At 47.6% G+C, this 142,602-nt stretch overlaps 4 protein-coding genes across 8 annotated transcripts in view; 2 read left to right on the top strand and 2 right to left on the bottom strand.

Moving 5' to 3' along the window:
* Positions 1-18,048, top strand: part of ZNF423 (zinc finger protein 423) — a 244,856-nt gene extending 226,808 nt beyond the window's left edge. For all 4 annotated transcript variants that reach the window (XM_077310961.1, XM_077310962.1, XM_077310963.1 and 1 more), the window contains one exon: positions 17,295-18,048. In XM_077310961.1, the coding sequence (XP_077167076.1) occupies positions 17,295-17,324 (30 nt within the window). In that variant the 3' untranslated portion in view covers positions 17,325-18,048. The remainder of the gene's footprint in view (positions 1-17,294) is intronic.
* Positions 18,049-58,401: 40,353 nt separating this feature from the next.
* Positions 58,402-66,927, bottom strand: C14H16orf78 (chromosome 14 C16orf78 homolog). 2 transcript variants are annotated; one of them, XM_077310560.1, is made up of 5 exons: positions 66,681-66,927; positions 65,499-65,603; positions 61,749-61,893; positions 60,544-60,937; positions 58,402-58,755 (listed from the first exon to the last, which is right to left on the bottom strand). In XM_077310560.1, exons 1-5 carry the CDS (start codon positions 66,744-66,746, stop codon positions 58,608-58,610), a joined length of 858 nt encoding a protein of 285 aa, XP_077166675.1. In that variant the 5' UTR covers positions 66,747-66,927; the 3' UTR covers positions 58,402-58,607. The 2 variants fall into 2 exon arrangements, with proteins under 2 accessions (XP_077166675.1, XP_077166676.1); XM_077310561.1 differs by lacking the exons at positions 65,499-65,603; positions 66,681-66,927 and adding an exon at positions 64,336-64,568.
* Positions 66,928-83,548: 16,621 nt separating this feature from the next.
* Positions 83,549-125,231, bottom strand: LOC143823488 (uncharacterized). Its single transcript, XM_077309861.1, has 5 exons — positions 125,032-125,231; positions 124,576-124,942; positions 99,724-99,812; positions 98,611-99,047; positions 83,549-83,723 (listed from the first exon to the last, which is right to left on the bottom strand). Exons 1-4 carry the CDS (start codon positions 125,229-125,231, stop codon positions 98,948-98,950), a joined length of 756 nt encoding a protein of 251 aa, XP_077165976.1. The 3' UTR covers positions 83,549-83,723; positions 98,611-98,947.
* Positions 125,115-130,686, top strand: CBLN1 (cerebellin 1 precursor). Its single transcript, XM_077310137.1, is given in 4 exon segments — positions 125,115-125,306; positions 125,309-125,523; positions 126,187-126,306; positions 130,001-130,686. Coding segments are annotated over 4 exon segments (579 nt in total). The 5' UTR covers positions 125,115-125,260; the 3' UTR covers positions 130,199-130,686.
* The last annotated feature ends 11,916 nt before the right edge of the window (positions 130,687-142,602 follow it).

Below are 142,602 nucleotides of genomic sequence, written 5' to 3'. Positions count from 1 at the left end.
AGGATCTTGGGCAAGGTCAGGAGGTCTGATTTGAAAGGGGAAAGGGAGGCTGGTGTGACACAGTGTTTATCTCATCAGACAAGATGCCGGGAGGTCCATAATGGGGACGCTCCAGTGCTCTGTAAATTGCAATCGCTGTAGCATGGGGCCCTGACTTGTCCCATGGAAAGATAAAATATAGACACCACCCAGCTTTTATCAGTCTTTTTCCCTTCCGAGACTAATAACAGCATGGATGAAAAAGTGTCACTTTCAGCTGATGGAACAGATCCGTGGTGGAAATCTTAAAATCTGCTCTTTCTTTCCCATGCACCTGCGGTCTGTATTGGGGAGCAGGGAGTACACAGCTGTTAGGACCATTTTAAAAGCTCAAGAAAGATCTCGAGATAGCTTTCCCGCCATCTTGTCTGGTTTAGTTCTAAGAGTATGGCCTGTGAGATGTGGTAAAGTCCCCTGTTGGTACTTCCTGTCAGTCACAAAGTTATGGGCTTTGGCAAACCCATGTAGTCTTGGCAGATTCCCCTCCTTTTATACTCTGATGCTGATCCCGCCCTACATAGCTGTTCTGGAGATGTCTGAGAGAAAGTGCTTGAGGCTCTTTGAAGACTTGATAGTAAGGGACGTGCCTTTGGAATATCTGTTCTGAATAAATGTATGTATCTTCTCTTTTCAAACTCTAGCTGGGGTGGCTCAGATGGGCTGACAAGACAGGGAGTCAAGCAGAAGAACGAGGAGTTTCTTCAACCACTTTGGATTCTAAGCCCCGGTTTTGAGCCACTGTGTTGAACTAGATAGACTATTGACCTGATCCAACATGGCTTCTCTTATGGTTCTGGCTGTCTTTTGAAATCGGTTTCGCTGGCCTACAGTATTGAGTTCTTTGCTCATGTTGGTTTGTATTGGGTTTGGGGTGGATTCTCAGGTTTGATATGGCCTTGTGACAAGGATTGGGGTCAAGGTTTCCTCCTGATGTTGCTTCCTAGAACTGGATTTCAGAGGTTTGGTTTTTTGAGTATGGAAGCTCCCTTTAAATGGTGTGATTACAACCCATTGATGGGCCTCTGTTTAACGAATTTCCCGTCTTGTACCTATTGCCCATCAACTTCTTGGGTGCCCTAATTTTATGGGTGATTGAGATAAAAACCTTTCTCACTACTTTCACCACCCCGTGCATAATTTTATGAACCTTTCTCATGTTCCCACTTAGCCTTCTGTTCCGTCCCAGTCTCTCCCACCTGTTCTCCTAGGGAACATGCTAAAAAATCGGGGTCATGGTTTATACCAATGGTAGCCGTATCCACCTGGAAAAGTCACAAATTACCCTATTCACACGATATGTCACAAATTACCAGAGAGCCTAGCTGGTAGGCTTCTATGCCCCATGAATGGAATACCAACATCATAACTCCAGAGGACTGTCGGACCACAAACCCAATCATGTAGGTGTTACCCAAAGCACCAGCAATTCAGCCATGTCATACCGTTATGGCCGAAACGTCTTGTAAAAGTTGATGAGGGAGGCGGTTTTCCGAGTGCCCCCTCTTTGTTAGCTGTCGCCAGCAAACTAGGTTACTTGTCCAGACATAACAATAGATGCCTGCATTCTTTTTTCTTTTACGGGAACCGTCTAGATCATTAAGCATAATCGGCCTCAGCTGCAGTTTTGATCACTGAAGCGTGCCCACAATTCATCACAGCAAATTAGCTACGTCTTCGGAACTTCAGTTCCCCGGCATTTTTGGAGAGCTGAAACTTAGTTTGTAGGTGTTGCGGAAAGCCCTTTCGGGGGTTCTTTTGCTTTGTTTTTTTGGTATTGAGGATCCGTTAATAACAGAATTCTGGAGCGTCCTGTGTTCCTTTTCCCGGCGTCTAGCAGAACAAGCCGTTGTGGCAGCAGAGATCCCTGGCCACATTCATTATTTATCTATTTTAGTGAATTTCTTGTCTGCAGTAAGAGAGAGGGGGGGAGAGAGAGAGAGAGAGAGATAAGCTGCAACATCTCATTCTGTATGTGCCAGCAGCCATACCAACGAAAACACGAAGCAACCTTCCTTCCTTCCTTCCATCCTTCGCAATCGTTACACGGAGCATTTATCTGATTGGCGCTTCGGTTCGGCCGAAGTGTCGAAATGCCGTTTGATCCTTTAAAAGAGCTCAAATTGACCTTTGGAAGAAACGGCCTTTTCTGCTTTTCAGTAGTGTGGAGCAGTCCGTCTTCGCCTTCCCTTTCCTGTCTATGCAAGAAGGGAGGTTGGCGTTGGGAAAAACAGGGCTATTAATTTGGGGACGGTATAAACCAGGGGTAGTCAAACTGTGGCCCTCCAGATGTCCATGGGCTACAATTCCCATGAGCCTTCAATTAAAGGGGAATTTGGGAATTGTAGTCCATGGACATCTGGAGGGCCGCAGTTTGACTACCCCTGGTATAAACAGCAGGGATGCGAAGTAAGGGCAGCTTTGTGGAGTGGCAGCTGCAACATGGTGAATAATTGGCAGGGGGCAGTCAAGCAGGGAGATTGAGAAGTTTTGGCTTTTCTTTTGGGGGACTGGTAGTGATGGTTTATATCAGCCTTCCTCAACTCTTTTACCATTGAGAAACCCCTGAAACGTTCTTCAGGCTTCAAGAAAACCCAGGAGACACGGAAGGTCCCCTAGTTCAAACATCTCTTTTCGTCAATTATGCGAGCCAGCTTGGCGTGGTGGTTAAGAGTGACGGCTTCTAATCCAACGAGCCAAGTTTGATTCCCTTCTCCTCCACGTGCAGCCAGCTGGGTGACCTTGGGCTCATCACAGCCCCGATAGTGCTGTTCTCACAGAGCAGTCCCGTCAGAGGACTCTCAGCCCCACCTCTCTCACCGAGTGTCTGTTGTGGGGATTGGAGATTGTGAGGTGCTTCGAGTAGGGAAAAGTGGGGTATAAAAACTGGACAAATGCTAATCCAGAACTGGACAAATGCTAGCTCTTGTCTCATGATTATTCAAGGTGAGCACACACTGTAATGGTAGGATAGAGTGGCTTTGTTGTCGCCAGTTTTAGGCTTCTTGCGTTCTTGGGTAACCATGAGATGACCATCTCCAGTTTCTCTTTGAGGAGAATGGAACTGATTTGAATCAGGCTTCAAATTCCTTTAAAAAGAGCTAAAGAAATAAATTTATTGCATTTCAGGGAGAAATTGGTTAAAGCAGAATTAAGAGAATTTCTCTTAGCACAGCCCTTCTCCCACCATTCAACAATAAGAACCCATCAATACAAATTATTATGTACAAAGAGCAGTGAAAAGGGGGGAGGGGGGGAGAAACCATTTCACGAACACATTGCAGAAAGACAGTTCAACAAAGATTTAAAAACTAATCAATGGCATAACAGTTATCAATTAAAAAACCACCCCGACCAATGAAAACATTGACTGTCTCTAAAGGGCACATTATTTAAAATCCATCTTTTTGTTTGCGTAACGCATGGGTCCAAAGCTTGCTGAGCTTGCTTCTTGCATGCTAGACAGCCAGAATTTTCATCCCAGACTCTTGTTTTCTCGTCTGTCGAGACAAACCTAAACAAGATGGCACCTGCATCTCCCGCAATGTTAAAGTCTGTTATTTTGCTGAAAAGCAGATGTAATTACAGGGAATCTACACCGGCCTCTGTGAAGGTCCTTTCTTGCCCTTGTTTGGATAGATTGCAGTGTCGGGCAAAGACCTCTGGGGTGCAGAGGAGAATGTGAATAGGGTCAGATAGCGCAAAAGAACAATGTGCAATTTAAAAAATTTAAAACAGGAAAGGTTTGGGTGGCTTGTTTTGTTTTGTTTTTTTTTAAGAAAATTGTTTTAGATCTCTCTACTCTAAAAAGTACAACCCATATGCTGCAGGGACCAGAAAAACGTACTCTGCAACGTAATCTTATCCTATCCTACCCTACTGCCAAGTTGCAAATAGACATGGCGACCCCATCAAGGGGCTGGCCCCGTTTAGTTTGACTTCACACAAGCAGCTTCTGCAGCCTTTGTTCTTGCAGTTGTCATTGCACAACAGCTCTAGCGCAAGCAGAAGATTTTGCGTTGGATCCAACGTATTGGCTTTATTTCTTCTTGGGCCAAGGTGGAGTAAAAGTATCATGGCTCACCATTTGCAAGACCGTGCCCAGTCTGCTGCTAGAGAAAGGGAGAGACGTGTAGCTACCTGTTTTGCTGTACTTGCTGCAAGGTATACCATGTGTGGCCTCGCCAACAGACTCCAGTTAGCTTTAAGACACCCTCTGCAATCGGGCATTGAGGTACCCTGTCATGCATCATGGCCATAAGAACCTACAAAGCACCTTCTTTGATCAGGCTGATGCTCCATGTAGACTGGCTCCCTGTCTCACACACTGTCTCACACACTGGCCAACCAGTTCCTGCCTTGCACAGTGGCCTTCCCCTGATGTTGCCTTCCGGCTCTGGGATTCTAAGGTCTACTGCCTCTGCATGTGGAAACTCCCTCAGTCACCATGGCTAGTAGCTGCTGATAGACCTACCCTCCATTAATCTCGTTTTAAAGCCCTCTCTGCCTATGGCCCTCACTACATCCTCTGGCAGCAAATTCCACACTTTAATCCAGCCTTTCTCAGGATTTTTATTGCTGAGAAACCCCCAAAAATGTCCCTAGGCTTGGAGAAACCTCAGAAGTGGCACGATCGTGTAGAGCATGGTTGAGAAGCACAGCTGTGGCCACACCCACCTGGGTCCCCTCCCTTTCCCACACCCTCCAGGCCCCTCATTGGCCATTTCGGGAGGAGAGGAGGGTCAACATGACCATACACGGTCATATCACCCGATTAGTGTTTAACAAACGTTAAACATATATCGATGAATTAACACCCACCCGTTTGGGAAACCTCTCCAGGGCCATCAGGGTTCCACAAACTCCAGGTTGAGAAAGCCTACATGAATAACTCATTGAGTATTTCCATTGCTGAGTGTCCAAACCTTCCAAGAACGACCATGTGTCTGCAGCAACGGCGTCCCACCGATACATAGCAAGCTTTAAGAAACAGTTGTGTGAACGGCCCGTTTACTGAAGATGCGTTTGCTGGGGAAGCAGGGTGTAGTAACAGCTGTGTCAGCGCAATACGGCAAAGAGTGATGCGCAGCTGCTGTTGTAACGAAAGTTACTGTGGCCTTGCAGGCGGAAAACGCTGGCCCACGTTCAAGGGACAGATGGAACGGGAAGCTGCAGAATTCAAATTAATTAACCAACGTGACACCGTATCTTATGGCTTAAATAAAGATTAGGGGTGCTTCACTGCAAAAAGTCATTGTCCTCCATTTGGTGCGCGCGTCGTTGTTTAGTATTCATGCTTCGATGTGCCAGGAAAGGCAGATTATGCCCAGATTATGTCTTCTATTAATGGTTCACATCCCAGCCTATGCAGGGGTTTTCTTTGCGTCCATATGTCTGTTATTTTCCCGCTAACTTGGTTTATACTTTGCCAAACCTCAGTCTCTCTTTATACATCTGTGTCCAATGCTTTCTGAAGTCCAGTTCACTCATTGTCCAAACTTGCATCATTTATGCAGACATGCCACCGGTTTGGGGGGTATTGTTTGGGGGCAGGTTATCGTAAACCAATGTAGCCAATCAGATGTGATATATTTTCTTCGGTGATGAACTTTCGTTGCACAGACAATTGGTACTGGAAGTACAGTATTCGGGACCTGCAAATTTACCGTAGCGTGGCAGGCAGTGTGCACTTGGAATTCCACTTGGCGCTTACTTTCTAGCCCTGTTGTAATTTCATGCCTAAGGACTGAGTTTTGCCCTAGGTGCATGACTTCATTGAGTTCTGCAGTGATCACAGCTGCTGCCTTTGAAGGGCAGATGTGGTCCAAGGTGTCTGGTCCTCTCATTCTTAAAAACATTGATTTTGGAATGAATGACGGTATGGCCCAAAGGTTGTCTCAAGAAGTCGTGGCTTTGGTTATGGACCGGTAATTAAAACAGCCTCAGTGGGTGAATATTATCTGTTCCACTATATATGTTTCCGGTAAGGCCTTGGAGGAGGGCTTAAATGCCACTCAGCACTTAACACCCACTCAGGGCGGCTGTCCCGCCCCTGAGTGCCTCCACTTCCAACCGGCTTGCCTGTCTATCCAACAGCCAGCCAATCGTCTTCTGTCCCCCATCCCTGACCACCCCCTCCTCCTTCCACTTCCCTCCGAGGCTCGGAGGCTGCAGATCCCTGCTGCATGAGAACTGTCCCTGCCGGTGAGTTCCCTGCAGCTTGCAGCCTTTCCAGGTCCTGGGAGGGGGAGACCATCCGCAGAGTTCTTCGACTCCACCCACCCACAATCTAGAGCCTGTTGTATTCCTGAATGCAATGAGCTTGGCCCCTAGTAAATATATAAATCACACAAATTACATACCAAATGTCAATACGGAAAGAAGAAGGAGTCTCAAAGCGGCTTACATTCGCCTTCCCTTTCCTCTCCCCACAACAGACACCCTGTGAGGTGGGTGAGGCTGAGAAGCCCTGATATTCCTGTTTAGTCAGAACAGCTTTCTCAGTGCGGTGACTAGCCCAAGGTCACTCAGCTGGCTGCATGTGGGGGAGCGCAGAATCAAACCCAGCTCGCCAGATCAGAAGTCTGCACTCCTGACCAAGGACGAGGCTGCAGCAAGTACCCAAGAAGATTGCAAAAAGTTAAAAGGCCAACCATTTTCAACAGAAACCGCTTTCATGCTGGGATTCTCCATCCTCTGTTCCTTTCTATTCTTCACATAAAAACTCTGTGACGCAGTCAGATGGAAATGATGTTTGTGTGTGTGTGTGGAGGGGGGGCGGGCTACGTGTCAACAATTTCTAAAAATATCCCCTTGTTGCACACTTAAGAAAATGGTAATTAAAAATTTGCTCATTTCCTACACTTGCCTGGTGGCGGGGAGAAGGAAGAAGGAAGGATGGGTGGATTTATTGTGATCCTCAGCACAGTGTAACGAGAACCACCAAGTACACTGAAGGTTGATGAATCTGCTTTTTGTTAGTAAAATTCTCAGGAGCCCACCCTCTCTGGAGACGAGGTATTATTAACTGCCTTGTTTCAGTGGGTGCCTGAGTGAATCACGGCGTGTTTACTGATATTCTCCTGCTCTTTTTCTAACAGAGAACTTCTGGTTATCTCTTAATAATGTATTCTCTAGTGCTGTTTTTTTTTTATTATTATTATTATTTTTTTCCAAAGTGCTGTGCTAAGGAAATTTCCCCTAGGGCTTTGCATTACTTTTCTTCGTAACAGCATTCTATCCAAGGGGCTTTTTTGAAATCAGGCAACCCTTCCAATGTTTTAATGGGGTTGCTGAGCTAACGCCAAGTTGGAGGAGATTCTCTTTCCTGGCAACTCATCGTTGAGATTCAAACTGGGAGGAAAGAGCTATGGGCAACAGGGCAAGGGAAGAGGTGGGACTTTAAAGTCAGCCCCCTTCCCAAACAAGCTCAGGGGGTGGTATTGATGTCTACCAAAGTTCTTGGTTTCCTGTCCCCCAGTGGTCCTTTTTGACCCTGGGAACAGGGGCAGGTTGGCCATGAAAGTCACTGGGGAAAGTCCCAGTATGCCAAAGGCAGAGGGGGCAGCCCCATCTCTAAGTGTGAGTGGGGGCAACGTGAAGGAGGCCCCTGAGCCAACCTTCTTTTGTGTAGTATGGAGCTATCTGGGCTGACTCTTTCTCCCTCCCTCTCCTGGGAAGGGCCATGCAGGGCCTTTCCCAAAGCTCTTCCAGTTCTGCCCATCCTCCCAGGATCACTGGAGTAACAGTCATGCACTTTGGAAGGCTACGGTGAAGAAGGGGGAAGAAGGCAAGATGGCTTCCCCCTCGCTATTGGATGAGCAGAGGTCTGCTCGATGGAAACAAATTCCTGGGAAGGAAACTATGAGGTTCTGTACAACCAACCGAGGTGAGAATGAAGGCTTCCTAAACCTGAGAGCCAGCTTGGTATAGTGGTTAAGAGGGCCGGCCTTTAATCTGGAGAACCAGTTTTGATTCCCCACTCCGCCCAGTGCAGCCAGCTGGGTGATCTTGGGCCAATCACAGTTCTGAGAGCTAGCGTGATGTAGTGGTTAAGAGTGGCAGCTTCTAATCTGGCAAGCCGGGTTTGATTTCCCGCTCACCCACATGCAGCCAGCTGGGTGACCATAGGCCACTCACAGTCCTAATAGTGCTGTTCTGACCAAGCAAAGCTCTCTCAGCCTCACCCACCTCGCAGGGTGTCTGTTTTGGGGGAAGGAAGTGAAAGCAATTGCAAGCCACTTTGAGACTCTTCCGTGCAGTGAAAAGTGGGGTATAAAAATCAACTCTTCTTTTTTTCTTCTCTCAGCCTCACCTACCTCCCAGGGTGCCCGTTGTGGGGAGAGTAAGGGAAGGTGATTAGAACCTGCTTTGAGATTCCTTCGGGTAGTAAAAAGTGGGGTACAAAAAAAACAGTTCTTCTTCCAAATCAGGAAAAGGGGGAAGAAGAAAGAGAATAAAGCTGTCTTGTTCTTGTCACTAGCAAACCTGTTCATGACGGGTGAATGCAGCCAAAGCAGTTATACCAGGTTTGGCCAGTGCATAAACTTCACTCTTTCTGCCATTCACAAGATTCCACGTTTGAGGTTATGGAGTATCCGCTGAGGGTGACTAAGGTTCTGAGCTGTGAAGTTCACAGTTCAAGCTCCGGGCACTGCTGACCAACGTCAGATCCAAGGTTCCTAAAAATACGGAGTGTCACTCCGCTGAAAAGCATCCGATGTGGATCTTCTCTTCCTTTTGTGCTCCCTCTGCACCTTCTCCCGCAAACGCTGTTTTCTCTGTCTCTTTCCGTGCGGCCGCTTCTCCCCGTGGCCTCCTCGAAGCGGGCGCTGTGTGATGACATCATCACCCGAGCACCTGCTTTCTTGTTCCCCCACCCCCGAACAGCTGTTCTGCTGGAAGCAGGTGACACCGCCGCTTCACCTGTCCCCCTCCTTCCGTTTTGCACATTCCACTGGCGCAAACGAACGTCAGGCTAATTAGCCATAAGCAGCCTAAACTCAGCCATTCAGAAATGTGTCAGATCATCGCTTAATTTTGTAACCCCAAGGCTGTTACCGAGGGCAGGGGAGGGAGTGTGAGGCAGAGAGTGAAAAGAAAAAGTAAAATGACGCTCTTCAGGTGCAACCTTTAAAGGTGTTTTCCAAAGACGTTTCATCCTCACACCATGCAGCCTACCACCGCCTTCCCTTCCTCTCCCCACAGCAGACACCATGCGAGGTAGTTGAGGCTGAGAGAGCCCTGAGAGAACTGTGACTGGTCCAAGGTCACCCGGCTGGCTGCCTGTGGAAGGAAGAATGGGGAATCAAAGCAGGGAATAAATGAATATTTTCACCGCGTGTGACACCCAATATTAAACGAACATGGTGTGTTTTCTTTAAGAAAAAAGCAGGTTCATTCAATGAACGCAAGTCAGATATCTACACTATATTAGCTCCAAATGGATTTTTGCTAGACTCTTTTCCCCAGAAAATTCGAATTCCCCCGAAACCCTTGATTGTTGGTTCCTTATTGGAGTCGAGGACCTTGGGGCTTGTGGAAAGCCTTGAAAGAGAGAACTGGCTAATTGTGTTGTACAAAGAAAGTGGGGTTCTTGCTTACCTGAATGCTTTTGTGTTGGAATCGAAGGGTCACATTTTCCGCGACGTATCTGATTTTAATCCCGTTGGCCAAGGCCATCTTTTTATGTCCTTCCACAGCGTGCCTCTTTTTCTTTTTTAGGCACTTCCCGCTAATAAATGTTTGTGTTTTTATACGGAACCGTAAAAAAAGGCCCATTCGCTTTAATAAGAGGAATATGTCCAACTTATTCCTTCTCGGACTCGGGGGATTTGCTAAATGCCATTGGAAATCACAAGCCTAAATTTCTAGGCGACTATCCCTCCCGCCTCCTTTAATTAAGTGTCATGTTAGAGGTTAGAATTCATGCTTTACAATCCTATAACATGGGGGGAGGGGAGTAGCGGGGGAAGGGGGGAGAGCTCGTCTTTCTTGGAAAACCGAGCACTGAGCAGATAACTAGCCACGCTTACAAGTTACCTGGAATAGCCCCGCTGGGAGTTAAAGGCTGGTTACAGGAGAAGCTTTGGTTACCCGCTATCGGTTTTAATGAAGTGTGCTAACTAAATTGGATTTGGAGTACTCATTGAAAGCTGTTTATGGCACGCTCTTGAGTACATTTACTGTTTTGTGGGAAGAGTGTACTACGGAGCATATGAGGCTTTAAGGCAGGCCATCTGTTAGTGTGAGACCCTTGGATCACAGTCAAGCCCGTCTAAAAATAAGTGTGCATACAAATGCGCAGGAGTGCAAAGGTGATTCCCCTCCCCTCGTTCCTTTTCGAGTGGCAGAAGAAAGGAGAAAATGGCAACCTACAATCAGGCAGGTCACTCCGTGCTGGCTCGCTCTCCTTCTCCCTCTTTTCTACGGATTGCTTTTTGAGTTCCCAGCCTCACCGCGCCTCGTGCCTCATCCAGCCGCAATTGCAGGGCCCTGACAGCTCAAGCATTGGATGAGAGCAGCCTCCCCCCCCCCCAGGTCTTTCTCTTCCTCCCACATGCCCTGAGGAATCCGTCCAATAAGTTCTGCTGGCTGGGGCAACTACCTTTCCAGCTCCGCTGGCCGAATAATCTCTTGATGAAATTCGAGGCACAGAGAACCTCGTCTTCTGTTGCATTAAGCCACTAACAAAATGTAATAGGCAAAATGGCAAATGTTAGGAAGCCAGAAAGCAAAACACAAGTCACCCCCGCAGGTGCCTGAAAGAGAGCTCAGATCCTTCAGGTGTATATGCTAGTTTAATTTTTTTTAACCCCAAAACAAACTATCCCATGTTATCTCACTATTAGGATAGGGCCTTAAGCATGAAGTTCATTGGGTCAAGTTGGGACAATCATTCTGTCTTACCCCAAGCTCTTTGATGGGGTCACTGTAAGGATAAAATGCAAAAAAGGGGGAGCCATGTGTGCCATTGGGTCCTCAAGCTAGGCAAACAGGCAAGTCACGGTCTCTTACAGCCTCAGTTGCTTTCCTGTAGAATGGAGATCTTAGTGACCTACCTGTGAGTAAAGAAGTGCTTTGAAGACTTAAGTAGTCCTGGATAAATTCTGTTGGTGGTGACTGTTGTTGGAAATAGCGACAGGGGGTTTTCATGCCACCATATGTCTCATTTGGATGCAGCATGCGGATCAAAAAATCCACATGCTGGGGCCACGTAAATATGGGGGGGGGAGAGGTTTCACAGCATGAATGTAGGTCCTGAATGTCTATAGCCTAATAAATGGCATTGAGTTATAGGTTCCTTTCCCAGGGCTGTTTTGGCTTCCCAGTCTGCCCTGACTCAAATCCAGCTGGCCAACTGTAGGAAACTCAAATTGCACAAGGATTTTAATGTTACTAGTGCATAATTTGAGAAAGAGACTTTCGACTTTAGGAATTTTGCAGTACAGATGTAAGCAGAGCTACACTCTTCTAAACAATGGATGTTGAAGGGAAGAACTCTGTTTAGGATTGCACCATTGCAATACTGTAGATGTAGGCCTCCTTCACTAAACCAGCATGATGTAGGTGTTAAGAGTGTCGGCCTGTAAATTGGGGAGCCAGGTTTGATTTCTCACCCCTCCACATGCAGCTAGCTGGGTGACCTTGGGCTAGTCACAATTCTCTTAGAGCTGTTCTCACAGAACTGTTCTCTTAGAGTTCTCTTAGAGCTCTCTCAGCCCCTCCTACCTCACAGGATGTCTGTTATGGGGAGAAGACTCCTTTAGGAAGTGAAAAGAGGGGTATATAAAAACAGCGCTACTGCTGCTTCTAAACATTCTGGCGATGGGGGTTGTTTGTTTTCCTGGTTTCTGCTCCACTCAGTTATCTGGGACACAACAAGCTGTGTTTTCCCTGAGCTGGCTATTCCTGCGTTTTGTTTATTGCAAATGTCCCTCCTTGGGTCTAATGGGTGGGCCGATGTTCCACTGGGTCTGCAAGCCCTTGGAGGGCGATAAGCATTTACCTCGCTTCTGAATTGCAGCTGAATTTGAGTGTGATCAGCGTGCCTCTGTGCGCAGCCCCTTGCTTACAAAACGAGCATGCTCTTTCTATTAGATGTGTGCAGAAGGTATTATTAATCCATGTTTGAGGAGCAAGGGTGCACGAGGAGAGCTTCATTATCAGATTTAGAGCCACACACCATTCCATTATTGACCTGCCTGGTGTAATCGATGCTGGCAGCTGCACAGGTTGGAAATCATGTTCTCGGCTGGTAGATTGCATACCCGGCCACTAGTGCTGATTTTGCGTTATCTTTTAGATGACACTGCCTAAATAAGTATGGATCTGTGGTGCACCAACAGGCTTTGGTTCGATTGAAGGACGCTACACCTTTTGCATGCCTCTTCGTTATTTTAAAATAAGATGCCAATATTCAAAGAATGACCCAAGAAATTACAATTAAGGACTGAGAAGAAATGGCTGAGCAGGCATATGTCAGAAGCTGTCTGCCTCGGAATGCCATGGCGCCGTTCTATGTTTAGACATATGTTTCTCTGTTTAGACATGCACCTGCAAGACATTTCGAGTAAGCCTTTCATCACGCCTTATCTGTTCAGTTCCTTGCAAGCCAATTCGTACACCCGGTAGGCTGGAAGTACAGTGGTGAACCAAGAGAAGATCTAAAAAGAGTGAGGAATTGACACACTCGCACAAAGAGAGGGGTGTGAAATGTAAAGAGACTGAGCATGCTCAACACTTCATGGCGGAGGGAGCAGTGTGGGAGGAGATCCCCTTTGATTGAAGGAAAATAATTCCTGTATTGGCTCTCCAACGGACCGCAAACATGTTTGACAACTTTTTTTTTTCCTGCTCCCATCCCCCATAACTGTTATTGACCTCCTTCCTGGTTTTTGGTGTTATGTCTGTTTATTTCATTTTATGTAGACTTTAGCTTAAACAAGAGGCAGAGCTTGTTGTATCCAGGAATACAATGGGTGCTAGCACAGATACCTGCACTGTGGCCTTCCTGGGTATTGGCCCTCCTCCCCCTGCTCTCTGCTTGATCTTGAGACCCAGCATGGTGAAGTGGTTAAAGATGGTGGAGAACAACGGCTCAGGAAGCCTTGCCATGGCGGCCCAAACCCTTCACTCGCTCCCTCCATCCCCGCTGCTTCTGGGAGGCCAAGAAGGTGGAGAATGAAGGCATGGCAGGCCTTGTTACGGTGGACCAGGCCCTTCGTTTCCTTATTTCCCGTACCCTCTGGTCTGGACCAGGAGGCCAGCGGGGAGGCTACACTCAGCACCACAGGGCTGGCGAGCAGGCCTGACTCTGTTCTTTCTATCCCCTAGTCTTGGGAGGAAGGGCTGGGACAGAGCATGGCGCCAAGGCCTTCTTCCCTCTTCCCTGGCTTGCCTGCTGCCATTTCTTACTCCCACCAAGTGCCTAGAAGTGGTAATAAGGTGAAAGGAGGATGGGGGTGAGGAAGTCCTGCCATTGGCCCTCAGTGGGAGAACATTCACTCCCTGTTGGGGGCTTAAATAATAATAATAATAATACCCCCATTGAGGGCCGATAGAGCAGGGGTAGTCAAACTGCGGCCCTCCAGATGTCCATGAACTACAGTTCCCAGAAGCCCCTGCCAGCATTCGCTGGCAGGGGCTTCTGGGAATTGTAGTCCATGGACATCTGGAGGGCCACAGTTTGACTACCCCTGCTATAGAGTAAGCTACACTTCACCAACATGCAACCAGATGATGATTATTATGGCTAAATATGTTTCTAGTATTGAAATATGTTAATGTTTACCATTTGTCAACTTTGGGGGGGATGCTATTGGGGTGGAACTGTAGGGCAGAAATATATATTTTAAATAAAATCATTATGTCCCCCGCAACAGGCAAAAATGCATATCACCCTGGCCCCAGGGAAGGATGTGTGTTGCCGTAAACTGCAGCAAGGTGCTTTGGACTTGCTAGTTACCTGCAAAATGATTATTTTGGGCCACCAAGGACTCCTGCCCATGTTCTATTGGAACCAAGGTCCAATCATGCTCCTAGAAGGAGCTCTACTGGTATCCTCAGTATCTTCAGTGTGGTTTTTAATTACCACGAAAGAGCTCTTTGGGGTCTAGTTTTGATGCATGGTTTTGAAGCGACCTTCCCTGGGAAAAGCCGCCGTTGGGGAATCTTGCTTAGATGGTTATTCTCATCCTGGAGCTGCTGTGTTGCGGTAACCAATCTGAGATAATCCCGGAGGTTAGGACAAGCTGGACCTGGATACTCGGTGACACTTTTGAGTAATTCACAGGTCCCTGGCATCAGGGTTTTCTCCCGTTTTGGTGAAGTGGGAGGAGTGGAACAGTAATGAGCTAATCTTCTAACAGAGCTGTCCAAACTGTGACTCTCCAGATGTCCATGGACTACAATTCCCATGAGCCCCTGCCACCGGCAGGGGCTCATGGGAATTGTAGTCCATGGGCCTCTGGAGAGCCACAGTTTGGACACCCCTGTTCTAGGATACTGTAGGCCTGGTCTCCCCATGCCTCATTTCACAGGTTTCAAAAGGGCTTTGCAGGTTGCAAAGCATTGCCAATGTGTGTTCGGGGGGTCACTTTTGTACAGAGCAGCCCAGTTCATGGTCAAATTCGCTGCCCTCTTTTGAAACTCCAGTTTTGTTGTTTAATCATTTCCCGTCTTTGATGTCCCCTTTCAAAACGTCTTGCTCCTGTGTATTTCCGAAGTGTCGTGTTTTCTGCCTTTCCCCTTAACCCTTGGCCACGTGTGGTGCGGGAAAGAATGCCGATCATTGTCTACAGTTTTGTAAGGAAACCACTGGATGTAATAGAAACTCCATGCGCTTCTGACACCTGGCGGCCGCTCTGGGGAAGTGCCCAATCCAGGCGCTATTGTACCATTATTTAAATGGGTCACTGCCACCTCTAGAGACGAGACCTGGAAATCCGGCGTCTATTAGTTAAATGTTGTCACCAGACAATTTCCATTAGACTGAAGTCATCTCAATAATAAAGGATTCAGGAGGGGTTTCATTCCCCCTTTCCCTCTCCCCCCCACCTCCCACTTTTGATTGTCGAAGGAAGAAGTGAAGACTTGATGCCAAACTTAACGTCTTGGAATATTTACGTCGTTCTACTGGTGTTGGCGGGGCACTGAATGACTTTGCAGACTGACATGCTAAGGCAAAAAATAGGATTGTGCTTTTAGCTAATTTAGACTACAGCTGTGCAGCGACGGTTGTCATAGAATGACGCCAACGACCTATCACTGAATTCCGGAGGAAGGAGTCGAGTGGGAACATTTCAAGTTTTGACGTTGCCAAAGAGCAAAATGCACCATGCGCCGAAGGAAAGGAGCAGCACATGAATCCTGTCAAATTGAACAGGACTGTAGTTAATGGTGGCAAATGTTCCACGGGGTTCAGTGACAATCTGGCTACTTTCCTCTGGATCAATAGAAGAAGAAGAGTTGGTTCTTATATGCCGCTTTTCTCTACCCGAAGGAGGCTCAAAGCGGCTTCCAGTCGCCTTCCCATTCCTCTCCCCACAACAGACACCCTGTGGGGTGGGTGAGGCTGAGAGAGCCCTGATATCACTGCTCGGTCAGAACAGTTTTATCAGTGCTGTGGAGAGCCCAAGGTCATCCAGCTGGCTGCATGTGGAGGAGCGCAGAATCGAACCTGGCATGCCAGATTAGAAGTCCGCACTCCTAACCACTACACCAAACTGGCTCTCATCTTTATTTCATGGGAATAGCTCCCCTCCTTGTGCAAGCAAAACGACACCCGCCTTCACAAAGTCGAAGTTCACGCAGCGACCCAAGAGATAGGAATCGATTGTGGCCATTTCAGGGCCCGTGTTGGGTAACGTCCTTCAGCCAGTCTACCAGGTATTCAGGAAGCTCTGAAATGAGACAGTCGGTTGCGCTGGGCTTGAACACAAAAGAGCAAAGCAAGTAGTTAAGGGAGACTTCCTGGGGCTCGATATTCCAGAGGCTATCCCTAAGGTGCTTGTAACTCTGAGACTCCATTTGCATTAGTCTGGATGTGCAACTTCGGCGTAGCATTAGGATTTATTTAGCTTCTTGGCAAACGACAGACAGGATGTCTGAACCGTAATGTTTCCCTTGGGAAGGTGGGGGGAGGTTTGGTTTCAGCTCCCTTTATGGAGGACGGGAAGCTAATTGCAGAGGTGAGCAGCACATGCCATCCTTTCACTTAAGGCTGAGTCCCCGAGCCGAACAGGCACCATTCCCCCATCCTTCCTGTTCCCGCTTCACTGCGAAAATCATTGTGGGAAGAATACCTGCCCCTTATTTCTGAAGGTGGGCATGGGCAAAGCCATGGAACAATGTCCCAAAATGTTTTCTGTAACCTGCCCAGAGCTGTAGGGAAGGGCGGGATAAAATTATAAACAAACAAACAAACAAACAAATAAATAAATAAAATTTTTAGTCCTCTCAGTTAGCAACCTTCTTAATTTTTCTTGGCCGCGAACCTGGGGAGGGGGGGGGGTTGCTTGTCCTGGGAAGCTAACAGGGGCTGGACATGGCCCTCCAAAAGTTCCACCATCTCCCTCTTGGCCTGTGACGCTGGAGGAGCTGGTCGCTTTAGCCACGCCAGGCAAGACACAAGCTTGGCCACAGCAACTGGTACTTCCGTCGCCAAAGTATTTCTACCACTGTCGGCATGGTTGTGCTGCAATCTGGCATTCGTTCCTGCCAAGACTGATCCCTCCCCCGTACCGAGCAGGAACAGCGTACGGAATACGTTCAAGGGTGGGTGGGTGGGTGGGTGGGTGGGGGGGTCCCCAGGCGTTGGAGAATATTGTTTAATTGTTACAGTTAAGGAAGTCCCAGAGGACGGTCTTCCTTGTAGAGTGTTATCACTTTGCCCGGATGTAGCGAAATCCTCATGGTGCTACTTGGCTGGCTGAAATTCGTCTACATCTCTCTCTCTCTCTCTCTCTCTCCCCCCCCCCCCCCACTCTTCCCTTCCTTAAGTTCATGCCAGCATTAACAGATCTGTCGGTACAAAGCAAATGTATCACATTGGCAGCTGTTACTTAGGAGCATTTTCTCTCTTTGCTCTCCCTCTCTCTCTCTCTCTCTCCCCCCCCCCCCATTGCATTTTGTTCGGTAATAATTGCAAAGCTTTTATGTCGAGTCCCGCATAAATGCGACTGTGTAGGAGTGTTCGGGTTTTGCTTTCTATTATTCTGCCCCTCACGCGTGTCTCCTTTCCCCCCATCTTTTTCCAGAACCACACGTTGAGCCAGCATGCTCAGTAAGCCCCTGGCACGACAGGACACCTCTCCGCAGAAGACTTGACGGCAACCCAGTGGGGAGAACCATTTGAACATTACATCCAATCAAAGTGTCATTTGCAACCCAGATGTAAAACTCTAATGATTTGGCCATGAGGCGCTGCTATTATAAGCAGCTGGAAATGAATATTAATGGAAGAGATTAAAAGTATTCCATGCTCAGTATTTTTTATTGTCCTGCTTAAGCCTAGTGTACTTTAAAGCTTCTGCTTCCGACTGAATTTATAGTTGCTAGATAGAAATCGGCTTTGAAGCTGCTGCCCTTTGTTGCTTCTTGTATTATACTGATAGTTCAAGATTTAGGAGTGATGCCCCCCTCCCCTCCTTTGTTTTCTTTCCTTTCTTCCCTGTTTAAACTGCTTAAATTTCTTTTTTAAAAATTGCGATTTTAGGTAATTGTGCATCGTGACGTGACGGCTTGGCTATTGTCTGAGTATTTTTTTTTTTTTACACACATTTTTAAACTTGTTTTTTTTTTTAATTTTAAAACAATTAAAGACTAATGCTTTGATTGGAGTTGCCAGTTCACCAGACAGTGATTAAATAAATAAATTTAAAAAAAAAAGATTTTAAAAAACCGACTATGTAACGAACATCATCCGTTTCAGTGCAACTGGATGGTCTGCTTTATAAATGTGAGTTAATCTGATTGCATTAACTAATACAGTTCAATAAAGGGAAAACGTTGGACCAGCGTCGGGAGTCTCAATCCATCTATCGACGCGTGCGTTTCGGGTTGCTTGCTGCGGGGAGCGCAATGTAATTTGTGTGATATAATTTGTCAGGCGGGAGAGATTTCCTGGGCCTGCACCTCGACGCTAGCGTTTGGCTCTTGGAAAATCACGGCAGGGGAAACAACGGGTCAAATAAAACCAACCGGGTCAAGCACGAGGTTATCTTCCGATACCAGGATCAGATGATTCGGCGGAACGCGGTTTAATTCTCAGGAATCCCATTATTTCAGAGACTTGGGCCAGCTGACTCTAGCCCTCAACATCTGGGAAGTATTTGTTTCTTCTGGTAAGGTTTTCACGTAGGCATATGGTAGAAAATTGCAGCTTACGATTTAGTAACACGATATAAGTGGGGAAAACAGGATAGAAAATGTGCAAATTCAAGTGCTGCTCTACATCCATAAGAATTGGACAGAACGGTCCCAGCAGGAGAGAGTTCTGGAAAGGAAGGAGCCCAAATAGCTTCATAGGTAAAGGTAAAGGTATCCCCTGTGCAAGCACCGAGTCATGTCTGACCCTTGGGGTGACGCCTTCCAGCGTTTTCATGGCAGACTCAATACGGGGTGGTTTGCCAGTGCCTTCCCCAGTCATTACCGTTTACCCCCCAGCAAGCAAGCTGGGTACACATTTTACCGACCTCGGAAGGATGGAAGGCTGAGTCTACTTTGAGCCAGCTGCTGGGATCAAACTCCCAGCCTCATGGGAAGAGCTTCAGACAGCATGTCGGCTGCCTTACCACCCTGCGCCACAAGAGGCTCTTTTTACGCCACAAATAGCTCCCTAGACTTGGTCAATCTGATGAAGCGGGAGCTAGCCATGTCACCTGCAATGAGCCAGGTGGAACGACTGCAGAGGGAAATGTTTCTGAGAGGGGAGGAGCCACAGAGCAGATGGTTTCAGCTAAACCAGTAGAAAGGATCTCCTCCTTTGGCTGTCGGTAGAAGCAGTTTTGGGAAGGGAGGATCCAAAAGCTGATTAGTCGCATTCAGCATGGTGTTGCATCTAGAATAGAATATTTAATTTCTATCCCACCCATGATAGCTGTAGGCAAAATGAAGGCAGATCACCATGTCCAGCACAGGAACAGTGTCCAGATGTTTGATAATGACATTTATAAATGACGTGAAATGATGTTACAGTTTCAGGGGGGTAGTTGTGTCGACCTGCTGAAGAACAGCTAAATTTGAGTCTGTTCGCAACTTAAGAAATGTTTAAACAGAGGCTGGATAGCCATCTGATGGAGAGGCTGATTCTGTGAAGGTTCATGGGGGTGGCAGGTGACAGTGGAGGAGCGAGAGGGTTGTGAGTGTCCTGCATAGTGCAGGGGGTTGGACTAGATGACCCAGGAGGTCCCTTCCAACTCTGTGATTCTTTGATTCTAAGGAGATTCCACCACCTCCCGAGGAAGCCTGTTCCACCGAGGGACCTCTCTGTCCGGAATGTCTTCTGGATCTTTAGCCAAAGGTTCTTTTGAATTAATTTCAGCCCATTGGTTCTGGTCCGACCCTGAGTTTGCCAGCTGCTCATTTCACACCCCATGTGTGACCAGCGTGTCAATTTCAAATCCCAAACAACATTTTGAACAACAAAAAAAGGGGGTGTTAGAAAACCCTTTTCTAATAAAGTCCTTCGTACGATGATTCTGATGTGGGCTTTGATTTCGGCAATGCGAGAGCCAACTCTTGCCCATATTAAACACCAGACACAGTTAATGGTTTTTTACACTTAAATTTATCTACATAATTACATGTCATGAGAACAATTATAAGTGCCCAGAGGGATAATTATAAGATATCATTAGACAACTTCAGAAGTCATTGCTGTACCGTCAGTTTTTATAAGGGTTCTGTTTTGACTTAGCAGAACAGCGCTGCCGTTGGCGCTGCATTTCCCACCATTTTGCAATGAAATATTTAAAGACGGTGCTGTGGAAAAAAAAAACAACCACCACGTGGTTGGTTTTACTTGACGAACGGAGCATCCTAAGAGCCTGGCAAATCCTGGAAAGAAGAAATGCAGACTTTGTCAATGGTAGCAGTTAAAACGGCCCCATATCTGGACAATCTGGGTTGCAAAACTTGGGAATCCCCCCCCTCTTTCTTTTGAAAGATTTCCTCCACCCCACCCCACCCCACCATTGGCTTGGCATGCAGAAGGTCCAAGGCTCAATTCTCCGTATATCCAAATATCTGACAGTACGTGATGTGAAAGAATGGCACCTGAAACCCTGGGAAACTACTGCCAGTCTGAGTAGTCAGCTTTTTTCAAACTCTTGACTGCGGAAGAATCCCCGAAATATTTTCCAGGCTTCGAAGAACCCCAGAACTGCTAACATGCCCCTTCAAAGAAGTAGGCGTGGAAGTAAGATGGGGGTGCCAGCCAGCCAGCCAGCCAATCAATCAACCAACCAACCAATCATGCAGTTGTTTCCGTTGTGGAGAAAGAGACTAGGGCTAGAGCTACAGGACAAGTGGGCTCCAGTGACGTACAATCGTGCCAGACTTCGGGGAAAGGCTGCATAACCCTGGGGAGTAGGGTGGCGTGCCAGCCGGCACCTCTCCCCTCTGTGCCACAGCGCTGGGTGCTTTCGGCTTCTGTGATTGCCGAAGTGGCTTAAGCGCGTTCTTGCATAATCCCTGGAGCAGACAACCACTGATTTTGATGGACCAGTGCAATATAAAGCAGTGCCATGTGTGTTCTTGTGTGGCTAGTGGAATGAGCTCCTCAAGGACACCAGGGGCCTAAATGGAACTAACACAGGCAGAACTCTCCCTCCATGCTTACGGTTGAGGCCAGTTCAGACAAGAAAGTGTATTAACAGTTAGGCCCCCCCACTGCTGCAATCCAGGTAGTTCTTCCTGTCTTCTTCCTAGTGAGAAGAACAGCAATGAAGAAGTCACCTACAGTTTGGCTGGCATGTTAACTGTTTAATGATGTTCGTTCCTGTTGTATTTATTAAATGTTGAAAATGCAAGGAAGGTAGGAAGGAAGGAAGGAAGGAAGGAAGGAAGGAAGGAAGGAAGGAAGGAAGGAAGGAAGAAAGAAAGAAAGAAAGAAAGAAAGAAAGAAAGAAAGAAAGAAAGAAAGAAAGAAAGAAAGAAAGAAAGAAAGAAAGAAAGAAAGATGAATTTTAACCAGAGGAGAGGAGAGATTTTCTGGCAACTTCCATTTGTTGATCTTCCCTATCTGCTGAGCATCCAGGCTGGTTGTAGGGGCTCAAGGCTGAAAGGAACACCCCTTCTCCTTCCCCCTGCTGCTGACCCCTGCTGCCAGAAGCAGGAGCATAGACTCCCTATGCGCTCCCTATGCACTCACTGATGGGGAAATAGTTTCCCACAAACTCAGTTATCTTTTTGAAAAGAAGTCTATATCTGGAAAGCAACCAGAGTGAGGGGAGGGGGAGAAATTAACCATGCCAGGAGTTAAATAATTACCCTGTCACCTACAGGATTCTTAACAAAATATGAAATTTGGCTCTGTGAATGAACAGTAATTTAACCACTTGAGAATGTTCTCACCGTGGAATCAAAATTAATTTTTCTTTTTTTTAAAAAAAATAAAAGACATTTATTTGCATGAACAAATTTGCTTCGCGATGGGCAAATAAACGGTGGAAAAAAAAGTGAATTTTATTCTGCGTGTTGTTGTAAAGGCATGACTCACTCGTCCTTTGGGTCTCCTTCGGATCCCTTAAACGGCCTTTCCTTTCTTCACTTTCTTTCTAAAAGCAACAGTTCTCTGATTTAAAACCAGCTTCGTCTCTCTTTCACTGTCTTGGATGACTCTCAGCTGTTCTGTAATGTTCTGTTTTGGTGCATCAATTCCTCCATTTTTTTAGCCTTCAGATAATTTATTTATTTATCTAATTTATTTATCTGATAATTTCAGTGCACCTCAGTACACATGGCTTACATATACTGTTGTGATCCATGTGCCCGTCATGCATCTGTTACATGATCAGAGGTCCCCAGGCCTTATTGGTGCCTGACCAGTACTTTTTTGTCTCCTGCTTTTGACTACCCCAAGGAGTCTTAATAACATATATTACAACATGGTGTAGTGGTTAGGAGTGCGGACTTCTAATCTGGTGAACCAGGTTTGATTCCCCAATCCTCCCCCACATGCAGCCAGCTGGGTGACCTTGGGCTCGCTACAGCACTGAGAAAGCTGTTCTGACAGAGCAGGAATATCAGGGCTCTCTCAGCCTCACCTCCCTCACAGGGTGTCTGTTGTGGGGAGAGGAAAGGGAAGGCGACTGTAAGCCGCTTTGAGACTCCTTCGGGTAGAGAAAAGCGGCATATAAGAACCAACTCTTCATCTTCTTAACATGGCTTACAATCACCTACCATTCCTCTCCCCGCAACAGACACCCTGTGAGGTAGGTGAGGCTGAGAGAGCTCTGAGAGAACTGTGAATGGCCTAAGGTCACCCAGCTGGCTGGCTGCGGAGGAGTAGGGAATGAAACCCGGTTCTCCAGATGAGAGGGCGCCACTCTGAACTGTTTGATAGGAGTGGTCTATAAATGTAAATAATATATTTAAAATACACCAAGCTGGCTCTTTTAGAAAATGGGTGGGGCTTTTGTCCAGTAAGGCTTCTGATTGGACATTGAAGATGTGATTGGCTGTGAAGGTATTTTAAAATATCAAGATTGGCAGCAGCTGCTACCCCTGCACAAGGATCTTCACTGTAATGGAAGGTAAGTTGCCGCAGGCCTTCTGTGACTGGCTCTGCCCCCAACAGCAGCCATTTTGTATCATCCATTTAGTGGCTGCACCCACCATGCCCTGTCAGAATTCAACAGGTGTCTGCAAGGTTCAAAATGTTTGAGATCCTTTGAGCTACATGAATTCCCCATGCCCTCATGCAATCCGGAAGATATGCAGAGATTTATTTCCACAGGATGGAAAACTTGAAATGGGACGGAGCTTTCCAGCAAGAATTCTTATTGGGCACATGGATCCACATCATGGAGGTGTTCTACCTCTGAGCCAAACCAGGAATTCAGAAGCACCCCGATGAGTGAACGCACATGGACACGTGGAGATCTTGTCTACTTAATCAGGCCATTGATCTGTCAAGGTCAGTATTGTCTGCTCTTACCAGCAGTGGTTTGTCAAGGTCGTGGACTGAATTCTGGACCTTCTTCATATAAAGCCGATGTTCTACCAGCAAGCCATGGCCCTGTCCCATCAGCAGGGCCAAGAGCCCCACCTCATATTTCTCTCCATCTTCCTTCCGGCATTCCTTTGCGACCAACTGCATATCAGAGAAATAGACTAACTAATCTGACTTTTCAAAAGCCGGAGCTGTAACCAGGAGAACACCTATATGAACACTTGGTCCTCCCTTACAAATCTTTATATTTAGATTAACAGCATTTCCCTTCTCGACAGCTCTTCCTCATGGTATTTATCTGCAAACAAAATGCTCAAAAATATAGATATTAGTATAACTCCCAGAGAAGCATTTGCTCTCCTGTAGTTTCCCCCGCCTTCAGTTTTGTGTTTTCTTTCCCCCCCACAACCCTGACTTGTTTTATACAGCCTTTCTTTGTGGAACGTTAATACACGTTGCATTTGTAGCTGTAATATATGTTATTATCAAACTCAAATATAAAATAATAACAATAAGTAGCATTTCACCCCCACCCGAAATGCTTGTATGATGATGTGTGAATTGGCCCTTAAACCTCACGGCTATTGGGGAACAGGATGGCGGGGGTCTCTTCTGGAATCGGTGGGCTTTGAGGAACATCTACTGGAGGACGGAGAAGTAAGTGCCACGCTGGTGTCCCAGAAGGCAGCGGTATGTTTTCACCGGGGTAGTTTTTTTCCAAGCGGGAAATGCAAAATACCAATTTAAGTGTCACTTCTGAAACGGGGCTCGAAGCGAGGACGGAACTCCGCAAGCACTTAGCGGAAATCATACGTACGGTTCTTTTGAGGAGCCTGTGTGTTTCCCCGCGGGGAGCTGTCGATGACAAATACCAAAGTTCAAACTCTGCTGCCATAGGTGTTTTTGAAAAGTCAGGCAGCCTGTGTTGTACGGCTGGCCTTCTAACCGGGTAATAAAGGACCGGGGAGAAAGCAGAGTTCAGATCCCCGCGGGGCCCAGAGGCTTAAAGTGTTCCAGCGCACAATTCAGTCTATTTTTTGAACTATTCTCTCTCCCAGCTTTCTCCATATAAAGATTTTTAATTTGTGCCCTGGCTGTTGTGCTCTTGAATTCCGCTCCCGTTTACACCCTGCTCGGTAGCCAAAAGACCACGTGGGGGAATAACTGCGGGTTGAGGTGTGAGCAGCCAGAAGGGCTCACAATGGAAGTTGGAAAGCTGGTCTTTAGCCGGGCAATGGGTGTGACAAGGCTTCAATGGGCCATTTGGGGCGGCACGTCAGAAGAATGGAGGGGTTGGCTATCAGGCCCAGCAGGGGGCGTTCGTTATGCTCGCAGCAAGCCCGACCTTCATCGCGGGCCACCGTTCAGCTTAATAAGCACCTTCCTCAAATTGCATCTTGCAAGCTTATTAACACTGCACAATCCTTCTATCTGGAAGAGTGGAAGGATGACGGCAGACCTCTCCCCGCACCCTGGCCAGCTGGTTTCTCTTGGAGCCCTTAGGACAGGGGTCCGCAAACTAGTTCCTGTGGATTCCATGCTACCTGTCGATGCCTTTCTTGGTGCCCGACAAGAAAGTGGGTGGAGCCCACGGTTTGTATCACAAACCCAACCAAGCCAGGATGTTCTTTCGCTAGCTTGTTCACGGTTCGTGGCCCTGCAAACCCCATAGAAAAGGACCACAGTCCCTTTAAAGGGGGTTTGCTGAAAGTCCAAAAACCAGGTGAGTGGCAGAGAGCAGCTGCTCCTGGCTGCTCGACTATTTTTGCGGCTTTTGCTGCTTTCTTCTCTATGACCCACCGTGAACTGCTTTAAAAGATCATGGACATTTGTTAAGTTTAGACCCTTCACAAACTACACTTCATTAACCACAAGCAAGGCAAATTCATACCGCCTGCCTTGCAGTGAGCATGGATCCCTACATTGTTGGGGAAATGCACGGCGTAGCCATCATTTGCGACTGGGTAGTCTTAGCCATAGGTTATTGCTACAGAGCAAGACTGGCGCAATATCTGCTGAGGTGTGGCTGCAGGATATTGTCCCACTGAACTCCGTATCAATATGCGATGGACCCGTCTTGACAGCTTGTGGCGCAGGTGAGCGAGGAGACCCAGTTGCTTCCCTGAACGTGGTTGCGAGGTCAGCAGAGGCCGTGGTTAATTTCCTGGCAGTGTGTCAGGCTCACGTGATTCGCTTGTGATGTGAATCGAGCACCATTCCTCACCACCACCCCCAAGAATTCTTTTGGGCCCAGGTCTCTGAAACCAAGAACGACTCCCTCACAGCCTGACACCTGAAGGGCTACCGTCCCAGGGTGCTAGGGACCTTGGGAATGTCATTTTCTCAAGGCACCTGCGTCCACATGCTCACTGCCGGGGAGAGTCAGTGGGAATTGCTCAAGGGCCAGAGGGGAATCAGAGACTCTCTGGGGCTTGTCTGTAAAGGCGTCTGAAAGCCCCATCACTCTTTGAAAAGCAATGCAGTCCCAAAGGCTTCCTTCCTCTTTCCCAACAATCAAAAAATAAAGTATGAGACTCAGCTCTTTCCTTTTGGAAAGGCAGAAATGTCACACCCAACAGATCATTGTCAAAGTACAACTTTGATCTCCCTGATTGCGTTAACAGTTCCCTGGAATTGGATGGAAAATCTACTAGAAGAAGAAGAAGAGCAGTTTTTTGTACCCTGCTTTTCACGACCCAAAGGAGTCTCAAAGCGGCTTACAATAGCCTTCCCTTCCTCTCCCCACAACAGACACCTTGTGAAGGAGATGAGATTGAGAGAGCTCTGAGAGAACTGTGACTAGGCCAAGGTCATCCAACAGGCCTCAAGTGTCTCAAGATGGCCTTCCCTTCCTTTCCCCACAACATGCACCTTGCGGAGCAGGTGAGACTGAGAGAGTCCTAACAGAACTGTAACTGTCCCAAGGTCACCGAGCAGGCCTCATGTGTCTCAAAGCAGCTTACAATCACCTTCCCTTCCTCTTCTCTCAACAGACACCCAGTGAGGTAAGTGAGGCTGAGAGCTCTGAGAGAACTGGGACTGGCCCAAGGTTACCCAGCTGGCTGCATATGGAGAAGGAGTGGGGAATCCAACCTGGCTCTCCAGATTAGAGACTACCGCTTTTAACCACTATACTAAGCTGGTTCCCCAAAAGCAAATACTTCAACTATAATATTTTGGGGGGAACCGTAACATTTCACTATCATAGTGTTTGCTGTTCCTCCCCAGGTCGGCATGACCCACAAGTCTGTAAGGGAAAACAGGTCCCTTCAAAATGGCTGTGAAATATTTAAAGCTTTGCATGACAATGATCTCAAAAAGTGCATGTTCGTGTCACATTTCTGCCAGGAGTGGGGGAAACCCTATTAGCTCAATGGAACGTCCCGGCTCCCTTGTATTTCAGGGGTGTGAACATTCCTCTCCGTGCCGCCTCCCCCCTCCCTCCCCCCCCCCCACGAATGTCACTTTCTTGGCAGCTCCAGACAAGGGTGATTAGAATAATTGGAGCTACGTTTCAACCACAAGGCCCGGTTGTTTTCCTGCAGGTATAACGGCAGCAATTGCGGGGCTATTGAGGCAAAGTGAAAAAAGCTCTCAGCTCTCTGGATCCTTTCCCTAATGCGGAGCAATTGTGAAGATTACAGGCAGAGAGCTGGGCAGCCTGTGGAGGGAGCGGGGTATCTGCTTGTTAATTGTTCTCCACCAGCCCGGTTTGTGCAGGGATCAATCCCTCTGAACCGGTCGGTGATCTTTTGGCCGAGTCGCCTTACCTGTCAAACTTACACTCCTGTCAAACTTTTCTGAGGGCAGCGACCAACTTTAATAAATTCAGAGTCCGGCAGCACCTTTAAGACCAGCAAAGATTTATTCAAGGCGTGAGCTTTCGAGTGCAAGCACTCTTCCTAAGACTATGAACTCCCTTCATGACAGTGGGAATATAGAGCAAAAATTTAATTCTGTATATATAATTAATGCTCTATATCAAGGGTAGTCAACCTGTGGTCCTCCAGATGTCCATGGACTACAATTCCCATGAGCCCCTGCCAGCAAATGCTGGCAGGGGCTCATGGGAATTGTAGTCCATGGACATCTGGAGGACCACAGGTTGACTACCCCTGCTGTAAGAAATTGAGGTGGAAAAGAGAGATGCATACAGAGTGGGGTCCCTAATATTTCTGAGTCCATGGGGAGCACTTGGAATTCGGAGACAGCGGGCTGAGCTCAGCTACAAAATGGCCAAGCGGTCATCTTGGAGGGCCCATCTTTAGCCAGTGCTGAGGCTCATGGGAATTGTAGTCCATGGACATCTGGAGGACCACAGGTTGACTACCCCTGCTCTATATTCCCACTGTCATGAAGGGAGTTCATAGTCTGAGGAAGAGTCCTTGCACCTGAGTAAATCTTTGTTGGCCTTCAAGGTGCTCCTGGATTCTGATTTTGTTGTGCTACTTCAGACCGACACGGCTACCCACTTGAAACCAACTCTAATAAATGAAATGGTATTCAAGAATTCTCCTGGGCCTCTCCTTAAAAGGCGGTGGATACAACCCAGTTTGTAAAAAAAAGAAAATCACGTCTTGAAGCCAATCGCTGGCCAGCGCGCCCTCCCGTGAGGCACAGGGGCGGGCACGATGCCATCTCAGCAGATGGGTTTAACGCAAGGCCATCAAGAGACCACGTGTGTGAATCTGGTCGGGTTGTTTTCTGCATCGCTTCCCCTAAGGGGAGTGGCAAAAGGGCAGTCCGAACTCAGCTGGCTGAATTTCCCCGGCTCAGGGAAACGTGCATGTCCCTTACTGGATTTAAACTTGGACAACAGTTTGAAAATTGTACCAATGCGCAGGAAAGGGCTTTCTTTCCCCCACTCTCTGCTTAGCCGAATCCTGACAGACAGGCCGTCGAGGGGCAGGTGGCGGGAGTCATTCCAACAACCCCTCTCCCCGGCCCTTTTGTCTCCTTCAGGGCAGCTGGACAGAGCACGGCACTCGGCATCTGTAAGTTTCCTCCACGACTGAAGCGGGAGGATCCTGTTACGAAGAATCGAGGAGCATAACAAAATGGCTCCAAGGCTGAAAAGTCGGGAGGGGAAACGTGGGAATCCCCACGGAGTAACTTTTTCCAGTCATCAGCCTTGGCATAAAGTCACCCGGAGATGAGGAGGGATAGGTGTGCGTGTGCATTCATAACTAGGCTTTGCTCTAAAATACAGTTGTATAAACTTGCCCTGGAGGGTTTTTTTCTCTCTTTCTTTTCAACCCTCTCTCTCTCTCTCTCTTGCTGAGTATCTCACAAGTCAGGTGAGACTCGGTGGCTCATAGCTGTATATTGCAAACCACCTCCACCCCCCCCAGCTGCCCTCCAACACCACCTCAAGGAAAATTAAAGCAGAGCCTGCTATCCCACGCGGCTTGGCGCTGGATGATGACATCATCGGCCCGTACTGGCTTCTAGATGCTTCCATGCAAACGTAGAGTTTGAACAGCTGCCTGTCTCGAACATTCCAGACCTACAAGGACAGGGGGGAAAATTGAATTTGTGAGAGAAAATAAAACAAAGACGCATTACGTTGAAGGGGGTTTCGTTAAATTTCAGAGCTGCGAAGCAATCATATGCAAGAACAGAAGAAAAGCCTTGCTGGTTCAGACCAGCGTTCCACCTAATTTTTATTTATGTTATTGCATTTATATACCGCCGTCCCTTGTGGCTCAGGGCGGTTTACAGTGGAAGACCTGTGTAGGACCCTAACTTCACGAAGAATATGCAAATGGAGGATACTGACCTTCTTTTAGAAAGTGCATAGATTAGATTCCAGGTCGGAGTGTCTTTCAGGCATAACTATTCTCATATCTGTGAGCCTCTTATATTTGTTAAAAAGCACTAAGGGAGGAGTGCTGTCCAGGTTAGGGTCCGGGACACGTCCGGTGTCCGGACACGGCTTCCAGCTCAGCGGGCCAATCCGCATGTGGATTGGGCCAGCCCCTACGGAGGCTGCCCCCAGGAGCCAGCTGTGAGGCATGCTCCCAGCGGACTGTGAAGCTTCAGGCCCAGTGGTCCTGCTGCCATGACTGGCCAAGCCCGCCGCTCTGGCCACCCGCCAGTCCAGACGCCTGCCAGCCACCTTGCCTACGCCAACACTGCACCATGGAGGTAGGGTGACACCACGGACACTGTGCCCTTCCCCCACTAGCATCCGTTGCATCCCTAGATACAACGGGCTATGGCGTATATATATATATATATATAAAAGCCTAGGAACAATTATTTTTCAAGGCACCACACTACATCTGTTCAGATTTCCGTATATACTGTATATTAGCAGTCACATTCTTAAAAAAATAAAATAATATTAGTCCATATAAAAATATGTTCCTGCCATTGAATGATGAACACCTATCATTTCTGTGCATGAAGCTGTAAAATAATAATCATGATAAAAAATCTATGTTCCTTCTTGCATGTTCAAAGCTAACCTGATGTGCAGCTGGGGAGATTTGGAAGAAATACCTTGAGAGTTTAGTATCCAACCCCATAAAGATTTTGAGAAATATGTTTCATTTTTTTAAAAAAATACATTCGATTTCTGCCACAACAATCCGAAAATAGCCTCTCTACCTCTGTATGCAAACTCATGCCTTTTTTTTTTTTTTGGCGCATTTCAAGCTATCAAAATAAGTCCTTCTGCGTGTGTCGCCCTTAATCTGTTATGACACCTCTGCATTTTGTCATTAGACTTGCTAAAATGTTCCAGGGAGAAGAGGAAGGTTTATTTGCCTCTGTGGTGTCATGGAAACAAACATTCACCTTATATCTCAGTTTGCCCGCTCAGGAAAAACGGGGCAGAGAATCCAGAGGTCAGGTGGTGTGCCGTACCTTAGACGGTCCCGAATTACTTAGCTGCTTGAGAAGATAGTTATCACGCCAAAGTGTGAGACCCGTCTAACGTAGCACAGCATGCTTCTTTGCTAAAACATTTATACCCCACCTTCCCTTGCGGTTCAAGGCAGTTTACAGTGTCTAATTCAAGATTCCGTAAATCCCCATTTTTCCCGATGCCTAATGAAATACGATAAAATGCAACAAACATTCTGTGGGATGAGGTTGAAAGTCACCAGTCTCTGGGAGTTTGGAGAGGACTGTGACTAACCCAAGGTCACCTGGCAGGCTTCCCGTGTCTCAAAGAGGCATACCATCACCTGTGCTTCTTCTCCCCACCACAGACACTTTGTGAGGTAGGTGAGGCTGAGAGAGCTCTGAGAGAACTGTGCCTGGCCCAAGGTCACCCAGGAGTGAGGAATCAAACTTGGTCCTCCAACTCTGAACCACCACACTGAACCCACTGCTTTCAATGTCCCCTAATGCAGGGGTAGTCAACCTATGGTCCTCCAGATGTCCGTGGACTACAATTCTCATGAGCCCCTGCCAGTGTTTTCTGGCAGGAGCTCATGGGATTTGTAGTCCATGAACATCTGGAGGACCACAGGTTGAGGATCCCTGCCCTAATGCAAGGCATTGGTCACTCTGTTTGCATGCTGCTCAACTCATGTCTGTCCCTTTCTGGAAAAAAATAAATCTCCAAAATGTCAAGTGTGGGGAGTCAAACAACCCATCTCAGTTATCCAAGGACTAGTGAAGAAGTTATTGAAACCCTCCCGGATTGTGTTTGGAGTAGGCAGAATTTCAGCCAAATTTTTCTAAATCTCTCCAGCCGTGCAGGGCTGGAGAGTGCTTTGTCCTACATTTGAAAGCAAGTGGTGTTAAGTTCTCCCATTGGCCGGTGGTGGGCTGTGCATCCATTTCTGCAAGTGATGTAGTCCTCGGTTCCTTCCAGCCCCGTTTTTATTTTATTTTGTTCCTTCCCTCCTTTAGACGTGCCAATGATTTTTTTTAAAATGCACAAAATTTCTCTGCTTCCGACCACTGGTCTGGCCTCCTTTCAGAAGCTGGACTTTGATTCCCCAAATCCTTCGGGGGCCGTTCTTTTACCCCTACTTCCTTTAGACTTAGTGGGGATTTTCCCCCTCTTGCCCCCCCCTCCCCAACCCTCTGGGTTCATTGTCTGACTAGCATCAGAACGGCCTGCAGTGACGCTTTCCTTCCCTTGCTTGCTTGATCTTCTGCATGGTTTCCACGGCATACAGCGATCACCTTTTCTTTAAAACGGCTTTTACAATCTCTCTCTCTCCCAAAATCTAACGCGACGCCCTGATCTATTTTGCTCATTCTTATCTCCCATCTCCCCCGCCCCGGTTCCAGGCCTGTTACGCCGTGCAATCAAATCATTAAACGCAACTGGCAAACATTTTGGGCTCTTGGATGCCGGCTCGCTCAGGGTCCCCGGGTTTTATCACCCCTCTCTGCTAGAAAAACCGGCCTCTTTCTCCCGCCCAGCATCATCTCCGGAGCAGAGCTTCTTTCTTTGCTTTGCCGTCTTTGTCTCTTGTCTCCAGGGCTGCTTCTGTCATTTCATACCGTTTTTTTCCATCATATTTGGCATTTCTGACCTGATCTACCCCTCTTGCTTGCCAGCGTTTTCTAGTTAGCTATAGAGCATCCCCTACTGATCTCGTCAAGGCATTTTTCTAACCATATCCCACCGCTTCTCTAATTTTTTTTTTTAAAAAGGACTTTAAAAAGATCTTCCCACAAAAGTGTACTGGTGGGGGTCCGATGTAAGAATTTTCTTTAAAAAATGTTTCCCCCCTCTCCTCTCTCTCTCTCTCTCTCCTTTTTAAAGGAATCTTTCTCCTTGTACTCTTTAAAAAAAAAAATCCACAGCCAGAGAAAATTCTGTTATGTTTCTGTCCACAGGTGAATTTTTGGAAGTATTATGGGATCCAAAGGTTTAATTCCGCTAACGGCAGAGCTTTGTATCAAGGCACGGTGATTTACTCTCAGGAAATATCATTTGGCTCTGCTGGAAGGCTCCTTGTGCGTGTGGAGGGCTCTTGTAAACGCGAGGTGCGGCCTTATACTGAGTCAGGCAACTGCTCTTTTAAGGCCAGTCTTGTCTGCTCTGACAGGCAGCTGCTCTTCAAGGCCTCAGTCCGCGGTCTTTCACATCACCTCCTATGTGGTCTTTTTAACTGGCGATGCTGAAGATTGAACCTGGGACGTTCCGCATGCTAAGCAGACGCTCTACCACTGAGCCACACTGTCCTATGAAATTGTTTTAGACTGAATCACACCATTGGTCCCCCAAGGCTGGTATTGTTTACTCAGGCTGGCAGCGCTCCTCCAGGGTCTCAAATGAAGGTCTTTCGCATCACCTGCCGCCTGATAGTTTCAACTGGAGAGGCCGGGGATTGAACCTGGGACCTTCGGCGTGTCGAGCAGACGTTCTACCAGTGAGCCCAAGCTCCCCTTCATCTAAACAACTGACAGTTAACCTCTAATGGGCCGGTGCCTCATCTATGACAACCAGCCTGGCATCCATCCTGCTTGCAGCTCCCTTTTTGTGAAACAGGCTGACTGACAGGTGAGAAATGCCACCATTAGACATCTTCCGGATGGTCTACAAGGTCTTTCTGTTCCCCAGGGCTTCTAGCAGGGTGTAGACTAGCCTTTCTCAACAGGATGCAGGACTAAAAGGACCATTGGTCTGATCCAGCAGGGCTTTCATGATGTTCTTATGAAGGTCTTGGCTTCCGTGCCTTGTTCCTGGCCTTCTAGTGGAACTGCTGGCCCACCTGGGGCCCCTCCAGGCCCATCATGGGCCATTTTGGAAGTGGTGATGGGGTCAGTCACCCAATAAATGTTCAACAAATTTTAAAAATATATTAAAAATTAATTAACTTCCACCCATTTGGGACGCCCTTCTAAGGCTGTCGAGAAACCCCCAGGTTTCATGAGACCCTGGTTGAGAAAGTCTGCTTGGTTGGGACAGGTTGCGAGATCCTGGTTGGGAAACTCCTAAAGATTTGGGGATGGAACCAGGAGGGGGCAGGGACCTCAGTGGGGTACCATAGCATAGAGTCCACCCTCCCAAACACACCTTATCACCAGGAAAAATGGGTTTCTGTATTCTGGAGATGAGCTGTCATTCCAGTGTTTCCCCTGGTCCCACCCGGAGGCTGGCATTCCTATCTTTGGGATGCTACAGTGGGTCTTCCTTCTGAGTAATCATGCCTACGCTTGGATTGCAGACCTGGCTTCTTTGAAAAGACGGGTTTTTAAAAATCCATTTTGCAACAACAGACACCGAGTGAAGCAGCCGCCCCCTCCCTTATTTTTGTACCTAATCTTTCATGAAAACAAGACCGTGTTCCCATTAAGATGGCCCAGCGTTGCTTGTTCCAAATCCTGAATTTTGTTAAAAGAACAGTGTAGAGAGGAAATATTTCTCTTTTTTTTTTGGGGGGGGGAGTCTTAATCTCCCAGTGTGCCGTTGAGCAGAAAAAGAGCCAGAGCTGTTTGTGGCGCATGAGTCCACAGATCTGGCTTTGTGGCAGGCGTTTCCCGTGGCGATCCTGCTGAAAGTCTGAGCGTTCGTACACCGTCTTGCGGAAACGGTCGGACCCAATTATGAACTAACCCTCTTTTTCTCCTCTGCAGAGCTCCTTTTCCCGTCCTCTTAGGGCTCTGTCAATGGCGAGGTGTCTGTAGCTGGCTGAGAGGCACTTTGAAACTTCAACATTCAGATTTCTGCTGCTATTTGGGGCTTCTGTCCCCTCTCCTTTTTTATAACCTCCCCCCCACACACACACACACACAAACACACATACATACTTTCTGCTTTTGAGTCTTTTCTAGGGAGTATATTTCCCCCTTTTGTTTTGGTACGAGATCTTAGAGGCCATGCATAAGATCAAACTGGGAAACGCCCCCCAAAATTAATATGTGATTATTTAAAGGGTATGTGTGTGTGTGTTGGTGAATAGGAACATATTAATTCAGAATGGGAGACCCAAACGTGCTGCTGTTCTCATACTCATGACATCTAACAAAGTGTGAGTCCAGGGGCATCCTTAAGACGCGCAAAGTTTAATTCTGGGCAAATAAGCTTTTGCACCTGAAGAAATGTGCATGCACACAAATACCCAGAATTGTTTTAAATTATTTATTTATGATCCGATTTATATGCCGCCGTTCCCCAAAGACTCGGTGGCATACAAATGGTCATCCTTCTCCATACACACAAAAATACACACACACACACACATATACATGTGTGTGTGTCTGCACGCCTGTAGGGAGGTGACCAATTTTGTTGGTCTTAAAGGTGCCACCAGGCTCACACTCTGTTATGTTGCTTCAGACCAGCTCACCTGAACACATATCAGGGATTCCTGTCAGGGATCCGTGGACCCCCCAGGGGGCCCGTGAGAGCTTCGGAGGGAGTCCGCAGCCTTTTGCCTCCTGCTTTAATGGATTCAGCCACAACCTAGGGAAACAGCTGCTTCCCTTGCTCCCCCTCTCCTCTCCCGAACAAGAGTGAGTTCTCTTGTGATTTCTGCACCTAGGAGGAGACGGAACCTTCAAGCTTGCTGTGGCCGTGAACTGCCTGCTGTCTCTCCCCCGCCCGGTCCTCCTCAGGCCTGCTCCTGTTAACACAGGTGGTGATGTCACTTCCCGTGATATGTCACTTCCGGGGGAGGGCACAGCAGGGAGGTGTGGCCAGCTGAAATCACTTCTGGGGCTCCTCAAAGCCTGAAAAGTTGTTTCAGGGGACTCCTCCATGGTCAAAAATCTGAAAAGGGCTGTCCATATTAATGAATTATATGAGAGCTGATGTGATATATTAGCGAGAATGCTGGACTAGATAACGGGTGACCAGGTTCAGTTCCCTGCTCTGCCATGGTAGCTGGGTGACCTTGGGCCCATTATGTACTTTCAGCCTAACTTATGTCATAGGGATGTTGTATGGGACAAATGCGACACCCATTTCTGGGGGTCACTTTAGGCTGCCTTCCCTAGTCACTATGGTCTTTACCATGGAAATGAGGGGAAATTCTTAGAGTGTCTCTATGTGAGGCTGATCCAAGACTGTTTCTGGTTGCAGTTGCCCCCTAGAGTTGCAATTTGGGTCTGCAGGGGAAGATATCAGCCAGGAAAGATCTAAATCAACCTTTTTCTGGTGTGGCTGCTCAAAAGTCTAAAGTCCTCCATTGAGAATTCATTTCTTCTCCATTTGGCCTACATAGCTCTGAAGGCCATGCTGAGTCTCTGTCAGGGAAGGACACAAAGACTTTGTAACGGACCGTTTTAGACCTCCAAAGAGGCTATCCTAGAGTTTGCTTGGACAAAAGCCATAGCCAGTCCTGCAGTGAAGAAGCGAATGAGACCAAACTGAGTGAATATAGTGGTCGTATGCCACACATTTTCTGCGCAGAAAATGGCAGACTCTTTGAGTTGCAGGAGAAGGCTGGCCATTAGATCAGAACAGTTGGTTTGGGAGGTCTCTTGCTATCCACTCCAAGGCGTCGTGAACCTGGTGTGAGATTAGTACAACTTGTATTCTAAGACCTTAATGACAAAATTTGACTGAGCCTTAACAAATCCGTTTTGTATGAGAAATAATACCTTTTAATTACGCGCCCTTTGTTCCTTTTCATTTTCACCTCCTGATGAAGTCGAGTGCTTTCTGGAAAGAAAGAAAAAACTTGTTATTTTATTTTATTTTTTTTAAGAATTGGATGAAAGGAATTAAAAGTTTTCGCGACTCTGTGAAAAGAAAGTACTCGGCTAGATTAACTTTAAGAGTGACAGAAGGATTGGCTATAGCCGTATTTCTCTTGATGACACTCAATAATGGAGGGGGGAACATGAAAGGTGCCACCTAAGATGTCAGATTCTTCCTCCTTCAAGTTAAAACGCAGTCCTTTAAAAGGACGCTCACAAGCTCATCTGTGCATGCCAATGTTCCCTTTCTTTCTCCTGAACGCCTTTTATGAGATTTGTCTTTCTTTTTGATCTATTACCCTTTCTTGGTTACCTTTGTCTACTCTTTTGCATTGTAATTTTTTAAAGACAAAAATTAATACTCCCCGTCTTCTTTCTTCTCTGATTCTTTCACCTTTCTTGCTTTCTCCGAGTTTATCTTTATCCCAGAAAGATGAGTTCCTCTAGCTGAGTGATACATTCAGAGAGGAAAGTCATTCCAGCCTGCGGTAGAAAAGCTAGATTAGAGTCCAACAGCCACGTAAAAACCAGCAAAACTTTCAGTATATGAACTTTCGAGAGTCAAGCTCCCTTCAAGTCTCAAAAGTTTGTACCCTGAATTTTCTTGGTCTCTAAGGCAGTTAATGGGCTATGATTCCCATGAGCCCCTGCCAGCAAATGCTAGCAGGGGCTCATGGGAATGGTAGTCCATGAACGTCTGGAGGACCACAGGTTGACTACCCCTAGTCTAAGGTACTACTGAGAGCCAGTTTGGTGCAGTGGTTAGGAATGCGGATTTCTAATCTGGAGAGCCAGGTTCGATTCTGCATTCCCCCACGTACAGCCAGCTGGGTGACCTTGGGCTCGCCACAGCACTGATAAAGCTGTTCTGATTGAGCAGTGATATCAGGGCTCTCTCAGCCTCACCCACCTCACAGGGTGTCTGTTGTGGGGAGAGCCACTACTAGTTACTATATTCAGAACTACTTAGCCTTCTAACCCCAGGGCTAGGAGGTAACATCAAGCAAAGACTTCAGCATCTCTGCCCTGTTTTTGCCCTCCAGAGGAACTGGTTGGCCACTGTGTGAGAGAGGATGCTGGACTAGATGGACCACTGGTCTGATTCAGCATGGCTGTTCATATGTTTTTATGAGGGGAAGACCTTAGTCTTTATGCCCTGTTGTTGGCTGTCCAGAGGAACTAGTTGGTCACTGTGTGAGATAGGATGCTGGACTGGATGGACCACTGGTCTGATCCAGAACAGCTCTTCTAACATTCTTATGAAGGTCTCAGCCTCTCTGGCCTGTTGCTGGCCCTCCAGGGCTGCCTTGGTCTGTCTATAGCTGACACTAAAAATCCCGGTACGAGATTGTCCCTAGAAGGAGAAGAATCATGTGGACCACTGCCCAGCAAGGAGGGTTCAGTTTTTCTCCCCAGCCCTGGCAAAAAGTAGAAATTGCCTTCTTTTTCTATTTTTTCTTTTGCCTTTTGGAACGAGGGTCCAGGTGCCCCCCAACCACAGAGGATTTTGCAAAGCACTGGGAAGCCTCTTTTGTGAACTGGATAAAGACCAGGTTCTGCCGCGTCTTGAGCGTGCGGCAGGCTGCGGCTTCCATTCAGAACGTCTCAGCGTGCTGCGTAAATGGAATCTGAGCTCTTTTGATAATTGTTCTCCCATCGATCCTGCTGGGCTGTCCCAAAAACCCGGCCCCGTGTCCTAAACAATCATTTGAGATGGTGGCCCATCCTTGGACCCAGCTGAGGTGATGATGGTGTAAAGAGAGATTTGGATGCCAATAATATCCAAGCAAGGAGGGTGAAGTAGGTTGGTTGCAAACGGCCTGCTTTCCCACCGGCTCGTACGTGTCACTCCTCTTGTTTTTAGCAGCGACGGGCTTGAGTCTCTGCAGTAGCTGTCCTCCTAACTAAATCATGCTCCCGTTTGGGCTTGGGTGGAAATTTGAGGGGTGCTCTGGGGGGGGGGTGGAGGGGAGAGAAATAATTTGCGTTCATACAAGCGAGAACCCAGAAGAGCTTGTAGGGAGGGGCATCTCCGCCTGTGTCCTCTTTCCCTCCCTGAAAAGTCCCCATAGCCTCTCTTCCTGCTTCCTTGTCTCCTTCCTATTCAATAGCCCACCTACCTTGATCTGCCCCTTTTTGCATGGCCCCAATCATGGATTTAGAGATCCACGCTTGAGAAGTAGATGATTATGGGAGATCAGAATCCTTCTGTTTCATCTTCTTTGCCTCCCTGTAAGGTTGCCAACTGGATCTTGGGAAATTCTTAACGCTGTTAGATTATGCAGCACAGGCCCGGATTGGGGAGGGGAAACAAGGGGAAGTTGGCGCTTGACAGGAGGGGAAGCAGGGGGGACCTCGGTGCGTGACACCCATACAGCATCAGGGAGCGTCATGTCAAAGGGATGGTGAGGGCTTTGCAGCCCTTTGCTGGCCCACCCCAAGCTGCAGTGGTCTGAGAGAGCTCTGAGAGAAACTGCCTGGCCCAAGGTCACCCAGGTGGCTGCATGTGGAGGAGGAGTGGCGAATCCAATCCGGTTCTCCAGGTTAGAGGCCACTGCCCTTAACCACTGCACCAAGCTGGCTCTCTACACCAAACTGGAGATAGATCCAGCCATATGATGCTGCTACAGCTTAAATGTAGCTTAACTCTTAGTGAAGATCCTTCTGCTATGGCGACAGCTGTTGCCAAAGGAATGTTTTAAAGAATCTGCACAAGAAACCAATGCTCCAATGGCCAATCAGAAGTCTTGCCACAAAGGACCCTGCCTGTTTTCCAAAAACACTTGGTGGGAGCCAGGAAAGGAGACCCCTTGTTGGGATCGCCTGAGTTACACCTTGGAAATAGGACTGGGGAATATCCATCTCCAAAATCCAGAAGAAAATTTGGGGTGCGACAGTGCCTGGCATAGAATTGGGAACTGATTGCTCTCCCCCCATCTCCAAAGGGACACATTTTTTTGGGGGGGGATTGTCTATGGGTCACTGGTGTCTTGAGATGGAATTCTCCTTCTGAGCCATAACAGAGGACCAAAAAGTTTTTCATCTAGCCTTTAAATCAGGAATAATGTAAGCCTCCCCCCTCCCCCCATCAGTCATTTAAATATTTTCCATTAAGGTGAGCTGGTTCTTTGGACTTTTACTCTGCTTTTCTTCCCTTTGAGTTGCACCTGCTGTTAGGTCTGGAAAATCCGGTGCCGTAAAGCTGGAACCCTGACAAAATAAAGACAAAAAAATTCTCTCTCGCCAGAAGAAGTTCAAAAGAAAGAGAGACTAAGAATGAAGTTTTCAAGCTATGTTCCAAGGCAAGGACTTTTTTTCATCTTTAAACCTTTGAATTGTGAATCACGCCAGTCAAAGTTACTACTAGGTTAAAGTTTAAATGGCATAGAAAAAGGGAAAGAGAGAGGGGGAAAAAAAAAGATTAAACATATTCTGTCTGGACAGTGGAACAAAGACTTTGAATCTTTATCTATGTACCTGTCTGTAGACGGTCTAAGTTCCAGGAGTCCCACAGAGGAGTACGAGGAGTTCTCTTATTGTTCGTATTAAGGACGGAAGTAATTGAAAGGAAAAGTAAGAGAAGGGGGGGAGAAGAGACCTCAAATCAGATACGTCTGCCCGTATGGTTAAAAAATAATTTAAAGGGAACGTGACTGTCAAGCAGTTCATATTATGGAAATCTGACCATTGAAGACAGAATACCCCAAAAAAAGGACTATTATTCTTTGAAAGAGTTTTCCTTTCCCCGTCCAAATTGACTGAAATAGCACACTGAACGTTAGTAATATTCCCCCCCCCCTCCTCCTCCAGCTGCACTTGATATTGTCCCGTTTCAATATTTGAGTAGGGACTCTCTGGGTAAGAGAGGCGGAGATTTCCCCCAGAGAAAGACTTAAGGGACTGCCTGGACCCATAGGGGAAGCAAAGCTCGCATGCCACCAATCCCCACAGGATTCAACCGAGGCTGGTTTTCTGTTCCTGGGAATATGTAACTGTAAGGCAGGGGTAGTCAACCTGTGGTCCTCCAGAGGTCCATGGACTACAATTCCCATGAGCCCCTGCCAGCAAACGCTGGCAGGGGCTCATGGGAATTGTAGTCCATGGACCTCTGGAGGACCACAGGTTGACTACCCCTGCTGTAAGAAATTGAGGTGGAAAAGAGAGATGCATACAGACTGGGGTCCCTAATATTTCTGAGTCCATGGGGAGCATTTGGAATTCGGAGACAGTGGGCTGAGCTCAGCTACAAAATGGCCACGTGGCCATCTTGGAGGGCCCGTCTTTAGCCAGTGCTGAGGCAGCTGCACTGGTTACCGGTTAGCTTCCAGATCGGGTTTAAGGTCTTGGTTCTTACCTTTAAAGCCATCCATGGCCTGGGCCCTGCATATCTGAGGGACTGCTTGTCTCCTTATGCCCCCGCAGCGTTCTTTGCTTTGCGGGTTTGAATCTGTTGGTCGTCCCTGACCCCCAGGAGGCCCGCCTAGCCTTGACCAGGGATAGAGCCTTTGAGAGTCCTTTGGAAAGTAAAAAGTGGGGTATAAGAAATCAGCTCGTCTTTTCCCTCTATAGTTGAAGAGATGTATGTGAGGAGGTCAAGTAGACATTTTGGTGTGTGTCAGCTTGGCGTAGTGGTTAGGAGTGTGGACTTCTAATCTGGTGAACCGGGTTTGATTCTGTGTTCCCCCACATGCAGCCAGCTGGGTGACTTTGGGCTTGCAACAGCCCTGCTAAAGCTGTTCTGACCAAGCAGTAATCTCAGGGCTCTCTCAGCCTCCCCTCCATCACAAGGTGTCTGTTGTGGGGAGAGGAAAGGAAAGGCAATTGTAAGCCGCTTTGAGACTCCTTCGGGTAGGGAAAAGCGGCATATAAGAACCATCTCTTCTTCTTCTTCTTCTTCTTCTTCTTCTTCTTCTTCTTCTTCTTCTTCTTCTTCTTCTTCTTCTTCTTCTTCTTCTTCTTCTTCTTCTTCTTCTTCTTCTTCTTCTTCTTCTTCTTCTGTCTGTCTGTGCATGCCCTTACCACAAGGAGCTCCATGTGAATTCTGTTGGGCGGAAGAATCTAATTTCTAAAGGAACGTCAGCCGCTCTCTTATTGCTCTGAGATCCCAGCCTCCAGCCCATTGCTCCGGACATTCCCACTGACAAGCTGACAAGATTTTGCCTTTTGTTGTCACCTTTGAGTTCCTCAGGAGTCATCCAGAAAGGCCACTACCAGCGGGGAAGCCAAGAGCTCATGGCCAGCTGGTGAAGAGGGCAGAGGGGGGAAAAAAAATTTAGGAGAGAGAGGGAAATAATCTTACAGAAGTCCTTTCAGGATTTCCGCTTTGTTCCTTTGGACTGCAATAAATCTGTTTGAAAATTGGTGCGGTGGAATTGGGTAAATGAAAGAGAATTACATGGGGCTAAAATGTGGCGGAATTCTTTCAGGAGTTCAATACATTTCGACAGTGAGAGAAGGGAAGAGAGAGAGAGAGAGAGAGAGAGAGAGAGAGAGAGAGAGAGAGAGAGAGAGAGAGAGAGAGAGAGAGAGAGCGCCAGCCGGAGAGATGAACTTCATATCTGATGAAATATCTACCCTCTAATTTGTTAGTAATGAAAAAGGGAGAAACGGATAACTTCTAGATTATTCCCTCAGTGGATTTCCTAGAAATTAAATGCATTCTGCATTTGGCTCATGGTAACACATAATGCAGCCCTGGCTTGGCTAGCCTGATCTCATCAGATCTCAAAATCTAAGCAGAGTCCTACCCTAACTAGAATTTGGACAGGAGGCCTCCAGAGAATACCAGCTTGGGGCAGTCTCCAACATAATTCATAGTCTACTCAGAGGCTGATGCAGATGTTCGGTATTTAGTTATAACTTATTATTGCATTGTGTGTTTGATCGGGTCAAAAGCAGGTCATGGGACTCATTCGGTGGACAGTAACGTGGCTCTCTGTGAGACGCAGAGTGGGTTCTACTTCTCTGGAGTGTTCTCCCACTCCTAGTGGGAACAGATAGGCCAAGTGTCTCTATTCAACAGTAGAAACTTGGCAAAACCGGGGTCTTTGAGAGATGCTCGCCTGGATAGGAGAACAGCCCATGGTTCAGAGTTTGTGGGGCTTGGAGGGGATGTGTTATTTATACTTTCCAATCACTGTGTATGCTTGAAATATCGGAGAACAACTATAGAGCCTTGGATAAGCTGCTAAATAAAACAAACAAGCCAGGAGGTAGTGAGGTGGACGGGAGTCTGGCTGGCACAGTTGGGCACACTTGGGTCATGTTTTAATCATGCAGGTGAGTAACTTACAGGCTGCCCGTGGCAGGTATCGTACTGCATACCGGTTGGTTCTCGTGCTGTATCAAGTCTGCCATAAAGAACTTGTACGTATATCTTTGCCTCCTAGACTCTGTAGGCAGGGTGTATCAGGGGCACATCGTGCACTTTAAACCCAAAGAAAGTGGGTTTCTTTTCAAGCCCTCAATTTCTTGTTTGTCTAAGACCGTTTATGCACTGGGAACTTCACTGCCCCATCCCACTGTCAGGAGCACAGATCGGAGGTGGATGAGGTGCACCAGGCCAAATGCTCCCCCGTGTGGGTGCAGGAAGAGGTGGGTCAACCTTCCACGACTAAATCTCCAGCCTGCAGCCCGGCATGAAACCTCCAGTGCATAAACGGTCTAACACACCCCCCGCAACTTATCTGATGAGAGGCCTTAGGGGACGTGCAACCGTGCATGCAATACAATATACATACAATATTCTCCCTGCTAGTGGAAGATCATCGACATATTTTCACATATACTCAAGGGGTCTTCGGGTACCTTGAGCAGGCCTGCCGAGGGATGAGGGTGAGCATCTCGATCTATCAGCCATGTCTTGAAACAATCAAGCAGATGTCAGTAGAACTTTGTGTAAGCCGTCTGCAGGGACGTCGTGGAGATATAAGCAAGTGAAGGACAGTATCCAGCTTGCCCAATCCAGTTCCTTTAATTCCTGCCTAGGTGGTATTCATTGGCAACCTGGCATGATCCTTGGTTGTGTTGTAGGGAAAAATAAAGACAGTTGGAGTTTGAGATTCCTTTTTTTTTTTTTTTAATCCCATGTGCAGCCTTCCCCCTCGCTTTATTTCCTCCTTTTACATGACTTCTCTGTGCTTTTTATAAATATTTCACCAGCACTTCTAAAAGTCTATTTCATCACCTCTTTTAATAGTATCAAATATAAATGCGCCCACAGATCTACAGCAAACCTGCCAGTGGCCGGGCCAACATAAAAACCTCTACTGAAGTGTAAAGGAGATGGGACCGCAACAATTTAGCTTTATCTTTTATATATAAATACATAAGGCTTGTGAGTGATGTTTCTTCTGTTTCGTCTGAAGGACAGTAATGAAGCCTCTTCTTACCTACTATTCTCATTCGGGGCATTTAAAATAGAGAGGACATCGGATTTCTCCCCACCCCCTGCTGTTTTGACCCCAAAAATCCTCATTTTGGTTTCACTTTGGTCCTGGGCAAATCAAACCTGAGATTCTTTATTTTTATAATAAACACGACACTGTTCAATTATTGCAGAATGTCCAGATGTTCGTACTAACATAGGAAGAGGCAGAATTCTCAAACTGCTGTTCTTAGGTGCAAAAAATTAATATCATTCTTTCCCTAGCAAATGTACTTATTGTGAAAGATCCATAAAAAAAACCTCAGTGAAATTCCCTCCCTGGTCCCTGTTCTCCCCCAGATTCTAACATGCTCCAGCCAACTCTCTTTACTCTGTCCTTCCCCTCTGACCTCCTCCCATCTTTTCCCTTTCACATCACTTCTTCTTCCCTCTTTTCTGGTTGTTTTTTTTTAAATTTCCCCACCCCGTTTTTAAGTTTTCAGATTTTCTAATCTGGAAAGTCGGTTCCCCACTTCTCCTCCACATGCAGGCAGCTGGGTGACCTTGGCCTAGTCACAGCCCTGTTCTCACAGAGCTGTTCTCTCAGGGCTTTCTCAGCCCTACCAACCTCACAGGGTGTCTGTTGTGGGGAGAGGAAAGGGAAGGTGATTGTAACCCGCTTTGAGCCTCCTTTGGGTAGAGAAAAGCGGCATATAAGAACCAACTCTTCTTCTTCTTCAGTAATATCAGGGCTCTCTCAGCCTCACCTCCCTCACAGGGTGTCTGTTGTGGGGAGAGAAAATGGAAGATGATTGTAAGCCGCTTTGAGCCTCCTTCGGGTACCGAAAAGCAAGATATAAGAACCAACTCTTCTCCTTCTACAAAAATAAATAAATAAATAAAAAGTCAGAAAAGAAATACACGAATATAACATATACACATCAAACAACCAGCAATGAGTGTACAATATAAAAACACTCTGAAATGCAATAGACCAATCTACGCACAATGAAAAGAATCCCCCAAATTTACAGTTCTTTTCCAGACAGACACATTTAAAGTCCTTTTGCAAATGATGGCACATGCAGGTGCGCACACGCACACACATGCACACGCACACACACACACACAGGCAAAGGTACAGGATAGGCCAAAAGGTGTACTTTACACACTGCAGAATTAACCCGTGTAATTCCCTGCCGCATGGTACATTGACGAGATGAAATGGCTTCCAGAGGAGATGAGACTTATTCATGGAGGAGGCGACTCGCCCTGAAGACCCTCCATGTCTCAGAGGCATCACTGGGAAGCAACAACACAGCTTCCATGCTCGGCATGTCGGCATCCTGGAGAGGGTTTTCTGGCGGGGAGGGAGGATGCTAGAGCAGACACAGTCTTGGTCCCCTCCAGCAGGCATCTTCCGTGTTATAACACGACTGCTATAATAAGTGCAGTATTGCCCTCCTTCCCTGCTACAAAGATCTGTTTTGACACTCTCTGCCCCCAGCCCTGCCGTGAGACCGCTGTGGGCCTCTCAGGGTCACGCTTTTAATTCTAGAGAGGCCAAATGTTGCCGACGGAATGGATTTTCTTTATTAGCGTCTTCCGAGCTCCGGTGCTCTTGGAATGCCTTTGGTAGAGGGATGCTTAACGTCGACTTGAGCTGCAATTTAATAATAAACACAAACGCGCGACCGGGAAAAAAACGTCGATCCGTTTTATCAGGATCTCGGGATTTCACGAGAGGGCCGCTCTTGCCGTCAAGGGTGCCGAGTTTCCCCGGTGTCCTTTGCTTGTTTTCGTAATGAGAGACGATGAGGGGAGAAATGAGGTTATTAGGCATTTCTCTTTCGGCTGCCAGAGAAAGCGGCTTTCTTTTTTTTTTTTTTTTCCCTTTTGGGTCCGAGAGCCTTGTAATTGTGAGGCAGTCTGCTTGGCTTGTAACTTAAGATCGCTTCATTGATTGGGTTTAAATTCATGCATTGGAATGGGTGGTTTTGTTTTGTTTTTTGTTTTAAAAGAAAAGCAAATTTAACTCAATTAAGATAATAGATGGAAGGACACTGAGAGTTTGGAGTTTCCCTTTTGGGAACAGACTTCCTTGTTCTGGATTTGTGCGGTTAGTGCTTTGTTCTAGGTGTCAAAGGGTTGGCATGTGCTTATGCTTTTATTCCTCCTTTCCTTATGTCTACTGCCTGATCCTTTTCATAGGAGATGCCAGGGATTGAACCTGTGACCTTCTGCATACCAAGCAGAGGCTCTCCCACTGAGCTACGGCCCCTCTCCATGGTTTTCCAAGGTCTCAGACCAAGGTCTTCCCCATTACCTACTGCCCTGGTCCTTTTAACAGGAGATGCCAGGGATTGAACCTGTGACCTTCTGTATACCAAGCAGATGGTCTATCGCAGAGCCATCACCCCTCCTCCTTCTTTCCTTTCCACCTGCGGGCTCGGCATTCCCCGAAAAGGACTGTGCCAAGGTGAGCCCTAATGGCTAAAATATGCAAATTCAGATTTAAAAATATTTTCTTAATAGAAGATGCGCAAATTATTCCCAGTGGGCCCACAAGTGACAATAAATTTCCTGTTCTTAGAAATGAATATGGCCCACTTATAGTACCCTGCTGGTCCATCATGCATTATTCATTCCAGTGACTTCCACCCACCCATCCCTTAGTTCTTTAAGGACATTCTGTCTTCCCTGCTTTCTATATTTTTAACCTCCTCATTCAGCACATTGGAGAAAAAAATTTTTTTGCCATGCCTCTGCAGGGGTTTTTTAAAGTTCTGCAATAAAGTTAGACTTTGGAGTTCTCAGCATGTTCAGATCTTCACTAGAGTTATGAACTTCCAGGTAGGGGATGAAGTTCTCCTGGAATTATAACTGACCTCTGCACTATAGAGATCAGTTCCCCTGGAGAAAATGGCAGCTCCAGAAGGAGTCTGTGGTCCCACATCCTTGCAGATCTCCTTCCACTTCCTAAAATCTGGCCTCCTCTGGTTCTGACCTCAAATCTTCGAGAAGCTCCCATCCCATCCCATTCACCCATGAATCATATGGGATGGTCCTAGTGACTTTGCCATCACAGTTTCACCTTTAATTTCACTCTGAGACATGGGACATACTTTTGTTTCATTGTATTTGTTTGGGCCTGATTTGATGAGAGGATGGAGAATCTCATCAGCCCATCAGGGCCCCAATTAACAGGGATGCCGATAGTTCCCGGTTGTGGAGGGGCCCCTACAATCTCCCACACCCTGACCTCAACCAAAGACCTGGTGGAAGAGCTCCATTTTACAGGCCCTGCAGAACCGTGAAAGCTCCTGCAAGGCTCTTAGCTTTTCCAGGAGTTCATTCCACCAGGTTGGGGCCAGGACTGAAGAGGCCCTGGCCCTGATTGAGGCCACACGAACCTCTCAAGGACCAGGCATCACCAACAGGTTAGTACCCACAGAATGCAAGGCCCTTTGGGGAGCGTAAGGCGGTAGGCGGCCCCTCAGATGTTGGTAAACAGCACAGTAATTGTGGTCTCAATCAGCAAAGCGTAGAAGGGTGAAAGAGTTAAAACTCCCCCCTGCATGACCTAATCTAAATAGGGCCTCCCCCTGAAGCTATTTCTGCTGCAGAAATCCTGGGGAGATCCCTGCTTAGCTCACCCAGTGCCTTGAAGGCTAGATCTTCATGCTCTTTCTTCCTTCATCCGCTTTCCACCTTCCTATTCTTCCTCCTATTTTGACCTTTGTTCTCCCGGAGACTTTCCTACTACAGTGACTTCCGCATTAAAGTACTTCGCTTCTAGACTGGCTTTCCTTCTAACTCAGCGGGAAGTTAACGGAGTTGGCAGAGTGAGAACTGAAGTTTAGTGCGAAACCTACTGCTGGAATAAAACCGGGGTTCTGCTTCTGAGTAGACCTGCAAATGCTTTTTATTTTAGGTGAGCAGGATGAAGGTCTAGCTGGGTGCTCTTTGCCATGGGACATTAATCAAAGAAATGAAACCTAGCATGCAGACACTTAGTTAATTCATGGAATCATAGAACTGGAAGGATCCATTGAGGCCATCTAGTCCACCCTTCTGCTCAGTGCGGGATCAGCCTAGAACACCCCTGCTTGAAGACTACCAGTAAGGGGGACCTCACCACCTCCCTAGGCCCATCCCATTGCTGAACTGCTTACTGTAAATCTTTCCCTCTAATACCCAGTTGGTCTCTTTCTGCCTATAATTCAAACCCATCCTCTTCTGCCATTAGGAATAGCTTCTTGCTCTTTTTCTGACAGCCTTTCAAATACTCCAAGAGAGCCATCCTGTCTCCCCTCCAGACTGAACATTCCCAAGTCTCTCAGCCTTTCCTCATGGGGTTTGATCTCCAGGTCCCGGTTCATCTGCTCTCTTCTATTTTGTCCCCGTCCTTTTTGAGTCAGGCCTTCAGAACTGCACACAGGACTCCAATAGGGATGCAGGTTCTGGGCACTCCATCTGGCTTGCAGGAGGGGGGTGTTACCCTTCCAAACGGGCAAGAAGCCAATTCAACCATGGAGGTTTATTAGCCCGCAACCCAGAGCATCGCACCCGACATCCCCAGTGTGTCCACATCACTTCCAAGTGATGTAGGTACATCATGTGTTTTTCCGACTTCCCTCCCTTTCCCCCTTGTAAGTTCTCCCCCATCCCCTGCCGGATGGTCCAACGGACCCGGGAACCCGAAGTCACGGCTTACTGCCCTGTGCTCCAGGTATGGCCTGACCAATGTGGCCAACAATGGGTCTGTGAAGTTTTGTGATGTGAACATTATGCCTCCATTGATACTCCTCCCCACGAGGAGTTAAGCTACCGAACTAGCTAGGGTTGTCGATTGCAAGGGGGTGTTTGGAGATTTCCTGGGATCACAGCTGAATCGGGGAATAGAGGTCAATTCCTTGGAGAAAACGGATGCTTTTGCAGGTGGAGAGCCAGTTTGGTGGAGTGGTTAGGAGTGCGGACTTCTAATCTGGCATGCCGGGTTCGATTCTGCGCTCCCCCACATGCAGCCAGCTGGGTGACCTTGGGCTCGCCACGGCACTGATAAAACTGTTCTGACCAGCAGGAATATCAGGGCTCTCTCAGCCTCACCCACCTCACAGGGTGTCTGTTGTGGGGAGAGGAAAGGGAAGGCGACTGTAAGCCGCTTTGAGCCTCCTTCGGGTAGGGAAAAGCGGCATATAGGAACCAACTCTTCTTCTTCTTCTTCCTCTTCTTCCTCTTCTTCTTCTTCTTCTTCTTCTTCTTCTTCTTCTTCTTCTTCTTCTTCTTCTTCTTCTTCTTTATGGGGTCATACCGCATTGGTCCCTCTCCTCCACAAACCTCACCCTCCTCGGAAACTACCCCCCCCCCCCAAATCTCTAGCTGTTTCCCAGTCCTGAGCTGGCAACGAATAACAGGTCAAATAGCAACATGCAATCTAGCCATGCAATGCCTAAAAGAAAAAAGGGGCTAAAAACGGCCCGATCCAACATTTTGGAACGCCCCTCCACAGTGAGAGAGACGACAGGTTTAAGCATCCTGATCTGCCAACATGCCTTTCTGTCGGCTTCAAGTGCTCTCTGGAGGTTTTTCTACAGTTTGGGGTAAAGAAAAAAACAGCAACAGCGTGTGTGGCTTGTTAGCACAATGCAGCCGTCTTGTGTTATGACAAGAAAAGGCATTTTTGGAAGGCATTTCAGACGAAGGGGCGAAACTGTACAGCCACATCGAGGGGCAAAAGAAAAAGCAAAAGAGTGACGAAGAAGAAAGCCTCTTAAAAAAAATGTTAAAGGAACATCGAACCGTCCCCTTTATTGCATGTATGCTAACTTAAGGTGAAGCAAGCACATTTTGCTGGAAACCTTGAGGGAGGGGAAAAAAGTACCTTCCCTTTTCTTTGGCTTGTGGTTAAATCAAAATTGACACCTGCTGGTTTAGCGGGTTAGTGTATATAACACGGCTATGCCCCCTCTCCAAAAAAATCTCCACACCTTGCTTCTTTCTTCACGATTTCAAAGGGAGTAATGTCCTTAAGACATCTTGAAACGGAAGCGGTATGGATTAAAATGGTTGAAGTGATTTGTACGGAAACCTTCACTCCCCCACCCTTTCGCATTTGGATTCTATTGGGCTTTTGAATAATGATGTTTTAAAAAAAACATACATATATATAAATGTAAATGGTTGTAAATGGTTGTTACAGTTTTGCTGGTGTGTCAGATTCGCTTCCGCAGGTATCAGTCCTCTTTTTAAAAAAGGATTCCAGTTTCCGGAATTCTTGCTGCTGATTTTGCTTTGGGCGCTGTTCGCTGGAGATTCAATACCGAGAATTTGGTTGACATCATTTGAGCATCTGAACCTGGGTTTTTCGTACCTAATACACCGACCAGCTGCCCCTGACGCTTTTCCGAGCAATGGCAAATCTGGACCCTGAGAAGATGTTTTTCTTGCAAATGTAGCAAGGGAAGAAAAATAAAAGGGGAGGGGTTCATGCCGTGGGGAGCAAGTGATCTTTGATAAGCTAATTGTTTGGGGGAGGGGGGGAGGGGAGGGGTACCTGCACCAGGGTAGAGTCAGCCGGCATGTGGCATCCGCAGGAATAACCAAACTAATCTCAACTAGCGGCTTCCCTGTGGAGCCATAGAAATGTCAGCGCCTGGAGAGACCTGTGCTGCATTTAGGCAAGTCGGCCTTTCCTGCCACACGTTCAACAGACCTTTCTGGGTAAGGGCCAGATTCTCTTAAACAACCTTAACGCAATGTTTAAAAAGGGATTAGTGGATATCAGCCTTTGTGTGCAGTGATTTTTTTTTGGGGGGGGGGTAGCTTTTCTCTGCCCCTCTGCCAGTTTTGTGAAACCATGTCTCTTTTTTACCAAACTGGATGCTGGGTCTCAACAAAACATCTTCGACATCAAAATAGTCACAGGCTTTTGGGAGGAGAATGACGTTCTTTTGAGAATGAATCTGATCAGGAAAGAATTTCTCGCGGGCCTGTGTCGATATAATGAGAAGCAACGTGGTGTGGCGAGTAAGCCGTAGGCTGTGCCGGATCTAGGCCCAAATCTCCAGTCTGCTGTGAAACTCACTGGGTGATCTTAGGTCCTTTGGTCTCCATCAACCTGACCTTATTGTCAGGATAAAAGCAATGCCTTCTTGAGCACCTCAGGGGAGAGGTGAGGGGGGGAGAAGAAATGAGACAGGTAGAGAGCAATATGGATAGAGTGATTGAAGAAGAAGAGAAAAAGAGGTGGTTTTTATACCCTGCTTTTCACTACCTGAAGGAGACTCAAAGCAACTTACAATCACCATTCCCCTCCTCTCCTCTCAGCAGACACCTGTGAGGTAGGTGGGTCTGAGAGAGCTCTGACGGGACAACCCTGTGAGAACAGCTCTAGCAGGACTGTGACTAGCCTCTAACAGGACTGTGACTAGCTCGCTGTGTGTGGAAGAGCAGGGAATCAAACCCAGCTCACCAGATTAGAGGCTGCGGCTCTTAGCCACTACACCAAGCTGGCTCTATTTGTTACAAGGGTTTGATGATACCTCCACCCCTAGGAGCTTTGGGGGCTGGGGCACAGGGAGGGGAACCGAAGATCCATGTCCCCATATCAGCGCTGGATCCTCCCCCAACTCCATGGTAAATTGATTGGTTGGTTGATCAATATCTATTACACCATTGAGAGTTTTCAGACAGTTGACGCTGGATGGAACATGGCAGCTCTTGCACTGGCTGTTGATCACAGGGGGACCTTCATTGTAAGCAAGGCAACTTTCCCCCTTTACATTAATGTGATTTTTAAAAAAAACCAAAAATATCATCTCTCTTGACCTTTTGGCGCTGTGTTTTGGCACTTGCAGTTGCTAAGCGCTTCTTAGCTGCCTCCTTCCTCCTCCCCCTTTTAAAAAGAAATGCTTGCTGACAACTTTGAGATGACCAAAGAGTCTGGTAGAGCCCGCAATCTTGGTTCGTGCTTCCTGCGAGCTTCATATCTCTGCGGCTGCTCGGCAGCGGAGTCCGTGACCTACCCGGTGCTGTTTTGCCCTGTGGCCTTTTCTCCTTTGACCTGTTGTTTCTCAGAGTTTCTTTGGCACACCACATGCAAAACACACCGAGGGCAGCCGGAGGCCTTGGCATAGGGCGGTCGGCCTTGCCCTTTCTCTCCGGTTGACCTTGAAAGGTCTTCCCGTACCTGACGCTGCCTTCCCTCAAGAACGGTCTCGAGGCTTTCTTTCTGAAATAAAACGGGGAGCTAAATATATTTACCCTCTGAGTTGTTGGCTGCTAAACCTCCACAAGGATATGAACTTGTGTTGGACTACCATGTTTACTCTCAAGGATGGGTATTCTGAATGTGAGACACCCCCTTAAAAATATTACGGACACACGCGCACACACACATACTGGGAATATCTGGCTGATATAGCGGAGTTTGCCCAGGCATGAAGTGTGATGCTTGTATCTCCCAATACAAATGGAAGAATAAAATAAAGTAAGTAAGAGGCGTATTGTAAGCCCCTTTGAAACCCCTTAAGGTAGAGAAGAACAGGGTATAAAAACCAACTCTTCTTCATCCAACCCCAGAATCTCCTGGAATTTTCCAATTCAGGGTTAGCAGCCGTGCATTCAGGAGCCGGAGAAGTCCACCACCTACAGTGAATGAAATACGCTTCTGTGGAGCAGCCCATCTTAGGAGACCAACTCCTAAGAGATTTCCAAGACTTTGACCCATGGGGGCTCAAGAAATTCAAATTAGGTGAAGACTTTCTGCACCAGCTCTTTAAAAGGTGAACCTCTTCTGTCTTCTGCCCTGGTTATTCCTCTGATCCTACTTGCAAAAGTACCCTGGACCTGGGAGCAACTGGGTTTTGTATGATTCATTAAAATGCCACCATTTCAAAAGGTTTCGGTAGTCTTAAGTGTTTTGTTTTTACGTAAACGCATGCCTTCAACATGTGCCTCTTGTGGCGCAGAGTGGTAAGGCAGCCGTCTGACAGCTTTGTCCATGAGGCTGGGAGTTCGATCCCAGCAGCCGGCTCAAGGTTGACTCAGCCTCCCATCCTTCCGAGGTCGGTAAAATGAGAACCCAGCTTGCTGCTGGGGGGTAAACGGTAATGACTGGGGAAGGCACTGGCAAACCACCCCGTATTGAGTCTGCCATGAAAATGCTAGAAGGCATCACCCCAAGGGTCAGGCATCACCCCAAGGGTCAGGCATGACCCGGTGCATGCACAGGGGATACCTTTACCTTTACCTTTATGCATTCAACTCATCTCGTAAAACTGGTCTTTCTCACCCCCATCCACCTTTTTTTCCCCACACACAAAAAAAGAAGAAGTAAAAGTCTAATTGCCTTATGGTCATTTGAAGAATGGATGAACTTCTCTTGGGAGGTTTTCGCACTGAACCGAAAGATGACTGAGCGGCTGATTAAAAAAGAAAAGGAGAGTTAACCTTGGAAGGCTGGTCGGTTTATTCTTGCGAAGAGAATTGGGTTTAATTGCTGTTTTATGGAGGAAAGATTGTTGTCTTTCCGAGATTATTCTTTGGGCTTTTCTGGAGGAGGGGGGGAGCAAGCTTTTAGCAAGCTTAAAATGACAGAGGCGGGTTGCTGCTAAGTGCTAGGGCGTATGCTTGGCATGCAAAAAGCCCTGTCCCCCCCAATTATAGGGTCTCAGGTGACAGGGGTAGGACATAGGGCTGCCAAGGCCCCAGTGGGGGTGGGGGATCCCCTGCCCCTCCCAGTCCAATTGCCCACCTCTGCACTGAACAGTGGCAAGAGAGAAATTAAAAGGGAAAAACAGCTTCATGTACTTATTGGAATTTGATACAGGAGTTGCTATAGGAGTTGGAAAGGGTGAAGATCATGGCTCTGACTTGTTTCTGGGGTTGGACTAGATGGCCGGTATGGCCCCTTCCAACTCTATGATTCTATGATTCTATGATTCTATGGCCTGTATGGCCCCTTCCAACTCTATGATTCTATTATTCTATGGCCTGTATGGCCCCTTCCAACTCTATGATTCTATGATTCTAAGGCCTGTATGGCCCCTTCCAACTCTATGATTCTATGATTCTAAGGCCTGTATGGCCCCTTCCAACTCTATGATTCTATGATTCTAAGGCCTGTATGGCCCCTTCCAACTCTATGATTCTATGATTCTATGATTCTATAATTCTATGGCCTGTATGGCTCCTTCCAACTCTATGATTCTATGATTCCATGATTCTATGGCCTGTATGGCCCCTTCCAACTCTATGATTCCCAGAATTACCACAGATCTGCAGAGATCAATTCCTTTGGAGAAAACGGCTACTTTGGTGGGTAGAGTCTACGGCAGGGTGTAATACCATAGAGCAGGTGTGGCCAAACTGTGACTATCCATATGTCCGTGGACTACAATTACCATCAGCCCCCATGAGTCCATGGACTACATGCAAGTTGGGGTAATAGCAGTCCATGGGTCCCGATGGGTTGGACACGACTCCGCAACTAACAACAACAACAACATGGCTACATCCTTTGCCAGCCAATTCCACAATTTACTCACTCGGTGCTCCCACCCACAGGAGGGTTGTGCTAAATAGGATGAGCTTAACAGTACAGAATAGGGTGGGACAGGCTTCCTCGGAAGGTGGTAGGTTCTCCATCTTTGGAAATTTTTAAACAGAGGCTAGATAGCCATCTGACAGAGAGGCTGTGAAGGCAAAGGGGTGGTAGGTTACAGTAGATGAGCGATAGGCATGTGAGTGTCCTGCATAATGCAGGGGGTTGGACTAGATGACCCATGATGTCCCTTCCAATTCTATTATTCTATGATTCTATGATTCATTGTTCTGTTCAGAGAGACCCACATTTCTGGCATCATTCCTTGCCCACCTGTTAACCAAACTTGTCTTCTTCAAACGGCCTGCTGGCCCTTTGTGGGGACGCCCCATCCCCCGCATCCCCCATTTCTAGTGCCTGCCAAAGAATGCCTCTCCCAGAAGAGAAACCATCTCTCCTTTGTGCATACAAGAAATGGCCCTATCGCCATGCCAGCGCCTGCACCCCAGGGAAGTAAATGATGTAGAAAAACAGGACTTTCAAAGTCTGGCTGCATCGGAAGAAGGAATTTTATTGCTTTTTAAAAAAGACAGGAAAGGGGGAAGGAGAACAAGTTTCCCTGAATTAAAAGCACTCAGTATTCGTCCTGTATTTGTTTTATTGGCTTGCCTCTCTTTTTCTCTCTCTCTCTCTCTCTCTCTACACTTTGCAGGAATTGAAAATAAGAAAGGCAGCCTTCCTCCCTGGACCACAGCGGCTACCTTTCTGATTGGACGCCACCTCCGGCTCATCCGGTAGAATCCAGGCGGCGGAAGCTGGGAAACACGCAGAGCTGCTGTGCCTTTGAGGATGTTTTTAAAGCCATTTTTTTTTGGTGGGGGGAGGGTGAAAGTCACTTTGCTGCCTGCCGGCAACTTGTTGGCCAAGGGAGGGAGGGGGCGGGAAGAAAGGATGCGGATCCCAGGGCTCTTTTGACAGATGGCCGATCCCGTAAGCTAGGGAAAAGGGGGTGGTTAAAAAAAAATGGGGTGCGGGGGGAATGTGCAAGGGAGGTGAATTCACAAGGGTGAGAGAAACAGGTTGCATCAGGGAGTTGTAGGGCTTGGGTGAACAAGGGTGAGAATAAGGGGGTCTCATTCCTTATCTGACTGCATCCAATTTTGCGACACAAGGTATAAAGGTAAAGGTATCCCCTGTCTGACCCTTGGGGTGACGCCCTCTAGCGTTTTCTTGGCAGACTCAATACTGGGTGGTTTGCCATTCCCTTCCCCAGTCATGACTGTTTACCCCCCATCAAGCAAGCTGGGTACTCATTTTACCAACCTCGGAAGGATGGAAGGCTGAGTCAACCTTGAGCCGGCTGCTGGGATCGAACTCCCAGCCTCGTGGTCAGAGCTTCAGATAGCATGTGGGATGCTTTACCACCCTGAGAATACAGATAGACTTTGACCTGAAATGGGGCCAAATAGCAGGTCCAAAATGAAGAAGAGTTGGTTTTTATACCCCGCTTTCACATCCCAAAGGAGCATCAAAGTGGCTTACAATCGCCTTCCCTTTCCTCTCTCCACAACAGGCACTCTGTGAATTAGGTGAGGTTGAGATAGGCCTGATAGTACTATTCTGTGAGAAGAGCACTATCAGGGCTGTGATGAACCCAGGGTCACCTGGCTGGCTGCAGGTGGAGGAGGAATGGAAACCCTGGTTGAGAAAGCCTACCATATATGGCCAAGTTGACCCACCCACTCCTCCCAGAATGGCCAATGATGGGCCTGGAGGGGTGGGAAGGGGAGGCACCCCAAGTGGGCATGTCCACAGCTCTGCTTCCCAACCACCTTCTGTACGATCTCACCACTTCTGGGGTTTCTCAAAGCCTGAAGAATGTTCCGGGGGTTTCTCAATGGCCAAAAAGTTCAGAAAGGCTGGGCTAGCTCCTTCCAAAACACTTGGAATATAGAGTTATGCCCTGGAGTTGGTAGGAAACACTCAAAAGTATTTAGGATTAGCGAGTGGGGGTTTTTGATTCAAAGTGGAGCACATGCAAGGCCCTTCTCTCTTCTCCTCCAGAAATTACGCACAGGGTTTTAGCAGACGGTCCTCCTGTCTGTGATATCATTCCTGCTCGAATGCCTTTTATGGCGTGAAAAATCTTACAGAGGGGTTTAAGAAGCTGTCCTATATCCGGAGAAGGAATCAATGCAGAGGTCAGTCACCTTGTGAGACGATGTCCTTTATCGGGAAAATGTGGAGGGGGGCACAACAGTGGGAGGGAAGCGATGACTTCAGGAGGCGCCGTGAGAATCCTGTGTCCGTTTGTTAGCGTTTGTAAGGGCAGGGGAGCAAAAGATATATTTTTGATGCTGCGTCCAGATTGGTCTCTGCTGATAAAGTCCCCACTCTCCGGGGACTTCAGGACTCAAAGGCAACAGGAATTGTGTTTTCTGCGGAGGGGGGGAATATTGACCACAATTCTGAATTGTAAAATGAAGATATTCATAGATTATATCTTAGAGCAGTGGTTCTCAGCTTACCTGCCACAATGGGGGCGTGGTGGCGGCTGTACAACAGCGGCAGCAGCAGCGGCAGGAGCTTGGTGGCAGCCTTGGTGACCCAAAGGGGGTCGTAGGGCTGAGCGCTCTGGTGTGCTGGCGATCACAGATGCCTGAGGTGGCCAGCACCACAGCGTGGCGGGGAGGGGCTCCGGCCTTCTGGGATCACCGACATACAGTTAGGTCACTCTTAGCTTAGTCCTTTTTTAGCCTCGGTCATTGTGCAAGCAGCCGGCCTAGCACAGGGGGCCCAGCAACCTGAGAAGACCTCCTAAAAGGGTCATAGCCCCCCGCAAAACGGTTGTGAATGGCTGGTCCACTTGACCAACCCAAAGAGTTTGCCTGTGTTCCCACCAAACAGGATTGTCCCGCGTTGACGTTTTCACTCAAAACATTTCCCTTTGCTGCCCATCAGTGTTTCGGCAACGAGCTTAACAAAGCTGCCTGAAATTATGCTTTCTTCTCCCAGCATCCGGGGTGAATGGGTGTGCGTGAGACGAACGTACATCTTTGAGAGTAATTAAGATTTTCAAAAGACCTTAAGTTGTTGCATCAGTTGTGCGTGTGTGTGTGTTTTTTTGTAATGAACGACGGGAGGGGGACAAGTGGGAAAGAAATGTGAAGAACGGCAACAGAGTGTATTTTGCGATTGTGTCTCCAAGCGGCTTTTGTGTGCAATATAGAAGGAGCAATCTGTCATTTCACTTATGATCGAGCCCCATCTGGTGGTGATGCACAAAAACAACAGGTTCTCATGCCAAAGCTAAAGAGCAGGGGTAGGCAAACTGCAGCCTTCCAGATGACCATGGACTACAATTCCCAGGAGCCCCTGCCAGCGGATGCTGGCAGGGGCTCCTGGGAATTGTAGTCCATGGACATCTGGAGGGCTGCAGTTTGACTACCCCTGCTAAAAAGGAATGGGTAGTGTGCAGTCCCGACAAACAGGGACTGTTTGGAATGACCACCATCGATGGAAGAGGGGTTTTAACCCTTCAAACTGGAGAAGTTTTGCACGTTGTAACCAGCCTCTGCTTGATTTGTTGAAGGATGCACTGTTTCCCCTTTTAAAACCCTGATAATAGCAGCGTGCAAATCCAGGTTGCATTTCAGTTATCCGTTTCCTGTGCTGGGTACAGCGACTGGCAGCCATGGGTGTGGCTCAGTGGTGGGACATCTGTTGGGCATGCAGGTGGTCCCAGGTACAATCCTGGGCATCTCCAGGTAGAGAAGAACCAGGCTGTAGGCAATGTGAAAGATCTCTTTCTGAGACCCTGAATAGCCCCTGCCGGACTTGAATAGTCAATACCGACCTTGATGGACTAAGGGTCTTATTCAGCCTGAGGGCGGCTCATGTGTTTGTGAGTGTGTAGGGTGACCATGTTTTGAAAAGCAAAAAAAGAGTATGCACTTCCTGACTGACTGCGTCCAACAAGTGACCACAATTTCTTGGACGTTTTAGGATGCTTAGGGCTGATCCTGCGTAGAGCAGGGGGTTGGACTAGGTGGCCTGTATGGCCCCTTCCAACTCTATGATTCTATGATTCTATGACTAATCTCATTTTAAATGCCTGTAGTATTTAAGCTGTGATCACTGCTACTAGCTAGGAATATTCCTAACCCAAATGAAGACATTTAAAAAAAAAGAATCATAGAATGATAGAGTCGGAAGGGGCCATCCAGGCCATCTAGTCCAACCCCCGGCTCAATGCAGGATCATCCTCAAGCATCCAGGAGAAGGATCTGTCCAGCTACTGCTTGAAGACTGCCAGTGACAGAAGTGGTTTACCACTGTGTAGAAACACCGGACTTCCTTAATGGTCTCCAAACCAAGTACCAACCAGGGCTGTTCCTGCTTAGCTTCCAAGATCTGGTGATGTTGGGCCAGGCCAGGCTAGGTTATTTGGGCAAGAGATGTTCAGAGGTGGTTTAAACTTGCTTGCCTTTTGCTTGGTGGTCTCCTGTCTATGTATTAACCAGGGTCAACCCTGCTTAGCTTCCAAAATCTAACAGGATTGGTCTAGCCTAGGCCATTCGTTTCAGAGTGTTACTCCGGTTAAGAGGTTTCTCGATCTTTTCATACAAGATGCCTTAAAGAGAAGCTTTTCAACAGACGTTTGCTCTCCGTAAGAACAAGACTCATTTTTATCACTGCTCTGTCCCACAGAAAGAAAGGGTGTTGCATCCCTGCGAAAACGGCCTTACTAATGCCTCCTCTTCTTCTTGGATTTTCAAAGCAATCGGCTTCTCCCGTGCTGGTGGATACATTCCTGCCGGCATCTAAGGACTGTACCGTCTTAATCGGGCTCCATCCCAGACCACCTAGAATGTCCGACTGGGATTTGATGAGAGCACGGTGGTGATGTTGATGTCCGACTCTTTCATGTGAGGATGGATGTCTATGTCAATGCCAGATTCTCTGCAGAGGTCCAGCAAAGTATCAATGTTGCTCTGAGAAAGACGCAGGTACCTGTGCCAAGGAAAGAGGGTGAGAGGTTTTTAAGGACACACCCATCATCAGTCTGTCTCTTTCCTCACCCATGTTCTGCTGTGGTGAAGGAAAGCCAGATCGTGATGGTGGCAGGATGAGTTGTACGTCATACTATGAAGGAGGAATGTAGAGCTTGAGCAGAGGCTGCTATTTTTGATGGCGGCTCTGCAATTCTTGAAATTGCTGCAGTTGTGCTATAGCTGACATAGCTCTGCTATAGTTCTGCTGTAGTTGCTATAGTTCTGCTATAGCTGCTGTAGTTCTGCTATAACTCTGCTATAGTAGCTTGAGCTTTATTATAGACTCCTGTTTTGGTATTTTGGGCCTACTGAAGTTATAGATATAAAAGCTCTGGAAATTTAGAAAATGTCAGGATCTGCTTGGGCACCATGATTTAGCTGGGGGTGGGGCGGTTGGCTCATTACTCCAGCACAGTTCTTGGCTCATCTCTGTTGCCTCACATTCTGCTGTGCCATTGATCTTTTGTATAGACTAATTGCTAGAGTTTTGTTGACAGGATGACAGGAGAAAGGGGAGTGTTGCTGAAAGTTGCACCTGGGTGCAACAATTGGACTGTTCTCCCGGGGATGTAGCGAGCCACCTTCTTCAAGTTGGGGCATTTGCATGTGTCATTAGGGGTGGGACGGCTGAGAAATATATTGATCTGTATGTACCTAACGAGTCAGTTTCAACAAGAACTATCATGAGGGTTGCTTCCTTTTTATCAATAAAAGGCTTTTGTTGAAATAGGTTTGCTTAGTTAAGAAGTCAGCAGAGATGTGACAGAAACCATGTCAGTGGGGGTCATTTTCTGGGTCTTTTTTTTTTTGGCGGGGGAGGGGGAAAGGAAAATTTGGGAGGAAATTCAAACAGATGCAAGACTTACTTATGAACCTCAAAGTTATTTAACTGCTCTGCCTGCATAAAATGCATACTTTACAAGTTGTAGATAACACTGTACCATTGGGCATTTGTAAGGAACTGAGAAATCTAACAGCGCAGTCCTGAACAGGGTTATATTTTCAGAAGGATTCAAAATTGTTGAATTGCCTCCAGTGGATTTAAAGGATAAAATTCTGTTCAGCATTGCATTGCTAAGTTCTTGTGAAAAGTTGTGAAAACATTCAAAACCTGGGGAAGGGAAGGAAGGAGAAAGAGACAGAGGGAGAAAGACAGGGAGAGAGAGAGAGAGATTAGCACATGCACTGATTAGCACTGATTAGCACATGCATTTTAGTTTTAGCCATCTAAAAGGTGGAGTTCTCTTTTTCTTTTTCTTTTTGCCAACTCTGGGTTGGGAAAGACCTGGTAATTTTAGGGGTGGAGCCCGGGGAAGATGGAGTTTGAGAATGGGCGGGACTTCTGCCCACCTTCCAAAGAATCTGCTTTCTGCAGGGGGAATGACCTCTGCCAGTTAGAGATCAGTTCTATTTGTGGCCTTTGACCCCAACCCCTGCCCTTCCCAGGGTCTCTCTCCCCACTACATCTCCAGGCAAGTTCCTGACCTGGAACCCTCTCTGGGCAGAGCCTTCAAAGTTCTCTTGCCCAGGGGTAGTCAAACTGCGGCCCTCCAGATGTCCATGGACTACAATTCCCAGGAGCCCCCTGCCAGCATTCGCTGGCAGGGGGCTCCTGGGAATTGTAGTCCATGGACATCTGGAGGGCTGCATTCGCTGGCAGGGGGCTCCTGGGAATTGTAGTCCATGGCCATCTGGAGGGCCGCAGTTTGACTACCCCTGCTCTTGCCGGTCTCCTGTTTTCCCTCACCTGCAGCTCAAAATTTCTTCGGGCCGAATCTGAGGCAACGCCTCCGCTGGCTTCACCCTCTCGTCTCCCCGAGCTTTTTCAAGCATGCTCTTGAGTTTTTTCTGCAGCGCGGGCAACCCGGAAACGGAGTTATGAAGCGGCAGCTTTGAAACCGAGAACCTTTCTCCTTTTGTCGAGAGCCTTTGCAAGGAGGGAAAGAGGGCCATGGCTTCTTGGAGGGACGCGCTGTTCTCCAAGCTGGGCTGCCGGGGGCTGCTTCCCTTCCTGGAGTCTCTGCTGGAAGGGAACGCATTGCTGGTGCTGCTCCGGGGGCCGAAGGCGTTCCTGGCCACGAGGGTCTGCATGGGCAAATCGTTTCCACTGAAGGGCGTGAGATCTTTGGAATTCTTTCGGTCTGGAAACGAAAGGGATAAAGAAGGTTCTGTTTGCTTCCGGGCACAGCCCAGGGCAGCATCTCCCAAGCGTTTCGGTAGGGTGACCCACAAGTCCAAATCTCCTTGACATGGTGACCTATCTAGGACTGTTCCAAGGAGGGGATTTTTGGGCACCCTCTATGGCAGTGGTAGGCAAACTGTGGCCCTCCAGATGTCTATGGACTACAATTCCCATGAGCCCCTGCCAACATTCCAATTTAAAATTGAAACCGCCTTCTTAACCTTATGGAGGGAACTCGAGTTTGTAGGGCAGTAGGTAGCTTCTGTTCTGTATTGTAGGGAGGGAGGCCAGTTTTTTGGGGGTGTTAAGTTCCTGGCCTTGGCCACAGGCCTGGTGGAACAGCTCTGCCTTGCAGGCCCTCCCGATTTTCTTCTCAACGCAAATCCAAAATGTTGAGAAACCAACAAAGAGCGATCAGCCCCAAGCCAAATCTGCAGCCTTTGCATCTGGAGGTGACGTTCCAGTCTCTGACCACCCTCTCCTTCTCTGTCGCCCCCTCTGATCCCCCACTCAGATTCTAAGAAAGTCGCTCTGGTGACCACAACAGGAAGTGGCGTTATGGTGGAAACAGGAAGTGGCGTTATGGTGGAAACAGGAAGTGGCGCTATGGAACACTCTAGGAACACTCTTAGCCTGCCATTCTTAGTGCTGTTATCACAGTTGTCTCACTGCTTGTTTTCTGCTTCCATTTCACACTCATCATCTCTCTTCAAAACCAACCTGGGGAAAAACATTCAGACGGCAGGGCTTGCAAATATGCCATTTCCTACCGTAACTCGACCTTTTTGTCGGTAGTCGGAGGAAACTGACGAAGTTGGGCAGATGGTCACCAAACTGACTCCAGGTTATATCGATGGATTCTTTCCCAGAGGCTGGTCGTGTCCCATGGCTTGACTCAGGATAGCTGCACGAGGTCTTGGAAAGGTAAACATATTAATGGCTCTCACAGACTGACTGACTGACGGACTGACTGACTACACCATTTCTGTCCATCCTTCTCTCCATCATGGGACCCAAGGGTTACCAGCATGCCTCCCTCAAGGCTAGGGTGTAGTTCAGGCTTTCTCAACCAGGGTTTCAGGGGTTTCTCAATGGAGGAATAGTTGAGAAAGGCTGGCGTAGTGGCAGAGTGACTTTTTTGCATGTGGAAGGTCCTAGATCCCTGGCCTCACCCTGACAACACAGAGAGCTGCTGTCAGTCAGAGTAGAAGACACCAACCTTGAAAGACCAATGGTCTGATTCAGAAGACAACAGCATCATGTATTCGAATTACACCACTACATGAACTCACTAGGTGGCTGTAGCTATGTTACATTATACATTATGATGATGCTGACACTCATAATTCATATACCTTACCAGTATTGGGAGCATTATAACAAGGGGCAGTGTACTCTTGAAGACAGAACACAGTTTCATAAGAGGTATTGAATGAAATCATTTAAAACGCAAGGATGTACTTGATACATCAATTTTTTAAAAAATAAAACACAGGACAAATTCACAGAGCACGTGCAGAGATAAATTCATGATTAGTTGCTAATCTGAAGAAGCCTCCTTGGGCCAGATCTTTGTCTGATCCCTTCTTGTGCACCCCAAATGTGACAGATGCATGGTCCTCCTCATTGTGCATTTTAAATGGAGCAGCTTTTAGGTACTCGAAGGGGGTGGGGGGAGCCCCAATTTCTTGGCACACTTCCTCCTTTCCTTGTTCCCTTTTTTATTAGCAGCTGGTGGGCAAACACGCTGCTTTTTAAAAAAGAAGAGCTTCTTTCCCTTTCTCTGCTGCCGGTGTTTGCAAAGGTAAAGCGAACGGCAGACGGCAAATACAGACAAATGTTTCCCAAGAGATGCGGGTCTACTGCTTAAGATAAATAGGATCCGAGGGAGTCGAGAGCCGGTGGCGAGCCCTTTTCTCTGTTCTGAATGGAGAGGATGAAAGGGTGGAAGGCACCGGAGTTGTTTCCCCCCTCCACAGTGCATGTATAAATATCCCCACCCCTCTTTCGTAGGAGGCAGGAACTGTTTCGACTGCTGGGTGCCCAGAAGAGGCTCTGGCGGTTTATTTTAATTGGTGCATTTTAATGGCGGGGCTCCCCGATTCCCCCCCCCAAGCAAGATGGGAAAGGTGACGCTTGGTTTGGACAAAGAAAAAAAGCGCATTCAGAGGCTGGATTCTGAGGCTGCCGTGTGGATTATGAGCAGGGATCCGGTTTTTGTGAAGGCGTCTCCTACGTCAGGGGAGAAAAAGAAAGGCGAGGGGGTGTCCCAGTCGTCCTAGCAGGGTGGCTGTTTTGTGCAGCAGAAACTCCCCCAGGTGGCTCTAGGGTTGCCAGCCTCCAGGTGGGGGATGGAGATCTCCTGGAACCACAATTGTTCTCTTTCTAAAGAGTGTAGGGGAAATTCCTAGAGCGTTACAATATGGCAGGGGTAGTCAAACTGCGGCCCTCCAGATGTCCATGGACTACAATTCCCATGAGCCCCTGCCAGCGTTCGCTGGCAGGGGCTCATGGGAATTGTAGCCCATGGACATCTGGAGGGCCACAGTTTGACTACCCCTGCTATATGGAAAGCCTTTTTTCCTCCCAATCATCTGTTCCTTGATGTAGGGAACTGGTTCTTAGGATGGGTAATTCCCTGTCTTGGGTATAGGTAAAGGGGAGGTTGCTCATTAGGCCAGCCTCAAAGGTGACCTCTAAGACAGTGGTTCTCAACCTGGGGGTCGGGACCCCTTTGAGGGTCAAACAACCCTTTCACAGGGGTCGCGGCAGGGCAAGCAGCTTGGCCGGGGGGGGGGCACCATCCACACACAAGAGCCTTGCAGGGTAGATCGAGATAGAGCGTTCGTCTGTCTGGAGCAGCAGAAAACAGCGAGATCGGCATGGTGGGACAAGAGGCAGAACTGAACTGAGAAACCCCGGGGAAAAAACCCAATTTCTATATCATCATGAACAATGGATCTTCACACCATTGGTCAGTTTGGGTTTAATGTCTGTGAAAGAACCCTTGCATAATTTTATGGTTGGGGCTCTAACAGAACTGTGACTAGCTGAAGGTCACCCAGCTGGCCTGATGTGTTTCAAAGCGGCTGACAATCGCCTTCTCATCTCCTCTCGGCAACAGACACCTTGTGAGGTGGGTGGGGCTGAGAAAGCTATGTGAGTCCAGCGACTGGCCCCAGCTGGCTGCACGGGGAGGAGCGGAGAACCAAATCTGGCCCTACAGATTAGAAGCCACCGTTCTTCACCATGACACCAAACTGGACACTAACTGGACAGCTCACAGTTAGGGCAGGGGGCTCAGGAAACGAGCAAGTAATTCCTGGGGGGTTTGGTTCAGCCCTGCCCCTCCTTTACCTCCATTGCTTTGTCCATGCCTGGTCTGGCTCTACGCAAGAGATGCTGCAGCCACGCTGCACCGTGTCCTTGCCTGCCTTCCGATTGCTTTTAGGTTCACAATAAACCTCGGCCTGGTGGGCAGGTAGCACAGACTGGCCTGCTGAGTGCGTGACCCAAAACGTGTCTCTTGCTTGGGGCCCTGAAAGACTGGAGCCACCCGTGGAGTGATCCACCGTGGGTCGGTTTAACTGCCACCGCGTCACCCAAAGAATCTCCCGATTGTGATGAGGCGCTCAACATTCTTTATGACCGATGCTGAGACTCGCCCTGGAACTACAGTTCCCAGAGTTCTCTGGAAAGCAGGAATGGCTGTGAAGCTAGGCATGGGTTGCCAACCTCCAGGGGGTGGCTGGGGATGTCCTGGGAATGAAACAGGCCTCTGCAGGCCACAGTGATCTGTTCCCCTGAAGAAAAATGGCTGCTCTGGAAGGCGGGCACTATGGTTTTATACCTCCAAGTCCCTCCCACCCTGCAACTCCTCTACTCTTGGATGCCAGCCTCCAGGTGGGACCAGGGGATCCCCTGGAATGAATCTCCAGGCGACAGAGGTCAGTTCTCCTGGGAAAAACGGATGCTTTGGAAAGTGGGCTCTACCGCTTGGCATTTACTTGTTGGGGCTGGGAGATCGCCTGACTCGTTTAAAACTATATCGGGAGAAGTAGCTTGCTTTTCCCATGCTCGGTTTTGTTCAATCTCAGATGGCATCACTTCTGGGTCATGTGAGCAGTGACGTTGACACATGACCATGTCTAGGATGGACCTCCCTGCTGCTCCTGGTAAGTCCCCCCACCCACCGCGGGTTTCTAGGAGGGCTCAGGCAATCCTAATCCCTTGTATCTCCATTTTAAAAAGGAACAGGTAATAGATGAGGTGAAAGACCTTTAGCTGAAACTTTTGAGAACTGCTGCCAGTCTGAGGAGACAATACTCACCACGCGGGACCAAGGGGTGGATTCAGCCTAACACAGCTTCATGTGTGTTTATGGTTTGTGCGTCAAGTCTGAACAGAGTCCGCGGCTTCTCAGGAACCAGTGTAAAATGTTACTGCGTCCCTGATTGGCCTCACCCCAAAATGGCCAATACCTTGCCCAATGTTTAATAAAATGACAAGGGGGGGGATACCTCTCCTTGCTTCTTCAGCCACAGCTTGACCTTCCGTTCCTCTTGCTTCAGTAGATTGTCATTCATGGCCTTCATTGAATCGATGGATCGCCGGATCTTTTTCAACTGAACAGAGACAGAGGGTGTGAGGCATGGGGTTGTGAGTTGGCCGTGTGGGCTCCAGATCTTCCTGCAGATCCTTTGTGTAAGAGGCAGCCAATCCCTTTATTGTCCAGGAAATGGTCCAAATTTCTTATTCCAAATGCCTCTTTATAAACCACCATTAAAACATTTCAAACTGGTTTAAAGGCTGTTCCTCACCCATCGCTGGTTGAGGTTGCGGCCTCAGTCCACACAAGGAAGCCCAGTTGTGAATTGTCACGGGTGTGTGTGTGTAAAGTCAACGACGGTGACCCTGTTGGGTTTTCAAAGTAAGTGGCAGACCGAGGTGGTTTGCCTCTGCATTCCAACCCTGCACTTCCTCGGTGGTCTCCCATCCCAGCACTAAATAAGGCCGACCCTGCTTAGCTTCTGAGATCAGATGAGACTGTGCTAGTCCAGACCACCCAGGCCAGAGTTGTGATGTTTGTAGCATGCTTCTGATGAAACTCAAATTATTATTATTATTATTCGATTTATTCCCCGCCACTCCCTTGCGGCTCGTGGCGGGTTACAACATCTTAAAACCCCATTAAAAGTCCATTACAACAATAATTACAGTTTTGACATTATTAGCTAACTAACTAACTAAGATGGCAAGATGGCAATAAACAAGAATGGACTTTCTGACACCCCTAATATTGCATGCCTTCTAAATCAACTGTATTCCTGATACTACTGATCACGTGGCAATCCATTTTTTGGCAAAGCGCTGGAAGTCTGCGCCAACAAAACATCAAGGCGTAAATTTTTGAAATATTATTATTCCCAAATGATCCCGTGAACTGCTATTCATATTTATGTCCTTTCTCTATCTGACTTGAGGAATATTTTCACCGGTCTTATATACCACTAAAGGAATGATTGGCTGATTGATTATGAAACGTCCAACCATGTATGGATGCCGTTGGAGAAAGTCAACAGCAACAGATGTGATTTTGAGGACCGGCTGTCTTCTTAGGGCACCCGTTTTAACCTGCTTACGCTTTTGCCACAGGCTTTCAGGCTCTGAAAAAAACTATACCTTGCCGTCACACACTGTACCTGAAAATTCTCCCTGTCGTTGGAGACCCTAAGGGCTTGGGCCCGTTTGCCGTCCAGCCAATCCATAGTTCCCGCTGACTTTCAACTGGTGTTCGGCATTAGGGGAGAGAGAAGACACAGGTTACGTGGCCCGGCCCCTAGAAAGATATCCCAGCTGGGCACGGAGGAGCCCGCATGGTCCCCCTGATACCTCTTTTCCCACGCTTAAAGTACTGACCCACCCGGAAGGCGATGAAACGGCCACCCGAGAACACTGATGTAACAATCCGCGTTCTTGTGTCACTCATGGGAACGTTGTCTTGGCAACCAGCATGAAAACCTGAAAGTAGCTATTGTTATCATTAATAGATGAGTAGCCAAAGGAAAACGATAACGTGTTCTTCACTTGAGTTTTTATGGAGTGACCCTTGAAGTCTCTCCATTCGGATTTGGACCTCTCAGTAGGCAGAAGTTGATAAAATGGTATAATTGTGGAGGGTAGGTGGAACTAGCCAGGATGGCGTGGGGGTTAGAGTAAACTTTTGACCATGGAGGAGCCCCTGAAATAGTGTTTCAGGCTTCAAGGAGCCCTACAAGTGGTCAGCTGGCCACACCTCCCAAAAATTACACCACCAGCATTAACAGGCAGGCTTGAGGAGGACTGGGGGGGGGGGTGAGACAGGATATGGTTTAAGGCAGGAGTAAACATGCAGGCTTCCCCCCCTTCCAGGTGCAGAAAGCTCAAGAGAACTCACTCATGCTTGGGAGGAAGAAGGGAGGGCAATAGAAGCAGATGGTTTCCTGACTTGTGGATGAGTCCATTAAAGAGAGCCAGTTTGGTGTAGAGCCAGTTTGGTGTAGTGGTTAGGAGTGCGGACTTCTAATCTGGCATGCCGGGTTCGATTCTGCGCTCCCCCACATGCAACCAGCTGGGTGACCTTGGGCTCGCCACGGCACTGATAAAACTGTTCTGACCAGGCAGTGATATCAGGGCTCTCTCAGCCTCACCCACCCCACAGGGTGTCTGTTGTGGGGAGAGGAATGGGAAGGCGACTGTAAGCCGCTTTGAGCCTCCTTCGGGTAGGGAAAAGCGGCATATAAGAACCAACTCTTCTTCTTCTTCTTCTTCTTCTAAAGCAGGAGGGGAAAGGCCACAGACCCCCTCCAGAGCTCCTGTGGACTCCTGACTCCTGGTTGGGAAGTCCTGGATGAGACAGCTGAACTAGGATCCGGGTATCCTGAGTTCGAATCCCCATTTTGCCATGGGTGAACTCTGGCCAGTCTCACACTCCCAGCCTAGACTCGCTCACGGCATAGTTGTGGTGAAGTATACAGCCGTTTCATGGGCTCATCTACACGGAATCCTGAATTAGTAGGTCCTTCGGTGGCCTTAAGACGGAAGGCTCCATCATACATGTGTCAGAGAAGATGAGAAGGGTGGTGCAGGAGCTTCACTGGCCTTCACAGACGACAAGTGTTGAATTTCCCCATTTTCAGAGCAGCGTTAAATTAAACCAATAAATCCCTGAAAAATGGCAGGAAAAATCATTCACCCATAAACATCTCTCAGGAGGGAGGATGAACGCTAAAATATATATAGAGATAAAGTTCAAATTGACTAATCCGAGACTCCGAGGAGTTTTTAGATATCGTAATAGCCTGATGAAACTAGGGAACTCGACGAAATTCACTTCCTCTGGGAAACAGAACCATCAACAGTATTGGGTCCTGGTTAGAATTATTGGACGGGAGAGCTCTGTAATGGCTGAAAGTTAAGGGAACAGGGCAGAAGCCATAATGGGCGGACTTGGTATTTATTCTTTCAAGGGCTGTGGTCATTCAGAACATACTTTTGTCACTAAACAAGCTCCTATTCTGCACAGATGCGAACCACTGTGTGGAGGAGGAGGAGAAGAAGAAGAAGAAGAAGAAGAAGAAGAAGAAGAGGAGGAGGAAGAAGAAGAAGAAGAAGAAGAAGAAGAAGAAGAAGAAGAAGAAGAAAGTTTTTATACCGCTTTTCTCTACCTTAAGGAGTTTCACAGTGGTTTCTAATTGCCTTCTCTTACTCTCCCCATGAAAGCATTTTATGAGTTAGATGGTGATGAGAGAATTCTGAAAAAAACTGGGACTCGTCCAAGGACGTCCAGGAAGGTCACACAGTTCTCCAGTCTAGAGTCCTTTGCTCTCAACAACTCTAACAATGCTGGCTTTCATGAAAACAAAGCAGTAGCTAAGGTGGACCTCAGTTTGAGGTGCAGACCAGCAAAAGAAGCCAAGTCATCTTGACTCTGTTTGCTTAAATCTCACAACCTTAAAAAATAAATTGGCCACCCAGTATGGGTAGCTAAACATGAAGACCGTGAGAAGGAAATATAAAACGAAAGTGCCAAGTTTATTTTATGGTAGCAAGAACTTCAATAAAGGCTTCCTTATTTTAACTTGCTTATCAAGAACTCCCTTATCAAGAACTTTCCGGTAACACTGCTTTCAGATCAAATATCTTCATCAGAATTCCAGTTATATCTTATCTAGGGCTGTTAACAGGCAACATACTCCCTTCGACCTCTCAGTGTTGCGGATGAATTCTGATGAAGAATTGGGCCTCTCTTCTGAGTCTGCACCCTGCCATATCAAGCAAGCAAGAAAAGACCTCCTGAAAGAAGATTCAAACTTTCCAGGATCAGGACTGCTGGCCTGAAGGAGGCAGAGGAGAGAAGAGGCCAGCCTGAAGTCCACGTCAAGCAGTCCGTAGGCTGTCCCGAGAAGACAGGCCTATTGGAGCTGCTCCAGATGAGAGGCATCTCCCTGAGGATCGAGGCCACAGATGCTGGGAATCCTCCTTCCTCGCCTTCTGGTTTCAGTGTGCTCCTCTTGGCTGCCATTAAGGAGCGCGTCTCAAAATGCACCGAGATTCACAGCTTCGTTTTCACACGCAATTACTCCGGCATCGCTCCCGCGTGGCCGTTTTAGACCCGTTACCGACAATTTCCTTCCGCGATCACAAATAAAAAAAAAAATACTCGGACCCCTTCATAAATTTGGCTTTTAATTAATTAGAGCGCTCGGGTGATCGGCACAGCTGTGGGCGGAGGCGCTTCAGCAGAGGGATGGAACGGATTGAAGCACGGATTGAAGATTCATCTGGGAATGGCGCCTCGCCCCTCGTCTTCCGAGGCCGTTTTGAAGAATTGTTCCAGGGCTGAAAGGGGAGAGGAAGGGGAAGGCGACTGTAAGCCGCTTTGAGCCTCCTTCGGGTAGGGAAAAGCGGCATATAAGAACCAACTCTTCTTCTTCTTCTTCTTCTTCTTCTTCTTCTTCTGCAGGGCAAAAGCAAAATGGCCTCAGTCTTGTCCCTCCTCACAACGACCCTGCGAGACGGGGGAAGTTGAGAGAGAGAAGGAGCCAGTAACAAGCCAAAGAAAGCTTGTTTCTTTGTACATACAAAGCAGGCTTCATAACTATGGTTGCCAGCTCTGCGTTGAGAATCACCTGGAGATTTTGGAGGTGGAGCCTGGAGTGGGCAGGATTTGCGGTGGGGAGTATAATGCTTGGAGTCTACCCTCCAAAGCAGCCATTTCTCCAGGGGGACTGATTTCTTTAGTCTGGAGATGAGCTATAATCCCAGGGGATGCCCAGGTCCCATTCAAGACCTCCCTCATTCATCGACTTCATAGGGCGTCTGTTGTGGGGAGAGGAAGGGTATATGATTGTAAGCAGCTTTGAGGCACCCTCAGAGAGTAAAAAACAGGGTTAAAAAAGCAGCTCTTCCTCTCCAATGACAATTTGAAACATGAAGGAACTCCAAATTTATGGGACCTGTGTGCTGTATCTCAGTATCTAACAAACGAGTTATCAAATAAGGAAAATACATGTATTTATTACAAATACATGAAAAACACTTATAGGCCCAAGTAATGGCCCTAAATCTGAATAAATCCATGCTTTTATATCAAATGTAGACCGAATGCCACCCTGACCACATGCACGTCAGCCAAACGGCCTTCTTCAGTGATCACGCGTAGCAATTACACAAGGGCTTCAGACCATGGAATAATACAATAATTTCTAAAACTTGGACCCAGTTGTAAAAGTCGTAATCAATATCGGGGACACACAAGGCAGAGATATAATTTCAGGGGTTTCATATAAATAAACTTATTCATTCATTTATGATTTATGGCAACCCCAGAGGGGTTTTCAGGGCAAGAGAGATCCAGAGGCAGTTTGCCTCTGAGATCACTTCCTGTCTCAGTGTTGTTCCTGTATCACTTCCTGAAATGCATTTTTCATTGCATTTCCCTGATGGCTGCCACATAACATGTTTTCACATAAAAAGGACAGACCTTTACTTGTGATGGAGCACAAGCAGAAACTCATACACTGAAAACAACAGCAAAAAGGCACCCCGAGGTGGCCTGAAAAATTTGGAAATTTGGGAAAAAGGCAGATCATGGCTTCATTGGTGCTACTCCTGAGACAAAATGAAGATTTTCAGAAACCCCAAATCTGGGGGTGAAATTCTAATGGGAAGAATTTTATTTGCATATCTTCAGTATTCCTTTTTACTATTGTGCGAGCCACTCTATACCGACAGAAAATCATACCTGGTGGAATGAGCTCCCCGAAGGACAATGACATATTCCATCTAGGGCCCTCCTTGTAACCTTGATGCCTCATGCTGTCAGAAGATCTCAGCTGGAACTAACTGCAATTAATATTGTATTTTAATTCTGTATGCTGCTGCTGCTGGGTTATTTTATGGGCTGTTTTAAAGTTACTGATTTAATTGTATTTTTTAAAAAATGTAAGCTGCCACAAGCCAGTGACCCTGGGAGTGGCAGCCTAGAAGTCCAAAGTATTAATAAATTTAAAAATTAAAATAAAATACCAATGTTAGAGCAAAAGGTATCTCCCCCACACACACACACACAAACACAGACAAAGGCACACACTGCAGTTACAAAATATGGCGATGGTCATGCAGTATTCCCTATCTGCACTGGGGTATTGCACTGAAATAGAGAGCAGATTCCGTTATTCGAACTGTTAATAACCAGGTGGTTTGCTTATCTGCCTTTCTGCCTTTCTGTTGAGTTGTGCCCTCCCCACTGTGACTTTATCCAAACTTCCGGTTACTTCAGCTTTTTTTTATTTTTTTAAATATGACCCCTGGCCAACCAGATGAATGAAATTGTATGGTTAGCAGCATGTATTTTGCTAGCAAAACTCCAATTTACTTGGTCAGGGTCCTTTCATAGCCAGTTATAAAGGCGACAGTTGCCATAGAAACAAAAGTTAGTTTCCTAAGTGACAATGCGCTTCTGATGTCATCGTAACATGAATGTTTTTTCCCCAGGAAACACCCTTGAACTTGGTTGATAACAACATTGTTCAGGTGAGAAACAATTAGGGAAAAAGCCACATATTTTCTCTGTGTAGCAAACACTTATTTTCTCTGTGAGAATGAGACACCTTTGCACTTTTGTTGAAGAAGTTAGAGAGGAAAATAAGTGATACTTTGAACTTCTGTTCCATTAGGCTTATCAACAGATCTAAATATAGTATGTCGTCAAGCTAGCAAATGAACATACCTCAATGCGTTTGCAGTGTCGAGAGGTGTGCAGTCAGAACTTTGCTGATCAAAAACCAAACCCAACCATGCCTGTTTGGTTATGTTCTGAATAATTTTTGACATTCAGGGATTATTAGAAAACTTTTCGTTCTGGGACTTTGCTAGAGGGTTCTAGTTCCCTGGGCAGTAGGAGCTAAGAGAACGAGGTGAGAGAGTGAATACGCAGATATGTACATGACAGGGACATCATCCAATCTGAACAGTATACTTGTGTTCCCACCAGACAGGATTATCCAGTTTGGCATTTCTGTGGACAGCATTTCTGCTTTCTGCTCTTTGTTGTACTGTTCACACTTGGGGGAGGATTTCTGATTTCCCACCAGACAGGATTATCCAGTTTGGTATTTCTGCACACAGTATTTCTGCTTTCTGCTCTTCGTAGTACTGTTCACACTTGGGGAAGGATTTCTGATTATCTGTACATATGGGTACTGACTTCTAATGTCCTTTTCTTGGACTGAACAGATCTGAGGCCAGAAGCACCTTAGAGTGCAAAAAGATTTGAATCCCAGAGCCAGGAGGCAACCTCAAGGGAAGGCTTCAGCCTCTATGCTCTGCTGTTGCCTGTTCAGAGGCACTAGTAGGCCATTATGTGAGACAGAACATTGGTGTGATCCAGCAGGGCTCTTTTGATGAGAGCCAGTTTGGTGTAGTGGTTAAGAGTGGTAGCATCTAATCTGGGGAGCCATGTTTGATTCCCTGCTCCTCCACATGCAGCCAGCTGGGTGACCTTGGGCTAGTCACAGCCCTGTTAGATCTGTTCTCACAGAGCAGTCCTGTCAGAGCTCTCTCTGGGTTTAAGCAAGGCCGAGCATAAAGCCAAATGAGAGATCCAGTAAAAAACAAGGATCAGAATTCTGTTTCCCCAGGAGAGATTGGCAACGAAGATCGGATTTCTGAGATCTTGGTCCTACCATCATCCTTCATTTGTATCACAACCTCAAGACTCTTAGCAATCTTTCTTTCCCCATTTTGCAAATACTTCCTTCCCAGCTTCAATTAGTTCCAAGAGATGGGAAAGGCAGGCAGCCTTCTATTCACATGCCAAGAAAGTGGTGGGGTTATTTTTAAACAAAATGGGAACAAAATGGAGGGTTTAATATCCATCACAGCGGCATAAACATATCAAATTATCTCTTAGCCATGAATAGTCCTATGATGTAAATGTTTTAAAAAATCAGCTAGGGAAGATGTTTGTAGACAATCTTAAAAGGTGTGTGTGTGTGTGTGTGTGTGTGTGTGTGTGTGTGTGTGTGTGTGTGTGTGTGAGAGAGAGAGAGAGAGAGAGAGAGAGAGAGAGAATAGTTTTGGTGCAGTCGACTTTGCAAGTTCTTGGCAGCTCCCTTGGATTGCTTAGGCACCCACAAACATATTGGTAACATGGGTTTTGTTTGCCTGGGTGAGCTCAAATGGTTGCTGAGAACGCTCAATGTCACCTTGGGCGAGTTCACTTTCATTTTATTCTCAAACTGAAGGAGGGAGGGAGGGACAGGCCAGACCCACAGGAATCCTGGGGAGGAAAACAGTGAGTCAGGAAGGGGAAAGCAGATTGGTTGCCTCTTGTTACGAAGGGCCTGGAGACCTTCTGGAATTTCATCTGACTACCAGAAAATAGAGTTCTGTTCAATGAAGAAAATAACTGCTGTATGACATTGTACCCTACTGAGGTCCCATCCCCCACCCCCTCCCCAAAACCTTCCCTCCCCGGGAACTTCCCTCCAAATCTCCCAGATTTGGTAACCTCAAAAGAGCCAGAATGAGAGGTAGGAGAGGAAACGTAGCCAAAGCGGGGAAATGAGAACCAGAGTAGAAAAAAATGCCCCTTTCCCAAAATTCCTCATGTCTTTCCCACTCATACTTCATAGATGTAGCCGAGTCTATCTTGACACTGGGTCTCGTTCAGTTAGCCAAAGGGCTTTTACAATCGAATGGGCTCTTGCTGTATTCAGGACAAGGCAAGTTCTAACTTTGGGTACTTAAAGCAGTGCTCTTAGGAAGAATTCTCAGCGTGATCTTCGTGGGACGCTTTGGAAGCGATTCGGCAGCGGGCGCGACGTCGGGAGCGTTCAAGAAGTTTGCCGAGCCGGCCGATCGAGATCAGACATGATCCCCGGAAGCAGATGTCTGATCAGAGCTGGCAGTTAATTAAAAGCACTGTGTACTTAAACGATTAAGTAATCACAGCATGGTGCTGTGCGACGGAGAACCTTCTCTGCTGGATTCGGTACAGAAACTCGTCATGTCTGCCTTCGGGGTTCTTCTCCGACTGCCGTTTGCTTCTGCGTCGCCAGCCGAGATGGCACAAGCAGTCGGTCTGGCAAATTTCATTAAAACGGTGCTTAGTTAGGACTTTCGACATGGGTCCTGCCAGCTGTATAAATGTGTCCCCAGCCGGGATGATCGGGTACAGACAAATTCATTCCGTTTGGGTTTCGGGCACTGTCATTCGTTTTGGTCTGTCTCAGTTTCGATGATGCTGTAGACTAGGGGTAGTCAACCTGTGGCCCTCCAGATGTCCATGGACTACAATTCCCATGAGCCCCTGCCAGCAAATGTTGGCAGGGGCTCATGGGAATTGCAGTCCATGGACATCTGGAGGGCTGCAGTTTGACCACCCCTGCTGTAGACGGTTCTTCTGTACCACTCTCATCCAGGCCATGTTTACTTGTGGATGGGTGCCATTTTGCACACCTGGGTGATGCAATTGACATGTTGTGCTGAAGAATGTGTCCAAGGATAAATGGGATAAATTCAGCAGAAATAGAAAACAAAAAGTCCAAGGATAAATGGGATAAATTCAGCAGAAATAGAAAACAAAAAGGGTTCCAAAATAAGCTCTCATGGGGTCGTTTCTAAACAAAGGAGAGACGATGTCAAAAACTGGGAGATTCACGTTGAATCGTTCCACTTTTGAAATCCAGCCTTTACTCCATTTGGCCACTTCTTAAAACCCTTTTCACAAGTTACAATGAACACATGTGCAATCTGCACATTGATTTTTCTTTGTACCCCCGTTGAGAACCATGAGTGGCCCAAGGTCACCCAGCAGGCCCCAGGTTTTTCAGTGCCGCTCATAATTGCCTTCCCTTCCACTTTCCGTCAGCAGACACCCTGTGAAGTAGGTGGGGCTGAGAGACCCTCTGAGAGAACTGTGCCTAGCCCAAGGTCACCCAGCTGGCTGCGTGTGGAGGGAGAGGGGGGAATCTAAGAGACTAAATCTAATGCTGCCGTAGCAGCTGCTGCTGAAACAGTATTTGAATCTGCACTGTCAGATCTCCAGTGGCTGCTCAGGAGCCGTGCTGGGTTAGATCACCAACCCACCCATTTTCTAAAATCTGCTCGGCAGGTGCCAGGAAAGGGTATCATGGGCAACATGGTATCAGCGGTACCTGGGTGACCTTGGGCCTTCCCCCTTGGGCTGTTTTTAGCCCTTTCAAATTGTGTGGAAGGTCATCTTTCTCCCTGGTCGCATCTGTTTAGGCCAACAAGTAGCTTGCTCTTTAAAAAGCTGTTTTTTCTCCTTCAACACCATCAGGGAAAGCAATCCAGGATTTTGCCTGGATTTCCTCCACAAACGCAAGATTGCAACAAGGCTGCAAAATACAGCAATAGCTTCCCTTCCCTTTGCATTCCCTCTTCACTTTCCTTGTCAGTAATTCAAGTGCCACTGCCACCTGGTGGCCACAGAAACCTGGTGTACTAAGTTGCACACACAGAGACAAACACACAAATCCATATACCATTAAGGCAGGGATAGTCAAACTGCGGCCCTCCAGATGTCCATGGACTACAATTCCCATGAGCCCCTGCCAGCATTCGCTGGCAGGGGCTCATGGGAATTGTAGTCCATGGACATCTGGAGGGCCGCAGTTTGACTACCCCTGCGTTAAGGTGTGCCAAGAAGCTCCATTGTGGATTTGCAGAGTTGTGGTCTGTAACAGACGGATGCTTTATTTCTCAATAGACTACTTGGGGTGGGGAATTCTACTAGGTGAACTAGATTGATGCCACCTACCGGTTGAACTGTGAATAGCTCCACAGCCCACGATAGCTTAGCCTACTGAGAAATGGGCATCGCGTAATATCAAGTGTTAAGAGCTGGTTTCTTGTACCCTGCACTTTACTACCCAAAGGAATCTCAAAGTGGCTTAAGATTGCCTGCCCTTCCTCTCCCCAGCCTCTGAAGTAGGTGAGGCCGAGAGAGCACGGAGGGAACTGTGACTGGCCCAAGATCCCCCAGCGGGCTGCTTGTGGAGGAGGAGTGGGAAATTCAACCTGTTTCTCCAGATTAGAGGCTGCTTCTCTTAACCGCTACACCACTACACCAAGGTTGCTCTTGAGAAGAGACGTCCTACTAGATCAGTGCAGTGGTCCACCCAATCCAGCATCCTGTCTCTCACTGTGACCAACAACAGGTAGGGCTGCCAGGCCAAGGATGATGACGTCAACTAAGTCTTCAACATCACATGACCTCCCATGTACCTATGAGGACGGCCCTTCGAAGGGCAGGTGACTAGCGGGGGTAGAGGGCCTGAAGGAGCGTGGGGACTGCTGCTGGTTGTACCTGCGTAGCCCAGTTTCAGTGTACAAGTTTCCCCCCCTACTTTCCAAGCTTCGCCTGGAATGGCTGGCTCACACACTAAAAGGAACACTATTAGAAAATCAATACTTGCCCCACAGAGAAGGAGAAATCCACCGAATTAGCCATGAAAGAAGGTTATAATTTCAGGTCTCCAGACAAAGGGGACGACGATAAAAGTTCAGAAATAGAAAGGACCTCAGTGTCGGCTCTTAACCGTCGAAGGCTGGACTGGATGAAGGTAGAAAAAGGAATTTACAGCTAAAAAAAGGAAGTCACTTTTACGGGGCTGTCATTTTTGCTGGGGCTGATGTCTGATGTGTAGGATAGCAATCTTCTTTTTTTGGAGAAAGGGAAAAGAAGAGCTGTGTTTTTGAACCCCACTTTTCACTAACAAATGTTTTATATATATATATATATATATATATATATATATATATGTGTGTGTGTGTGTGTGTGTGTGTGTGTGTGTGTGTGTGTGTGTGTGTGTGTGTGTGTGTGTGTGTGTGTGTGTGTGTGTGTGTGTGTGTGTGTATGGGTGTATATGGGTGTATATGGGTGTATATGGGTGTATATATATATATGTATGTGTATATATATATGTATATATATGTGTGTATATATATATGTATATATATAATATTTAATGAACTCCCACCATTCAGGAAACCCTTCCAGGGCTGTCAAGAAACCCTAGGGTGTCACAAAACCCTGCTTGAGAAAGCCTGGTTTAAATAAATATTTAATATTATTTATTTATTTTTAAAATTTATATGCCGCTGCTCCCCGAATGGTCTCGCAGCGATTCACACAATAAAACATTCGAATACAATAAAGCCTAATAAAATCCTTCCAAATTACAATGACAACAATATGCAGCTGTGGTCACATCCTCTTCATCCCGCCACGAGCCGCAAGGGAGTGGCAGGATATAAGTCTAATAATAATAATAATAATAATAATAATAATAATAATCCAATCCTATTCCACCTTGTTCAGCCAGAGGCCTTCTTCCCATGAGAATGGGAGCCTGATTACGTGTTAAGGGAAACCCAAAACCTTGCCCAAGGTTCTGTCCATTGGGGTCACTTTTAATCACCGCCAACGTTTATTTCGATTAAAGATCAGCCAAGAGGATTGTTTTTAATGAACGCTATCAGGTGGCCCTTGTTTTGGGGCTCCCCTTTTGCTGCTTCCAACTTATCTCTCAATCTGAGTTGTGACTCTATCTTCTTCCCCAAACATGGACCAGCAGACGCCAGAGAAGCCGTCTCCGCACTGAAAATAGCACCTGTCTCAAGACGGCGTAATTAAATTTATTTCAGACAATTAACTAATGTGCTTCGGCAGCAATCTGTAACTGATCAAAGAAAGATCTCTCGGTTTTAATTGCCGTTTCTCTGTTGATTCGCTGCCTCCGTTCGGCAATATCGGCTTGCGTCGTTTCGTAAGTAGTAATTTCCTATTTGAATGCAGCTCCGGGTAAGGGAAACACTAAAACAGGCTCTATGACACAAATGCATCATTTTTTAAAAAAAATTAATAAATAAAAGGGAGCAGCAGCTAGCAGCTTAAGAATTTCACACCTCACTTAGTGCCAAATTCAATTTGGTGTTATTTCGAAAGATTAACTCCACAAAAGAGGAAATTGCTGCCCTAATACAGGGCCTGCCCTAATACCGGGCGCATTGAGATGCCGCAGTAGAGCATACCAAATTAATCTGGTTTTCTAAGGACAAGCTTGATTTTCATTCATTTATTGGGTGTGTAATTATTTAAAGAATTAGACATGGAGCTAAAAGGGGAAAAAAGCCTCTGGATTTTTGGGGGGTGGGTGCGTGGGAATCCATGTGCATTTAACATCTATATTATAGTGATTGAGGGAGAATGATGTTTCCAGTGAGATTTGACACACTGGTTTATTGGCTTGAGAGCCAGCTTGGTATAGTGGTTGGAGTGCGGACTTCTAATCTGGCAAGCCGGATTTTATTCCACGCTCCCCCACATGCAGCCAGCTGGGTGACCTGGGGCTAGTCACAGTCCTGTTAAAGCTGTTCTCACAGAAAAATTCTGTTAGTGCTCTCTCAGCCCCACCTACCTCACAGTCACAGAATCACAGAATCATAGAGTTGGAAGGGGCCATACAGGCCATCTAGTCCAACCCCCTGCTCAACGCAGGATCAGCCCAAAGCATCCTAAAACATCCAAGAAAAGTGTGTATCCAACTTTTGCTTGAAGACTGCCAGTGAGGGGGAGCTCACCACCTCCTTAGGCAGCCTATTCCACTGCTGAACTACCCTGACTGTGAAATTTTTTCCCCTGATATCTAGCCTATATCGTTGTAGTTTAGACCCATTACTGCGTGTCCTCTGCAGCCAACGGAAACAGCATCCTGCCCTCCTCCAAGTGACAACCTTTCAAATACTTAAAGAGGGCTATCATGTCCCCTCTCAACCTCCTTTTCGCCAGGCTGAACATTAGTGAAATAATACTTAGTGGAACAATTTAAGCAGAGATGCCCGATCCTCTTCGAACAGCACGATTTTGAGAGGGAGGTGAAGGTGGCCAGTTCTGACTCTCCTCGGCCACCAGGGGAGACTGTGAAGGGGGCCTGACAGATCTTCCCAGGCAGCCCCAGGATAAAAGGAGGCAGAGATGCTTCAGGTGACTCCAAAGGGAGCCTCATTGCATCCCAGCCTTGTGCTACCCTCTCAAGGGCTGCTAAAAAGGTCTCCAAGTTAAGTGGCTACGGGGTAGTTGGGACAGGCCCAAAGCAAAAGGCAAAGAAGAGACTGAAAATATGGCAGCTTGCTAGACATGCGCTCTTGTTTTCTTACTTCGCTCCCTTAGGTGGCAGTAAACACATCCTTTTAGCTGAGCCCCACTAGAGCCTGTTAAAGCAACAGCTCCTGTGCTTGTGAACTTAAGTCAGCATCAGACCTCTCAGTCCTGACCTTCAAGCATCCCATCCACTAGCTCTCCTATTCCATGGACTGAGGACATGGTCTGTTAAGAGTCAATCGCTTTCTGGACTTTCCTTTGCGTGTCTTCCAAACGTGGCAGGCTTAAGGTTCGGCCATTCATTTGCAAACAGCAATTCAGTGCCGCTTTCTGTTCTGCAGCGGGATCAGGTTGCGGCAGAAGATGACCCAGGAGGAAAATTTCCCTCCCTGTGGGGGCCCACATCAAATGGGTCTTTTTTTGGAAATGGAAGCATCAGCTGCATTTAATGAGACCATCTCTATGCGCAACTCAGCTCTGCCCGTTTGATAATGCAGGTGCTTAAGGCTTTAGTTAAAAGTTATCAGATCAAAATGTTTTGGAAAAGACGGGAGGACTCTGTTCTGTACAATGGCAGCCTCCTGCAGTAAGCAAGGTCTGTTGTGTTTTGTGACAGTCTAATGTAGAGGACAGCTCATTAAAAGGCCGGGGGCCAAACTAAAGGCACTTGAAGAAGAAGAGATAGTTTTCTGTACCTGCTTTTCACTACCCAAAGGAGTCTCAAAGTGACTTACGATCTCCTTCCCTTCCTCTCCTCAAAACAGACATTCTGTGAGGTAGCTGGCAATGAGAGAGCTCTGAGAGAACTGCTCTGCAAGAACAGCTCTAAGGGAACTGCGACTGGCCCAAGGTCACCTAACTGGCTGCACATGGAGAAGTGGGGAATCACTTTAGAGGTCGATGCTCTTAACCACCACAACAAGCTGGCTCTTGGGTTTTATGTTACTGCAACAGGCGAACACGACTGCACCACAGTTCTGGAGAAAGATGCATCTGATCAGGCTAAAAACATTTAGCTTGTCGAATGTGCTTTGCTTTTCAGGACGAAAATAGCCTCTTCTCATCTGTGAATTGCTGGAAGGTAGTGCCTCGTGCTTGGTGTAGTGGTTAGGAGTGCGGACTTCTAATCTGGTGAGCCAAATTTGATTCTGCACTCCCCCACATGCAGCCAGCTGGGTGGCCTTGAACTCACCACAGCACTGATAAAGCTGTTCTGACCGAGCAGTAATACCAGGGCTCTCTCAGCCTCACCCACCTCACAGGGTGTCTGTTGTGGGGAGAGGAAGGGAAGGCGAGTGTAAGCCACTTTGAGACTCCTTCGGGTAGAGAAAAGTGGCATCTAAGAACCAACTCTCCTTCTCCTTCTCCTTCTCCTTCTCCTTCTCCTTCTCCTTCTCCTTCTCCTTCTCCTTCTCCTTCTCCTCCTCCTCCTCCTCCTCCTCCTCCTCCTCCCTCTATAAGCAAACAGGAATCTGGATTTCCAGCTCACCATTCAGGCCCCGCTTGGGAGGACCCCGCCATCGAACAAAGGCGAAACGTTTTCCTCCCCAGTTGCTCTGCTGCACGCTGCTTGACATGGTTCCCAGTTTGCACTGCAGTTTCCAGCCAGTGCCCATTCTCGGCTCATAAAGGCAAGGACGGCTGCTTTCCCGAGCTCTGCTTGTGACCACTGACCGCACAGTAAATGAACTGTGAACCTGCTCCTCGCAAAGAGCGCTAACGATGATTTCCATCTCGGCAGCACACTCCTGCAGATGGCCGAAAATATGGCCAAAGCAGAGAAGCCGGGTGAGAATGCGACCCCTATAGTAGCACACTCTTTTATTAAGAGGAATCCATCTGTCTGGACGGAGAGTCACAGTGTTGTTCCTTCTGCACAATAATATTTGACTACTCATCGCAGCCCAGTGGAGAACCAAAGGCCAAATCTTGTTTATCGTGTGGTAGGCGGGAAGTATAGCAGAGTTATTTTGTGTGGATGCGTTAAAATGCCCATTGATAGCTTATCTGCAGGACGATTTGGAGTTTAAATATTCAAAGAGGTGCAAGGTACCAGTCTGCTTAAGAGAATAAAACAGTGTTATTGTGAAGGGAAACGATTTTTGTAACAAAAGGGGGAGGAGAGAGAGATTTCTAACTGGCTGTCTGTTCAGGAGGCAAGCAGGGAGGAAGTGAGGTCACAGGCACAGGAAGTCTCCAACTGAGCCAATATTAGAAAAAAACACATCAGGAGGCTCATGATTTAACTATGCCAAACACACATCTCCTCTGATGCCCCCTGTAGGCTGTTCTTCATATTCTGTTCAATCATGTGCATGACAGATCTTGCATGTTTTGCACACATTAAAAAAAAAATAACAAGCATTCCCACTCATTAAAAACTGCACACCCAGCTGGTCTGCCTTTTAAAAAGGCACACCACACCAACCCACTAGCCAATAATTTTTGAAAACAATTTGGGGGGAGCTACCTAGTTTATGTTTCATCTGGGAGGGAACAAATGATGCATCGTCAAGTGTTCCAAACACGGCAGGCGGAAGGTTCAGCCATCCATTGATGCATGTGAGATTATGTGTCTGTAGTGCTTCTAAGTGGGCACCAGCCTTTCTAAGAGTGCTGTAGCGTGTCAGTTGTGGAACAGGCGTTGGAGAACATTGTGTGGGCCAGAGATAACCTGTCAGAAGCAAATGAATCCCAGCAATAAGAATCAGCCAATGTGTACAATGACGAACAATTTCTCTGCAAGGAGAACTGTTACGAGTCTATTCAACAAAACTCCACAAAACAGATGACTGTGCTTTCCTACAAAGAAAAGAGAGATTCTGAGAACTCATACATCGGGACTTAAATGATCGTACTCCTACTATGCATGTGATTCAGCCTTTATGGGATGGTCTTAATGGAAAGCTCTTGAGCTCATCGGAAGACTGGGACTGCTATGCAGAGCAAGGTCTAATCTCCTCTGTTCCTCTCTTGCCTTGAGTCGACTGTGAATTGGCTGTAACTCAATGGGACTTTTTAGCGTACTTGAAAGAGTTTTCTCAAAATTCAACTTGAACGGCCATCATGTTAAAAAATCATGGCCAAATCCTAGTTAGGTAAGTATGTTACATTGGTTATTTGTGTGCTGCCTGCATGGCTGTTAGTTCAAGCCCTAGCGTTCTTGGCACCAACAACAAATAGGATTTCTATCTCTACGTGTGGAGGAGTGGGGAATCAAACCTGGCTTGCCATATTAGAAGCCCTTAACCACAGTACCAAGCTGGCCCAAGGAATAAGCTGGCACCCAAAGGGAACTTTCCCTGTGAGCTAAACGTCCAGTCCACCTGAGGTCAGTCCATATTCAGTATTTCTACTCAAAGGATCATCTTTGGAACATCTTGCAGGAGTTAGTCAAAGGAATCCAGGGTGCTGGTAACGTGGAATTTAAACACAGAAGCAAAAAATCCGTGTGGTGTATTTGTCTCTGTGATGGGTGCCTGCATCCTGACTATGTCCAAAATTTGGCAAACATTTTGGTCACTGTGGATGCAATGCTGTTGAGGAACAGTAGATGGGGGTGATGTTACAAAGAACTGAGGTGAGTGCGCCTTCTGATCTTCCCTGAAAAGCAAAAGGGTCATTTTTTTAGACTGTGTGTAAGAACTCCTCAAACAGATAAAAGCATCTCTCCCCCACCAACCACAGAGCTGTTTAAAATGTCCAAGATTGACAAAATATGCTTTGCTGGCTAGTTTCTAGTTTAACTGATCTAATGTCAATTTTGTTTTCTAAGGGGATCGTGAGACTTGGCAAGAACATGGAGACAGGTGTGACATTCCCAGCGATTTGGGAAACCCTCCCAGGGTCATAAAAACAAAACGGGGTACCCAAAAAAACCTCAGGGTTTCATGAAACTCTGAGAAAGCCTGGTTTAATACTTAAATAACAGTCGGAAACAGGGAGGAATTGCAGCTCAGTGGAAGAGCCTCCACTTGGCATGCAGAAGGTCCCAGGTTCAATCTCTGGCATCTCCAGGGTTGGCAAACAGGTGATGTGGAAGATCTCTGCCTGAGAAGCAGAATGGTCATCGCTAAACCAAAAAAGAAACAAAACCCAACCTTAACAGGTAGGAACTCAAAAGTTGAGCTGAACAATAAAAATAATGTAAAACTTGTTAATTATTTATTATAGTGCACAGTTAAAAACAGAGTAAAAACATCTTAAAAACTATACCGAACTAACAACACATAGGACCAAACGCGTTTAGACCCTTCCGGGTCTTCCTCAGTGGTCAAAATTATAATAATACACTATATAGCACTCTCTATAATGTGTAGACCATAAGGAAGGCCGAGCGTCAAAGAATTGAGGCTTTTGAACTCTGGTGCTGGGGAAGACTCATGCGAGTCCCTTGGACTGCAAGGTGAACAAACCGGTCAGTCCTAGAGGAGATCAGCCCTGACTGCTCTTTAGAAGGCCAGATCGTGAAGATGAAACTCAAATACTTTGGCCACCTCATGAGAAGGAAGGACTCCCTGGAGAAGAGCCTAATGCTGGGAGTGATCGAGGGCAAAAGAAGAAGGGGACGACAGAGAATGAGGTGGCTGGATGGAGTCACTGAAGCAGTAGGTGCAAACTTAAACGGACTCCAGGGAATGGTAGAGGACAGGAAGGCCTGGAGGATCATTGTCCATGGGGTCGCAATGGGTCGGACACGACTTCGCACATAACAACAACAACATAATGCGTAGCTGAATGGTTGAGTGGGGACTGTAACTTATGGCTCCAACCAATATGTATAAATTATATCCTTTTTGGAGACCAATTCCTATGCTATGTCCCTAAAGTCACCACTCTTCGCTATCATTAAGTTCTGTGCTCAGAGTGTATTCTCATGTGCGTCAGAAAAAGCTTTTCTGTATTATTATAATTTTAGTTCAAGCCCCCACGTCCGGTGGATTCTTGGAAAACTTAGAGAATGGATCTGATCAAGCTCTGATCACAACTCCTGCCATCTTATCTGTATGGGGCTTCACCCAAAAGTCTGATTTTGCAGTAGACATTGTTGCTTACCCTGACCTGGTGGTGGGAAGCGTCATCAGGGTCAAGGCAAGAGATATTAACAAGCAGTTTGCAACACCTGCCTCTGTGTGACAGCTCTGGACTTTCTCGGTAGCCTCCCACCCAAGGACTAGCCAGGGCTGACCCTACTTAGTTTCCACGATCTGATAAGCCTGGACTATCCTTGGCCGTCCTACCTTGCAGGGGTGTTGTGAGGATAATAAACGAGGCAGGGGGAAGCTAAAGGTGAAATCAAAATCTGACAAATGAACAGCCATGCACAGACATCTCCTAAAGCTGGTGGGATTGATTTCTACCAGATGGTCTGATGGGAATCTGCAGGTGTATCTTGCAGAAGAATTCGTTGAAGACACTGGAGCTAGGGCTGTCCATATGTCCTGGCTGCCACAGCAAAAATGCTCCATGCTCACTGCATGCTTTACAGAGGAAGCCTCCCAGCTGCTTGATTCTAAAGATGATTAGCTGGGGATTTCATTTTTCCTGCCACCATTGGAACTAATCTATAAATAGCCAATCAGCCAAACATTTTATTGCATTAACCAAAGGTCACTGCGATCCCCTCCGGGGACAAAAGCTTACATACAGAACGGACGATACATTAAATGATCCATCATTACTTTTATTGATCTTGAGCACAAGAAGCAGCAACTTAAACCCACCAGCTGTTCTCTGATTCCTAGCATGAGCAAATGGCACCGTGTATATACACTGAGCCATTGTATGTACCCCGTTTGGTGACATGGACTGGTTCAAACTAAAGAAAGGCGTGTCTTAGAGAGTAGTTACAAAAACGGCACATTGCAAGCCTGTATGGCTGGGCTGCAAGCAGACTACATGCCACACATCAGCAGATGGAGGGAGCAGAGAGCCTAATGATGGCTGCTCCTTCTTCAGCAAAGGCACACACACTTACCTGCTCTTCCTGACGAAACAGGAAATGGGCGGGAACCCAGCTTAAATAAAGGAGACTCCCCAGAGCACATGGCCCAGAATCCCTTGCAACCTCACCGATGCCCACTTGAAGCCACTAGTGAGCACAGCTCAGCTTCTGAAACAGCATACCAACAGCCCTTCAATGTCGACTTCACCAAATTACTTGCTGGTTGCCATCCCAACAAGTTTTATAAGAGCTCTCTCGGGCCTGCCTACCTCACTGGGCATCTGTTGCGGGGAGAGGAAGGAAGACGTAACCGTCCAATGCCCATCTAGATGCTCCGGCACAGACGCCTTGATCTTTTGGCGATCTGGGTGTTCAGCCAACGTGCAATCCCAAAAGCTGTCGGTAAAGCACAACTCTACTGAAGGAACCATCGATAACAAAGCTGCACTTTTTATATTCTCTTTGTTCCCTGGTGAACCTTCCTGAGTGCCTAGAAGGTCACCGCGAAGCCGAGCTGGTTTCTAGGATACAAGCGTTTCCAAACCCTTCAGCGTCTCCCTTATAAAATGGCTTGATCGGCAGCGGTAGAGACCTCGCTAATTGAAGGTCATATTAGCAGGAGTGGGTACGACCTTGGCCACCAAGCCACTCAATGCAATCCAAGCTTCCCAGGACAATGCAGGTCTGTGGTTGGTGGCGGCAGTGATTTTGTAGCGCTTGATGGGGAGAGCAAAGGTAGCAGCCAAAAACAGTTAACTCTTGTTTTTCAGCGTTCTAAAATGCACATGTAGAATGGGGACTATCTTCTCGTAACTGCAAATGCTGGCAGCAGGAAACACAGAGAAATCCAGAGCTGGTGAAGTGTCAGTAATCACGACTGCCTACCGCCAAGGGTCAAACGCCACGTCACGGATTTGGGCCAGTTGGGTCCTACCAGAACTCACTGGGCATCTGTTGCGGGGAGAGGAAGGAAAGGCAACTGTCAGCCGTCGTCGTGTATTGCGGTTAGGTAAAGGTAAAGGTAAAGGTATCCCCTGTGCAAGCACCGAGTCATGTCTGACCCTTGGGGTGACGCCCTCTAGCGTTTTCATGGCAGACTCAATACGGGGTGGTTTGCCAGTGCCTTCCCCAGTCATTACCGTTTACCCCCCAGGAAGCTGGGTACTCATTTTACCGACCTCGGAAGGATGGAAGGCTGAGTCAACCTTGAGCCGGCTGTTGGGATTGAACTCCCAACCTCATGGGCAAAGCTTTCAGGCAGCTGCCTTACCACTCTGCGCCACAAGAGGCTCATTGCGGTTAATCTCCCCCAAATAGGCAAACTCACAGCTAGGGCAAAAAACTCAGTAGTTTAATTTGAAAGACTCACAGGAGTCCTGCAACACTTAAGACAAAAAGCAATAGGGATCAAAAGGCAATGACAGAGGCGAATTCACGAAACCCTGGTTGAGGAAGCATGTTCTAAGGTAGGGGTAGTCAACCTGCGGTCCTCCAGATGTCCATGGACTACAATTCCCATGAGCCCCTGCCAGCAAATGGGAATTGTAGTCCATGGACATCTGGAGGACCACAGGTTGACTACCCCCGTTCTAAGGCATACCTGTCATAGTGCCCATGAAAGGATCCTGGGAATTCGTGGATGACCCATGCTGAGAGATGGACAGCGGGAATACAAATCTGCTGATATTTCTGGGCCTCTCAGTAACTTTAGATCCCATCAAGTCAGGAGGGATGCATAGGAAAAGAGAGCATCAAAATCACATTGAAAGTGCATTATCGAACGTGTGCATACTGAGCCTAGCTATCCAACCGGTTTAAACCTGTGTTGTACACATGAACTTGTTTTGTGCAATATTCAACTTCTTGTGTTCACATTTCAGGGGGGGGGAGCTAGCTTGCCTGTAATGTCTCTTGTGATTATTGATAATGTTCATTTTTTATTCCACCCCAGCATTCTTGTGTCGCTCCCCTCCCACCGAGACCATTCCTTTGAAAATATTTTAAAGCCATGTTATGTTTTATTTTCGACTGAGAAAAGCAGTGGAAGCTGCTTTTGTTTGGCTCTGATCTAATCAGTTTGCAGTAATCCGTTTACCCACTTTTGTTGTTTGTTGAAAAGTTTTACGGACAGAGTGTGCGTTTTATTTGGTGCGCTCGTGTGTGTGTGTGTGTGTGTGTTTTAGCTGCTCTTTTCCGGAACAGTCAGTGGCCATTGTTTCATCCTTTTGAACCACCGGGATAGTTTTCTCAAGTTTGGTGTTTAATATGTTGTCTTATGCTTCTTCTTCCTCCTCCTGTTTCAAGTCTGACTTCCACTGGATTCTGTTATCGTGAATTTTGCAGAATAGAAGAAGAAGAGCTGGTTTGTTGTTGTTTTTTTTGGTACCCTGCTTTTCACTTCTCGAAGCAGACTCAAAGCAGCTCACAATCGCCTACCCTTCCTCCCCCCACAACAAACACCCTGCGAGGTAGGTGAGGCTCAGAGAGAGCTCTGAGAGAACTGCGACTGCACCAAGATCACCCAGCTGGCTGCATGGGGAGGAGGAATGGGGAATCAAACCTGGTTCTCCAGATTAGAGGCTGCCACTCAGATGGCGGCTGCACAGCCAGCACTCACTACTGCAGTAGGATTGTTTCTTCTGCTGCGGCTGAGTAATTTGCCCTGGTGGGTCTTCTTTCATTTTGGGCATCGAGGCTGTCTTGAGCAGGAGAAGGCATATTTTTATTTTATTTTATCTTTTTAATTGCAGACGGGGAATCGCAGGCAAAGAGCGGTGGGGTGAAGAGACGGGACGCTGGTTTGGATGCTTATCTGCGTATTTTAATTTTATTTTTCATTTGCATTTCGGGGCGTGGCCATCTGATATCACTTCCACGGTCCCTCGAAGCCTGAGAAATATCTCCGATGCCCCTCCATGGTAAAAAAAAACACTTGAAAAACAGGCCGTCGTTCTTCTTCCCCATGCAGAAGATCCAACTCAGATGTATGAAGCTGTCATGGCAGAGCGTAGGAGGAGAGGCAGTCTTGCAGAGATGAGGGTCCAAGGCTTGAACGGAACCCAGTAACGGATCGGCAACCAATGGAGTAGCTACAGAGAGAGTAGAATAGGCACACTCCACCTCACTCTTGATAGTAACCAAGCCACGGCGACCTGCCCCAGCCGGCATGAGACTTGTCTCATGTCTAAAGTATGTTAAGAAGAACATGCTGAGCCTAGAAACAGGGCATTTGGAACATTCGTGCCACTGTTTTTTCTAATGGGGGAAAACAGCAAGAGGGCAAGTTAAACTGGTTTCTCATGACACGCTGTAATAGATCTGTTGTTCTCAAGCCTCTCTAAGGACTCAGCACCGAGTTGGCTCTAATGTTCCAAAGTAAGTTAGAACTCTTACATGATATTGAAGAATATCTCGCCACCGTGCAGGCGGAACACTAAGAGGAAAATGAGAATCAATAGCTGGACTTCGGTGTCAGCCCGGAATAAAAAATGGAGCTAGATTCTGAATGCATCTCTCTCTCTTTCTCTTTCTTTCTCTCTCTCTCTCTCTCACACACACAGGCTGATTTTTGTAACACTCCCAGCTCTCTAGAAAAGGTCACTGTGCAATCTATGGGGTATATTTATGTTTTGTCGCAGTTTATATGCCTACCTCCTTCTGTCTCTGATCCTTCTGCCTTGATCCTGGAGATCTATGATGAGGTCACCAAAAAAAGAAATAACGGAATGCTTCCTGACCCTCTAAATTCGGCTCACCCCGACTGCTAAATGTCAGACCAAATAAAGGTAAAGGTATCCCCTGGGCAAGCACTGAGTCATGTCTGACCCTTGGGGTGACGCCCTCTAGCCTTTTCATGGCAGACTCAGTATGGGGTGGTTTGCCAGTGCCTTCCCCAGTCATGACCGTTTACCCCCCAGCAAGCTGGGTACTCACTTTACCAACCTTGGAAGGATGGAAGGCTGAGTCAACCTTGAGTCGGCTGCTGGGATCAAACTCCCAACCTCATGGACAGACAGCTTCAGACAGCATTTCTGCCGCTCACCACTCTGTGCCACAAGAGGACATCTATAGGTATCCTTCACAACTGACCCTTGGTTATCAGTCGGTGCCTTGTAGGATTGGGATAAATTATTTCTTCTGATGGCCATGATTCTGCCATGTATTTATTCACTTGCTTTTTCTCGCTTGGGTTGTCCATTCTTATGTGCTTCCTGGTTATGTGTAACACAGGGGCTTTGAAGCCACCTGGGGAGGTTGGGCACCGTTCCTGCTTCCTGGAGGGTTGTAGCCTAAATCTTTTCATCTCTCTGTGTAGATAAGGTGTGTATGGAATGTAGACTCCTTGGCACAAAAAGATCCCTTTGTTCCTGTAGGAACAGAATACGGGCCAGCCTGTCTGTAGTGGGGTGATGTGACATGTATGAAGGAGGGTATATTGCTCTCTGTATTGCATGGTGTTGTGGTTTAGAGTGGCAACTTCTAATCTGGTGAGCCGGGTTTGATTCCCTACTCCTCCACATTTAGCCAGCTGGGTGACTTTGGGGCTCATCACAGCCCTGATACCGCTGTTCTCACAGAGCAGTAATATCAGGGCTCTATTCAGCCCCACCCACCTCATAGGGTGCCTGTTGCGGGGAGAAGAAAGGGAAGGCGATTTTCAGAGAAAATCAGGGTATAAAAACCAACTCTTCTTCTTCTCATCAACATCAGATTCAACAACAGAGAGGGCGGAGCTATGGCACTTAGATAGCTTGAATACTTCGAGCTCCTGTTCCACTGAGGGTCAATCGCTGCTGTGATTGACAGAATCGGGTTTTGGATACGCAAATCCACCTACCATCAACTCAGGAATTCCTTGTGAATCTCTGGGGCCTCTCTGTTCCGCAGGGAAATTAATATTCCCTGGAACGCAAGCTCAGTGTGCACAGGGTCCAGTAAGTGCCGTTCGCCATTTTAAAACTTTCATCTTTCCTTACAACTCTGCAATCTACACAGCTCTTACTCTAATCTTCAAAGCTAATTGGATTCCTCCTTGCAAGACTTTTGACTCATTACAACTCCGGAGTGAAAACAACTGGCAGACATCAGATCAAGCCTACAAACAGTGAGTGGGGGTTTCCCTCGGCACCTTCTCTTCTGGAACAAACTCTTGGCGTGCAAAGCTGCTTTCTTTAACTTAAGCAAGCTAGAGATACAGAAAGATATGCGAGAGAAGGTAAAGAAAGGAGTTAAGGTAGCCAGAATATCCCCTCGCCACTGCTTATAAATCGGAGATTGAAAAAATAGATACAAGAATCTCGCGAGAGCTGCTTGCCAGAACGAGAATTGGCTCGGAAAAGCTTCAACAGGTCATTAAAGCGACGGACGACAGCTGGTGAGACATTACTGTAATACCAAAACAGACTGTTGCTCTTCGTTTGGACACCGAAGGACCTCTACTGGTTATATGCAAAATTGCCTACAAAATGTCCATGCTAAAGAGATTTGCTTATCTACTGGAACTACAGACAGAAGACCTGAAAGCACATATAGATGGCTTGCTTAAAGATATGCTCAAGGAGTTCAAGGGTGGTAAGGAAGAAGTCTCCAACAGGAATGATAAATCAATAACAGTGGCTGATGACAGCTCTAAACAAGGTGAAGATATGCTCAAGGAGCTCAAGGGCGGCAAGGAAGAAGTCTCCAACAGGAATGATGAATCAATAACAGTGGCTGGTGATAGCTCTAAACAAGGTGGAAAATTACCAGTAGAAGAGAAATTGGAAATTATGGAGATGGAAAAGGGGATGCCGGAGTTTTGCAGCCTAGATAAGGACTCCCTACCCAAGAAGACATACAGCCACTCCAAAACAACAGTATACAAGAACCAATCAAAAGATATATGGATCTGCTGTGAAAGTAATCGACTGAAAGGAGCTTCTTGGAAAAAAAACTGTACTGATATTGGAGCCCAGGAGGTACAACTGTTTCAAGATTCACCGATGTATACACCGAGGGAAAGACTACAACTCCACTCGAACATGGGTCAGTGGGAACAACAAGATGCGGCAGGCCTCGATATGAGACCCCCTTAAGCCTCCTCCTGCTTTCTTCAGTAGCCATATAGGCAAGCTGAATTTGAATTAACATATCTCTGTAGTGACTCTCAGCTTAAACTTAAAGCATAACTAACAGGAGGCAGCTAACTGAGGAGGTGTAAATGTAACTAACGAAGACCTTATTTTACAAACTAATGAAGACTCTATCTAATCATTTTTTGTATTTAATACTGTACACTTATATAGCTTACAACCTTAACAACCTATACATATATATATATATTTCTTTTTCCATACAATTAAGTAGGCTTTTATTCTTTTGTTTTCTTTTCCCTAGTGGAAATGAGGATGGCTCTGAGACCACGTTAAGTACAAATTGTTTATGATTGTTAAAAGTGTTAAAAACTATGCAAACAAATGTTGAAACTTCTCTTTTTAAATGTGGTGGAAAGGTGAAAAACTTTATAAGCTTTGGGTAAAAGTCTATAATATTGTAGCCATGTGGAGTCTTATAATTTAAATGAAGAGAAGAGGCTTTTCAAGAACAATGGGGCTCTTATCTGATCTACCCAAGAAAATAAGTTAAAAGGGGATTGAAACGGGGTATCAAGTGTATCAATCGAAGAACATAATCTTTTTCTTTCTGTATCAATAATGTAGATTATTTGCATTGTATTATCTTTAAATATTACAAAAGGGGATTGAAACGGGGGACTAAATGTATCAAATGAAGAGCATAACCTTTCTTTTTCTGTATTAACAATGTAGATTGCCTGTACTTTATTATCTTTAATCTTGGAAAACAAAAATAAAAATCTTATTAAAAAAAAAAAAAAAACATCAGATTCAACAAAAAGTCTCGTGGACTCTGCTACGCTTTCTTCATAAAACGCCTTTGCTTCAAATGCCAAGTTTGGTCTTTTATTTATTTTTATTTATTTATTTATTATATTTATATACCGCCCTCCCTGGTGGCTCAGGGCAGTTTACAATATAAATCCACAGCTCACCACTCCACCCAATTTGGGTACAGCATATAAACCCCTTAACTTGCAAATTTATAAAACCTGCAACGCGCAAACATCGTAATCAAACTGTTAACTGTTTTGGGAAGAGGAATTCAGCCTTGTGGGGTCGTCATAAGTCGGCTACGACCTGGGGTCGTTTTCGGCCACCGTGTAACATTGTTGCTGCTGGGCAGGATGGCCTGTTTTCAGAATGATCCCTATATAGATGCTTTTTATATTGATCCTTGAAGTATCGGTTTTAAAGCTTCAAGATGCCTTGAAGCTCTTACGGAAAGTCGGGGCTGCAATGAAATGGAACGAGCTCGTTTCCTCCCTCTGTTTCCCGGAGGTCCCTCTGGTTAACACAAGCTTTCGGAACAAGTGTGAGTTAAAAGGGAGAGGCCCATTCTTCCAGGCCTCCTGTCAAATCGCTATTTGCGACGTACACAGATCCAAGGACCTCTAGTACAGCCTCTTCAAGATGAGAAGGACCACTTTTGGGCATTTATCTTTCAAACAGGCGACATGGCGCTCCTGCGGCTCAATGGAGTCCTTTGCTTTAACTTTGCCTGTTGTCTTTTGTTTACATTGTGTGCTCCCCGAGAAAATATACTCCGAGCATCCCTGAGATACACGAGGGACGGTTAAATCCAATAAGTTAATCTCGGCTCCTGGAAACAAGATTACATTTTCAAATAAAGGCAAGATTCGACAGCTAAGGCATAAATCTTTTATTTAAAATAGAAAAATAAACCTATTCAAATGCAATCAGAGAAGACAGATGTAGATAAAAACAAGCCGTGATAGGCTTGCGCGTACATAAATTTGTTAGGCCGGCATAACGGATTAAAAAAAAACCAAAAACGAGAGAGTGAAGAGGTGACCTTAAGAATGTTGCATAAAGATCAGCGGAAAAAGCGGGAGATTTGCATATATTTAAATGCTTGCTTGTTATCCAGGAGGGAGAGATGCTGGCAAAGGGAGGATGTATTGAAAGTACAGCCGGAAAGGTCACGCGATCTGTCAGGAATGGCTGAAAGCTAAACTGTTCACAAAATGTAGACGGTCATAGGGAAGCCAGTCTACAAATGAGTACGAAGCTTCAGGTAACACAATCACACTGGAATGAGCTTGAAGGTCATCTTGTCTACTTCCTGGTGCACTGGTGGAATCCCCTGGGGTGCATCCCTGGGCTAGGAGTCCAGCACAAAGTCAACATGTCCTAATGATTCTGATTTGTGTAATGTAGGATGACGGAACACAATGAGGTAACACAACCAACGCCTCTAATGCGCATAAGCTAACACAATCATAGTGGAACGGGCTTGAGGTGCATCTGTTCTAATTCCTGATACACCGGTGGGATTCCCTGGCATGTATCCATGGGCCATGAGTGCAACGCAAGTCAGCGTGTGCTAAAAACACAAATGTACACTGGCCCTTTAAAAACTGTACTATGCTGATCACCCGTCTGTGTAGATCTCCCAGCGTTTGTGCACTGCAAATGAGTGTCGTCTCCTGATTGCGTGGCTCCTGATTGGCCCCTTGGCCCCGGACTGACACTCAGAGGGCTTCGAGTTTTTATCCCGGACTCGCCCCGCCCTTTTCTCCTCCCACAATGCCCTTACTCCTTTATTCTTACCGCTCCCGCGGAGCGGTTTAAAGATATAATGGGCTTGTTAAATATTTTTATTTACATTCTGTTTATATGATAACAGCTGCTAGGAACCTTTCTGCATCAAGATGGACTAGTTCAATATTTTGATGGAATGTGGGACAACGGCAAAGCGTACATATCTGATGCACAATAGATCAACAATGGAATTCAGAAGAAAATGGAGTCGAGTATTAGATTATGTTGACCAGGAAACATTTGAGACGAAAAGAAATAATCAATTTTTAGACAGTGTACGTTAACTTCAGGGGAAATGCAAACTCCGGGGAAAAAATGAAGAATGTGGCGTATGATATTTGGGTGATGCGAAAGAACAAGACATGCCTTGTCAAATGCCCGCTTTCTGCTTATCTTTTCTTCAAACAGCAAGCCTGTAATGCGTAATATATAGTATTTCTTTTCTGAAAAACACATTTCTTTTAAAAAGATCACTTCAGCGGCCGCATACTTCAACTATCTCACTCCAGGGAGAAAGCCAGCAAGTCTGCAAAATCTCTTGGCATAATGCACAATGTTAACCAAGCTGCAGCAGAAACCAGAGAGGTGGTTTGGGTTTGAGAAGGGAAAGCTCAGAATGAAAAGTGAGTCTCTTGATTGACATATTTTGACCAATATGGCTTTATTGGGGCCGTCAAGATTTATACCAGCGCGCTCGCTCAGCCTATTAAGAGCTGTCTGCCGAGCATAAGCTGTGAAACGGCATTGCCTGAAAACACCCATCATTTCAGTGTACGGCCATCACTCTTTGCCTGGCTGTCTTTCCCTTTTGGTCTGGCAGACAGATCATTCGCTAGACCTTTCTCCTTACATGCTGGACAAATAAAATAAAAACGGTGAGAACGGATTATTCTGCATCTCGTGTTTGCAACGTCTCTTTGTTTCTGACTTCCTGTGCTACTGTTACCATTGAGGACACCCCGAAACATCCTTCAGGTTTCGAGTGACCCCAGAAGTGGCGCAATCATGCAGAATAGGGTTGGGAAGCAGAGCTGTGGACACGCCCACCCAGGGCACCTCCCTTTTCCACCCCCTCCAGGCCCATCATTACGCATTTTTGGAAGGGTCGGTGCGTCGACATGACCATATCACCTGATAAATGTGTAACAAATTTCAAAGGTATATATGAAAATTAACTAACTCCCACCCATTCAGAAAGGCCTTCCAGGGACGTCAAGAAATGGTTTAGCCTGAAGTCAACAGCAGTGACAGTACTGCCCATGATAGTCCAAGGGTCTATCTCACTAAAAGACAGCTTCCTATGTGTGTGATGGTCTCACTTAAACCTAGAGTAAGTCTTTTACATTAGGTGGCCGTCTTGAGCGGGTTCTCAATCAAAGCCAGCCTGAACTCTCCCTAAAAGCTCAAATGATGAAACCGAGGCTATTGCATTGGGTCGCATAATGAGATGATAAAAGTCTCTGGAAAAGAACGTAATGTCAGGAGAATTTGCAGGCAGCAGGGAAAGAGGAAGACCCAGAAGGAGATGGATAGACCCCATTAAGGAAGCCATGGCCTCCAGGATGCAGTACCTGAGCAAGGATGTTAACAATTAGGTCATTAATGGAGGTCAATAATTTGTAGGGTCACCACATCAGAAGCCACTTCACATGCAGATACACTGGGTCACCAATTCTGGCTTGAGAACAGGGTTGCTGGCACACATCTGCAATCCCCGGGAGACTTGGGAGGGCGTGGAAGAAAAGACGTGTTTGTAGGTTATCACTTCTAGCTAAAACCCGGGCCTAGGATTTTGCCAATCTTCATGGTAAAATCGGAGTTACCAGCCTCCAAGTGGAGCTTGGGGTTCTCCCAGAATCTAAACTGATCTCCAGAGGTCAGGAGTCAGTCCCCCTAGAGCACGTGGGCGTTTCAGAGGTCCGGCACGAGGGTGTCACATCCCCCCCCGAGCTCCCTGCTCTCTCCAAGCTCTACATCCCCCCCCCCCGGCTCTGCCCCCGATCTCTATGAACTTCCCAGACTCGAGTAGAAATGGTAGGCTGAGCTGAAAACTGAAAAACTGAGCTGAAAACTGTGTTGACATGTAAACTTCTCCCACCATTCCCCACCCCAGTAGAGATTGCCCGCCCCCCTCCCTCTGACCTGAGGCCAAACATGTATTAGTTAAAGGCACTCAGAGCCATTTATATGAAATATAAATGACTTTTAAAACCCCATTTCCCTTAAAATATGTCTTAAAAATGCTACACCAGACCATAGAACATCTGAGATCAATGGAAAACAGTGCAAAATAGCTTTGTTTTCAGGCGGGGGAAAGTGCCGTCTGGCCACATAGCTGACTCATGGTGATCTCTTGGGGTTTCTGAGACAAGAGACTTCAGAGTCTTGTGACCCTGGAGTTCCTTGGTGGTCTCCCATGCAAATACTAATCCTACTTGCCTTCTGATATCTAATGAGATCAGGTTAGCCTAGCTATGGTGGCTTTCTTTTCTAGCCTACCAGAAATGTTGATGTCGTGAACTTAGGCAGATGGTGAGTAGGTGGGGAGAAGGGACCGTGTCCATGATTGGCTCTTGTGGCCCTTCCTTGCATGCCCGGGGAAATGCCGATGGCCACTTTGGGGTCAGGAGCCGAATTTCCTCCATGCCAGACTGGCCAGGGATTCTGTGTTTTTTGGGGAGGGAGGGCATCACCTGGGCACGGAATTGGGGTCACTATGGGTGGGGGTGATACTGGAGGGAGGTTAATGAGATAGTGACTGTTTTTCTGACCTCAACCATGGTGGAAGTGCTCTATTTTACAGGCCCTGCGGAACTCAGTGAGTGAGCTCCGACAGGGCCCTGGTGTTTTCTGGGAGCTCATTCCACCAGGCTGAGAAGGCCCTGGTTCTGGGCCAGGCCAGATGAAATGCTTTGGGGTTGGGGACTGCTTGTCTGTTGGTATTTGCTGAGTGCTGCGGCTCCTCTGGAGACATATTCAAAGAGGTGGTCCCACAGGGACGTATAGCCTTAAAGGTTAAAGCCAACACCTTAAACTTAACCTAGGGCAGCTTCCAGAGGAATTTAGAACTCCGAGAAACCTGTTCCAGCTTGTATTAACCCAAGCAAATTCGACTGTACTGCTATTCATTTGGCCTTCTCCGCGCTGTCTTGTTATGTGCCTCCTCTACATTTTGTTTTTGCCTTTCCAAGACAAGAGATGCTCAGAGGTGGCTTTGCCATTGCCTGCCTCTGTCTAGCAGCCCTGGATTTCCAATGGTGGTCTCCAATCCAGGGCTGACCAGGACTGACTCTGCTAAGCTTCTGAGATCAGACAAGGCTGGCTAGCCTGAGCTACCCAGCTCTGAAAATCAAAACTGAGATTCCTGTTTTGCTTTGTGCCTGACTGGAACTTATCAGCACTTGCGCATAGACAGTTTACGGCCCAGCAAGGCTCCTGTCAGTGAATTCTTGATGTTCAGGTATAAGTCTTTCAAGCAGCCAATTTGGTCTATTGGTTTCTTGAAAGGTGATAATTTGTCTGAGTCACCCAGCAGTGACAAATGACATCTCAGCACAGCTTTCCTTAACCTTTCGCATGGAGGTATCTGAAAGCTTGCTGGATTTTATTATATCAGGAGGAAGAAGCTCGTTTTGCCATTGTACGGGACACAAGGTTCAACTTTCCGGTTTGCGGTGCTGGGAACACGGCAAGCCATTCAAGGCTCTCCAGAAGAGACTTGGACAGATGGAGATCGGTTTAGGATTGCACGCCAAATGTGAGGGGAGGGAGCTATGGTATCAAAGAAATTTCAATCGTAGGTCAACTTGCCAGCTGCAAAGAGAGTCCTGGATTGCTCCCAGAATTACAACTGACCTGCAGGCAATAGAAATCAGTTCCCCTAGAGCAGGGGTGGCCAAACTGGGGCTCTCCAAGTGACCATGGACTACAATTCCCATGAAGAAGAAGAAGAAGAAGAAGAAGAAGAAGAAGAAGAAGAAGAAGAAGAAGAAGAAGAAGAAGAAGAAGAAGAAGAAGAAGAAGAAGAAGAAGAGTTGGTTCTTATAGGCCGCTTTTCTCTACCCGACCCCAACCCCCTCTCTGAATTTTAGGACTGAGTGAAGATTGGAACTCAGGTCTCCCTGGTGTTCATCTGACACGCTCAGGGGGGGAGGGGGCATCGCCTGCCTCTGCACCCACCGCACAACACCGGCTTTCCAGGGCTACTGTAGCACTACCTGGTTGGACCTCTGCAAGACAGCAGGACACAATAAACTGTATTTTTAGGACGCTGAAAGGGAGGAGAAAAGTGGATCGTCAGCCATCGCAAGGAGGAGCGGGTACACGACGCGACATACCTTAAAGACATGGAGACGATCAAAGGTCAAAGGCATTTTGTTTCGGTTGTCTCCGTGGGGGGCCGACGGAGCCCCGTTCAAAAGGTAACCTGGACTTGTTCCTGAGAAAAGGCAGATGGGGACCCAACCTGGAGTTTCCGTCAGTGAGACTTGACCTTTGCTGCAGGATTGAAAAGCGTTTGGTGAGAGGTTGGGGGAGGCGGAAGCAGTGATCGTATGCCAGGGATGCTGCTCAGGAGGAGGAAGTGGTTATTCCCTTCGGGCTGAGAACCTCAGGAGCCATGCATCAGGTTACAAGATGTCAGGCATTGTCGCGGAGAGATTCCTGGCTCAGGGCTCATTCAGAGGACCTCACGGCGGCAGGTTGAAATCTCCAGAGCAACAGCAGGCCCACATATTGGACAGTTTCTTCTTTGCCTTCCTCCTCGAGGTAACTGCTGCATGAGACATTTTAGGTTCTTCATTGACTACATTTGTATCCCGCCTTCCTTCCCACCGGGGACCCAAACCAGCTTACACTGTTCTCCTTTCCTCCATGCTCTCCTCACAGCTGTTGAGAGATACACGATCTGGAGCGTGCATGATTTAATAGCACAAAAAGAATATCCTACAGGGGCATCGGTATTTAGGTACACTTCCTGCCTGTTTCCCTCCAGATAACATTAGTCAGTTATACGGTTAGGACTCTTTCTCGGTGCAATTTGAACTCGGCACTTCCCAGTCTCACACATCTGTAACTGCTAGACAACATCAGACCTCTCTTGCTCTTTCTGTGCTAGGGTTGACAACCTCTAGGTAGCACTTGGAGTTCTCCTGAAATTGTAATTGGTCTCCAGACTACAGAGATAACTTCCCCTGTCCAAAGAGCTCCCCTATGACATCACATCCCCTGTCCAAAGAGCTCCCCTATGACATCACATCCCCTCCCAAACTCCGCCCCTCCTGAGACACCTCCAGGAATTCCACAGGGTAGTGTTATCGACACTGATGATAACCTATGAAAACATGGGATCTAGACAGTATTCCCACCGAAAGTTGGCTTGTATACCAGTCCCTTATTTTGTTAACACTCCCTCAATCTGACAACTGAAAAAGACGAATGTCATTTTTGACCTTTCTTTTTTTACTGCTTCTTCACTTTCCGAATTTGGACTCGGTCGTAGCTGCGGCCCAGGGCTGAACTTTAGCAATGCTTCCCACATCTTTTGACAAAGAAAAAAAACAAAAAGACAAAGTATTACAGACAATTAAAAACTTTAAACAACCAACAGATACCATTCTGCTGCTGTTGAAGCTATCGATTAAATGTTAGCAATTAAAAATGGAGGACATTTCCGGGTTGTTTTCATAGAGTCGGGCTGAATAATCAGACATTAGGTCTCCAGGTCCCTTCATGATTTATGGTGATGGAATACAAGCGGGTTCAGGGCAGATTCACTCAGCATGCCTAGAGAATGCTTTCTGGATGACTTTTATTTAATATTGGAGGGTCAAGTCCTCCTCAGTTTGCTACTGGGGGAATCTTGACTCTTTTTTGTGTGTTTTGTTTTTTGCATGCAAAGGATGCACAATTTTCTAAGATAATAGGTCATAACTCAGAATCCTATTTATGTCTTTGAGGTCTATCAATTGCCTGACTCTCCCATCATTACCTGGGATAATTGATCAGTGAGGACAAACTCTGCGGTTTGTGGAGGTTCTGGCTCTCATTGCTACAGTTTTGTGATTTATGAGTGAGGACCATGGCTCAGTGGTAGAATGTCTGCTTTGCATACAGAAGGTCCCTGGTTCAATCCCCAGCATGGTGCAGTGGTTAAGTGGCTTCTAATCTGGCAAGCCAGGTTTGATTCCTCACTCCTCCACATACAGCCAGCTAGGTGACTTTGGGCTCGTCACAGTCCTGATAGTGCTGTTCTGACCGAGCAATCCTGTCAGAGCTCTCTCAGTCTCACCTCCTTCACAGGGTGTCTGTTGTGGGGAAAGAATTGATCCCGGCTTGTCAGATTAGAAGCTGCCGCTTTGAACTGGTACACCACATTTTACCTGTTTCCCCCCCTGAAATCACGCTATCCATTTTGTTTCCTTTTTTTATGAATTTGGAGTCAGGTTCGAATAAGTGTCAGTTTGATCAAAGTGAACGTCAAAGAGACCTGGGCAGTTAGAGAAGTTTTGTGAAATTTCAGAATTTCACTCTATAGAAGCTCGGAGACAGGCAGTGTCTCCCAAAACCTTCCTACCATTCTACGTGGAGTCCAACATAAAACACCCACAGAGTCTGAAGTTAGAATAGGGTGCATTGATTTCTCTACAGAAAAATCAAAGAGAAATGAAAGAGAAATCTCTCTTTCAAAAGAGAAAATAAGGGGAATCAAGGGCTATATATTTTTTTAAGTGAATTTTGGAGGAGGGGGAAATTTCCCTTCCCAAAACAATGTCAGCTTGCAAGACTGCCAATTTCCAGCACCTGGTTCTTTCTTAAGTGTAACAAATGAGTCATTCAAGGAACCCTCCCCTTTTAACAATGTCCTCAGGACAAAGAAAAAGAGCATTTGAATGTATTGACATGTTGGAAGGAGAAGACTCCAGGAAAGGATCTTGGAGTCTGTTCATGTAATTTGCAAGCTAACATTGAGGGAGGAATATTAAAATGTCGGTGATGGAATTCGAGCAGCAAACATTTTGACAGGTGTCAGCATCTTTCTCTGCCTCCAATTTGGAGTGTCTTCCTTTAAAAAAAAATTGATCTGATGATTCCATTTCATCAGTGCTCAGCGTTACTAAGCAGGTGTCCCTTACCTCTCTCACCGTTCCATGTATGTCCCTCCCAAAACTACACACTCATTGGAAGAGGATAGAAGGAGTGCACTGCCGGGTTTGATTCCGTGCTCTCCCACATGCAACCAGCTGGGTGACCTTGGGCTCGCCACGGCACTGATAAAGCTGTTCTGACCAAGTAGTTATCTCAGGGCTCTCTCTGCCTTACCCACCTTCCTCACAGGGTGTCTGTTGTGGGGAGAGGAAAGGGAAGGTGAATGTAAGCCACTTGGAGACTTCTTCAGATAAAAGCGGCATATAGGAACTTCTTCTTCTTCTTCTTCTTCCTTCTTCTTCTTCTCTGTATGATCATCCTAGTTTCTCTTTTCAAGCCACTTTTTCTCCAGCCTCACAGAAGAAACTTCTGCCAGGGGGTTTTGTGGCACAAGGGAGTCACTCTGGCACTCCTGACTGCAGGGCACATCAGGGTCCGGAAGTTTATTGTTTGGACAGGCTAAAAATAACTGCTCTTGTAATATGACAACTCGACAAAGCTGGTGGAATTCAGTCAGGCAGTTTAGACGTGGGGGGTAGTGGGGGGGGGGGAGGTTGGCTTGATGTAGAGATGGAGGAGGGACCCTCTGTGTAAGACCAGAGGACAGATGTCAGCTCGGAAAGAAAAGGCAATCCAATCATTACAAATTATGGCTCTCGAATGAACGAGGATCCATCAAGATGTGACGGAAAGAATTCCACCTTCAGCACTGTCATTTCTGCAAAAGGAGCACTCATCTGTTGACCTCTTCCTGGCTGTCTCTAGGAGGGGCAATGCTTCCTCCAAGCCCTGCCGAAGAACACACGCCACGCTCATTTTCCTCGAGATCTTCTCTATTATTTCATCATTAACAAATGCAAACATTTTACCCACTCCCGATCGATTCCTTTGTGTGCAGGAGAAAGGGCAAGCTGCACAATGAAACTCACTCACACCAGCTGCCCACCTGTGCCTTCAAGACTGAGAGAGAGAAATGAGGGCGACCACCTGCCCCCTTAATCCCCGTCCGTCTTGGCTGCTCAAAGGCAGTGGCCAGTGAGTAGGTCACCTAGGTCCTAAGGGGCATTATTAATCTCTCCCTATCTACTGAGGAGTTATTTGAGCAAAAAAGCCATTGCTGGATCCGTCTCCTTATGGATGGCCACCTGGACTCCTCCCCCCTGGAACCATTTGCCTGATATTTGGAAGCCATGGCTGGATGGCTCGAGCAGAGTCATTGAAACTCAATCCTTCCAAAGACAGAGGTCCTAGGGTTGGGAAGGAAGAGGGCAGGACAGAGGTGGTCATATCACCCGATAAATGTTGAACAAACCTATTTAGGAAAGCCTTCCAGGGCCATCAAGAAACCCCAGGGTTTCATGAAATCCTGGTTGAGAAACCCTGGTGTTGACAAAGGGTAATATGCAAAGGCACAATCATTCATGACCTGAGGGATCTACAACAAATCCTTTTAGAAGTAAAGCATCCACCTGATGGTCATGAAACAGGTGAACAAACCAGACTGGTACCGAGAGAAAACCTGTTGCAAGACAGGCCCAAAAGTGACCATAAAATAACCCCATTAGGGGTCTCCTACTGCTCTAAACTCTAAACGGTTCAACGCATCACCTGTGACTTACAACATCTACTGGATAATGACAGTTTTCTTTCACAAATACTGGGAGGCAAACCTTTTCTTGGGCACAGACAAGGTCCCCCATCTCAAACAACTCCTCACCCACAATAATGCAACATCTAATTTCAATGCAGACACAAACCCAGATAAACTTTGCTTCCGCATGCACAATAGCACAATCACTGGACATAACGGCAACTACACAAACTTATTTACCTGTTCATCTTCTGACACTGTATATGCCATTAAATGCCAACAATGCCCTTTGGTTCTCTACAGAGGGCAAACAGGTCAAACCTCACACCAAAGGATAAATGGACACAAATCTGATGTTACGAGTCACAAGACTGAGAAATCTGTTGGAGAATACTTCATCCTTCTGGGACATTCAGTGGGTGACCTCAAAGGAACCGTTTTATCGCAAAGGAAGTTCAGGGATAGACTGGAAAGGGAAATTGTTATTACTCACTCAGAACAATGGAATCTCCAGGATTTAACAGGGATATTGGTTTCTTATCTCATTACATATGCTAACCTCATTCAGCCCTTATATCTGTATTCTCACCAATTCTCCAAAAGGGCTCTATGTTCTCTTTATTTTATTCCTTATTTGGAATAATAGATTCGAATAGTAGATTGTAATGTGAAATGATGAATAATAGAATGTAATGTAATTTGCAGTGGCAGGTTGGAATGGATTTCTCTGGTCTGGGAACAGAGAAGCTGCAAAAGCACATTAAAAGGGCATTATCCAACTTGTGCGGAAAGCTGAAAAGTCTCCCAAATGTTAACAATGCCCCATTTTTTTTTTGCCACTCAGCGAAAAGTCAAAGGCATCTGTGATCCATGGCCCAGTGAAGTGCTTTAGCCTGATAAATCTGGAGAACTGTAGAGAATCATAGAATAGATAGAATCATAGAATGATAGGGTTGGAAGGGACCTCCTGGGTCATCTAGTCCAACCCCCTGCACCATGCAGGACACCCAGAACTCTATCGCCGACACTGTAACCTGCCACCCCCTTGAACCTTCACAGAATCAGCTTCTCCATCAGATGGCTCTCCAGACTCTGTTTAAAAATCTCCAAAGATGGGGAACCCACCAGCTCCCAAAAAAGCCTGTTCCACTCAGAAACCGCTTTGACTGTCAGGAACTTCTTCCGGATGTTTAGATGGAATTTCTTTTGAATTAATTTCATCCCATTGGATCTGGTCTGTCCCTCCAGGGGAGTTCTGATCTATGTGTGCCTAATTCCTGTTCCGATTTCTTCTTCCCCATCTCACAACGGATGTACCTTGATCTTGTTGTTCTCTTCTTCTTCTTTTTTTTACCTCCAAGTTCATTTTCGCTTCCAGCCAGCTTTATGGGCGCTGAAGATTGTTAACTTCTGTGGCAGCTCTTTCCTCTTGCCAAAATTATTACAACTTTTAATACACTGCATTTGGAAGGCAGATTTCCCCTGGTTAAACGCTTTGGAATTCATGTCCTTTTTAATTGCCTGGAATTCATGACATTAGTGTGAAAAAGCAATAAACATATACAATCATAAAAACACATTTAGACACCCCAAGCAAAATCAATGGCATATTATTTTTCTTTATTATTCCTAGCGGGGCCCAGATTGGTCTTCCTACTTGGGTATTTATTTATACCGGAGAACTACAAGAACACAAATGCTCCACTTGGGAACATGGTAATGCCTGGATCGGGTAAGGGGGAGGGGGGAAAACACCATACTGGCTCATCTTCTCTTTTGCAATAAAACATAATAGAGTTGAGCTATAAAGCGCGCAACACAAAAGGACAAAGTTGGAGGTCAAGTATAGCCGGCAGAACGGACGGGGCAGAGAGATTCTCCACGAAGGGATTGGCTTGCATCATAAGACATCCTCACCCGGGTCAAACACGGACGAATAATCAATCATCGTCCGGCGGCTTGATTTCGTTTACATTCAGCAAGGAGGCTGCCAAGGAGTTGTCAGGCCTTTGGAGGGAGTCTGAAAAATTAACGATGGAAACATTTCCCCCTCCCCTGCCCCATCCCTTTCCTTTTTGTTTGCCTCCCTCCGTATACGTTGCAGCTGATTAACAAAGAGAACCGCCTGTGTAGATGACAGAAGCACAGCGGGCAACGCTTCTCGCTGAGACCGGCTCACAGCTTTGGACCAAAACAGTCGCCGACATGGGAAAATACCCACTTTTATCTAAAGATGGCCAAGTGGGGGAGAGGAGGGTGGGGGGGGGAGAGGCTAGGCTTGGGGCTGAGTCCGGCGAGCAGCGCGCAGCGGATCCCGGACAAAAGGAAACGTCAATCCAAATAAGTCGAGAGGGGAGCAGCGGGGCGACCCCGCAACTTGCCCGCAGGCTGTCGTGAACTCGCCTCCGAGCTGAATGAAAGGCAGCTCTCCTGATGGGCATTGTCTGGGAGCGGATTATTGACTCGTGCATGAGGGATGTCAGGCGGCTGCAGAGCACATGACGGCTGGGACAGGATTAACCCTTATGCCAAGCGTGCGCCGGTCCAGCCCGGAGAGTGAATACGCTTCCCCTTGTCTGAAGCCCTCTTCCCAATTGGTCTTGGACTCCTACTTAATTACTCCAAATAAACAGTTTGCGATCGCTTACCCGTCTTCTCCTCACAACAGGCACCCTGTGAGGTAGGTGGGGCTGAGAGAGCTCAGAGAGAACTGTGACTGACTCAAGGTCACACAGCAGGCCTCGTGTGTCTTGAAGCAGCTTACAGTCGCCTTCCCTTCCTCTCCCCACAACAGACACCCTTTGAGGTCGGTGGGGCTGAGAGAGCTCAGAGAGAACTGTGAGTAGCCCAAGGTCCCCCAGATGGTTGCATGTGGAGGTTTGGGGAATCAAACCCGGTTCTCCAGATTAGAGGATGTTGCTCTTTGCCACAACGCCACACTGCCTCTCTGCATTCTCACAATGGACCACGTCCTGGGTAGTGAGGAATGACGGTTCCTTAGCTCAGCATACAAAACAAACTTTTCCAGGAAAAAGAAAACAATGAGCGGAATTTTCACATCATTACATTAGGAGGAATGCAATAAGGTTTTGGACGTTTCCTGACCTACCATATGTTCCCTTACCTTCTCACAACATTCCAGGAAAGAAAGGGCCATGCACAAAGCATTTTCTCAAACATTAATATCCAAAGCTAAGGAATCAAGAGCAGTGGGAAAACTACATTTCCCATGGTTGTCTTCTGAGATACTTCCAATACACCAGAGATGAAGCAGGGAAGGAAGTCACCTGGCTAGACTGTGATCCAAAGAATCGCCTTGTATGCTAAGGCCAAGATATTCACTGGCCATCCCAAGGAGGAAACACTTTTACAGGCAGAGGGAGTGCCGTCACTTTGTTCAGTTTTCAAGGCAAGAGAGGAACAGAGGTGGTTTGCCATGATCTTGACTCTTCATAGCAACCCTGGACTTCCTTGGTGGTCTCCCATCCAAGGACTATCTAACAGTGATTCTGCTTAGCTTATGAGAGCTAATGATGTTAGGCTAGCCTATGCCAACCCAGGTCAGAGCAAATAGTTACATACCAGGGCCCATTCTGCACAAGTTGGATAATGCAATTCCAGTGTGCTTTTGCAGCTGGATTCTCCTGTGCAAAAGAGGAAAATCTACTTCTAAAGTGCATCGAGAGTGCATTACCCAAAGTGCATTGAAAGTGCATTATCCAATATGTGCAGAATGGGCCCTAGTCAGATTAACACTTTTGTGTTAGATACTTGCCACTTTTCATTAGTGATCAAATTCTGTAAGAAGAAGAACGATAATTAGGAGCTGGAGATGCATGGCCATGGGTCTCATAAAAAGTCCAAGAGGTTCCATTTGAACCCCAAAAAGAAATGCAAGATCAATGTGCAAAATAGCTCCATCCTTATAGCTGAACAAGGCCATTTTCTTTTCCAGAGAAATGTGACTTCCAGCAGACCATAATATCATACTGATTAACATTTGGTAGGCTCACCAGGAATGAGCCTCTTGTGGCGCAGAGTGGTAAGGCAGCAATATGCTGTCTGGAGCTGTCTGCCCATAAGGTTGGGAGTTCGATCCCAGCAGCCGGCTCAAGGTTGACTCAGCCTTCCATCCTTCCGAGGTCGGTAAAATGAGTACCCAGCTTGCTGGGGGGTAAACGGTAATGACTGGGGAAGGCACTGGCAAACCACCCCATATTGAGTCTGCCATGAAAACGCTAGAGGGCGTCACCCCAAGCGTCAGACATGACTCGGTGCTTGCACAGGGGATACCTTTACCTTTACCTTTAGGCTCACCAGGGAATAGATAAACCTCGTTCAGGTGGCCTGTTGTTGGCCATAAAAGAAACAGAAGATATCCTTGAAAGCTGGGATGGGATGGGACAGGTACGCACCACATTGGTGGCTATTTCACCCCAGCGAGTCATCCTTGACGTTGTTGGTGAACATGCATACGTGAAGACAGATTCAAGCTGGTTGCGGTGAAACAGCCGGACAAAGCTGTGGTCCAGCGACACCTTTAAGACCAACAACACTGCATTCAAGATATAAGCTTTCATGTGGATGAACACAAAAGCCTATACCTTGGATAAGACTTTGTTGATCTTAAATGTGCCCCAGGACTCGTGCTTCATTACACATACGTGAACAAATTCGAAGGACTTTCTTCTTTGCAAAGAGACAAAAATAATTCCACTCGCTTAGGTTTTATCGTGAAGAGATGGTTGCGCTAACAATGCTTTCTCCGGGTCTTCAAAGCTCGGGAAGCACAATCTGCTGCCCATACAGCATGCTGAGATCAATTTATGCATCTTTTTAATCTCTCAAAGGCCAGCGCACCGCCCTCAAGCGCATTCTTTTTTTAGCGTCTCTTTATTTCCCCTAACTCACACAAGCAAGTACAAATAATTTCTCCGGCGCTTTCTGATAACAGAACATTAAAAAAAAAAAAAAACCCCTCAACAAAAACCACCCCACAGCTAGTACAGTTTGCAACAGAATGAAAAACAAAACCCAGAAACTATCTTGAACCAATCTCTCCTAGAAAGTATGTTTGACGCGACCATTCTCCTTCAACTTTGCAATTCTTTACCGGGGGAGTAGGAAAAAAGATAATAGTCACATAACAAGCCTGAAATCTGCACAGCTCAACTGCTATTAGACCTCTCAAGAATGACTGGTGGGAAGGGAGGTGAAGCTTTCTAGTTTCCTCCTTGGCAGACGTTCTGCCATTATCGGTCCAGCCCTGAAAAATGGAGATGACCTCTGTGCTTTATGGAAATTGCTACCTTAAAGCTGATTTACTTGCCTATATTATTGGAGTGGCCAAGACTGGGGTGTAGTCTGCATGGGGCTTTTTACCCACTGCTTGAATAAATCCATCCCGTCTACACTGAATGCGATTTCCATTTTGATTTTAGGCGCTTTTAATTTTCCCTCAGCAACATGCATGATTGATCTGGAGTGACCCTACTTTTCCCCGCGATATCCCGGAGTGGATATAAGTCTCGATATTTGAAAAATCACCATCAGTAAGTGTGCAGATTTCTGCTTTTTGCAAATTAACTTCCTTTTCCGCGCCTCATAGCAAAGCAGTCTTCCCTGATTGGCCAGGCCGTCAGTTCAAAGACTTCCTGTTTCCCAGCTGCAAGGCTTGTGACTGTGCTCCAAAAGCTCTAACTTCTCTCAGCAGAGATTTGCCCCTCTTGAATAAGGGAATTTATTACACGACCAAACTGGTGTAGCCAGTTTGGTGTAGTGGTTAGGAGTGCGGACTTCTAATCTGGCAAGCCAGGTTCAATTCTGCACTCCCCCACATGCAGCCAGCTGGGTGACCTAGGGCTCGCCACGGCACTGATAAAACTGTTCTGACCGGGCAGTGATATCAGGGCTCTCTCAGCCTCACCCACCTCACAGGGTGTCTGTTGTGGGGAGAGGAAAGGGAAGGCGACTGTAAGCCGCTTTGAGATTCCTTCAGGTAGAGAAAAGCGGCATATAAGAACCAACTCTTCTTCTTCAAGTCTTAGGAGAAGAAAGACAGCCATAGTTACTTGTGGACAATTTGCATCCGCTTAGTTCAGCGTTCTATATCTGCGCTGCTTAACTTGAAAGGTTTTATAGACTCTCTTTCGTCCATTCACCGGTGACCTTGACAGACTCTCCCAGGTGGTCAGGAGACCGAGTGTTGTATGCATGGCAATACGGAGTACTAAAAAAACTCCACACACACACACACATACACACAAATGTCATCCCCTCCCCCACCCAGACGACCGCATATCAGAAAAAGCCACTTACCAGCGTAAAACTCACATGGAGAAATGCAAACATTTCGTAAGGACAAAAAGGGAAGAGCATTTTCAACCTATCGATTCCACTTCCTGGGCAGCTGAAGAGCGAGCAGAGAGACCAAGCAAAGCAGCTATTATGCCGGGGTACTTTGGGGATTTATTGATTAAGCACAGTAACATTAAACAAGCCAAATCGATAAAGGGGCTGATTATTCTTTGGGGCCCGTTCCTGCTCGTTGTGTCCAACGAGACCACAAGGGCAGGGGATGTGAAGTCATTGCGACAGATTAGCACAGGATGACCTGCAATCGGCCTTAATTATCCTAGACTCTCCTCCTTCCACCACATGGCAAAGCTGAAGTCATCTTGTGCAGGGTTAGAATCATAGAGTTGGAAGGAACCATCCAGGCCATCCAGTCCAACCCCCTGCTCAACGCAGGATCAGCCTCATGCAGCCTTTCTGGAAGTTGTTTTTTTATTCCCCACTTTTCACTGCCGGAAGCGGCTTACAATCGCCTTCCCTTCCGCTGCCCACGATAGACTGGCTGTGAGGGAGGTGAGGCTGAGAGAGACCTGACATTGCTCTGTGAGAACAGCTTCTAACCGTATAGAGCAAAACTGGCACAAGGCGAAAAAAGATTCCGGTGCCAAAATATTCCTCCCGAGGGAGAAACAAAATCGAAACAGGGGTATCCCCGAAGGAGTCCGTCAGCATTTGAAATGTGGTCATATCCTGAACTTTGGGTCTGTGCCTGCGAATCTCCATAAATGTGCCCCGTGCACAGGTCGAGGGGGAAACAGAGTCAGCTTTCCAGCAGAAGGAAGGCCGCTCCAGTCATTGCTCTGTGGCATTGGTTCCTACGGGGGCAAAGTCAGGCCGAAGATGGTATAGAATCCGTGATTCTCTGATATCAATTGCACACTTCTGCTCCAGCCCAGTCTCTCACTGGAGGGAAGTTCTAAGCAGGTAATGGGGGACCCTTCCTGTCTTGCAAATCATGAGGCTGTCTTGCTCCGAAGAAGAAGAAGAAGAGTTGGTTCTTATATGCCACTTTTCCCTACCCGAAGGAGGCTCAAAGCGGCTTCCAATCTCCTTCCCATTCCTCTCCCCACAACAGACACCCTGTGAGGGAAGTGAGGCTGAGAGAGCCCCAATATTACTGCTCGGTCAGAACAGCTTTATCAGTACTGTGTTGAGCCCAAGGTCACCCAGCTGGTTGCATGTGGAGGAGCGCAGAATCGAACCTGGCATGCCAGATTAGAAGTCCACACTCCTAGCCACTACACCAAACTGGCTCTCTAAGCAGGCTGTGGGTCACGCCGAAGGATTTTTGCAGGGGAAAGCAGATGAGCCTGCTGGTGACGGGTTCGCCCCGCGCTTCCTCGCTTTACGTGGGCTCAGCAGAAACCCAAATTACAGGTGTATGATTCAGCAAGTTCTGAGTCCTCCAAGTGAGCCTAACTAGCCCAAAGCCAAGACAAATGAATCCCCGGCACGAAAATGAGTCCTGCGTGAGAACATGATTCACCGGCTCTCAAGACTGCAGTCGCAGTAATTGGCACTTCGTGCGAAAAGAACCGAGGCATGCATGCACAGTCTTGGTGGGGATTTGCGAACGGCCATATTAGCGGTTTTCTCCGAGGGCCTGCTCTGTCAATTGCTCTAGCTTTTGAGGTTCGGAGGGGGCACAAGCCACCGAGATGCCCTCAGTGTAGGGTTGAAGTTACCCCCTAGTCACTGTTGGGGGGGATGGGGGAGGGTTGCCAGATCCTAAGCTGGGGAAAACCTGGAGATATGAGGATGGGGCCTTCATTGGTATATAATGCCATGGACTCTGCCCACCAAAGCATCTGTTTTATCCAGGAGAAATTTGGAGATGAGCTATAATTCTGGGACATCTGCAGATACCTCCTGGAGGCTGGCGTCTCTCCCTCCATTGGGACTCTGAGCTCATCTCTGCCTACTTGACTGACCTTGCCCTCTGTGCACCTGTCCGGGTCTTTTGGGGTCACAGCCCTCCTGGGACTCCCAGCTGGCAGCCCAGACTCCTCTCCCCCCCCCACACACACCCTGAAAGACAAAGCCCACCTCCCCGAAGGAGTGAAACGGGGGAAAGTACTGTTCCTCCTCACTCTTGTCCCTTTCCGCTTGTTGAACAAGGGTGAACAAGATGGCATCAACTGGAAAAGAGGAATGAATGAGTTGATGGAGTGCGCCCCCTGCTGGCGTCATGTTCCTTATTGTGGTGACCCCTGACACCAGCTCTAATTTGTATAAATTATTCCAGGTTCTATTCAATTTGGAGCGTGGTTGCTTTCAGGTTGAACAAGCAACACAGTCAGAATATGATAGGAGCTGTAGATAAACTCTTCATGTAGTGGTTAAGCTGCCAGCATGGTGTAGTGGTTAAGATTGGTGGTTTCTCATCTGGTGAGCTGGGTATGATTTCCCACTCCTCCGCATACAATCAGCTGGGTGACCTTGGGCTAGTCGCAGTCCTGATAGCGCTGTTCTCACAGAGCAGTCCAGTCAGAGCTCTCTCAGCCCCACCTCCCTCACAGGGTATTTGTTGTAGGGAGAGGAAGGGAAAGCGATTGTAAGCCGCTTTGAGACTCCTTCGGGCAGTGAAAAGCAGAGTATACAAATGGATGGTTACTTTGGACCTCGTATTATTGAAAATGTATTTTTCATTGCACACTAGCCATGGCACAACATTTAGGTCTGATGGTGTCAATCAATAACATCTGCAAACAAAATAAACCTCTCGAGTCCAGTGGCATCATTTTAAATACTTCCAAAATGAAAGCAAAACGGGTATGATGTCTCTCACAGCTTCTACCCTTTCGGAATGAAGCAGACTGAATCAATGAGGAATTTCATTCCCTCACTTGACACTACATTAAACAAAAGAGCTTTTGTTCATGTGTGGTTAGAATTCAGGCCACAAATGCCCAGGCGGGGGAAAACACTGTTCCTGATATAATTAAAACCTGATAGCCAATCCATACTGAAGCCCTGGACTCAGAAGTGAAACAGCCACATTATGAGGTTCTGCCAGCACTGGTGCTCCAGAAATCTCAGGGGCGCGACACCAAACAGCCAATTAAGGACGCTGGAAGTCGAAATGTGCGCAGATTTCGTGGATCTGCCATTCCAACGCGAAAATACCCAATTCGTGCCCTCGTCTTTTCCCCTCAAGCCAACGTCCCCTTCCACGAATGGTATGCATTTTAAGCATTGTTTTTGGCATACAAATGGCAAAAATTGCAAACAGCAGAAACCAAAATTAGCTAAATGAAAAGGGTAATAATATATAATAAAAAGATACAAAGAAAGATGCATGGGGACATCAGCACTCTGGGTGAAAAACATATATGCATATATGTGTAATTTGTATGTATACACACACACACACACATACTTATTAAATATTTTACTGATGTAAAGGATCATAGAATCATAGAGCTGGAAGGGACATCCTGGGTCATTTAGTCCAACCCCCTGCGCTATGCAGGGCACTCATAGCCCTCTCGCTCCTCCACTGTCTCCTGCCACCCCCCTTGAACCTTCACAGAATCAGCCTCTCTGTCAAATGGCTCTCCAGCCTCTGTTTAAAAATTCCCAAAGATGGAGAACCCACCACCTCCCGAGGAAGCCTGTTCCACTGAGAAACCACTCTAGCTGTCAGAAACGTCTGCTCTTGAATGTATGGCTATACGGTGCATGAACGGATACATACAGGATGGAGAGGACACTCCTCAGGGTCTTCCCTTATTTACATGCTCGATAATACAGTAATTAAATGTTGCCGACTTGATGAGCCCTTCCTTACAGACCTCAAGGCTAGTTCAGACGTAGCCATCAAAATGCCTTCTTTCCCTTTGCTCGCAAACGCACTGTACCAGTCGGAGTCAATGTCACCACAATCGGCTTACTCTACCGATGCTTGACTGACTCTCACATCCGCTGAAAGCACTGCGTAATTGCAGCTACGGGCATACACAACCGGACACATAGCCCGTAATGATTTCCTGAACAATCAGTAGGACGGCAGCCTTGCGCGAGAATGCTAGGGATGAAAACATCCAGCCCTGAACCTCCCGGAGAGGGGGAGAGATGGAGAGATGAGGGGGGTGCGGAAATAGACACACACAGATCTCTTTGTGTTGGGGAAACAACGTCTTTTGATTTAATTAGGGGAATGCGTGTATAATTAAATACGGTGTCGTTTTTCGGAGACTTTCCCATCACTCAAGATCACTAGGTGGGGAGAAAACCGATAGAAACCGCAAACAGAGAGGGTCCAGTGTGGAGACCATGGGGCGGGCCGTAGGTTGGTGCATTATTTATAAATCCATGCAAATCCATTAGGTATGCAGAGCTGACCCCTGGGGATTGGGACCATCATGTTACTTGGCGATGCTAGGGGGAAATTGCAAGAAGGCCGAGAGCTCACAAAACGGAACGGTTGAGTCTGGATAATGATTGTGTAAAGATGTCCCATGAAGATATCGTCTCATAGAATCATAGAGTCGGAAGGAACTTCCTGGGTCATCTAGTCCAACCCCTTGCACTATGCAGGACACTCACAACCATGTCACTCATCCACTGTAACCTGCCACCCCCTTGAACCTTCAGAGAATCAGCCTCTCTGTCAGATGGCTATCCACCCTCTGTTTTAAAATTTCCAAAGATGGAAAACCCACCACCTCCCAAGGAAGCCTGTTCCACTGAGGAACCGCTCTAACTGTCAGGAACTTCTTCCGGGTGTTTAGATGGAATTTCTTTTGAATTAATTTCATCCCATTGGTTCTGGTCCATCCCTCCGCCTCAGTTGTGAATTTGAGCAGAGTAGCTGGGTGTACTGTATGGACTCATCAACGTGGATTTAAACAGCTGGACACTATCAGAAGAGTTTGATCTTTGCAGGCCTGACTCTGTTTTGTCCCAGAGAGAGACGGAGATGAGAATTTTTGAAAGGTCCTGAATAGTCTCACCATTTGAATTTCCCTGGGAATAAGTCGCATTGAGTAGACTCAAACAGGATTCTGAGTAGACCTGCTTAAGATGGATGCCGCTGTTAGACAAAGAAGAACTGGGCTTTTTATAGCCTGTTTTTCACTGCCGTAGGAAACCCAAAGGGGCTTACAAACACCTTCCCCTTCCTTTCTCCACAAAAGACAACCCTGCAAGGTAGGTGAGGCTGAGAGAGCTCTGAGAGAATTGTGACCAGCCCAAGGTCACCCAGAAGACCTCATGTGTCTCAAAGGGGCTCACAACCACCTTCCCATCCTCTCCCCCCCTGTGAGGTAGGTGAGGCTGGGAGAACTCTAAGGGAACTGGGACTGGCCCAAGGTCATGCAGCAGACCTCATTTGTCCCAAAGGGGCTTACAAATCACCTTCCCTTCCTCTCCCCACAACAGACACCCTGTGAGGTTGAGAGAGCTTTGAGAGAACTGGGATGGGCCCAAGGTCACCGGCTGGCTGCCTTGAGATCCTGAGATACCTGAGATCCTGTATCAGATGCAAAAAGGCCTGTGGTTATTTAAAGTCCTATGAACAGCTTTAACTTGTTTTCAAGGGGGGGGGAATCTTATAAATTCCCCACCAGTGAGCTCATTAGTATAAATGATGGACCCTCACCTTGGATTTCGAGTCAGCGGTTTTCTTCCCCCCTCCTCAAAGTGAGCATTGGCTATTTTTCACTATAACACCGCACTGGAAGAATATTCATTTTATTGGCAGCCAAATGGGTCCTGGGGGGCTTTCGTGGGGAAAGACATTTCTGTGGAAGGGAAGAAAGGTTTTCGGCAAGGTTTAAAAATCCACTTTTGAATGTATTCATGACGAAATTGCATATTAACAGCACACATTGAAATAATGCAGCAAGGTGATTTGGAAAAAAAAGAAAAGAAATTGCTTACCGGCAAAACACCTGCAATTATGAGGGAAGGGAGGATGTCTTTGCCTTCCCAGTTCTCCTTCCCTTCTCCAAGGAGCTCAGGATTGGTCCGTATTGCCCGCTCTGACTGGCAGGGGCTCGCCACACCTGAACTCTACCTAGAACAGGTTTTCTCAACCAGGGGTTTCTTGAGGGCCCTTGAAGGGTTTCTCCAATTGGATGGTAGTAGTTAATTAATTTTTTATATATTTTTAAAGAATGTCAAACATTTATCAGGTGATATGGCCATATATGGTAATGTTGACCCACCCACCCCTCCCCAAATGGCCAGTGATGGGCCTGGAGGGGGTGGGAAGGGGAGGGGCTTTGGGTGGGCGTGTCCACAGCTCTGCTTCCCAACCATCTTCTGCACCATCACACCAATTCTGGTTTTTTTTTTAAGGCTGAAGAATATTTCAGGTGTTTCACAATGGTAAAGAGGCGGAGAAAGACTAACCTAGAAACGAAGACAACCCAGTTAAGGCTTTCATACTTTCGACATGTTCCAAGAAGACAAGAGTCACAGGAAAAGATAATCATGCCATGCAGCAGGAAGAGATGGACAGCCCTCAGTCTGCAAGACCTGAACATGGCGGTTAATGATACATTTTGGAGGACATAAGAAGGGGGTTTTTATACTCCATTTTTCACTACCGGAAGGAGTCTCAAAGCAGCTTACAGTTGCCTCCCTTTCCTTTCCACACAACAGACACCCTGTGAGGTCAGTGAGGCTGAGAGAGCTCTAAGAGAACTGCTCTGCAAGAAAGGTCTAGCAGGACTGCGACTAGCCCAAGGTCCCCCCTGCTGGCTGCATGTGGAGGAGTGGGGAATCAAGACTGTCGCTTAACTACTTCACCAAGGTGGCTCTTGTAGGGTCACTGTTACGGTTACTGTATTTTGAAAAGTGAAAAAAGATGACATATTTCCTGACTGACCGCTTCAAACAAGAGATCGCTGTGACGAATCTCATTTTAAATCGGCTTACTACTGAAGCTGCAATCACTGCTGCTCACTAGGACTATTCCCTACCTCCAGACCCTGAAAGAGGACGTTTTCATCCATTTCGTTTAAAAAGCCCCAAAGAGGATGGACACCTAAAGAAGACAGCATGCCCTCTACAAAGAGGATCTCTGGTAACTCCAGTCACCATAAGTTGGAAGCCACTCGCTGGCATACAACACATGCAGAGCAAAGGGCAGCTAAGGCTCAAACCTGCAACCTTCTGCATACAAAAACAGCTCCTTCTTCCACTGTGCCACTAGAACCATCTTCATTTGCTCCAAACAACATGCCGGTTGCCCCTTGTGTCTTGAGTTCCATTTTAGTTTTCCAGCCTTTCAAATTTCAGGCTCAGGGAACGTCCCCCTTGATTATCAGCTTCTGTTGCAGAAGGCTTGTGGCTCCGTTTTATTCAGTTCAAGGATAATCAGTTGGGGGCTGGCTTGAGGACCAGCATTCCCTCAGTCCTCCCCGCCGGTTTGGTTTGCCAGGCATTCTGCACGGCCCGCGCCAAGTGCCTTTGGGAACCGCTGCCATGTTGACCCCGATGGAGACAGAGGCCTCCTTACTGGAAGCTCAGCCCACGGTGAGGATCCTGATCCAGAAAACGTCCCTTCTGTGAATCGATGAAGCTGCTCTAATGGAAATCGTCACCTATCCAGATCAGGGCTGGTATAAGATAGTTGAGTCTGAATCACAAAAACAGTTTCGTGAAAACAAAAGAAATGCATGCCTAACAGATCGATTTCTTAAAGAACCAGTTCCTTTCCTAGTATGCCTGATGAGAATAAAATATCTTGGTTTTATGCAAATGCAGTGGGAACAACTGGTTCTCTCTCTGTCTTTCTTTCCTCTCTCTTTTACATGGACCAAAGGAACAAGTCACTTATGATTTTTAAGAGGTTGTCTCTTGGACAGCCACAACGCCGGCTTCAAAAGGCTTGTTCAGTAGCAAAAAAATATTTTTTTGGCAATGATAGTCAAAGTGCTGTGGAATAGCATCGGCTGGCACTGCAGCCTGAGACATTTCCCTTCCCGTAATTTATTGTCTGGACTGAGAATTATAATGTGTGATTCATTAATGATCGTTTTGAATTGCAGATTAAAAAAAAAAAAAAGACAGTGGAACTCCATAGCTGGAGCCAATTCCAGTCTCCCTAAACTTAGGGAAATACCTGGACCTGTTGAGGGTGAAGGCTGAAGAGAGTATGGTTTGGGGAAGAAGAGGGCTTCAATGGGGTATAATGCTGTCCAGTCCACTTCCCTAAGGGGCCGTTTTCTCCAGGCGAGCTGATTTCTGTCTCCTGGAGACCAGTTCTCATCCCAGGTGACCTCCTGGTACCATCTGGAAGTTGGCAACAAACCTACACAAACTGGGCTTGTAAAATTCAAGGGGTCGGCAAAGGGCAGCTTTCACAAAAAGGGTGGAAACAATTTAGATCAGGATTTCTTAACCAGGGTTTTGCAAAAGGCCCTGGCGTTTCTTGAGGGCCCTGGAAGGGTTTCCCAAATGGGTGAGAATTGGTTGGTTTTTAATATATTTTTAAAGTGTGCTAAATATTTATTGAGTGATATGACCATATATGGTCATGTTGGACTGCCCCCTCCCCAATGGCCAATGATGGGCCTGGAGGGGGTGGGGAGGGGAGGGGCCCCAAGTGGGCGTGTCCACAGCTGTGCTTCCCAACCATATCCTACATGATGGTGCCACTTCTGGGGTTTCTGGAAGCCTGAAGAATGTTTCAAGGGTTTCTCAATCTTGAGAAAAGTTGAGAAAAAGGTTGAGAAAGGCTGATCTAGATGGTCTTTCTTTCTAACAATGAGGCTGGGTCTCATCCTACTGACATTAATTAAACTATCCCCCCCCCCCATAAAGCACCTTTGTCAGAGGCACACGTCATGCGTAGAAGCATGTGCCTATCTCCTTGCATTTGTTTTGTAACCCAAAACCACTTTGGGAGATTGTCAGCTTGTGCAGAGGCAAGGCAGGCTGGGGGGGGGGGAGAACGTCACCCTTTCCCCTTGGGCTGTTTTGCTGCTCAAACTGGCCAGCCTGTCTTTTCTTCTTAAAGAAAAAGGGGGGGGGGAATACAGTGTGAGAACAATACATACAAAGGCACATCTGGCCTAGGTTGGATCCATGAGGGGACAACATAGAAATGTATGCAAAATGTATGCAGTCGATCCATTGATTCGTTGGTTATAAAGCAGGCAGTTAGTCAGTTAAAGAAGTCTTAATTGACAGCCATGTACTGGGAGGCTGGCTCAAGCCCTCATGCGGCCTTAAATGCATGGTTGGTGCAAGCTGCCAGAGAAGTCTGGAATGCCAGGAGGGTGGTGATGTCACTTCTGGGGGTGTGATCAAGAGGCGTGGCTAGCTGACAGTATTCCGGGGCTCCTGAATGCCTGAAAAATTATTTCAGGGGCTCCTCCATGGTCAAAAGGTTGAAAAAGACTGACAATTTTACCTGAGAACCATATGAATAGTAGCAACTTACCTGCGCAGCCCAAGAAGTCCTGGGAGCCCCAGGTGTCTCTCAGGAGCCCTCAAGCTGAAGAACTCAATTCTGGATCGACAAAGGTCGAAGACGACTCCGTTAGTTCATTTATCCACCTCTTATCAGGACCGAAATAGCTTTATTTACATCAGTGATCACATTTTCGAGAACAAGAGCCCTTGACCACAGAAGCGAGCTTGCGTGCGCATAATGGGAGCATCTGGAAGTGGTGCATTTTCATTTGGAATCCAAGAGAGTACACCGTACTCGAGGTCATTAAACCTCCCAAGGGCTTTGTTGAATGAGGTTTCCAAATAATTCCACCCTGGATTTTTTTCTTCTTCTTTTTTTACCTTTTGCATTTCGCAAACAGAACCGCGACCACACTCGGTCGGGGAAAAGGTTACGGCGGCCTGACAGTTTAATTCCACTAGAGCAGCAAAATCCATTTTCTTTGGCCGACACCCGCTTGTAATTTGGGGCCATCCAGGTGAAAATCAATGCTGGCAATAACCTTATCTATGGAAAGCATTTTAGGGTTTTGTTTGTTTTGCTTACATAGTGGCATAGGTAAAAATGTGTTCCATGCTCATAGCACCCAGAAGAAAATGGAGCAATGTGCAATGGTGCAAAAGTAACAAATGTTGGAAGAGTTTAAATATACAAAGCTGCAGAGTCCCAGCTGCATAAAAAATAAATCGTTTTATTGAGAATTGAAATAATTTTATAAAGAGAGAGAGAGGGAGAGATTTCTAACTATCTAACTGACTAGCTGTTGTCTGGGGGGAAAGCAGGCAGGAAGTGTGCTCGAAGGAGCAGGAAGTCTCCAACTGAGCCAATCAGGATGCTGGAGGCGAATACCAGGAAGTTCCTGATCTAAATATGCTAACTACACATCTCTGATGCCCCCTATAGGATATTTTTCATATAAGCTGTTGAATCATGCATAGATCTTACAGATTCCAACAACAAAGACCCAAGTTCTCCGCTAGCAAAACTCCTTGAGAAGGCGAAGAATACCTTGATTAATTTCTCTAGCAATGTACTGTGCAGACCAGTGAGGAAAAGCTATTCATGACCAAGTTCTATTGAAAGCTGAAGGTGGAAATGGAGTAGCAAATAATTTATCTTTCATTTACTTCATTTCTCCTTCGCTTTCCCACCCAGTGAGGACCCAGGGGCAGCTTACTCTTCTCCTCCAACAGTCGGCAGAGTTTAAACATGCAAGGATAGGAAGCACCTGCTGCTTAAAAGAACAAAATGGTTTTAGAAGAAGAAGAGTTGGTTTATACACCCCACTTTTCTCTACCAAGAAGAGTCTCAAAGCGGCTTACAATCACTTTCCCAGTTTGGTGTAGTGGTTAGGAGTGTGGACTTCTAATCTGGCATGCCGGGTTCGATTCTGCACTCCCCCACATGCAGCCAGCTGGGTGACCTTGGGCTCGCCACGGCACTGATAAAACTGTTCTGACCGAGCAATGATATCAGGGCTCTCTCAGCCTCACCCACCCCACAGGGTGTCTGTTGTGGGGAGAGGAAAGGGAAGGCGACTGTAAGCCGCTTTGAGCCTCCTTCGGGTAGAGAAAAGTGGCATATAAGAACTAACTCTTCTCCTCCTCCTCCTGCTCCTCCTCTCCCAAACAGAGACCCTGGGAGGGAGGTGGGGCTTTGTGAGCCCTAACACTGCAGAGAAAACTGGAGTATCGATGCGATCCCTCCCTCAATCTTGCTTGACTTCTCCTTGCACACATGTTCAACAGAATAAAATGGATTTGAAGATGAGGCCTATTCGTGGTGGGGTGGGGGAGGCAGGAGAGGGAGGTAGACACACTGGTGCCTTATTTCAACAGCCTCCCCGCCCCCTGTGAAATCTTAAAAGACTAAATAATACTGCTCATGGCATTAGTCTTGACTGGATTAGTCTTGACTGAATTCTGAACACTGGGATGTAAAAGCAATGAAAAGGACCTCCCAGTCACATTTCTATGCAAAGCTCAAGGGCATATGAGATAAGCCGCTGACACAATTCACAAGAGCGGTAAGCGGTGATAACACCTTCTTCCAAAAAATGGCCTCTTTCCCTCTTACTTCTGCTGGGAGGGCCAGGACTCTCAGCTTCCCTTTCCCTCTCAAGGCCTTATCTCCATGCCTCCCACAGCCTGGCATGTGAGCACCTCGAGGACAATTTGCGCCACCCCTCCAGGGGGGTAGCTCCTTGCCGAGCGTCCTTTCCTCACCCTGGGTCTTCCCCTTGCCCCGATTTAGCATTTCCGAGATAGGGAAGCGCTACGTGGATCTGAGAACCACTGTCAGCTTCAAATTCATAAGGGATTTATTAAAAGAACGAGGTTGATAAGCATATCTTTAGCACTGCGCAGATTTAAGCAGAAGAGTCAAAATAAATTGGTGGAGACACAATCCTTCTGTCTCTCTACTAAAACACACCCTATCTGATGTTACAAGTTCTTTGTGGATATTCGTTTGCTCACCTGGCAGCCACGTGGTCCAAGACAGCTGCCCACTACCTCTCAGCTCAGAGCAACCTCTGCTTCTAATGGCTTGCAGGTGAAAAGAGAAAGAATTCGTCCTAGGCCCATTCTGCACCCAGTAGATAATGCACTTTCAATGCACTTAGGAAGTAGATTTTCCTGTTCTGCACAGGGAAATCCAGCTACAAAAGGACATTGAAACTGCATTATCCAATGTGTGCAGAACGGGCCCTGGTTCCATAGGCTTAAAATCACTTTCTATGTCCCACCCACTCTGGGGCATTCTGGGAAGAAGAATTCTCCCCTCCCAGATATCTGCCTCCAGGAAGGGGAAGCAGCTGAGAGAACGCCTTTGTTTCATGGCTAGATCAATTAGCTTTTGAAGGATGGCGAGCAAGTGATTAACTTCGCCCCTCTGGTCTCTCCAAAGCTCAGAGGAATAAAAAGTGTCAATTTGGAAATAGCCAGAGGGTGGGGGTGAATTTCAGCATGTAATGCATAGATTCCAACCTGCAAAGAGTTGTGATGGCTTTTAGACCAGAATTATATTTCCGGCCCTTGTAGCTGCCGGTTGAAAAATGCCCCATCGACTGTGTCTTTAGAAAGTTCAGAGAGCATGACTATATGCCTGTGCACCGAGGTTAATCTCATCTCTCCAGATCATGGAAGCTAAGCACGGTTAGACCTGGCCAGTATTTGATTGGGAGACCTCTAAGGCAGGGGTAGTCAACCTGTGGTCCTCCAGATGTTCATGGACTACAATTCCCATGAGCCCCTGCCAGCGTTTGCTGGCAGGGGCTCATGGGAATTGTAGTCCATGAACATCTGGAGGACCACAGGTTGACTACCCCGGCTCTAAGGCATACCAGGGTGGCAACGCAGAGGCAGGCCATATCTCTTGTCAGCCCTTTTCACCTCCAAACATTTCTGAGTCCCACCTCAAGTTGCCATCCACTCAAATGTGAAGCTACAGGAGGAGGGGAGCAGCATGGCTCTGTTCCTCCTTCTTCTACAGTCTAGCAGGTTTCTGCCTTGAGCTCCGTCAGGAAGAACGGGGGGGGGGGGGAGAGAGCTGAAAAAGTTTTGAAACAATAAACAAACACCACAACTGCACCTCTTTCTCCTTGACACATCCAATTTCCTCTCTTCCGTTGCACACCCAAAGCGCATTAGGACACTGTCCCGACCTGGAGAGCCCAGGCAAGACGGATCTCATCAGACCATGGAAGCGAAGCCCTTGGCTAGTTTTTGGATGGGAGACAACTCAGGATTTGGGTGGAACATGAGGAGTCATGATGCAGAGGAGGGACAGGGCAAGCTGCCTCTGGATGTCCCTTGTTGGTTGCTGGACACGCATGCGACCCAAAAAATAAATAACAACTTGGCTGGTGACCACTATTGGTGTAGCACCCTGATCTGACCTCCCTAAAGCCTTAAGCTTTATGCACTTTCACCCCCCCCCCCACACACTTAAGACTCCCCCACACCTACACCCCTCTGCTCCTTAATTTAACACATTCAGCCCCCCCCTCCCCCTAAACCACCACCCCTGGGATGAATATGAACCAACAACCTTCTGCATGCCAAACAGAAGTTATTGTCTACACAGACAGGCAGCTGCCCTCCAAGGTTTTAGGCAGAAAGAAGTTATAGACAGAGTATTGTCTACACCAGGGGTAGTCAAACTGCAGCCCTCCAGTTGTTCGCGTTCGCTGGCAGGGGCTCATGGGAATTGTAGTCCATGGACATCTGGAGGGCTGAAGTTTGACTACCCCTGGTCTACACAGGCAGGCAGCTGCCCTCCATGGTGTCAGGCAGACAGAAGTTATAGACAGTATTGTCTACACCAGGGGTAGTCGAACTGCGGCCCTCCAGATGTTCATGGACTACAATTCCCAGGAGCCCCTGCCAGCATTCCCAGTTTGACTATCCCTCTACATGGACAGGCAGCTGCTCTCCAAGGTGTCAGTGGGAGGTCTATTTACATCAACTACTGCCAGAGATTAACTGGAGAAGCGAGGGATTGAACCAACAACCTATTGCATGCCAAACAGATGATCTACCACCAAGCTAAGGCCTGGCCCCTGAAAGAAGCAATCATATGAACATGCCTTGTACTGAATCAGAACAATCAAGGTCAGTATTGTCTACTCAGATTGGCAGCAGTTCTCCAGGGTTTCTCAGTCTTTCCCATCGCCTACTGCCTGGTCCTTTCAGCTGGAGATGGCCGGGATTGAACCAGGGACCTTGGGCATGCCAAACAGATGTTCTACCACTGAACCACGCTCCCTCCTCACCTTCTTCAAGATCTGGATGAGCAGGCCGCCTGGGCATACAGAGGCATGTGGAAAGAGGTGGGATTGGAAGGGGGAAAAGACAGGAAGGTTTGAACGGCTCCCCCCCCCCTGCTCTTTGAGCATCCAGCCTCTGACCTGCATCTCTTTTCTGTCTCACGTGACTCCCACATGCCTTGTTCCCGGCTTTTCCCTCCCGCCTGATTTCGAAACCTGTCTTCAGCATCAGGACCTGTTGATTATACACGGTCCAGCTTATTAGCCCTTAAAACTAAGACAGGGGCACTGAGCGCTCTCTCCTTGCCGACTCCCACACCCTGGGAGGAGAGGTGACTACGGTTTTATCCCATCCGTCCATTATAGTGGTTGTCTCCAGTTCACAACGACCCTGTGAGGTAGGTGGGCTGGCAAAGAGCAACAGGTTCCAAGGTCATCCAAGAAAGTTTTTTTTTTTAAATAGCGGAAGTTGGGGGAGGTGGATTTGAATCCAGGTCTCCTAAACCCTAGTTTGAGGCTCTACACCAGGGCTAGTCAAACTGTGGCCCTCCAGATGTCCATGGACTACAATTTCCAGGAGCCCCCTGCCAGCGAATGCTTCTGGGAATTGTAGTCCATGGACATCTGGAGGGCCGCAGTTTGACTACCCCTGCTCTACACACTGTACCGCTCCCCCCCCCCCCAGATGTCAGGGCTCCTTCCCCTGGACTCTTTATTGGCCGTCTCTGGACCTCGGGTGCAGGGAGGAGGAGCTGCTTTGGATCCCCATGGGGTATACATGGATGAAATGAATGTACCCCCTCCAACCGCTATCCAGACACTAGGCTCAAAGGTACATCAAACTTCCTCGCTTTTCCAGGCCCCACTTCTCTTCTCCTGCTTCAGGCCGCCCTAACTTTGCCCACACCCGCCTTTCCCCTTCCCAAAGCCGAGCCAGACAGTTCCCCAAACCTACTTCCCTACCCCGGGGGCGGCTCTCTCTCTTCTTTCAAACCCCCCCCCCCCAGCCCCTGGCGCCCCTTCTCCCCCCTTACCTGCGCCATCCGGGCTGCAGCCTTGGCTCCGGGGCCCCTTTGGCGGACTTTTTTTTCCAGCGGGGCGGGCAGGCTGGCCAAGCGCGGGGCACCATCGACGGCGGCCGCGGCGCTGCTGCTCGCCTCGCCTCTCTCCACCTGCCTCTTACCCACCTCGCCGCCGCCAGCCTCCGCCTTCGGGTGGCAAGAGACGGACTGGGCGGCCATTGGCTGCGGGGGAGCGCGCCGGCCGCCGATTGGCGGAGGGCGGCAGGGGGCCGGCGCTGACGAAAGGGCCGGGCTGGCGGCGAAGGGCGGGGGGGACGCCTTTGTGTGCTCGGCCGGCGGCGGGCGAGGGAGCTCCGGCCAGAGCCGTCGTCGCCGTCGCCTGGTGGAGGGAAGCGGGAGGGCGCGCCGGACTGGGCTGGGCTGGGCTGGGCTGGGGCGGCCGTGCGCTATGCAGCCCTGCGCTCCTGCGCTTTGCCACTGGGCGCCTCCGCCGCCACCACCGCCGCCGCTGCCGCTGCTGCTCGCCGCCCGTCGGGGGGAGCCGGAGCCGGAGAGGGACTAGACTCGGCAGAGCCAGGCCCGCCGGAGCTGGGAAGGAGCAGGCGAGGGAGACGCCCGCCCGTCCGCCCGCCCCCTCGGGGAAGCCGCCTCTGCTGGCCGCCGCGCATCGCCGTCCGGGCGGGGAGACGAAGCCGCGATGCGGGCGGCCGCGGTGCTGCCGCTGGTGGCGCTGGCTTGGCTGGCGTCGGGGCGCGGGCCCAGAACGAGACGGAGCCCATCATCCTGGAGGGCAAGTGCCTGGTGGTGTGCGACTCCAACCCCGCGTCCGACCCCACCGGCACGGCGCTGGGCATCTCCGTGCGCTCGGGCAGCGCCAAGGTGGCCTTCTCGGCCATCCGCAGCACCAACCACGAGCCGTCGGAGATGAGCAACCGCACCATGATCATCTATTTCGACCAGGTGAGGGCGCGGCCGACGGCAGGGAGGGGAGGGGGGGGACCGGGAGGGCACCGGCCTCGGAGAGGCTGCCGTCCACTTCTTCCGAGCCCCACGCCTTCCCCAAGGCAGCGCCCGCTAAAGGGATGGGTGTGAGCCAGAGGCGTCGGACGCCCCCCCCCCCGCCCCGAGGGGAATTCGAACCCAGGGCCAAAACTTTAGTGGGGCTGGGGGAAGAGAGAGCAGAGAGCCATCTTCGAGGGCGGGGCGGGAGGAGTATATTGCAGGGCTGGGCTCGATCCGCATTCGTCGGTATGAATCCCCCGCCCCCGAAAAGCAGCAGTTCTGCACACCTTGGATCATGCGCTTCCAATGCCCCTTAGCAGCCAATTTTCCCGTTCTGCACAGGAAAATCCAGCTGCAAAAGCAGAATCCAAGGAGGGGGGGGGGCGTAGGGATTCTGTGAGAGGGCAGGAGCCCCATTCTGGAAGCGGATCTGTCTCGGAGTAAGGTGAATTCCAGAGCTATGCTGCACATCGGGGGTGGTCCCTCCCGGCCACAGGGAAAGCGCAGCCTTACACATAGGTGCACAGAGAGAGAGAGAATTCCCGTCCTTTTCAGAGAATCCTGCCAGAGGAGCCCCGCTCCCCTATATAATTCCTAACCCCAAACCCCTTTACCTCCCAGGTACTAGTGAATATCGGACTCAACTTTGATTCGGAAAGAAGCACTTTCATCGCGCCCCGGAAAGGGATTTACAGCTTTAATTTTCACGTGGTGAAGGTGTACAACCGGCAGACGATTCAGGTCAGACCTCGTGGCGGGGGGGGGGGGGCTGGACGGGCTGGGCATTGGGCATCAGGACCCTTTGAGCGAGGGAGGCTGAGAGAGACGGAGGGCAGTGCCCCAGGAGGGTTGCGGGTGGGGGAAGCGCAGGTGTATTGGGAAGGAAGCCGCCTCAATCCACCCATGCTGACATCCATCCCTGTCAATTTATGGAGGATTGGACATAGCAGTCTTTTGATACGGATTGGAAGCAGATCTTCTTTCCTGGTAGGTCTTGGCTTGGTCTCTCCAGCTGTCTCCTAGGGGCCTTCAGAATTCCAAGCCAAAGGAATGGATAGGCCATTCCCTCTCTGGCGTTAAGGTTTAGGGGCACTCCCTTCTGCAAACCCCAGTACAAATAGAGAACACCCCACTCCATGTCCCAATTGCCCTGACCTGAATGGCCCAAGCTAGGCTGATCCTCCGGTCAGGTCTTGAAAGCTGAGCAGGGTTGGGCCGGGGTTAGCATTTGGACGGGGGACCCCCAAGGAAGTCCAGGGTCTCCGTGCAGAGACAGGCAATGGCAAACCACCTTTCCTTGGGATCGGGGTCACCCTAAATCGGTTGTGACTCCATTGCATTTCCCACCACCGTTGGGTCACCCTCTGGGAAGACTTCATCATCAATAATTATATTATTCTAATATTGTGTTTATTGCTGGCCTCTCTCTGGCGACTCAGGGTAGGTTTTCCTGGTGGGGTTTCCTTTCTGAATCAGGGCCTCTCTCTGCATCTCTCTACCTGCTCCCCCTTCCCAGAAATGGGGACCAATTCGGGATTCCAGACCAAATCCTGAAGATGCCTAGGGAGTTCATAAACCTTCTCCGGTTTCCCCAGCCTGCATCTCCCCCCCCCCCCCTGGCATTTTCTCTTTCCAATCCCTCCAGTGGTGGCCCTGAGTCTCTGATGGCATCCATGCTTACGGACAAAATCCCATTTCCCTTGCAGCTAAAACCTGCCAAGAAGCAGGGTGCCCCTGAGCTCTCTGCTGCCACCCTCCCCTTCCAAAAGCTGCAGTCTAAAGCTGTCTATTTGCTTAGACGCCCATCTCCTGGAGACCCACAGAGGTCGGCCAGCCCCTCCCCCCTCTTTTAGAACTGCCTTGCTTTGATCCCAGACTGCAACTCGGAAGAGGCTCAATTGAAGGGATTGATGTTGCCCTTAAGGAAGGAGTTAAAAAATTGCCTGGAGTCGGTGCTGCTGGGAGCTGAACCCGAATTGTGAAATGTTCAGCCACGCAAATCGCCGAAGGGCAGCGTTAAAGTCGGAGGCTGAGTCCCATGGCTAGAGAGATCGGCACACCTGGACCCAAGCAGGCAGCGCCCTCAGGGATAAATTAATCTTGAGGTGTGGATTAATACTGGGGCAGAATGCAGGGATTAGCAAAACCAGTCTTGATACGCCTTAAATGGCTACTGAAAGATGGCCTCAAACTGGTGTTTAGGTGACAACAGATCCAGAGGAACTGGTCGGCCAGTTGGCGTGAGACAGGATGCTGGACTAGATGGACCCCTACTGTGATCCAGCACTCATAGAGTTGGAAGGGACCATAAAGGCCATCTAGTCCAACCCCCTGCTCGAGGCAGGATCAGCCCAAAGCATCCTAAAGCAATGTTCTTGTGACCCACATGGCTGCCATTACTTTACGAGAATGCGGTGACAGTTCCGACAACCTCTGCCCCCCTCCCCCTCATACTAGGAAAGGTTTTCGGCTTCTATTTTTGTATCTGTTCACCTCTTTGCAGTAAAAAGGAGCTAGAACAAAAGCAGTGGAAATGCAGGTTTCTCCGTCTTCCTTAGGCATCTAAATTGGGGGTCCGTATCCTGCATCAGCATTGATGGATTTCCTGAGGGGAGGAGGCTGAACTCATGTTAATCAACTAAGAACTCTTTCTGAAGAACCCAACGAATTCAACACCTTGATTTTGTTTGCTTCCCTACCTGGAAGCCCCAGGTCCGGAAAGGAGAAAGACCCGAGATTCTCTCCCCTTGGTGGAAAAAGTTGGCTGTTTAACCCTTTCTTCTCCACTAACTGCCCTTTCCTTCGTTAAAGGTGGCTTGCTTTGCTCAAGTCCTCTGGATTCCCCACCACAGGGCCTTTTGACACTGGGGACATCTTGGCTGATCTAGGGGGTTGGGTTGAATGATTCTTAGAGCTGTAGCTCGACCTCCCCTGTCCCTGTTCGTCTGCACCGCTGGGCCTCTTACTGTAGCAATGTCCATACAAGCCTGACTCATGGACCCCATCACTTGCCCATATTTTACACACAGAGGAAGTGGGCAAACACAATTTTCTTTCGAGTCCACCTTAAAGAAAAGCATGCTGTTGCAAGAGGGGTTTAAGGATCCCGGGGGCCCTAGCAGGGCACCATTACTGCGGGAACAGCCAGACTAGGGGCGGTGAAGCTCCCCAAAGTGGGAAAGGGGTGTCTTTTGGCTGTCCTTAAAGAGTGAAAGGAGAGAGGCTAAGGCCCTGAGACATGGGGGGAAGGCACTGCACTGGGCCTTTGGAAGCGCAGGGCCCGCAGCACATGCTATATGATTTGCATGGATAACCTGGCTCTGTGCCATTAGTTACCTCCATGCCTGAGAGGAGAGTAACAAGAGGGTCTCGGTTAACTATTCTCAGCATCCCACAGTTAAGAAGGGTGCATTGACACACCAGTCTCCAATTTCAATATCTTTGCTTAGCTGGACTCACATTCCGTTCTGTTGCTTCAGACCAACTCGGTCTTGTATCTGAGATCCATCCTGTCAATAGCTGTAAGGACGACGAGACAGAAAGCTTCATTGATCTTGACTTTTAGGTGCATCTCTAATTCCTTGTGGCTGCATTTGTTCCCTGCAAAGGTGCACCTCCCCAGAAGTGCATTCCCCCCCCCCACATAATTTAGCTCATTAAGCAAGTAGGAGGCAATTGTTCTACCAGGGAAATATTGGCTCTCTCGGGGATTCAGTGCTTTTGCTTGGCAAAGAGCCCCCCCCCCCCCATGCATTTCAGACAGGCCGCCTGCAGCTCCCATGCTTGCCTGTTCCTGAAAGAATGCTGGCAGGGGCTCATGGGAATTGTAGTCCATGAACATCTGGAGGTTGACTACCCTGGATTAGCAGATTCCCTCTTCCCAACAGGGAAGGGGTCTGATCCACCAGGTTCCAACCAGAAATCCATACCCTGGCTCCCCTCCCCATTTTGGACTGCTGAGCATTCGACTGGCATTGCCCACCCAAGAGCACGGTTCTCCTGTGGGCAGCTGTCCTAACTAACCAGGTCCCCATTTCCTTCTTTAGGGGCTGCTGCAGAGAGGTGGCAGGCCACACCACCTCCTGCCTGGGCCAAGCCTTGTTTTCCGCGTACCTTCTTGTTGACCTCCCCTTCCTCTTCCATTCTCCTCCTGAGATCTCTTGCCGGGTGACCTTGGATGCTTATGACATCAGCAAACTCCCCCCCCCCCTTGCAGTGTGACAGTGGTTCGGAGGAAAGGGTGGGATGGGCGATCCAGGAATTGTAGCATTTCCGTGAATTCGCCATCTGCTGTCCTTGGGCTTTATATTGTCTAATAAACAAGGGAGAGAAGTCTCTTTTTATGACCAAGCGGTTCGGGCAGCATCCTTTCCTCTCTGTTCTCCTTCCACTGACAGGAGGTTTTCTTGTTCCTCTCCCCCCACCCCCTCCCCAGGTCAGCCTGATGCTCAACGGGTGGCCGGTGATTTCGGCCTTTGCAGGGGACCAAGACGTGACCCGAGAAGCTGCCAGCAACGGGGTCCTGATCCAGATGGAGAAAGGAGACCGGGCCTATTTAAAACTGGAGCGAGGAAACTTGATGGGGGGCTGGAAATACTCCACTTTCTCTGGATTTCTAGTATTCCCGCTTTAAAGGACTCCGTCTCCACCCCCGCCCCGCTGGAGGGATTGGGGGGAGGAAGCAGCGAGCCTGCCAGCTTGCCGGTCCTCGCTTTGCGGCTGGGTGGAAGGAAACTTGCTGGAACTGTGGACTTCTGGATCGCACCGATCTCTCGGTCGCAGAAGCGGAACCCTGTCGAGGTCTGTGCATATCATATCCTGAAGATATTTCCGTCAATGGTGCAGCCAACAGCAGAAGAAGCTTGAACTTCATCATCGCCCTCCAATAATCTCTCTCTCTCTTTCTCTCTTCTTTGCAAACTGAAATTAGGTTGAGTCTGTCTTTATACAACGGCCGTCTCCACCCCACACCTGGCTTTGGTTTTGCTTTCCAAACTCTTGTTTTTGTTTGGTTTTTTTTTACTTCACAACCAGTTCCCTCCTCCCCTCCAAATATTAAATACATTTTTACTCTGTCCCTGAGTTTAACTTTTAAAAAGAAAGATGTTTCCCTCCCCCCCCCCCAAATTCTTGGGTGCCCCGGTGAGAGACGCGGCGTCAACTGTTGCTGCCCTCTTAGTACGAAACCCGGAAGAAGGATCCTCAAGAACTGCATTAGCCAAGTCTGATTTTCACTATTTCGATGTGATTTTGAGTGATTGTGAAATTTCCAGGCTGCTAAATGTTTCGACGCTTTGTTTCTTTCGCTCTTGTAAATTGTGGCCCAGACGACATGCGGGAAAGTATATTGACCTTTGACTAATTAACCTGTAAGATAAGGTGTGGTTATTGACGGATTCATTTTGGGGAGCGGGAGGGGCGTTAGCTGAATAATGTTTAAACAGGATTATCTATTTATTTTATTTTTTTTTCTTAAGATGGCAAACCAGTTTTCTCCATGCAGCTTGATCAGACCGGGGAAGGAGGGAGAAATGTAAAAGGTGAAAAATAATATGCAATTATAACGGTTTGCCGGGGAAACCCCTCAGAAGCTAGCCTCGAGGGCAAAACTTTTAGCAGGTCAGAGTTTCAAATGGGGAGGAGCTAACTTGTCAATGTCAGTGTTTGCTTCAAATTTACGAAGTTTCCTCTGTTGGATACCTTAGCACCTCCCCCCCCCCCCGAAAATTTCAAGCAGAATTGTCCCTCCTATTATTCTTTCTCCAATTACTCATATAATATTCTCTCAGTCAAATCACATTTTACACAGCTGCCTCATAGCTCATGGGGAGTTGACATCCTTACAAGGTATGCCGTACTGCTGGTTTTATTGTTAGCTAGTATAATTTTGTTTACAGTCTTTCCAAGATGTAAATGCTATACTTTTTTGCAGCACTCCGAAGAGAATAGCTACTTTTATTATCAAGGTACAGTAAAAAAAAAATTAATTACTTAACTTTCGATTGTAATCAAAACATAATGTGAAATAAAGCCGGTGGAATAAACAAATGGACTTTTTGGGGGGGAGGACCAGCTAAACGGGTTTGATTCCCCACTCCCTTTGGTTTTGCTTGGAAATTCTCCCCAATGCGATGGAACCAACCTGGGACTTTAATTCTACGGAATACAAATCGGACTCATCACCAAGTACAAATGGACCAATTTCTCAAAGTGGAGTTGTCATGAGGATAGCTTGGGCTGATGTCGGATCTGCACTTCAAGACGGGATTTAATTAACTCCTAGGGGGGCAGTTAATTCTAGCTTAATAAGCAATGTATTATCCTGGATGGTCCCTCCTGCCCTCTTGGGGGTGGGAGGTGTGTCCTGTTAATAATTCCATACACCAAATGGCGATTGGAGTCTCTTTTTAAGCCTTAGGCAAAATGGGTTGGGGGGGGGGTGGAGGCAGGTATGGTCCTTGCCTTCCTGAGAGGCCCAAAAGCCATCAGCCTGGACTTAAATGCAACTGAGGGACTCCAGTTTGACAGAGGAGATGGTATGTTTCCATGCAAGTGACAAAGGGGAGCTGGTCAGTTTCCACAGGGAGGTCCCTATGAAAAAAGCTGGAGGTGGGAGAGGCTGGGCTGAGGCAAAGAAAGCTGTTTCCAAGCCTGCATTCCGCTGCTGGGTTTTTAACTCCCCGTCCACACTGGGAGGTGTGCAAAGCCAGTTGTTAGGGAGGCTGCTATACTGTACAAGGAGTCTCCACCGAACAATGGCCAACAACCCTTGGTCTCTCTATGCTGAATGCTCTCTGGGGGCAATCTCCCAGGGGGAGGAGGCAATCTCCAAGGGGATAAAATTGGGACTGCAGGAAAATGCAGCCATCGGATCTGGTGCCCCGCTGATTCTCTGTCCTGTCTGAAGGTTTTAACCTCAGCACGGATAAACCCCAAAACAAACACAGGGTGTGAGCCTTTGTGTGAGTCGCTGATGGTTTCTTCAGCTCCAACCCTGCCACAGATTTTATGAGTCTTTTATGAGCTGCTCCTGGGCTCTCAGTGCTCCAGATGGGCGAAGGGGGGGGCGACCCCTTTTCTTGGTGTTCCTATTCGCTCCCTCGGCAAATCCATGAACCCTCCAAAGTGACCCACCCTCATATCTCCATTATTGGGGAGAAAGGGGAAGGAGAAAGGAAGTCAACCAAACTAGAAATTCTTTTTTTGGCAGTCTTGCCAAAGCCCCCTTCCCCAAATATGTTTTTTGCTGCTGGGGATTGGAACCCAGGACTTCCAAGCTCACCACATGCCCTCCCTTCCTCCCCCCCCCCCCTTTGCCACGTGCTTGTGAGAAGAGTGACCCTAGGAGAGAAAGAGACCTGGAGAATTTCGTTTCTAAGGAGGGGGAGAGGAAGAGGAGGAGGGGCTTCAACGGCCTCCGGCCAGGCGAAAGGCCCCGACGGCTGAACGGCGAAGGATCAATGGAGGGGGGGGGGGGTGGAGTGAAGTCAGGCGGCTACAGGCGGTGGTGTGACCTGAGGATATGGTTGGCTCTAAGGGGGTAGGTGGCTGCGACGGCCGGTCGGGGACCTTTTCGGGTTCTTTCTCTGCAAACAATTGCCTCGAGGGGCGCAAGAGGGGACGGGAGGCGGTGATTCACAGTGACAGGCGCCCCCAAGCCTCGTCTTGCGCCTGTCCACCTGGGGGAGCGTCATTCCGTCCACTGCATGTACCCGAAAGCCAAGAGGAGGTGGGTTAGGGGCCAGCGGGCCCGACTGGGATCGGGGAGTCCCAGGTTCGAATCCCGCCTCTTTGTGACAGACGCCTGCTGGGGGACCCCGGGCCGGCCACGCACACTCAGCCGAATTTACTTGGGTCTCCAGTTTGACAGAGGAGAATTCTTGGGAGGGTAGAAAGGAGAAGAAGAATAGGTTAGGGCTAAAGGCGGGACACAAACGAAGGGCACAATTCATTTCATTTGTACCCGACCTTTCTCCCCATCGGCAGGAGAGAGGATTCGAACCCAGGTCTCCTAGTTTGACCCTCTTGACCATTGGCGCTTTCTTTCCCTCTGTCTGGAAAGTGTCCTCGAGTCACAGCCGACTTATGGCGACCCTTGGACGGTTTTCAGGGCTAGAGGCCTTCAGAAGAGGTTTGCCGCGGCCCTGGCTTGGGTCCCGTCCAAATACTACTCAGGGTCGCCCCTGCTTAGCTCCCGAAATCTTAGGGCTTCCCTTCCCTCCTTCCTCGAACGTTAGAGGGTCGCCTTCAAAAACTCCCTTAAAATCTTATTCAGGCCCTCCCAAATTATTACTGGATATAACCATGAGACCTCTAGCGCTCTTTTTGTACACATCTGGGATGCAAATACCTGGGCGTGCATACCTGGGAAGAACCCAGACTTGCGCTTGAGCAAATCCTGACCCTGGAAGCTTGTACGCACAAAAGGGGACCGTCAACGTTTTTAATGGATCGGTTCCTGTAAGCGATCCGTCGACTTCCGCTGTTTTCTGTCAAGCCTCCCTTGCAGCTAATTTTGGCTCCTTGGCCGTTTTCCCGGACTCCGATCTCTCACCTGCCCCGCTCCGTGGGACTTCATGCAAGGCGACTTTTCCTCTCAGGCTATCGGCCCGCTATTGTCAGCATCGTCAACTCAGGCAGGCAGCGGCGGCTCTCCAGGGTCTACCGACAGCCTTTCCAATCACCCACAGCTTGGTTCTTTGAACCGGAGACACCGGGAATTGAACCGGGGACCTTCTGCATGCCATGCAAAGACTCTTCCATTGAGCCACATTTAGGGACCGTCATTTATGCCTTCGCGCCACTCGCTCCTTCCACCAACCACTCCCCCCCACCCCATTCCTTGCAGCCCCCCGGCGGGAAATCTCGGCATTACGGACTTCTTGGCTAGAGGTTATATTGTGTTTGATGAGTCCCTCCGCTTTGCCCTTAAGCCAAGCCTGTACGCGCTTTGATGGGGGCTGGGGGGGATTTGCCAAAAGGATGCAAAACCAGGCACGGATTCCGCAGCGGATCGGGTCCGGCGACGCTTTCCCCTTTGCTGCGGCTCACCTGGCACAACTGCGAGGGCGACAAAGGGAAGCGGCTTCCAAAGAGACTGTCAAAACTGCCCAGAGCCGTATGGAAGGGCGGTATAAAAATCTAAAATGAATAAAAAACCGGCGCGGGTGGGGGAAGGGGGCGGGAACCGAAGCGGCCCATGAAACTGACAAGAAACCCGACGGCGAGAGTGAAACTGACCAGAGACCGGTCCACTTGGAGCCGAACTAGAACCTGTGGGTAGGGGTGGGGTGCATAATACCCCAAGCCTAAAACGGGATGGACCTCTCAGTCCCCGACTGGATTGGGGTGGGGGAGTTGGCCCTGTCGGACTTCTCCCTCTTCACGCAAAGACACACGCAGCCAGATCCTAAACACTACAAGGAAGGCGGAAAACGCACCCCATGGGTTTAAACCTGAATTTACGGCCAAGAGATAGGACTCTGAACTGGGCTGATGGGGGAGTGTGGGGGAAGCCCTTGGTTATCTCCGCATCCCATTTCTGATCTGAAAGGATCGATTAAAAAAAAAGAAAATAAAAGGTCACTCTTTGGGAGTCACAGAGAACAACGCCTGAACAAATTCCCCAGAATTTGGCCAATCAGTTAGATTAATCGAGCAGATCCATTAAAAATGCCCACACTCCCCCCCTCATCATTATTATTATGCATGATACAGGAGGCATTAGAACTCGGTACCCTGAGTTTCCTGCATTGAGCAGGGGGCTGAACTAGATGACCCTGGAGGTCCCTTCCATGATTCTACTAGTAGAGGACACCTGGCCTCTACAAATTCCACTCCTAGGGCAATTCAGCAGCCAAGGTGTCAGGGGCGTTTTCAGACCCATCCCTGTGATCTGGTTATTAAACACCCCCCCTTTTTTTTTCCTGCTGGTGGGTGATGGGAGCCCGCTTGGGGTCCACCTCACAGTCAGCATCTTTTTGGCACCGGTCCAGGTATTCATTAAGGAGGCCCAGAATCATTATGGTTTTATTAGACCAGGTTAAAGAAACCACACAGTCAGCGAATCTCAGAGAGGCAGGGGAGCAGACCTGGGAATGGGGAACTAAGGGGAACAGGCGTCTTCCAGCCCCCAAAGGTCAGCAAAAAAGAAAGAAAGAAAAAAAAAACTTTCCTCATTATTATGAATAATTATGTTCCAGCCAGGAGCAGCAATGGAGGATGTGCAGATTTCCCCTGTTCCCACAATCTTCCCCTCTGCTAGGATTCTTCCAGGGTTTCCAGCAGTCTGATTTCTCTTCCCCCAGTTCCTTTAACTGAGGCCCACCCGTCTGTACCAGCCTGGCCTCAGCCTGTATCACACCATTTTAAAGGCATTCTTAGCCTTTTTGTTGCTTTACAAAATCATAGTTGTTGTTTTTCTTGCAGACTTGAGGATTATTATTAAACACAATATGTTAACAATGCAAAAAGGTAGAATATATATATATGTGGGTAAAAATGTAGTGAGGGCAAGATAATAGAGCCAGTGTGGTATAGTGATTAAAGCATGGTGGATTCTAATCTGGAGTACCAGGTTTGATTCTCCACTCCTCTACATGCAGCCAGAAGGGGGACCTTCAGCTAGCCACAGTTCTCTTAGAGCTGTTCATGTAGAGCAGTTCTCTTAGAGCTCTCTCAGCCCCACCTACCTACTTCAGACCAACACGGCTACTCATTTGAATCTACCTCACAGTGTGTGTCTTGTGGGGAGAGGAAAGGAAGGTGATTGTAAGCCCCTTAGAGACACATTAGGTCTGCTGGATATATTCTCTCAGAACTCTCTCAGCCCCACCTACCGCAAAGGGTTTCTGTTGTGGGCAAGGGGTTTGTAAGCCACTTTGGAACTCCTTCAGGTAGTGAAAAGCAGGGTATTAAAAACCAGCTGTTCTTTTCTTCTCTACAGATAAGACATCCTATGCAGGAGTGCAGCTCAAAGTTCTATTACCCTTTTTAAAACCACCTCCTTGAAGTGCTGAGTCATAATATAGCCTTATCACCTTCTAATGTAAGTGCATTCAACACACAGCCCACCCAACATTTTCTTCATCAAAGTGCAGGAATCTCTCTGTTTTCCCAATTGCTGCGGGACTGCCTGCCAGCCAGTAGGTACAAGCAAAACATTTCCCTCTTCCCTTGCAGGGCATAATGGCTGTCTGGTGCTGCCTAAGCAGAATGGGGAAGGAGCAATCTCTTAACTTCGGTGTTGGTGTTTCCTACCCATAATTTCTGTAGTTCTATCTGCTTGCCAGTAGTAGTTCTATCTACTTTTACTTCTGCAGGAAAGATGGGCAAGATGGTACTGGTATCAACCCCAATGAAACAGAATGGCATGCAGAGCTTGCTTAATCAGGCAGATGGGGGTAAAAAAAAAAAAAAAGCAAAATTTCTGGGTCAAGATTGTAAGAGTCTGTCACACTAGCCTTTAATGTCAAATTCTGGTAAGCTCACAGCTGGATTGCCTTAGGGGTTCCCAACCTTTTAGAGCCTCGGGGCATTTCTGCCATTTTATAAGGTAGCAGTGGGGCACCACCAGATGTTGAAGGAGGCAGAGCTAAGTACACACAAACAGCCCCGGAAGATCACAAAGGGGAGGGGGGGGGAGGACCCTTTTACTTGTATGAAGACAGCCTGTCCTGTCTTCACATTGGCCCCACCTGCCATCCTTTTCCCTGAAGCGCATGGCAGGTGCCGATTATTGTGTCAGCATGCATCATGGTGCCCACAGGGCTCCAGACTGAGGAATGCTGCTGCAGGTGTTCGATTACAGCACTTGGATTCATAGAAGAAAAAAATAATGGAGCATCATCTCATGTTTTTGGTGGTGGTGGTGGACGGGGAGAGAGCCCTGCAACATTCAAATGTCATTCCAAAGTGGGGAGAGAAACTCTGCACTGCCCCAGGCCCTTTCAGGTAAAAGACTTCAGGTACAGGAGGGAAGAGACCATGGCGGCTCAGTGACAAGCAGAGTCGACTGGGTGGGCCAATGGGCAGAAAGCAGCTTCCTGCTTTTAAGCTTATAAATATTAATTGCCTTGGGGTAGTCAAACTGCGGCCCTCCAGATGTCCATGGACTACAATTCCCAGGAGCCCTTGCCAGCATTCGCCAGCGCGAATGCTGGCAAGGGCTCCTGGGAATTGTAGTCCATGGACATCTGGAGGGCCGCAGTTTGACTACCCCCTTCATTTGGATTTGCTGCTGGCTGTCAAGTCACAGTTGAGTCTAGTGACCCCTAGTGGTAGGTTTGGGGCAAGAGGCACTCACCAGGTGTTTGTCCTTGCTTGCCTCTGAGCTGGGCTGTCCATCTTCTCCCACTCAACTCCTTCTGAGATTTGACGAAACCGGGCCAGCCCTGGCTACCCAGGGTCAGGGCAATCAGGTTTATCGCAGCAAGGTAACTTGAGCAAGGAGCTTGTGATCTTCCTTCTTAATGCTTTGAAGAAGAAGAAGAAGAAAAAAACCCACCCAGTTATTACCTTTTATGAGCATTTAATCTGTTTTCCTCGGATGTGAATAATGTCTCATGCCATTAAGCGTGGCAGTTTCGAGCCGAGTTCCCCGTTTACACGGGAAGGCAAGGCGGGCGCCTCCAAGTTCATTAGCGTGACTGGCGTGGGGGGATTTTATGTGCCGTCTTGCTAATGGTAACGAGCGTCCTTGATTGATTTCTAATGTGAAGATAATTACCAAGATGAAAGTGAACACACACATACACAGAGAGATTTCAATTCCCCCCCCCCCAACTTTAACAAAATTGTTTTGTTTTGTTACGGGGGGGGGGGAGAAGTGAAATCAACCCCTTTTAAAAACGCGCATGGAAATGAAAAAAAAGAAAGTCATTTTGAAAACCCCCTTCAACCTGAAACCAATTCTTTCCGGCAGTCTGAGAACCCCCAGAACTTGCGTCGGTTAAGCCAGGCTGCTTCCTGCACATGTTGGATTATGCACTTTTGATGTACTTTAGTAGTAGAGTTTCCAGGGCCCATTCCACATGTGTAGGATAATGCACTTTCAATGTACTTTTGCAGCTGGATTTTCCTGTGCAGAACAGGAAAATCTACTTCTAAAGTGCATTGAAAGTGCATTATCAGTGTTTTGCATGGGAATATTCAACTGCAAAAGTACATTGAAAGTGCATTATCTGGAAGTGACAGATGTTCAACAGGCTTAGCAAAATGAGGAAGATTAACAAGAGGGGAGGATGAGTAGTTTAAGGATTCGCAGGGCCTGTAGGACCAGAGCCAGTTTTAGGATTTGGGGGACCCTAGCAGACTACAATTGTGATGGGAGTGGTCAGTGGAAAGGGGTCTCTGAGTGTCTTTAAAGAGGCTACGGCCTTGATCCATGGGAGAAAGGTACCATGCAGGGCCCCTGAAAGTGTGCGGTCCATAAAGGTAAATCCAGCAAAAAATGTGTAGGTGGCATACATGAATGTCTATTGTCTAAGAAATTTTGTATTACTAATCTTGATTCTTCTAGTGGAATGTAGGTATCTAAGGATGTGACATCCATAGTCAGTAATACTGCTCCCTTTGATACCCTTAATTTTTCTAATTTTTTTAATGAAGTGAGTAGTGTCTTTTAACAATGTGCCTTGAGTTGGAAGCAACTTCTGAAAATGAAAATCTTTAAACTTGGCTAAAGGTTCCAAGAAGGATCCACATTGTGATATAATAGGCTTGCCTATGGGTGGTTTATGTGTCTTTGGCAAAATATATATGTGAGGGATTCTTGGCTACTTGTCCTATCACCCAATCGATATTTAATAAATATTTAACAAATGTTAAAAATATATAAACAATTAATTAAGTCCCACTCATTCGGTATTTAATCACACTATTTAATCACATTAGCCTTTTCGGCAGAGAAAACTACATGAGGACGTCCTTCTCCGACAGCTAAGTCAGGTCTGTGTGTTTTCAGAACAATTTTATTTCTGATCCCGGAGATAAGAAAGAGAGCGTCTGCCATCAATACTCTCTGAGATGAAAAATTAGCTATCCTTGACCAGTCAAAGTTTTTATTTTGCAGGAGAGGAACAAGCGGGTTTCCTTTGTTCCTTGAAAGATGAAATTGCTCCTCAGACATGTCATGTGGAAATGGTTCATGGAGGAGGAGGAGATGCGGCATCCTTTTGGAACATCCGCTTTTTACGGTCTGGTGTGTGTCGGAGCGACATTATCTCATGTATCAAGCATGTCACCAATTTGTTATCGCTTTGGAATGTTTGCCCTGTGTTCTCGTGGTAGAAGCTGCGATTCCAGAATGGCGGTGGGAAAAAACCCATTTTAAACACGTTTATTTTATTGGCTGTCAATTGACAGATTTGACATAATCTTTCTTTCCTCCTTTTGCTTTCACAGAGACTCGGTTAGGTCATGAGAAAACACTTCGGTTCAAACTGAATGTAAACCTGCAAGGATAGGACTTATCCCCCATTTCTCTTTCTTACTTTTTAAACCTGAAATACCTCTAATATTTACCTTAGCCGAAGTTTTGACCCTCAAAAGTTTATACCTCAAAATGCTGTGCTCTTAAAGGCGCTACTGGACGTGAAGCTTGCTCTTCTAATGGCTTTTTACTACCAGAAGAAGTCACAAAGTGGCTTGCAATTATCTATCCTTCCTCTCCCCACAACAAATACCCTGTGAGGCAGGTGAGGCTGAGAGAGCTCTGAGAGAACTGTGCCTGGCCCAAGGCCATTCAGCACGCCTCCCAAGGGGCTTACAATCACCTCCCTCATCTACCCCACAGGGTGTCTGTTGAGGGGAGAGGAAAGGGAAGGCGGTTGTAAGCCACTCTGAGACTCCTTCGGGTAGAGAAAAGGCAGAATATAATAACCAGCTCTTCTTCTCCTTCAATATTAGCCTTTAAAACCAGCGCTTGCTAAAATAAAAACTACAACATATATATTTTAAAATTCTGATTTCTAAAAGTGCTTCATCTTTCACGGTTCTGCCATTTCATTCAGATCAGCCATAATGATGGTAATGGGCAGGAGGGGGGGGCAAAAAAGGGGGGCAAAAAGTGGTGGAGATACATGTGTGTCTGTGTGGGAGCCAGAAGATCTGAGGGTTTGGGGCCATGGCTTAAGAGGCTCTATTCCTTACACCCACCGCTCAGATATATCAATACAGCCCTATAGAAGAAGGCATAAATAGCCGATTTTAGATCTGTATCCCGTCCATTAGCCACTGTTGACAACCAGTGTAACAGTACCCCTCATGGTTTTGGCAAAAGAAAGACCTCCGTGGACTTTTATCGTATCAAATAACTATCGATCCCATCTGCGGGCGTTCACTTTTCCAAATATATTTCACAAACAGCCATGGCCACTTTCTGCTAAGCCGATTGTCTTTCCGTTCGGTCGGTAGAGATCTGAAACGTATTTGGCTGCAAGAAGGGACGGCTGGCAGAGGAAAGAACTTCACAGTTGTGAAGCAAATATGCTCAGTTTTGGTACAGCACATATCCAACGCAGGGGGGGGGGGGAGATTGCACATGGATGGACCCATGAAGTAGCCTTCTATTGAATCAGACCACTGGTCCATCAAGGTGAGTATTATCTACTCAGATGGTCAGTGACTCTCTGAAGGCACAAGATGTCATAGTCCCATTGTATACGGCACTGGTCAGACCACACCTGGAGTACTGTGTGCAGTTCTGGAGGCCTCACTTCAAGAAGGACGTAGATAAAATTGGAAGGGTACGGAGGAGAGCGACGAAGATGATCTGGGGCCAAGAGACCAAGCCCTATGAAGATAGGTTGAGGGACTTGGGAATGTTCAGCCTGGAGAAAAGGAGGTTGAGAGGGGACATGATAGCCCTCTTTAAGTATTTAAAAGGTTGTCACTTGGAGGAGGGCAGGATGCTGTTCCCATTGGCTGCAGAGGACACGCAGTAATGGGTTTAAACTTCAAGTACAACGATATAGGCTAGATATCAGGAAAACATTTTTCACAGTCAGGGTAGTTCAGCAGTGGAATAGGCTGCCTAAGGAGGTGGTGAACTCCCCCTCACTGGCAGTCTTCAAGCAAAGGTTGGAGACATACTTTTCTTGGATGCTTTGGGCTGATCCTGCGTTGAGCAGGGGGTTGGACTAGATGGCCTGTAGGGCCCCTTCCAACTCTATGATTCTATGATTCTATGATTCTAAGTCTCAGGCAGGGGGTCGCCCACATCACCTGCTGACCAAGCCGTTAAACTGAAGATGCCAGGAGAAAATAGAGGAGAGGAGAAGGATGGAAGCCACTTTGACTCCCCATTTGGAAGAAATAAAGAGCCTGAAGGAAGCAAATAAACTATCCAGATGGAATCCTCTAAATGAAGCCCTCCAAATTATGTTAGCATCTCTCTTTCTGGGTACCTGATCTTGTGTAAAGCATGCGCATTCCCCTGGCCTGGATGGCCCAGGCTAGCTTGATCTGATCAGATCTCCGAAGCTAAACTGGGAGGGCCGTGGTCAGTGTGTGGATGGGTGACCACCAGGGAAGTCCGAGGTTCCTGGGCAGAGGCAGGCAATGGCAAATTAGCTCTGAATGTCTCTTGCTCAGGAAACCCCATAGAGTCACTGGAAGTCAGCTGTGACATAACACCAAAAAGCCAAACCACGGCATGTAGAGTTGATCCCAAAGAAATGAGCCTTTCTCCCTGACAATCTCTTTCCCTTGTCATTTGACACCGGCTTCCCCTTTTGTGTAATTAACTCTTAAACACACACCCTCATTAAAGTACCATCGTGCCACCAAGGGTCAGATCCAGTTTTTCAGATTCCCAGTCGGTTATCCCTGCCGTCAACCAACACGGTTGCTCTGTTTCCGAACGCATATCAGGAAACGGCATTCAAACGCTTGGTGCAGTTGACTGACGGTTCCATGGTGGATGAAAAGATCACAGTTTGTTTGGAGTGGCCAGAAGACGGATCTTGGGAGAGGGATGAGGGAGGGGGCAGGCCATCAGCAATGTATTAAGAGATGGCAAAGAGATGCATTGGCCTT

The sequence above is a fragment of the Paroedura picta genome, chromosome 14 (assembly GCF_049243985.1).
Source record: "Paroedura picta isolate Pp20150507F chromosome 14, Ppicta_v3.0, whole genome shotgun sequence".
NCBI lineage: Eukaryota > Metazoa > Chordata > Lepidosauria > Squamata > Gekkonidae > Paroedura > Paroedura picta.
This window is presented reverse-complemented; position numbering and strand designations above follow the sequence as displayed.

What these genes read in the sequence shown, in the direction of transcription:
- C14H16orf78 (XM_077310560.1), bottom strand. Translation starts at nt 66,746, where the DNA reads ATGGATTGGCTGGACGGCAAACGGGCCCAAGCCCTTAGGGTCTCCAAC. An exon ending in ACGACAGGGAGAATTTTCAG is followed by an intron (nt 65,604 to 66,680) that starts GTACAGTGTGTG and finishes GTCTCTGTTCAG; the next exon opens with TTGAAAAAGATCCGGCGATC. An exon ending in GGCTGAAGAAGCAAGGAGAG is followed by an intron (nt 61,894 to 65,498) that starts GTATCCCCCCCC and finishes TACCTTTCCAAG; the next exon opens with ACCTCGTGCAGCTATCCTGA.
- LOC143823488 (XM_077309861.1), bottom strand. Translation starts at nt 125,231, where the DNA reads ATGCGCGGCGGCCAGCAGAGGCGGCTTCCCCGAGGGGGCGGGCGGACG. An exon ending in GAGGCGCCCAGTGGCAAAGC is followed by an intron (nt 124,943 to 125,031) that starts GCAGGAGCGCAG and finishes TCCCTCCACCAG; the next exon opens with GCGACGGCGACGACGGCTCT. An exon ending in CTGCAGCCCGGATGGCGCAG is followed by an intron (nt 99,813 to 124,575) that starts GTAAGGGGGGAG and finishes CTTTGTCAAAAG; the next exon opens with ATGTGGGAAGCATTGCTAAA.